Source organism: Loxodonta africana, chromosome 2, assembly GCF_030014295.1.
Source record: "Loxodonta africana isolate mLoxAfr1 chromosome 2, mLoxAfr1.hap2, whole genome shotgun sequence".
Taxonomy (NCBI): domain Eukaryota; kingdom Metazoa; phylum Chordata; class Mammalia; order Proboscidea; family Elephantidae; genus Loxodonta; species Loxodonta africana.
The window spans coordinates 1,450,844-1,593,878 of record NC_087343.1 but is presented as its reverse complement, the minus strand read 5'-3'; the positions used below and the strand labels follow the sequence as shown (position 1 = coordinate 1,593,878).

The window sequence follows — 143,035 nt, the reverse complement described above, 5'->3', positions numbered from 1 at the left end:
TTCTCAAGATCCGTACTAAAGCACCCCAGCAGGAGAGAGTGAGGCGATCCAGAAGGGGTCCTCCGAAGAAGAGGTGTGAAATTGCTTTGAAGGAGGTCCTGTTTTATCTATTACATGTAAATAAATTTTGTGTCCTACTCTGTATGATATTGGTGATTATGCTAACATAACAGTAAATACTGACTGAACTACTTGCACCAGTCAGGGTCTGGTCGGGAAACAGAAACCAGGAATAATTTAATATAAAAAGCTGATCTTCAAGCATTGGTGACCTAAAAAATGTAAAATAGGGGCACTGCGGTTCACAGAGGTGGTAATTCAGAAAGCAGCCACCACACCAGGGCTGAGAAACACAGCTGAGACCATTAAACCCGAGAAGAACAGAGGAGGGGATGCAGGCCTCTGGGGAGGGGCCAGCATAGTGTCTTTGAGGGGACCAGTGAGGCCAGTTCTGGGCACATGGGAAAAAGTACAAGCTGGAAGCAGCCACAGCTACTGGACCATCTGAGACTGCCAGGCAGAGAGCTGTCCCTGGCTTCCTGGTCAGGACCAGAAACAGACAGGAAGAAGTAGGTCCCACTTCCTCCTCCCGCCACACACATGTCCTCTAGCACTGCTTCCTGTCAGAGTCTGGAAGGAGCAGTTGGCAAAGTCGAGTCTCAGCCACAGCAGCACAACACCAAACAGGGAAGGGGGGCGGTTGGAGCTGAGAGACAATAACTTGACAGCCAGCGCAGTACTTACTTTTTTTCCAGAAAGTTCTAGCTCAGCTGATGCTCCAAGAAGATGTACCATATGTATCCTTCCTGTGGCTTCGTGTTTCTCTGGAAAACATTTAAAGTCTTGACAGTGGGGCAGCACTGGCTGTTAGCTTTTAGTCGTTGTTAACTGCCATCAAGTTGGCCCCTGACTCACGGTGATCTCATGCACAATGGAACAAAATAGTTGTGAATCAGATCATTGTGATCCATAGGATTTTCACAGACTAGTTTTTGGAAGTAGATCTCCAGGCCTCTCTTCTAGTCTGTCTTAGTCTGGAAGCTCCACTGAAACCTGTTTAGCATCATAGTAACATGCAAGCCTCCAATGACAGATGGGTGGTAGCTGCACGTAAGGTGCATTGGCTGGAATTGAACCCAGGTCTCTCACATAAAAAGGAAAGTGAGAATTCAACCCTTGAATGACCAAAGCTATTATGTAAATGCCTGGTGTAAATTAACTTTATGTATCCATCTGTCTTAGTTATCTAGTGCTGCCATAACAGAAATACCAGAAGTGGGTGGCTTTAACAAACGGAATTTTATTTTCTCACAGTTTAGGAAGCTACAAGTCCAAATTCAGAATACCATCTCTCTGCTGGCTCTGGGAGAATGTTCTTGTCTCTTCTTTCCCCCAGAGATGTTCATGTGGCGTGGCATCTTTCTTCCCCCACCTCTGCTTGCTTGCTTGCTTGCTTGCTTCATCTGCTCTTTCATATTTCACAAGAGAGTGACTTAAGGCACACCATACACTGCCACTGCGACATTAACATAACAAGGAGAACCCACTCCCAAGTGGGATTATAACCACAGGTATAGGGGTTAAAATTTATAGAACATATTTTGGGGGGACACAATTCAGTCCGTAACACCACCCTATGGCTTTATGTACCTCTGGAAACATTTTAGAGTTTTAATAATGTGCCAGCATTGGCTACTGATAGCCTAGTGTGAATTAACTTATCAGGCACTTAGCAAAGACCAAAGGAATTAGACCCAGACTAGGAATAGCCTAAAGGGAGGACACAGGCATTCCCATTCCAGCTCAGCCACTTGGTACTTACAGAATCTGGAGCACACCCCTCCATCTGTCAGTTAACTTGTATCTAACATGAAGACGCTGAGGAGTGTCTTGAGGTCCCCTCTAGCTTTATAATTACTAGAGATTATGAAGAGACAGCTCAACCTTCATAAGCATGGTTACTGTGGAGAAGGGAGTCCAAAACTGGGAGATTCTAAGGCTCTGTTGGGCAGTCAGAGTCCCTTGCTGATGCTACTAATCAAGAGGTTGGAGGTTTGAGCCCACCCAGATCAGAAGAAATTCCTTGCGATCTACTTTCAAAAGGTCGCAGCCATCGAAAATCCTATGGAACACCGTTCTACGCTGACACACACGGGGTCCGTGGAACACAGTCCTACACTGACACACACGGGGTCCATGGAACACAGTCCTACGCTGACACACACGGGGTCCATGGAACACAGTCCTACGCTGACACACACGGGGTCCGTGGAACACAGTCCTACGCTGACACACACGGGGCCCACGAGTCGAGGTCGACTGGATGGCAACTGGTTTATTTTTTTTTATTGGGCAGCCAGAAGTAACTTAAGGGTGCTGGGAGAAGAGAGTTGAAGAAAGGGAGTGTGGGTAAAGGAAACAAAAACATGAATAGAAGGTGCTGAAGAAGAATCCTTAATGGTTCTTGGGTGAGCACAGGCATGTGGGAGCCGGAGACGGCACCTGGTGTTTCTGTGGTCCTCATGACTTGAATTTTGCTCAATGCCTCCTCTTACAATTTTTGGTGGATGTGAAATGTAAGCTTTGTGGGTGCTAGAATCCTGTGAGGAAACTAGATAGAGTGGGCATGAGTGCCCTTCACTCAGGTGAAAATCAGCCCTGTCTTCTGTGGTAAGAATTGGGGTCCCAGGGTTGAACGCCCTTCAGGGCTGTAGGAATGGAAGACGGGAGATCTGTCCATACTGCCATCTGCCACAAAGCATTCCTTGAGGTCAGACTCCCATCACATAGGTGAAATGCTCTGCGTTTGTCAGCAGAATGGTCTGACTTCAGGGCACAGGTGACTCACTTCCCTGCAGAGGAAAGAACTGCTTCTACCTGGGTCACAGGAAAGACAGGTGGGCTCCAAAGAGTGGATAGGGTTTGTGGTTTGACTTAGTGTGTGTGGTGTGGACCACAAAATACTTAACTCCCTCTCTTCCTCTTCCTTGGATTGAGTCACGATCACTCAGTAATTAAGTAACCTCTTCATGACATCATGGCTGATTTAATGAGGGTCAAACCCATCCTAACAGATTGTTAATCTGAGCTGGTGGGGTTTTTTTTTCTTCCATTTGTTTCATTTTCAAAGATTTTTATTGCTGTAAGATATTTGGTAATATTCTTTATTAGGCTGATAAGTTTTAAATTGCTTTTCATTTTATTATCACATTAGTTCCTCCTTAATGGTTTTACTACAACTCAGAAGTCTCACGAGTTTTAATAACCTCTCTTTTTTCAGTACCTATAATCATGGAATTAATTGTATGAAATCATGATCCTTCACGGAATATGTCATGGGGCCAAAAGAAGAAAATCCAATAAGAAGAATTAGACCTTGAAGAGTGACTGGCAATTCATCTCCTACAGGTTTCTCACCTGGAGACTTACCTTTGCTTTGCAGCACCATTTCCTTTCTTGCCACCTCTAAGAATATCTTGCAGACTGAGGAATGCTTTGGAATTCTTTGAACCGAAGTTATTAAAGTTAAACTTTTTAGAAATCAGATGCCTTTTTTAAATATATGAAAGTACAATTTTTATTCATCTAAGAATACCCACTTTGTAGCCGACTTTGTTTAAAGGACATGCAACAATAAAAACAATAAAGTGAACTAAAAAAAAAAAATCAAATTATCAGTTAGCTAAATTTTCTTAGGATCTTATTTTCACGTTCATCTTTCTTGACCCATAGTGGTAATAGTTCTCTCAAGGAAAAAATGTCTAATAATTAAAAATCCTGAGATTAAATTATATTTATTAAATGATAATTAATTATTATTAATGTTAATTAGTTAATATTAAAAGAGCCCACCACCACAATATTAAAAGAACAAAATATCAAATATAACTGGCTCCAAAGGATAAATATCTTAAATACTCTTTTGTCTTAGATTTAGGCAATTAGGCCATCAACTGGAAATCAGTGGGCAGGTTTTCAAAAAGGAATAAATAATCAAATGTCCAATAACTGTCGGTCAAATTAAAATCATGTTGTCTATAAGAGACACACCTTAGAAACAAAGATGTAAATTTATTAAAAATCAAAGGATGGAAAAAAATATATAAGCAAATAACTTCCAAAAAAGAGCAGGTGTGGCAATACTAATCTCCGATAAAATAGACTTTAAAACAAAATCCACCATAAAAGACAAAGAAGGGCACTATATGACAATTAAAGGGATGATCCATCATAAAGACTTAACCATAATAAACATCTATGCACCCAATGACAGGGCTCCAAAATACAAAAAACAAATTCTAATAGCACTGAAAAGAGAAATTGACAGTTCCACAATAATAGCAGGAGACTTCAACACACCGTTCTCAGTAAAGGACAGAACATCTAGAAAGAAACTCAACAAAGATACAGGAGAGCTAAAGAGCACAATCAGCCAACTTGACTTCACAGACATATATAGAACACTCCACCCAACAGCTGCAAAGTACACATTCTTTTCCAACGCACATGGAACATTCTCGAGAATAGACCACATCTTAAGCCACAGAGCAACTCTCAACAAAATCCAAAACATTGAGATGATACAAAGTATCTTCTCTGACAACAACACAAACAAAGTAGAAATTAACAGGAAGAGCAGGGAAAAAAAAATTAATTACATGGAAACTGAATAACACCTTGCTTAAAAATCACTGGGTAATAGAAGAAATCAGAGATGGAATCAAAAACTTCCTAGAATCAAATGGAAATGAAAAGACATTATACCAAAACCTTTGGGACACAGCAAAGGCAGTGCTCAGAGGTCAATTTATAGCAATAGATACACATATCAAAAAAGAAGAAAGGGACAAAATCAAAACACTAGCTACACAACTTGAACAAATAGAAAGAACAGCAAAAGAAGCCCACAGCCACCAGAAGATAGAAAATAATAAAGGTCAGAGCAGGAATAAATGAAACACAGAATAGAAAAACAATAGAAAGAATCAACAAAACCAGAAGTTGGCTCTTTGAAAGGATCAATAAAATCAACAAACCACTGGCCAAATTGACAAAAGAAAAACAGGAGAGGACACAAATAACCAAAATAAGAAATGAAATGGGGGACACTACAACAGACCCAACTGAAATAAAAAGGATCATAACAGAGTATTATGAAAAACTATACTCCAACAAATTTTTGAAAACCTAGGGGAAATGGACAAATTTCTAGAAACACACTACCTACCCAAATTAACACAAAATGATATTGAAAATTTGAACAGACCCCTAACAAGAGAAGAGATTGAAAAGGTAATTTAAAAAACTCCAAACAAAAAAAAGCCCTGGCCCAGATGGCTTCACTGGAGAATTCTACCAAACATTCAGAGAAGAGTTTACACCAGTACTACTCAAACTATTTCACAACATAGAAAAGGAAGTGATACTTCCGAATTCATTCTATGAAGCCACCATAACACTGATACCAAAACCAGGCAAAGACACCACAAAAAAAGAAAATTACAGACCAATATCAATGGCACTGGGTTTTGTTTTTTTATCTCTTATCAATATAGATGCAAAAATTCTCAACAGAATTCAGCATCATATCAAAAAAATAATACATCACGACCAAGTAGGAGTCATATGAGATATGCAAGGGTGGTTCAACATTAGGAAATCAATCAATGTAAAATACACCACATAAATAAAAAGGAAGAAAAGAATCACATGTTCATCTCAATTGACGCAGAAAGTCCAACACCCATTCCTGATAAAAACTCTGAATGAAGTTAAGTATAGAAGGGAAATTTCTCAACGTAATAAAGGGCATCTATGCAAAACCAACAGCCAACATCATTCTTAACGGAGAGAGGCTGAAAACATTCCCCTTGAGAACAGGAACAAGAAAGGATGCCCTTTATCACCACTCTTATTTAACATTGTGGTAGAAGTTCTAGCTAGAGCAATAAGGCAAGAAAAAGAAATAAAGGGCATCCAAAGTGGTAATTAAGAAGTTAAACTCTCCCTATTTGCAGATGATATGATACTGTACTTAGAAAACCCGAAAGGTTCCATGAGAAAACTACTAGAACTAATAGAAAGATTCAGCAGAGTAGCAGAATACAAGATAAACATACAAAATCAGCTGGATTCCTATACATCAATAAAGAGAACGATAAAAAGGAAACCATGAAAACAATAACATTTTTAATAGCCCCTAAAAAAAATACTTAGAAATAAATCTAACCAAACATATAAAGGACCTATACAAAGAAAATTACAAAACACTACTCAAGAAACCAAAAGAGATCTACATAAATGGAGAAACATACCATGTTCATAGATAGGTAGACTGAACACTGTGAAAATGACAATTCTACCCAAAACGATTTACAAATACAATGCAATACCAATCCAAATACCAACAACATTCTTTAAACAGATGGAAACACTTATCATTAACTTTATATGGAAAGGGAAGAAGCCCTGGATAAATAAAGCACTACTGAAGAAGAATAAAGTAGGAGGACTCGCACTACCTGACCTCAGAACTTACTATACAGCTACGGTAGTCAAAACAGCCTGGTACTGGTACAATGACAGATACACTGACCAGTGGAACAGAATTGAGAACCCAGATGTAAATCCATCCACCTACGGTCACCTGATCTTCGACAAGGGCCCAAAGTCCACCAAATTGGGAAAAGACAGTCTTTTTAACAAATGGTGCTGCCAAAACTGGATGTCCATCTGCAAAAAAAATGAAAACGGGACCCATACCTCACACCATATACAAAAACTAAAATGGATCAAAGACCTAAATATAAAGCCAAAAACTATGAAGTTCATAGAAGAAAAAATAGGATCAACACTAGAGGCCCTAATACACGACATGAACAGGATACGAACCACAACCAACAACACACAAGCTCCAGAGGATAAGCTAGATAACTGGGATCTTCTAAAAATTAAACCCTTATGCTATCAAAAGACTTCACCAAAAGAGTAAAAAGAGAACATACAGACTGGGAAAAAAAATTTCGCTATTACAAATCAGACAAAGGTCTAATCTCTAAAATCCACAAGAAAACCCAACACTTCTACAACAAAAAAGACAAATAATCCAATTTAAAAATGGGAAAAGGAAATGAACACTTCACCAAAGAAGACATTCAAGTGGCCAACAAACACATGAGGAAATGCTCACGATCACTAGCCATTAGCCATTAGAGAAATGCAAATCAAAACCACAATGAGATACCACCTCACCCTGGCATTACTGGCACAAATCAAAAAAGCAGGAAATAACAAATGTTGGAGAGGCTGCAGGGAGATCAGAACTCTTACGCACTGCTGGTGGGATTGGAAAATGATACAACTGATACAAGCATTTTGGAAAATGATATGGTCCTTAGAAAGCTAGAAATAGAAATACCATATGACCCAGGAATCCCACTCCTAGAAATATATCCTAGAGATACATTTGTCACACAAATAGATATATGTACACCAAAGTTCATCGCAGCATTGTTCACAATAGCAAAAAGATGGACACAAGCTAGATGCCCATCAACAGATGAATGGATAAACTGTGATACATACACATAATGGAGTATTATACAACGATAAAGAGCAATGATGAATCTGTGAAGCATCTCATAACACGGATGAATCTGGAGGACATCATGCTGAGTGAAATAAGTCAATCACAAAAGAACTAATATCGTACGAGACCACTACCATAAAAACTCAAGAAAACGTTTACACACAAAAAGAAAAAATCTTTGATGGTTACAAGGTGGGGGGGTGGGGATGGCAAAACACTAAATAGACAATAGATAAGTGGTAACTTTGGTGAAGGGTAAGACAGTACACAATACTTGGAAAGCCAGCACGATTTGTCCAAGGCAAGGTCATGGAAGCTCCATAGATACATCCAAACTCCCTGGGGGACAGAATTGCTGGGCTGAGGGCTGTGGGGACTATGGTCTCAGGGAACATCTAGCTCAAGTGGCATAACATAGTTCATAAAGAAAATGTTCTACATTGTACTTTGGTGAGTAGTGTCTGGGGTCTTAAAAGCCTGCGAGTGGCCATCTAGGATATTCCACTGGTCTCACCCCTTCAGGAGCAAGGAAGAATGAAGAAAACTGAAGATACAAGAGAAAGATTAGTCCAAAGGACTAATGGACCACATCTACCACGGCCTCCACCAGACTGAGCCCAGTAGAACTAGATGGTGCCTGGATACCACCACTGACAGGGATCACAATTGAGGGTCCTGGACAGATACAGAGAAAAATGTAGAACAAAATTCTAACTCAAAAAGAAAGACCAGACTTGCTGACCTGACACAAACTGGAGAAACTCAAAGAGTATGGCCCAGGATACCCTTTCAGCTCAGTAATGAAGTCACTCCTGAGGTTCACCCTTCAGCCAAAGATTGGACAGGCCCATAAAACAAAATGAGACTAAAGAGGCACACAGCCCAGGGGTCAAGGACTAGAAGGCAGGAGGGAACAGGAAAGCTGGCAATAGGGAACCCAAGGTTGAGAAGGGAGAGTGTTGACATGTCATAGGGTTGTTAACCAGTGTAATAAAACAATACGTGTACTGTTTAATGAGAAACTAGTTTGTTCTGTAAACCTTCATCTAAGGTACAATAAAAAAAAATTCTCGTTGAAAAACAAATTAATACCATTTCTTTATAAATTCCCCCATTCAGAGAAGTGAATACATCCCACCCTATTTTATGAGACCAGTACTACCCTGACACCAGAAGAAGACAGGAGTCCCTGGGCGGTACAAATGATTAACATGCTCCACCACGAAGCAAGAGGTTGGCGGTCCAAGTCTACCCAGAGATGCCTTGGAGGAAAGGCCTGTCAATCCACATCTGAAACATCGGTCCTCAAAAACCATATAGTGCACAGTTCTACTCTGACACACATGGAGGTGCCATGAGTTGGAGTCAACTCAACAGCAACTCGTTTGAAAGGAGACAAAGACATAGCAATAAAACCACAGACAAGTATCCCTTACGAATGTAAGTATGTCAGACACACCTCTACTCCCCAAACTTTTTACCGATTCTGACACCAGCTGTTCCTCCCACGGCACTCTCTATTTGTCTTCTGGGTTTGATAATCCGTTGCAATGGCCATACAGAACTCACAGACCATATGTATCGTTAAGTGGCTTTTTAAGGAAGTAACGGTACAACTCAGGGTCAGGATTAACAGGCTACAATTCAGGATCAGGATCAGGATCAGAAAGCATGCAGGCAGAGTCTGGAAGACTCCCTTGAAGTGGAGAGCACATCCCTCCCTTCTTCAGTTCCTGACTGCTCTCTCAGCTCCCCTGGGCCCTGAAAGCAAAGAGGCCCTTCTCTCTGATGTGCATGCCCCCTCCCAACCATGCAGGCCTCCTCTCAGCCCTCTCAGCACAGGCTCCTCTCAGCCTCCTCAGGCTCCTCTCAGCCCCCTCAGGCTTCTCTCAGCCCCCTCAGCACAGGCTCCTCTCAGCCCCCTCAGCACAGGCTCCTCTCAGCCCCCTCAGCACAGGCTCCTCTCAGCCCCCTCAGCACAGGCTCCTCTCAGCCCCCTGAGGACAGGTCTCCTCTCAGCCCCCTGAGGACAGGTCTCCTCTCAGCCCCCTGAGGACAGGTCTCCTCTCAGCCCCCTCAGCACAGGCCTCTCTGCAGTCAGCCTCTCCACGGCTAACGGCCCAGCTCACAGCCAGTGTAGCAGTTTTGCTCAATTCTCTTAGCTGCATTCCCAGCAGCAGGTTCCTGTTTTCACCACCGGCTCTGCCTCAGGGCCCCTCCTGGGACTCTCGCTGTGTTCAGTGTTACAGCTCTTAACCTGTGTTACAGCTCTTTCAGGAGGTTCCTCACCTCCTCCCCCTCTCTACTACTTCTCTCTTCTTGCCTTTTCTCCTTTCTGCTTCTTTCTTCTTTCTGTCTCTGTCTACCTCTGTGGGGTTGGCTGCATATAGAAGCAAACTCCTCAATTTCAAGGCATAGCCCTCCCACCAGGGCCACAAACAATCCCTCCTCGGTAGGCCGCAGACACTTCATTAGCATAATAGGCTCGAGTTGCCTCATCTGCGTAAGTATTTCAACCACACCCTGCAAGATGCCTACCAATTACAGGGCAGGTTGCAGCCCAGGGCCAGACAAAAAGTATCAAAACCAAGCTGTTTACAGCTTACCCAGGAAACATCAATCAACCTGGACAAAAGTAATACACCTTCTGGGGTAGGAAAGGAGGGCAAAGGTAACTCCTCAGGGCTTAGGGGAAAAAATCTTTCAAGATGTTTATTCGAAGAACCAAGGCAAAAGGCCACATAAAGGAACTTATTTCACCATAAGAAGAAGGACAAAAACCACATGACATTCTCAATAGATACAGAAAAACATTTGACAAAATCTAACACTCAACAAACTAGGAATAGAAAGGAACTTCCTCATCCTGATAAAGGGCATTTACAAAAAACCCACAGCTAACATCATACTGGAGCCTGGTGGCACAGTGGTTAAGAGCTCGGCAGCTAACCAAAAGGAAACCCTATGGAGCAGTTCTACGCAGTCCTATATAGTGGCTATGAGTCAAAATTGACTCAACGGCAACGGGTTTTTTGGTTTTGAACATCATACTTACTAAGGTGGAAGACTGAAAGCTTTTCTTCTAAGACCAGAAGCAAGACAAAGGCATTTGCTCTCATCTTTTCTATTTAACATTGTACCGGAGGTTCTAGCCAGGTCAATTAGGCAATCAATCAATCAATAAAAGGTATCCAGATTGGATAACATGATATTATATATAATAGAAAATCCTAAAACAAACAAACAAACAAAAAAAAAACCCTTTGCCGTCGAGTTGATTCCGACTCATAGCAACCCTATAGAACAGAGTAGAACTGCCCCATGGAGTTTCCAAGGAGTGCCTGGTGGATTCAAACTGCCCACCTTTTTGGTTAGCAGCCCTAACACTTAACCACTATGCCACCAGGGTTTCCAGAAAATCCTAAGTCACCCGCAAATGAACTACAAGAACTAATGAGTTTAGCAAGGTTGCAGGATACAAGATCAATATCCAAAAAATCTATTGTATTTCTATAGACTAGCAATAAACAAATGGAAAATGAAGAAATCAATTCCATTCACAAAAGTTTGAAAAAGAATAAAATATATAGGAATAAATTTAACAAAAGAAGTACAAGACTTGTACACTGAAAACCGTAAAACACTGTTGAAAAAAATTAAAGAAGGCCTAAATAAATGGAAGAAAAATGATAAGCAGAGAAAATAGTGAAGTTGTCAAGGATTTCATTTTACTTGAATTCACAATCAACGCCCATGGAAGCAGCAGTCAAGAAATCAAACAACGCATGTATTGGGCTAACCTGCTGCAAAAGACCACTTTAAAGTGTTGAAAAGCAAAGACGCCACTTTGAGGACTGAGGTGTACCTGACCCAAGTCACAGTGTTTTCAGTCGCCTCATATGTATGTGAAAGCTGGACAACGAATACAGAAGACTGAAGAAGAATTGACGCCTTTGAATTGTGGTGTTGGAGAAGAATATTGACTCTACCATGGGCTGCCAAAAGAACGAACAAACCTGTCTTGGAAGAAGTACAACAAGAATGCTCCTTAGAAGCAAGGATGGCAAGACTGTGTCTCACATACTTTGGACGTGTTGTCAGGAGGGATCAGTCCCTGGAGAAGGACATCATGCTTGGTAAAGTAGAGGGTCAGTGAAAAAGAGGAAGACCCTCAATGAGATGGATTGACACAGTGGCTGCAACAATGGGGTTAAGGATAGCAACAATTGTGAGAATGGCTCAGGACCAGGCAGTGTTTCCTTCTGTCGTACATAGGGTCACTATGAGTCGGCACTGACTCAATGGCACCTAACAGCAACAACATGGCAGAGTTCAAGGAAATAAGTATAACCTAATGTCTATTAAAAGAAGGATGAATCTTAGAAGATAATTATAAAATCTGGTTGAGTTATTATCTCATAACATCAGATGATATAAATTGGCCTACAAATCTAAAGACCAATTTGCTGTTCTTTACCAAATATCAATGAAAAGAGACTAGAAGGTTCCTGAAGGTTTAAAACCCTGAAGGATAACACTTCCGTGATGTCTACCGTCACCCCAGCACTGACACCGTGTGTGTGTGATAGATTTTAGAGGGCACTGATCAGATTGGATTTCAACCACAATTATCAAATATATCAATCAATGTCTTAAAAGGTTTATTAATTAAAACACATTATCTTGGTTATAATACCTTTTTTATGAGAAGTCTGCTTTTCCAAATTCTTTAATCATGAAATTGGAGGGAAAAAACAGGTACTAATGTTTTCAATTCACACATTGAATAAGAACAGGAAAATGAAGTGCCTTGCACCATGTCACCTGACATGACAAACGTTTTTAAAAGCAGATCAAATAAGGGAGAGAACAAGCAAACCAATTATATCATTTGACCCCGAGCACTTGGGAACTAAAAATTCCTGCTCTAAGTCAAAGGTTTTCCAAACAAGTTGAATGTGAACATAACAGTACTGAAACCACTACAAATAACTCTGCACTGGAATATCCTTTACACGTGAGCAATTCAAAAAGGACAAGCAAAACTGGAAATGCTCTCTTGGAAACGATATCAGTAAAAAAGATACCAGTTCCGGCAAATTTTAAGAAAAACAGTTATTCATAAAACCTCAAATTGTCAACAGGAGATCCAAATATCTGAAGACAGAAGAGAGAGAAAAGCACTCAGAGCTACTGCGTATCACCAGTCTTCTCATGATTCCACCAGCTAGTACGGCATCAAAAACAGAGTCTTTCTGCAACTGGAAAATCTGCATAAATAGAAGCTTGTGACACAATGACGACACCATTTTTGCATTTCTTCTTTTCTTTCTGTTACTGGAAAAGGATGGTATATTTGTTGTAGCGATTATCTTTATGTGTGCACTTTCTGTAGCGCCTTTAATCTCCTTCTTTCTCATTTACCATTTTGCTCTCCTGTTGGTCAGTGTTAAATGGTATTCTTTGATCTGACCATTAACTATACAGCAATCAATGATCTTATACCATTTTGCCTGCTCTCTCTCCTATACTGTTTTTAGGAATGTTTTCTCAACTTTGTCAGAACATGACTTATACATATTTTTCGTCTGCCCACGTTTCCACCCTTGTTTAATCTTAGACTGACAAGGAAATATACCAAATTGCCACCATCAGTCTTTTTGATGAAATTTCCCCAGTTGTTTGTTGCTTTGATGAAATTTCTCCTTCAGTAGATACTTCGGCAATGGCTCCTGAGTAGGGTATCTCCTGAGTTCCTGCACATTTAAAACTGTTTATCTATAACTTTGATGCTTAAAGTACAGCTTGGCTGGATGTAATACTCTTGGTTTGGACTTCCTTCCCTTAGTTTCTTTAAAATGCTGCCTCACTGTTACTTTGTTTTGTCTGTTGGTCTTGAAAAATTTAAGTGTTATTTGGTGCCGTTGAGTCGGCTCCAACTCACAGCAACATTATGTATAAAGACAACAAAACACTGCCTGGTCCTGCACCATCCTCATGATCGTTGTTACGCTTGAGCCCATTGTTGCAGCCACTGTGTCAATCCATCTCGTTGAGGGTTTTTCTCATTTCCACTGACCCTCTACTTTAGCAAGTATGATGTCCTTCTCCGGGGACCGGTCCCTCCTGATAACATGTCCAAAGTATGTGAGACGAAGTCTCACCATCCTCGCTTCTAATGAGCACTCTGGCTGTACTTCTTCCAAGACACATTTGTTCACCCTTTTGGCAGTCCGTGGTATATTCAACATTCTTCGCCAACACTGTTCTAAAGTTTTTGAATTTCTGACTCGAAGTGATTTTCTTTTTTAAATCTCCATATGATTGTTTGAGAATATTTAACTCAATTTGGAATGTTGTGCTACAATTTTCTTTGGCTTCATGGTTGAGTTTTTTGGGAAAATTTTTATCAGCTGAAATTTTTTATTATCTTTTTCTATTTTCTTTTTACAATAGCTTTGTACGGGGTTGATCTGAGTCTTCCTATAGTCCTAAACAAATTGAGGATAGCGTTTCTAGCTCCACAGTACCCTCTTCTGACGCAACAGTAAAGCGCAGTTTCTTTAAAAACCAAACTTCATCCTCTCACCCTCTTTCTCTCACTCCCACTAACTGGCCCCCAACATAGTGTCTCATTTCTCAGGGTCTCCTCATATGGTTTGACTTCTCAGAGCATAGGGGTTTCATGGTAATCACATTCCTTACCAGGCTGCCTTCCAGGGAGTGCCTGGAACTGGCACTGCGTCACGTCCACTGTTGGTCAGAGCACTTACAGGGCTCATCCAAATTCAAGAAGAAAGATAAATAAACTTCACTTCTTGACCAGGGAGTGGCAAAGCCACACTGCTGAAAAACAGGTAGGATACAAGAGGCTGTCGTGGTCACCTTTGGAAAATACAATCTGCCCCAAAACCAACTTTTAATTGTTGTTGCTGTTGTCATTAGGTGCCGTGGAGTCGGTTCCAATTCGTAGAAAAACCTATATACAACAGAACAAAACACTGCCAGGTCCTGCGCCATCCTCACAATCTTTGCTATGCTTGAGCCCATTGTTGCAGTCACTGTGTCAATCCACGTAGTTGAGGGTCTTTTAATTTTAGTTATAGATTCCATCTATTTAATAAATCTAGCACTATTCAGTTTTGACATGACACAATATGAAAAGAAACGGCTGTAAACATCCATTAATAATCAGAATGTGGAATGTATGAACTATGTATGAATCTAGGAGAATTCAAAGTTGTCAAAAATGAAATGGAACACATAAATATCGATATCCTAGGTATCAGTGAGCTGAAATGGCTAGTATTGGCCATTAAAATCAGACAATCCTATGGTCTACTATGCCAGGAATGACAACTTGAAGAGGAATGGCATTGCATTCATCATCAAAAAGAACATTTCAAGACCTATCCTGAAGTACAATACTGTCAGTAATAGGATAATACCCATATTCCTACAAGGAAACCCAGTTAATACGACTATTATTCAAATTTACACACTGACCACTAAGGCCAAAGATGAAGAAATCGAAGATTTTTACCAACTCCGGCAGTCTGAAATTGATCAAACATGCAATCAGGATGCATTGATAATTACTGGTGATTGGAATGCAAAAGTTAGAAACAAAGAAGAAGGATCAGCAGTTGGAAAATATGGTCTTGGTGACAGAAACAATGCTGGAATTTTGCAAGGCCAATGACTTCTTCATTGCAAATTCCTTTTTTCACCAACATAAATGGTGACTATACACATGGACCTTGCCAAATGGAATACACAGGAATCAAATCTACTACATCTGTGGAGATGATGGAAAAGCTCAGCGTCATCAGTCAGAACAAGGCCAGGACCAACTGTGGAACAGACCATGAATTGCTCATATGCAAGTTCAAGTCGAAACTGAAGAAAATTAGAACAAGTCAATGATAGCCAAAGTATGACTTTGAGTATATCACACCTGAATTCAGAGACCATCTCGAGAATATCTCACGCAATGAACACTAATGACTGAAGACCAGACGAGTTATAGAATGACATCAAGGACGTCATACATGAACAAAGCAAGTGGTCATTAAAAAGACAAGAAAGAGGGAAAGAAAAGACCAAAATGGATGTCAGAAGAGATGCTAAAACTTGCTCTTAAACGTCAAGTAGCTGAAGTGAAAGGACGAAATGATGAAGTAAAAGAGTTGAATGGAAGATTTCAAAGAGCAGCTTGAGAAGCCAAAGCAAAATATTAAAATGACATGTACAAAGAGCTGGAGATAGAAAACCAAAAGGGAAGAACATGCTCTGTATTTCTCAAGCTGAAAGAACTGAAGAAAAAATTCAAGCCTTGAGTTACAATATTGAAGGATTCTATGGGGAAAATATTAAATGATGTAGGAAGCATCAAACGAAGATGGAAGGAATACACAGAGTCACTGAACCAAAAAGAAGTGGTTGACATTCAAACATTTCAGGAGGTAGCATATGATCAGGAACTGATAGTACTGAAGGAAGCAGTCCAAACTGGCACTGAAGGCATTGGCGAAAAACAAGGCTCCAGGAATTCACAGAATACCAATTGAGATGTTTCAACAAATGGATGCAGCACTGAAAGTACTCATTCATCTATGCCAAGAAATTTGGAAGACAGCCACTTGGCCAACTGACTGGAAAAAAAGAGATCCATATTTATGCCTATTCCCAAGAAAGGTGATCCAATCGAATGCAGAAATTATCGAACAATATCATTAATATCACACGCAAGTAAAATTTTGCCGAACATCATTCAAAAGCAGCTGCAGCAGTATATCAACAGTGACCTGCCAGAAATTCAAGCTGGATTCAGAAGAGGACGTGGAACCAAGGATATCATTCCTGATGTCAGATGGATTCTAGCTGAAAGCAGAGAATATCAGAAAGATGTTTACCTGTGTTTTACTGACTATGCCAAGGCATTCAACTGTGTGGATAATAACAAATTATGGATAATGTTGCAAAGAATGGGAATTCCAGAACTCTTAATTGTGCTCATGAGGAACCTTTACATAGATCAAGAGGCAGCTGTTCAGATAGAACAAGGGGATACTTCTTGGTTTCAAGTGAGGAAAAGTGTGCGTCAGGGTTGTATCCTTTCACCACACCCATTCAACCTGTATGCTGAGCAAATAATCGGAGAAGCTGGACTACATGAAGAACGGGGCATCAGGATTGGAGAAAGACTCATTAACAACCTGTGTTATGCAGATGATACAACCTCGCTTGCTGAAAGTGAAGAGGACTTGAAGTACTTACTGATGGAGATCAAAGACCACAGTCTTCAGTATGGATTACACTTCAACATAAAGAAAACAAAAAATCCTCACAACTAGACCAATAAACAACATCATGATAAATGTAGAAAAGATTGAAGTTGTCAAGGATTTAATTTTATTTGGATCCACAATCAACACCCCTGGAAGCAGCAGTCAAGAAATCAAAAGATACATTGAGGTAGGCATATCTGCTGCAAAAGACCTCTTTAGAGTGTCAAAAAGCAAAGATACCACCTTGAAGACTAAAGTGCGCCTCACCCAAGCCATGGTGTTTTCAATTGCCTCATATGCATGCAAAAGCTGGACAATGAATAAGGAAGAGCGAAGAATTGACACTTTTGAATTGTGGTGTTGGTGAAGAATATTGAATATAGCATGGACTTCCGAAAGAACAAACAAATCTGTCTTGGAAGAAGTACAACCGGAATGCTCCTTAGAAGCAAAGATGACGAGACTACGTCTCCCATACTTGGGACATGTTATCAGGAGGGATCAGTCCCTGGAGAAGGATATTATGCTTGGTAAAGTAGAGGGGCAGCAAAAAAGAGAAAGACCCTCAATAAGATGGATTGACACAGTGGCTGCAACGATGGGCTCAAACATAGCAATGATTGTGAGGATGGTACAGGACCGGGCAGTGTTTCGTTCTGTTGTGCGTAGGGTCGCTATGAGTCGGAACCGACTCGACAGCACCTAACAACAAAACAACAACAACCTTAATAGAAATAAAAAGTATAGATGATTTTAAATAATACAAAATAAGAAAAACCTGCTGATTCGGACTTGCAGCAACTCTACAGAACAAAGTAGAATTGCCCCATAGGGTTACCAAGGAGCAGTTGGTAGATTCGAACTGCCGACCTTTTGTTTAGCAGTTGACACTCTCAATCACTGAGCCAGCAGGGCTCCCCTTTAGACATTAGGGAAATGCAAAGTGATACCATAATAAGAAGCGAATACAAGCCTACTAGAATGGAGGGAAGGGGGCTGAGAAAACCAAGTACTTGTGAGGACGCAGAGCAAGGAGAGCTCACATTGCTGGAGGCAACGGACATGGTGAGGCAGAGCTGGATGGTGTCTTCTGAAGCTACATACACTTACGGTATGTTACGGATTGAATTGTGTCCCAAAAAAAGATACGTTCCAGTCCTAACCTCTGTATCTGTGAAGGTGACCTTGTTTGGAAAGAGGGTCTTTGAAGATGCTATCAGTTAGGTTAATGTAAGGTCATACCGGAGCAGGGTGGGTCCTAATCCCATATGACTGGTGTCCCTATAAAAAAGGAGAAGAGACACAGAGACAGGGAGGCAGAGGAAGGACGCCATGTGATGCTGCAGCGGTCAGCCATGGACAGCCTGGAGCCCCCAGAAGCCCATGGAGGGCAAGGAGCATGTTCACAGCCGACACCCTGGTCTGGACTCCCAGCCTCCAGAACGGTGAGACAGTAAGTTTCTGCTCTGATCCACCCCCCCAGTTTGTGGCGTTTCTATCACAGCAGCCCTAGGAACCTAATATGCCGTACAACCAGTGATCCTTCCTAGGAATCACCCAAGTTAAACAAAAACCTGTGTTCACACACACAAAGATGAAATAAAATTTAAAACTTGCTTGCAAATGTTTACAGTGGCTTTCCTCACAGTCATCAAAAACTGGAAAAAATCCAGTGTCTTTATACTGGGGAATGGATGAGCAAACTGAGAGACGTCTGTAAGATGGAATTCTACTCAGTAATAAAAAGGAAAAGACACACAACAACACGGTCTACGCTCAAACGCGTTACACGACGTGACAGCGCTCTGTAGGCTCTCATTTACACCACACCCTAGGAAAGGCAAGACGGGGACAGGGAGCAGAGGACTGGGGGGAGGAGTGGGGCAGGGGCGCAGCCATTCCGCGGCTTACTTGTGGTGCTAGTCCCGTGACTGTGAGCACTGCTGAAACGCAGCATTTTGTACTAAAAAGGCTGAGTTTTATTGTGTGTAAATTACACCTCAATATGTAAAAAATACATGGCTTTCATTTTCTACCATTAAAACTCTAAAATATTAGGTTAAAACATCTCTGCATAGTACTTACATAGGTTGTCATTATCAGCCTGCACGCTGAAGATATTTCTGTTTTCTTAGGCCAGAATACTGGTTTTTCTGAACAAAGGACTGAAACCTGGAAGCAAAACCAGCCCACTTCGAAACTTTCTCCTGCTGCGGGGTAAAAAAAGATTATTTGTAAGTAGCAACTCGCTGTTTGATCATTCCCTTCATAGACAAATTGAGAAGCAAAAACCTCTTTCTTGTTTTAACTCCACTGATATAGTTCATTCTTATCGTTTCTGGAAAAGAATTCAGCATAGTCAGTCTGAATTATCTCCACGTTTCCTAGCAGCTTTCAGCACTTGGCCAATATTTGTACAGATAATATGAAATATTTGTTTGCTCATATCAGTCTAAACATAACCCATTGTGTTCTACAGCAAAGTAATTCCTTCTGCCTCAAAAGAAAAAAACATCAGAGCCTCCTGTTTCAGTGGAAACTCTCCTCAAATAGGATCAAAACTGATCTAAAAGGCATCAGATAAAAACAACCTGAACCAATAGTCACAAACTGGTGAATGTAGAAACCGATGTGCCAAACCGTGGAGCAGAGGAAAATGGAAACCAGTCACATCCCCAACTCATCTCTGACAACCGCTGAGCACTCAGGCCTTTTTCCTCCTTTCTGCCTAAGTGCTAAGTGGGTGGAAATGTTTTCATTTACTGGAATCAAAAGGGATGCTGCTTCAGCATGCAGGCTACAAAGTAAAACATTAAAAAAAAAAACATGAGATGACACCTAGTTAGATGTGAATAAAACAAAATGACCAGAAGCTTCATCAGGGCCTGTGTGCTGCAGTCAAAAAGTTCATTCAGGAAAACAAAAAGGCAGCAAGGAAAGGCCTCAGCCGCTTCAAGGACAGAACAGCCACCTGGTACACCGGGACCCAAGACACGAGAGCAGGATGCAAAGAAGCTTGTCAGGAGGACAGAATTCAGCTCAGCCCAACACAGGGTGGACAGGACTCTTCCATAAAAGAGAACCTGCAAATTCTAAACAAAGAAAAATAAAAGCAGAAACACATGAGAAGTATGAAATTCACTGTTCCGTTTTTGGAACCTACCACCCCACAGGAAACCCTGGTGGTGCAGTGGTTAAGTGCTACGGCTGCTAACAAAAGGGTCGGCAGTTCAAATCTACCAGGCGCTCCTTGGAAATTCCACCGGGCAGTTCTACTCTGTCCTATAATGTCGCTATGAGTCGGAATCGACTCGACGGCAATGGGTTTGTTTTTTTTTTTTTCTTTTTACCACCCCACGATACTTCGTGTGTGTGTGCGCGCGCACACGCGCGCACCCTTTAGGTGAAAGTTTACAGTGCAAATTAGTTTCTCGTTCAAAAATTTTTACAATAATTGTTTTGTGCACAATACTTATTTTAACTGATACATTGTAAATGAAAATTTGTTAGTGGAGAGAAATAGTCTCTCAATTAGTGATTGTATTAAGAGAAAACTCTTTCATTACAAATTCCAAATTCAGGCTGACTTCTGCAGGAAGGAAGCAACACTGCTAGAATCCAGCTATATAAAGAAAAAGGAAGCTTTTCAGAACAGAACAGGTAGCAAAGTGATTGCAACTCGTTTTTTTTAACCTAGAGAGAGGAGGCGTGCAGGTAACTGCTCTAAAGGAATCCCATCTCCAAGCGTGTTAGGTGAGCACTGTCCCGAAAACCGAGACAATGTGTACATGGGACCACCACACTTCCACTGGGCTGCTGGAGGAGCTGCGTGGACCGGGAGACCGCCGGAGGTCTACGTGGTATGTGGATAAGTCTGGAGAAGAGCAGGGTCAGCTCTAGGGTCGTCTCTACAGAGAAATACAGCGTGGCGTTCATCTCGGGCACGTTGGGTCTGAAGGGCTGGGTTGGTTTCCTACTGCTGCCGAAACAAAGTACAAAAATGGGGTGGCTTCTAAACAGAAATGCATCATCTCACAGTTCTGGAGGCTGGAGTCCAAATCAGAGCATCAGCCACGCTGCTTCCTTCTGGGGCTGAGGCAGAATCTGCCCCCGGCCTTCCTCCTAACTTCTGATGACAGCCGTCAAGCTTGGAGCTCCTTGGCTGGCAGCTGTGTTTCTCCAGGCTCTGCCTCCACCATCCCGTGGCCGCCTTCCCTCCCTTTCCTGTCCTCTCTCCCAGTGCCTCTTCACCCCTTGTATACACCACCACTCAGATGGGATTAGGACCCACACTACTCAGCATGACTTCATGTTAACTGATGCCATCCTCAAAGACCCCGTTTCCGAGCAAGCTCACATTCACAGGTACTGGGGTTAGGACCTCAACACATCTTTTAGGGGACACAATTCAACCCACGCAAAGGCTCATGCGTGCGTACAAAAAGGAACAGAGAAGCACGAGTTCACTGGGGAAGCATCATGGCAGGTGACTTGGATGGTTTTTAGAGACAAGACCGCTAGGTCTGGGACAAAGGGGACACACGGTATATCTTCATGTGATCAGCTCGCCCAACCATCACCCCTCACCCATTTACTGAACAAACATCATGGCTACCGAGGATGGCACCACATTCTCCCAGCTGGGACCCAGCGATGGACAGACGTGGCTCTGCAGTGTGGGCCTGACACTTGGCTGCCTGCCCACCAGCAGGTCCTTATGGTCAGGACAGAGAAACGTGAGCGGTGGGGGGACGTCGAAACGCAGAGCTAAACCGAATGACCAGCCACCTCAGGAGGGCGCAGATCAGGGAAGCAGGCTAGACAGACGGGGCTTGTCTTAGCTGGGATCTCTAAAGACACAGAACCAGTGAGATACAGATGATACAGGCGAAGACACAGACGCAGTTATGTAGCCAGAGAGGGGAATTTCCTTCAAGGGGTTGGGGTCACACGATCATGGGGAGCTGGCAGGTCCAAAATCCACTGGGCAGGCGACAGGAAGAATGAAGAGTATTGGAAAAATGTCTATAGGTTGGAGGCAGAACACACCCTAGGGAAACTCCCTTTGTGCTCCACCCACTGTCTGGATGAGGCCTACCTACATTAGGGAAGGTAAACCTGCTTTACCTGCCAACTGAGTTCGTCACGTGTAACTAATTCATAGCAGTAACTAGACTGGAGTTTTATCAAACAACTGGGCACCGCAGCCTAGCCACGTTGACACACGAAATTATCCATCACGTGGTCTGTACTGCGAGGTCTCAGGGTCCACCCACAGCCCATCTTTGTGAGGGAGAACAGGGGGAGCTTGCTGATAGGATCTGTGAGTGGACTTGGACGTGAGCGACAGGGGCGCCCCTGCACTGCTGGTGGGACACAAAGTGGTGCAGCCACTCTGGGAGACAGGCCGGTGGTTTCCTACCACAGAGACAATGAGAAAGGCAAGGGAGAGCGTGTCTTGCCTTTAACCTGCTGTCCAAGTATGGAGTTGGGCAACACCAGCTCTTACGGTTACTGTCAGGCTTTCAGAGAAGATGAGAGGATGAAGGCAAGGCCAGCGGGAGGGGGCTGGAGAGTGGATGGCCAGCTGCAGCAGCCAGGGATGGAGCACTGCTGAGGGAGAGAGGGTCCAAGGAAGAAGGTGCTTTGCCCAGATGTCACTCGGCCCTTGCCACAACGAGGCCCTCCCCTGCCTTCGGTCTCTCTACAACATGTGGGTCTTCAAGCTGCTGACCCAGATGTCACGAATCACCGGTTTCTCTCTTTCTATCTTGTTATAAAGACATACCCCAGGAAAAGCGGGACAAAGGCTTGGGGGATGAAAACAATGATGAGCTGACCACGTTGAACCAATGTAAGTCGCTGGACTCCGGTTCCACATCTTCACAGGCTCGGCTCTGAGCGGAGGGGTTTGCCTTGACTGCCAGCCTTCCAAGGGTCCAGAGCGTTATTTACAAATGTGCTCACAACAGCTCAGCATACGTCAGTCCCCTGATGCCTCAGAGTTTATATCTCTTCCACCTGTGCTTGAAAAAGCTGCATCTCATATGCGAATCAAAGTTCATCATATAGCTGAATATGCAAGTGTGTGTGTGCGTGTGTGTGAATATACGTGTGACTATGTGTGAGTTTGTGTGTGCATGTACATGTGATGTGGACGTGTATGTAAGTGAACGAGTGGGTACATGTGCATGCAGTGGGTATGTGTGAGTGTGCGTGTGCATATGCGTGTATGCATGTGTGTGACTGTGTATGGCATGTGTGTGTAGTGTGTGTCTGTGAGTGTAGGCATGGTGCGTGTTATGAGTATGTGTATCAGTGTGTGTGCCTGTGTGTGTGTACACACCTATCACTCTGTCTCAGTCTTTCACGGCTGCCCAGGTGGATGTACCAAAATGCACCAGCTCGTCTCTAGCTGATACGCACGTGGGTTGGGTTCCGTTATCTACTGACAAAACCCATGCTGCAATGAACTTGGTAAAGCGTATACTTTCAACACCGGGCGTTTTTCGGACACAGGTGACAGGTTTGCACTGACCTACCTGTAGGTGGGGGCGGCCCGATAGGCAGTGACACCCGAGGGCATCATTTCATTGGACCGTTGTAAGTGGGTCAACCCAATCTGGAGCACTCGCTCCTTTGCCCTTCTCTAGGGCGTGTGCTTCTAACAAAGGAGGAAAAGTGACATTAACTGGCTCAAAGGGACATGGAGCCAAGCTTCAGAGTATTCAAATGTCAGGCATATCTGAGCTAACTGGGTGGATGGGGTAGGTTCGGAGCAGTGGAGCTTCCCCCCGCCCTGAACAGGGAACCGCGGCAGCTCTAGGACCAGGCAGGCTGGGGCTGGACGCCAGCTCCTCTACTTACTAACCAGTGCGTCCATGCGACCAGGTTAACCACTGTCTCAATGCAGAGAAACATTGTGCAGTTACTACAAGAATTAAAATTAGTGTAAGTAAATGGCCTAGGACACAGCAGATACCCAAGAAGTAATACTTAAGCTTATTACTGTAGTTCCTGGACTCTGAGTTTCCACTCATAATTAACAGTTTCAGGTCCAGAGAGATTTTCTGTGGCCAATGTACCTGCTGGGCCGCCTGCCATGTGCCGCCTGAGTCACCTAGACCAGGGTGGAGCCTGGGTGGACACAGGAACCTGATGGTTCTCCAGTCAAAGTCATCTTGTCCCACCTCAGCAGTAACCCGTCCTAAAATTCAGATCCACAGCAGAGAATCCAAATGCCCTTGAAAACAGCAGTGCACGATCGAACACTTCCATCAAAGGCTGTGGCATGTGAGAGAGGCCGTGTGATGGAATGACGGGGATGGCGCCTGGGCCGGGGCTGTGGGAGCAGACAGCGGGATCCTGACGACACTGTCACTAGCTCTCAGGCGGACACATTCGGCACAGCCTCTTTCCTCCGCCGAGCGCCACACGGAACACACCGCAAAGCTGTGTTTACAGCAAACACTGTGAGCGTCCCATGAGGGTGTGCCCACCACACGTGGACACATGTGGGGCTTTGTGAGATTACCCTGACGTTGGATTCATGATTTTAAAAAAGTCTCACTGCCCAATTTTTCATCTACAATATGACAGAGAAGAAAACAAATTTGATTCCTCCCTTCCAGCCGTGATCTAAAACCTAGCCACCAACGAGCGGCTGTTCCCTCAATGATTCTTGGGCAACGGCCACACCACAGCATGAAACTAGGAAAGCCAGATGCCTGATTTCCCACACCTATAAGCGATGGCATCTTTTGGTTCATGTTCAATTTGCCTCAGTTCATTGAGTCAAGAGTCACAGCCAACGCCAACACACTCTTACTGTGCAAGGTGACAGGCGCACCTCGTTCTAAAGGAACAAGGTGACTGCCTCAGAGGGTTCCGGATAACTGAAGTTTTCTATTTGAGCACGGAAACTTTACTTCGTTCCTTAGGCGGAGCTACCCTTACATATATCTAAAATAACCCACGTATCTATTTAAACATGTGCCCTCTGTCATCTTTGGGACTAAGTTCCTTGTATTCCACACCCATCTGTCGGTGTGTCATGCTGTGGTGGTTTGCACATTGCTGTGATGCTGGAAGCTATGCCACCGGTATTTCAAATACCAAGAGGGCCACTATCTGAGCTTCAAAACTTAAAGACAAGGTAGAAAAATCAGCCAATGAAAACCTCGTGGATCACAACAGAACACTGTCTGACTCACTTGCTTTGGACACGTCATCAGGAGGGATCAATCACTGGAGGAGGACATCATGTTTGGTGAAGAAGAGGGCAGCCAGGGTGAGGGAGACACTCGGTGAGTCAGATGGGCACAGTAGCCACAACGATGGACTCAAACATGCCAGCAATAGCGAGGATGACACAGGACTGGGCAATGTTTTGTTCTGGTGTGCATAAGGTCACTGTGAGTTGGAGCCAACTCAGCAACAACCAGCAACAATGTGACAAGTCATATTTTCATTTGTCACACAATAACCTACTTCATACATGCAGTGTTCCCAGGGACACGACGCAGCCTCCACGGATGAGGAGGCCGGCTGAGGTTGCTCTCTCAGAGGACGCCTCTCCTGGTTGGGCTGCTCTCCCATGCCCTCATCCTGGGTTCGTCCACAGGCTGACCACTGTGAGGGGCAGGGGCCCAAGCCCCTGGCAGGGTCTCACCCCAGGCCGTGGCCCTACTCCCAGAATGGAAGCCCTTGGCTCAGAGAGAAGCCTGACTCTGCCATTCTGTCATCTCTCTCTCTACCCTGCAGCTCCTCTGGTCTCAGCCTCGTGGCCTGAGCTTCCACTTCTATGTCCCCGATCCTTCTGTTACTCCATCTAAATTCCCCAGATTGGCTCTGAGTGAGTGGCCAGCTCATCTCCTGACGCCCAGCCACTTATGGGCTGAACTGAACCTGTGAACATGACCATGTAGGTTCTTTGAGATGTCATCAAGTTACAATGAGGTCATGCTGGAGTAGGGTGGGTCCCAATCCAATATGACTGGTGTCCTTGTAAGAAGGGGAGAAGAAACCCAGAGACAGGGAGAAAGGCAGGAAGGACGGCCATGTGAAGATGGAGGCAGAGATCGGAGTGATGCAGCTACAAGCCAAGGACCACAGTAGCACCAGAAGCTAGGAGGGAGGCATGGAACCAGGGCCAGATTAAGGTATGTGACGGCCTTAAACGTTGATAATCTGCGATGTCCCCTATTGGGTAAATGTAGCAAGAGTTAAACTCAACAGCCCACCCCACCTCTTATGTATTAGAAAGAAATAGTATATTCCCAAGAGACCTGCCAAGATAAGGAGTTTCAATTACACAGGAGGGAACCGTAGGAGACAGACGTCAATGAAGGTGTTGAAGTGGTAGGGGCCTCACAGCTTAAGCAACCTTGTGCGTGGGCGCCCTTGTGACCCCAGGTGAACTTTATTTCCGGCCAGCACATCCTTACACAATCAGCTGGTATCAGTTTCATCTAGTGCCCTGCCAGTCCCCTTTCACTGCAGCACTCCCTTGTCCTCGTGTCCTGTCTGCTCGGCATCTGTGGGTCTTTGCTTCCGACAACCAGTACCCCACTTTGTTGATGCCCTGTTGTTGTTAGGTGCTGTTGAGTTGGTTCCAACTCATAGCAACCTTATATACAACAAAACTAAACACTGCCTGGTCCTGCACCATCCTTACAATTGTTGTTATGCTTCAGCCCATTGCTGCAGCCACTGTGTCAATCCATCTCATTGAGGGTCTTCGTCTTTTCCTCTGACCCTGTACTTTACCAAGCATGATTTCCTTCTCCAAGAACTGATCCCTCCTGACAACATGTCCAAAGTATGTAAGACACAGTCTCACCATCCTTGCTTCCAAGGAACATTCTGATTGTACTTCTTCCAAGACAGATCTGTTTGCTCTTTTGGCATTCCACGGTATATTCAATATTCTTTGCCAACACCACAATTCAGAGGCATCAATTCTTCTTCGGTCTTCCTTATTCATTATCCAGCTTTCACATGCATATGATATGATTGAAAATACCATGGCTTGGGTCAGGCACACCTTAGTCTTCAAGGTGACATCTTTGCTTTTCAACACCCTAAAGAGGTCCTTTGCAGCAGATTTACCCAATGCAATGCGTCTTTTGATTTCTTGACTGCTGCTTCCAGGGGTGTTGACTGTGGATCCAAGTAAAATGAAATCCTTCACAAATTCAACCTTTTCTCCATTTGTCATGATGTTACTTATTGGTCCAGTTGTGAGGGTTTTTGTTTTCTTTATGTTGAGGTGTAATCCATACTGAAGGCTGTGGTCTTTGATCTTCATTAGTAAGTGCTTCAAGTCCTCTTTGCTTTCGGCAAGCAATGCTGTGTCATCTGCATAACGCAGGTTGTTAATGAGTCTTCCTCCAATGCTGATGCCCTGTTCTTCTTCATATAGTCCAGCTTCTCGGATTATTTTCTCAGCATACAAACTGAATAGGTATGGTGAAAGGATACAACCCTGATGTACATCTTTCCTTACTTTAAACCATGTGGTATCTCCTTGTTCTGTCCGAACAACTGCCTCTTGATCTATGTAAAGGTTCCTCATGAGCACAATTACGTGTTCTGGAATTCCCATTCTTCGCAGTGTTATCCATAATTTGTTATGATCCGCACAGTTAAATGCCTTTGCATAGTCAATAAAACACAGGGAAACATCCTTCTGGTATTCTCTGCTTTCAGCCAGGATCCATCTGACATCAGCAATGATATCCCTGGTTCCACGTCCTCTTCTAAAACCGGCCTGAATTTCTGGCTGTTCCCTGCCAATGTATTGCTGGAACCACTATTGAATGATGTTCAGCAAAACTTTACTTACATGTGATGTTAATGATATTGTTCAATAATTTCCGCATTTGGTTGGATCGTCTTTCTTGGGAATAGGCATAAATATGGATCTCTTCCAGCCAGTTGGCCAGGTAGCTGTCTTCCATATTTCTTGGTATAGACAAGTGTGCACTTCTAGCCCTGCATCCATTTGTTGAAACATCTCAATTGATACTCCATCAATTCCTGGAGCCTTGTTTTTCACCAGTGCCTTTAGTGCAGCTTGGACGTCTTCCTTCAATACCATCGGTTCCTGATCATATGCTACCTCTTGAAATGGTTGAAGGTTGATTTTTTTTTTTTTTGGTATAAGGACTCTGTGTCTTCCTTCCATCTTCCTTTGATGCTTCCTGCATCCTTTAATATTTTCCCCATAGAATCCTCCACTATTGCAACTCAAGGCTTGAATTTTTTCTTCAGTTCCTTCAGCTTGAGAAATGCCAAGTGTGTTCTTCCCTTTTGGTTTTCTACCTCCAGCTCTTTGCACATGTCATTATAATACTTTACTTTGTCTTCTTGAGCCGCCCTTTGAAATCTTCTGTTCGGTTCTTTTACTTCATCATTTCTTCCTTTAGCTTTAGCTGCTCAACGTTCGAGAGCACGTTTCAGACTCAGTTGATGCCCTAAGCATGTGCTCACCTTGCTGATGGGGTAATCCGTTCCTGCGTGGAACAGATCCTCCCCTAGAGCCTCAGAGAGCATATGGTCCTGCCAACACCTTGATCTCAGACTTTTGGCCTCAGAGCTTTTTTGGCCCCCTGGTTTGTGGTACTTTGTTACGGCACACCCAGGACACTCAGCCAGCCTACAGATCGACTGACTGCTTCAGGCTGAATGACCCACCCTGGTACAACCAGTTGAGGAAGGGGGTGGTCCCCTGACATTGGAAGCGGCCCTGTCACTCAGAAAGGACAAGGCACCATTCGTAGCATATCCTCCACTAGGGCTTCAGGAACAGCCCCCAGTGTTCTTCAGTATGTAGTAACACAACCATATTCCCTTAGAACTCTCTACAGACTATCTGGACTTCATGGATCCTGAACCATGACTCTCCTCTGCGCACCCACCCTCTTGGCTGGGGTTCTGATGCTTGCAGTCTCCCTTGTTCACCGGCTTCCCCAATATCCCACCAACCTTGTTTTCAATACCAAGTAAAGAACTGCCATGACCACATGTTTGGGGAAGGCTAAGCTTTGTAGGAGTCTGCTTTGGGACTGCTCTGTGTTCACAGAAGCACAGAGGGCTGACTGAAGGACTTCGGCCCTGCTCAGAGCAGGAAAACCACCATCCTTCAGGTTACTCAGGATTTGGCTGCAGTTGGCAAATCCTTCTACAACACCCCCACCCAGTGGCCACAGCCTCTGCTTTGTGTCACCATGTCTAGACAGCTTCATTAAAACTGCACTTGAACCCCTGAGGGAGCAGGAGAGCAGTGGGATGCAGACCTCAAATTATCGTGAGAAGACCAGACATAATGGTCTGGCTGAGACTAGAAGGACCCCAGAGGTCATGGTCCCCAGACCCTCTGTTAGCCCAAGACAGGAACCATTCCCAAAGCCAACTCTTCAGACAGGGACTGGACTAGACTATGGACTATGGGATAGAAAATGGTACTGGTAAGGAGCTTCTTGGATCAAGTAGACACATAAGACTATGTTGGCATCTCCTGTCTGGAGGGGAGATGAGAGGGCAGAGGGGATCAGAAGCTGGCCAAATGGACATGAAAATACAGGGTGGAAAGGAGTGTGCTGTCTTATCAGGGGGAGAGCAACTAGGAGTATATAAAACCAAACCAGAACAAAACCCAGTGCCTTTGAGTCGATTCCAACTCATAGCGACCCTATAGGACAGAGTAGAACCGCCCCATAGTTTCCAAGGAGTGCCTGGCAGATTCAAACTGCCGACCCTTTGGTTAGCAGCCATAGCACTTAAGCATTACGCCACCAGGGTTTCCAGGAGTATAACGCAAGGTGTATTTAAATTTTTTATGAGGGACTGACTTGATTTGTAAACTTTCACTTAAAGCACAATAAAAATCTAAAAAAAAAAAACCACACTTGACACTGAGCTGAAACTTATCTTCCTTCTTCTCCCCCAGTGAGCCCAGTTAGGCTCTGGCCAGTCGGACAGGAGTAATTCCAGAGGTGGGGAAGCAGAATGAAGACCCTGAGCCCCTGTGGCTGGCTGACTCAGCAGTCACAGCGACTGCCCACGGAGTCTAAAACAGAGACAGTGACGTGGCCGAGGATGCGGGGACGGGGGGCTGAGCTCGGGGACCTCGGCACACGGCAATGTAACCATTGCATTCCCTTCTTGCCCCGCCTGCATCCCTGCAGATGTTTGAGAGCACTGGCCAGCTTCCTCTGCCCCCGCTCTCATTGGGTAGACATCACCATACCTCCACCTCCCAGAACCCACTCCCGCTTACCAAGGTGCTGCTTCTGCTCCTTTTCCCTGTCTCGTTTTTTATATCATCCATTTATATCATGCTAGTTTGGGGACAAACCATGCACGAGCCAGGAAGGGAGCAGAGGGACCCCTCCCCGAGGTCACCACCCTGTGTGAGGATAGTGCCGACCACACCCCCACATCACCGGGAGGCCCAGGGGACCTGCTGCAGCCAGTTCCACAGCAGCTCCAGCCATCACATGAGGGCTGATGCAAGGGGTCACTGGAGAACCCCCGGAAGCATGGCCCCCTCCCTTCTCTTCCTCATGAAGGCACAGAAGTAGAGTGGGTGAAGTGGGGATATGTCTGAGGGTGCTGGGGGTGGGGCTACGAGTATCCACTCCTGGCCTGGCCTCACTGCCTGCCAAGAGGAGCCCACTGAAAGGCAGTCTCTCTCGTTTCTGAGGGGCCATCTCCTCATTTCTGAAGGCCGCCTCCCTCACTTCTGAGGGGCCGTCTCCCTCATTTCTGAAGGCCGTCTCCTTCATTTCTGAGGGGCCGTCTCCCTCACTTCTGAAGGGCCATCTCCCTCATTTCTGAAGGCCGTCTCCCTCATATCTGAAGGGCTGTCTCCCTCCTTTCTGAAGGGCCATCTCCCTCGTTTCCCTAGATCCTCCCTGACCATGAGAAGTAGTCTCCCCTATAAACCCCCCGAGTACAAGCTTTCTGTCCTTGCCCTTGGCATGTCCCCAGTAGTGCAGTGCTCTCCTGGGACAACATGGCCCCCAAGGCACATTCAGACACTGGAGAGCATGGCCCACACCCACAGCCTTCTGACTCTGCTCAGCCCCCACACCCTCCTGGAGCTGCATGTGACCCACCTAGGGCCCTGACCTGGGAGCCCTGAACCGGCCCGCTCACGCAGACCAGCCCCTGGCCTTGCTGGAGACCGCAGTTTCCAGTCCTCAGACACAGAGGGGCTCACAGGACAGGCACTGCAGCCCCGCACCCCAACTCAGCCCCAGGGCACACAGGGGCTCACAGGACGTGCACCGAGGGCTCACACACCCCAACTCAGCCCCCAGGATGTCCCAGGCTGCAGACAACCAACACCCACCATGAGCAGCTCCAGGAAGTTACTTCGCACAGCTCAGCAGTCCTGTGTCGTCCTCACAGGCAGAGTCCCCATCCTCCTGCTCCACCACCTCAGCCCCGGCTGCACCTTCACGCCTGGTCTTGTGATCACTAAAGCTTCAGGTATCACTGCCCCTCGAGGCTCACCAGAGGCAGGAAGGAGCACTTCTCAGTGTTATCTTGCATTAGGAACAAAACTCTCTCCCAAGCTCCCAGCCAGAACGGGGTCCCACACCACCACTCACCCAACACCCTCAGTGCAGGGCGGGTGGGGCTGCCACAGGAGGCTGCCCCCTGCACACACTGGTGCCCAAAGCCTGAGAAAGGGAGTCTGTTATTTAAGGGGGGGAGGGGGGGGACGGGAGGTGGGCAGGTCTCTTGCTGTCCAGCTGTCTGTCTAGACGTCAGGAATCCTGCATGTTCTCCGTGTCGTCTGGCTGACCTGTCACAGAGCTTGGTGTCACCCGGCCATGGCAGGCATGGTGTATCTGGGAGAGTCTCAGGTTTAAATGTGTAAACTTGGGTTCAGGAGCCCATGGTGGAGCTAACATTGAGGGCAGCCTGCAGGCCAGGGCTGTCCAAGGGTCTGAAGGGCCCACCGTGCACCTGGGGACACAAGGGTCGTCATCCTGGGGCCAGGCTTCTGGGCAAAGATGCGTTCCCATGGGGACACGCTCAGTCACAGACCTGAGGTGGGCCTCCAGGCCTCCCCACATCACCCCTAAGCTGTGTTTGCATTCTTGGTTTTAACTTTAAACTTTGTCATGTTAGCACCTGCCCCTGATTGCAATCCATACAGACATTGCAGAACGCCATTTTTGGCATTAACATAGCAGCTCCCAGGCCCTGCTCTGTGTTGTATGCAAATTTGATCAATATTCTTAACCCAGTAATTGATAACAATTCAGGCCAGCCAGGGACAGAGGTCACAATAACCTACACAGGACAGTCCTTGTTGTAGAGTTCACTTAATAAGGCATCGTTTCAAAAAGCAACTAAAGATCCAGAAGACTGTGAATCCCAGCACTTCCATGAAGCAATCCATTCTCCTCAAAGGGATCAGGGGCTACTGAGGAGGGGTCCGTGTGGGCCACCAAGACCCTGGCCAACACCCACAATACTCCCAGGTCTCATAGCTGCTCTCTCTCACAGCTTACTTGTCTCAGAGAACTTACCATACTGAAGGGCACTCGTCTGTCTGCATGTCTCCCTGTCTAGAATATAAATTCCATGAGGGTAGGGGCCCTGTGTGTCCAGTCACTGCTGAATCTACACAACTTTTTTTCTTTTTTTCCCAGTTGGTGTCGACTCTGACTCATGACGACCCCATGTGTGTCAGAGTAGAACTGTGCTCCACAGGGTTTTCAACAGCTCATTTTTGGACATATATGGCCAGGGGTTTCCTCCAAAGGGACTCTAGGTGGACTCGAACCTCCAACCTTTGGTTAGCAGCCAAATGCTTAAGTGTTTGCACCAGCCAGGGACCATAGACATGCTATAAACGTTTGCTCAATGAATGAATGGGTCCCTGGTTGCTTCTCATTTAAATGGAAATTACCAAATTGATCATATTTTTATCAGTTTAGTTGAAGATGCGAACTATCTCACTTTATCAAATCTCCATTAAGACAGTTTGGTATTTAGGTGTCAGAGTAGGACTGGGTGTTCATTTCTGTGATAACAGGAATTATTCGAGCCGCCACTCAGTATTAATTTTCAGATATATGAAGTCTGTCTCCTCACATTTGAAGGTTTTCCTCCACGTGTCTTTTATCTAAATCAGCCAAGTCTCCTCATAAATGAGAAATATTAAACAAACAGCAGCTTTTATAAGAGAAGTAACTAGCAGGAGTAATCCACAACTTCCATGTAGACACTCTTCCGCTCAGGACCACAGGCTGTGTGCTGCATTTTACACACCTGCCCCCGGGCCTATTCAAAGTATCGCTATCCTGATGGCAGGAACTCTCAGGAATCTGGGCTCAGAGCTAAGTCCAAGATCACGGCCCCCTGCAGATGAGGCCAACATCTGACCACAGGGCTGGCTTACTCCAGAGCTCACAATCGCTTGTTTTATTATTAAATCGCTACCAATTATTCTACCACACCACATAGCTTCTCTGAATACCATACTCATCAAATTGAAGACACTGTCAATCAGAGTTGATACAGCTACATCATGACATACAACGCCAATCAAAATTATGAAACTCCATCGACTGGAAGGCATGCCAAAATTTCCGAAATGCTAAAATGTGTATACACACACACACACACACACACACACATACATGCAAGCAAACGTATATCTCAGATTCAATACAATAAGGTACTTCACTGGCCCTGGAACAAATTATTCCTAACAAATGTTATAAAATACAAATATCTCCCTAAATCATTTAGAAAATTAATTTTGCCATGAAGTACACAGAAGAGATAAATCTTCAGTATGAATAAAGAAACTTTATTCCTTTATTTTGCAGCTGTAGAAACGGCAAGCATTTGCTAACACGTCATGTCTTCTCTTCGAGGCGTTAACCCACACTCCTCACGGTGGGGGGCTGTGGAAGCCTCCCTGCCCAGCTCGGGCTGCAGTAGATCCTGTCTGCAGACATCCAGCAGCACGAAGAGCAGTGAGTACAGTGCTCAGGGTGAGCCACGGAAGGGGAGTCTAAACCTGCCCGTATTTCTTCTGTTTGTTCAGGACAGCGACTTCCCGTTCCGCCCCGAGAAGTCTGCTAATGTGTGCAGGCAGCTCCTCTAAAATGAAAAGCCAGCACTTCAGCAAACACGCTCAGTGAGCGTGAACGTGCATGGCTGACAGGGAGTGCGTTGGTGTCCCGGGCCCCCTGGTACTTCAGGAAACACGCTCAGTGTGAACGTGCAAGGCTGACAGGGAGTGTGTTGGTGTCCCGGGTCCCCTGGCGCTTCAGAAACACGCTCAGTGAGTGTGAACGTGCACGGCTGACAGGGAGTGCGTTGGTGTCCCGGGCCCCCTGGCACTTCAGGAAACACGCTCAGTGTGAACGTGCAAGGCTGACAGGGAGTGTGTTGGTGTCCCGGGTCCCCTTGCACTTCAGGAAACACGCTCAGTGTGAACGTGCAAGGCTGACAGGGAGTGTGTTGGTGTCCCGGGTCCCCTTGCACTTCAGGAAACACGCTCAGTGTGAACGTGCAAGGCTGACAGGGAGTGTGTTGGTGTCCCCGGTCCCCTTGCACTTCAGAAACACGCTCAGTGAGTGTGAACGTGCACGGCTGACAGGGAGTGCGTTGGTGTCCCGGGTCCCCTGGCACTTCAGGAAACACGCTCAGTGTGAACGTGCAAGGCTGACAGGGAGTGTGCTGGTGTCCCGGGTCCTCTTGCACTTCAGAAACACGCTCAGTGAGTGTGAACGTGCACGGCTGACAGGGAGTGTGCTGGTGTCCCGGGTCCCCTTGCACTTCAAGAACATGCTCAGTAAGTGTGAACGTGCACAGCCAACGGGGAGTATGTCAGCGTCCCGGGACCCCTCGCACCTCAGGAAACACACTCATTGAGTATGAACATGCACAGCTGACGGGGAGTACTTTGGCATCCCGGCTTCCCTTGCACCTCCTCGGAACGTGCTCACATCATACGCCCACACGGTGTCTATCCCCTCGCCTGTGACGTGGTCTGGGATCCAGTGCGGGAATGGGAAGCGGCAAGCAATGACTCTGGCACCTTCCTTGAGTTCGAGCTCAAGTTTCTTCTCCAACTGCGGCATCTGTGGGGAGGAATGGCCACTGCTTCAGGGAGTGGGTCAACGCTCTGAGAAGACACACAATCTGAATATGTATGTGCCTAACAACAGAGCACCAAAACACATGAGGCAAAAACCAACACAGCTGCAAGGAGAAAAAGAGGAATCCACGATGACAGGGGGACGTCACCACGCCTCTATCAGTCACTGACTGATGCACAGGCAGGAATCAGTGAGAACAAGATGAACAAACAGCACCATCCATCACATGGATCTATCTGACATTTCTACAACACACAATTAAGCAACGGCAGAACAGTCATTCCCCTCACGATTACATGGAACATTCACCGTGACAGACCACACTGTGGGCCATAAACACACCTCAACAAATGTAACATTCACCGAGACAGACCACACTGTGGGGCATAAACACACCTCAACAAATGTAACATTCACCGAGACAGACCACACCGTGGGCCATAAACACACCTCAACAAATGTAACATTCACCGAGACAGACCACACCGTGGGGCATAAACACACCTCAACAAATGTAACATTCACCGAGACAGACCACACTGTGGGCCATAAACACACCTCAACAAATGTAACATTCACCGAGACAGACCACACCGTGGGGCATAAACACACCTCAACAAATGTAACATCCACCGAGACAGACCACACCGTGGGCCATAAACACAGCTCAACAAATGTAACATCCACCGAGACAGACCACACCGTGGGCCATAAACACACCTCAAGAAATGTAACATTCACCGAGACAGACCACACTGTGGGCCATAAACACACCTCAACAAATGTAACATTCACCGAGACAGACCACACCGTGGGCCATAAACACACCTCAAGAAATGTAACATTCACCGAGACAGACCACACCGTGGGCCATAAACATACCTCAACAAATGTAACATCCACTGAGACAGACCACACCGTGGGCCATAAACACACCTCAACAAATGTAACATCCACCGAGACAGACCACACCGTGGGCCATAAACACACCTCAACAAATGTAACATCCACCGAGACAGACCACACCGTGGGCCATAAACACACCTCAACAAATGTAACATCCACCGAGACAGACCACACCGTGGGCCATAAACACACCTCAACAAATGTAACATTCACCGAGACAGACCACACCGTGGGCCATAAACACACCTCAACAAATGTAACATTCACCGAGACAGACCACACCGTGGGCCATAAACACACCTCAATAAATGTAACATTCACCGAGACAGACCACACCGTGGGCCATAAACACACCTCAACAAATGTAACATCCACCGAGACAGACCACACCGTGGGCCATAAACATACCTCAACAAATGTAACATCCACTGAGACAGACCACACCGTGGGCCATAAACACACCTCAACAAATGTAACATCCACCGAGACAGACCACACCGTGGGCCATAAACACACCTCAAGAAATGTAACATTCACCGAGACAGACCACACTGTGGGCCATAAACACACCTCAACAAATGTAACATTCACCGAGACAGACCACACCGTGGGCCATAAACACACCTCAACAAATGTAACATTCACCGAGACAGACCACACCGTGGGCCATAAACATACCTCAACAAATGTAACATTCACCGAGACAGACCACACCGTGGGCCATAAACACACCTCAAGAAATGTAACATCCCCCGAGACAGACCACACCGTGGGCCATAAACACACCTCAACAAATGTAACATCCACTGAGACAGACCACACCGTGGGCCATAAACACACCTCAACAAATGTAACATTCACCGAGACAGACCACACCGTGGGCCATAAACACACCTCAACAAATGTAACATTCACCGAGACAGACCACACCGTGGGCCATAAACACACCTCAACAAATGTAACATTCACCGAGACAGACCACACCGTGGGCCATAAACACACCTCAACAAATGTAACATTCACCGAGACAGACCACACCGTGGGCCATAAACATACCTCAACAAATGTAACATTCACCGAGACAGACCACACCGTGGGCCATAAACACACCTCAACAAATGTAACATTCACCGAGACAGACCACACCGTGGGCCATAAACACACCTCAACAAATGTAACATTCACCGAGACAGACCACACCGTGGGCCATAAACACACCTCAACAAATGTAACATTCACCGAGACAGACCACACCGTGGGCCATAAACACACCTCAACAAATGTAACATCCACCGAGACAGACCACACCGTGGGCCATAAACACACCTCAACAAATGTAACATTCACCGAGACAGACCACACCGTGGGCCATAAACACACCTCAACAAATGTAACATCCACCGAGACAGACCACACCGTGGGCCATAAACACACCTCAACAAATGTAACATCCACCGAGACAGACCACACCGTGGGCCATAAACACACCTCAACAAATGTAACATCCACCGAGACAGACCACACTGTGGGCCATAAACACACCTCAACAAATGTAACATTCACCGAGACAGACCACACCGTGGGCCATAAACACACCTCAACAAATGTAACATTCACCGAGACAGACCACACCGTGGGCCATAAACATACCTCAACAAATGTAACATTCACCGAGACAGACCACACCGTGGGCCATAAACACACCTCAACAAATGTAACATTCACCGAGACAGACCACACCGTGGGCCATAAACACACCTCAACAAATGTAACATCCACCGAGACAGACCACACCGTGGGCCATAAACACACCTCAAGAAATGTAACATCCACCGAGACAGACCACACCGTGGGCCATAAACACACCTCAAGAAATGTAACATCCACCGAGACAGACCACACCGTGGGCCATAAACATACCTCAACAAATGTAACATCCACTGAGACAGACCACACCGTGGGCCATAAACACACCTCAACAAATGTAACATCCACCGAGACAGACCACACCGTGGGCCATAAACACACCTCAACAAATGTAACATCCACCGAGACAGACCACACCGTGGGCCATAAACACACCTCAACAAATGTAACATCCACTGAGACAGACCACACCGTGGGCCATAAACACACCTCAACAAATGTAACATCCACTGAGACAGACCACACCGTGGGCCATAAACACACCTCAACAAATGTAACATCCACTGAGACAGACCACACCGTGGGCCATAAACACACCTCAACAAATGTAACATTCACCGAGACAGACCACACCGTGGGCCATAAACACACCTCAACAAATGTAACATTCACCGAGACAGACCACACCGTGGGCCATAAACATACCTCAACAAATGTAACATTCACCGAGACAGACCACACCGTGGGCCATAAACACACCTCAACAAATGTAACATTCACCGAGACAGACCACACCGTGGGCCATAAACATACCTCAACAAATGTAACATTCACCGAGACAGACCACACCGTGGGCCATAAACACACCTCAACAAATGTAACATTCACCGAGACAGACCACACCGTGGGCCATAAACACACCTCAACAAATGTAACATTCACCGAGACAGACCACACCGTGGGCCATAAACACACCTCAAGAAATGTAACATCCACCGAGACAGACCACACCGTGGGCCATAAACACACCTCAAGAAATGTAACATTCACCGAGACAGACCACACCGTGGGCCATAAACATACCTCAACAAATGTAACATCCACCGAGACAGACCACACCGTGGGCCATAAACACACCTCAACAAATGTAACATTCACCGAGACAGACCACACCGTGGGCCATAAACATACCTCAACAAATGTAACATCCACCGAGACAGACCACACCGTGGGCCATAAACACACCTCAACAAATGTAACATTCACCGAGACAGACCACACCGTGGGCCATAAACATACCTCAACAAATGTAACATTCACCGAGACAGACCACACCGTGGGCCATAAACACACCTCAACAAATGTAACATTCACCGAGACAGACCACACCGTGGGCCATAAACATACCTCAACAAATGTAACATCCACCGAGACAGACCACACCGTGGGCCATAAACACACCTCAACAAATGTAACTTTCACCGAGACAGACCACACCGTGGGCCATAAACACACCTCAACAAATGTAACATTCACCGAGACAGACCACACCGTGGGCCATAAACACACCTCAACAAATGTAACATTCACCGAGACAGACCACACCGTGGGCCATAAACACACCTCAACAAATGTAACATTCACCGAGACAGACCACACCGTGGGCCATAAACACACCTCAAGAAATGTAACATCCACCGAGACAGACCACACCGTGGGCCATAAACACACCTCAAGAAATGTAACATCCACCGAGACAGACCACACCGTGGGCCATAAACATACCTCAACAAATGTAACATCCACTGAGACAGACCACACCGTGGGCCATAAACACACCTCAACAAATGTAACATCCACCGAGACAGACCACACCGTGGGCCATAAACACACCTCAACAAATGTAACATCCACCGAGACAGACCACACCGTGGGCCATAAACACACCTCAACAAATGTAACATCCACCGAGACAGACCACACCGTGGGCCATAAACACACCTCAACAAATGTAACATCCACCGAGACAGACCACACCGTGGGCCATAAACACACCTCAACAAATGTAACATCCACCGAGACAGACCACACCGTGGGCCATAAACACACCTCAACAAATGTAACATCCACCGAGACAGACCACACCGTGGGCCATAAACACACCTCAACAAATGTAACATCCACCGAGACAGACCACACCGTGGGCCATAAACACACCTCAACAAATGTAACATCCACCGAGACAGACCACACCGTGGGCCATAAACACACCTCAACAAATGTAACATCCACCGAGACAGACCACACCGTGGGCCATAAACACACCTCAACAAATGTAACATTCACCGAGACAGACCACACCGTGGGCCATAAACACACCTCAAGAAATGTAACATCCACCGAGACAGACCACACCGTGGGCCATAAACACACCTCAACAAATGTAACATTCACCGAGACAGACCACACCGTGGGCCATAAACACACCTCAACAAATGTAACATTCACCGAGACAGACCACACCGTGGGCCATAAACACACCTCAACAAATGTAACATTCACCGAGACAGACCACACCGTGGGGCATAAACACACCTCAACAAATGTAACATTCACCGAGACAGACCACACCGTGGGCCATAAACACACCTCAACAAATGTAACATTCACCGAGACAGACCACACCGTGGGCCATAAACACACCTCAACAAATGTAACATTCACCGAGACAGACCACACCGTGGGCCATAAACACACCTCAACAAATGTAACATTCACCGAGACAGACCACACCGTGGGGCATAAACACACCTCAACAAATGTAACATTCACCGAGACAGACCACACCGTGGGCCATAAACACAACTCAACAAATGTAACATTCACCGAGACAGACCACACCGTGGGCCATAAACACACCTCAACAAATGTAACATTCACCGAGACAGACCACACCGTGGGCCATAAACACACCTCAACAAATGTAACATTCACCGAGACAGACCACACCGTGGGCCATAAACACACCTCAACAAATGTAACATTCACCGAGACAGACCACACCGTGGGCCATAAACACACCTCAACAAATGTAACATTCACCGAGACAGACCACACCGTGGGCCATAAACACACCTCAACAAATGTAACATTCACCGAGACAGACCACACCGTGGGCCATAAACACACCTCAACAAATGTAACATTCACCGAGACAGACCACACTGTGGGCCATAAACACACCTCAACAAATGTAACATCCACCGAGACAGACCACACTGTGGGCCATAAACACACCTCAACGAACATAACATTCACCGAGACAGACCACACTGTGGGGCATAAACACACCTCAACAAATGTAACATCCACCGAGACAGACCACACTGTGCGCCATAAACACACCTCAACAAACGAAACATTCACCGAGACAGACCACACTGTGGGCCATAAACACAACTCAACGAACGTAACATTCACCGAGACAGACCACACTGTGGGCCATAAACACATCTCAACAAACGAAACATTCACCGAGACAGACCATACTGTGGGCCATAAACACAACTCAACGAACGAAACATTCACCGAGACAGACCACACTGTGGGCCATAAACACACCTCAACGAACGAAACATTCACCGAGACAGACCACACTGTGGGCCATAAACACACCTCAACGAACGAAACATTCACCGAGACAGACCACACTGTGGGCCATAAACACACCTCAACGAACGTAACATTCACCGAGACAGACCACACTGTGGGCCATAAACACACCTCAACGAACGAAACATTCACCGAGACAGACCACACTGTGGGCCATAAACACAACTCAACGAACGTAACATTCACCGAGACAGACCACACTGTGGGCCATAAACACAACTCAACGAACGTAACATTCACCGAGACAGACCACACTGTGGGCCATAAACACATCTCAACAAACGAAACATTCACCGAGACAGACCACACTGTGGGCCATAAACACATCTCAACAAACGTAACATTCACCGAGACAGACCACACTGTGGGCCATAAACACATCTCAACAAACGAAACATTCACCGAGACAGACCACACTGTGGGCCATAAACACAACTCAACGAACGAAACATTCACCGAGACAGACCATACTGTGGGCCATAAACACACCTCAACGAACGAAACATTCACCGAGACAGACCATACTGTGGGCCATAAACACACCTCAACAAACGAAACACTCACCGAGACAGACCACACTGTGGGCCATAAACACAACTCAACGAACGTAACATTCACCGAGACAGACCACACTGTGGGCCATAAACACAACTCAACGAACGTAACATTCACCGAGACAGACCACACTGTGGGCCATAAACACAACTCAACGAACGTAACATTCACCGAGACAGACCACACTGTGGGCCATAAACACACCTCAACAAATGTAACATCCACCGAGACAGACCACACTGTGGGCCATAAACACAACTCAACAAATGTAACATCCACTGAGACAGACCACACTGTGGGCCATAAACACAACTCAACGAACGTAACATTCACTGAGACAGACCACACTGTGGGCCATAAACACACCTCAACAAATGTAACATTCACCGAGACAGACCACACTGTGGGCCATAAACACACCTCAACAAATGTAACATTCACCGAGACAGACCACACTGTGGGCCATAAACACAACTCAACAAATGTAACATCCACCGAGACAGACCACACTGTGGGCCATAAACACAACTCAACGAACGTAACATTCACTGAGACAGACCACACTGTGGGCCATAAACACACCTCAACAAATGTAACATCCACCGAGACAGACCACACTGTGGGCCATAAACACAACTCAACGAACGTAACATTCACTGAGACAGACCACACTGTGGGCCATAAACACACCTCAACAAATGTAACATCCACTGAGACAGACCACACTGTGGGCCATAAACACAACTCAACGAACGTAACATTCACTGAGACAGACCACACTGTGGGCCATAAACACACCTCAACAAATTTAAGAGAGAAGATGTCACACAAGGTATGTACTTGAGCCACCACAGAATTAAACTAGAGATCAATAACGCAAGTATAGCTGAAAATCTCAAAATATCTGGAGACTAAACACCACATTTACAAATAACATGTGGGTCCAAGAAGAAGCATCAATAGAATTTAAAACTATTTTGAACTAAAATAAAATAAAAATGCAATATATCAAAATTTGTGGGATACAACCACCAATGACTGCCCTGACACGGAACACAACAGAGAATCTGTGATAGAGCAGGAGAAAAGTGGGGCGCAAACCTCAAATTCCAGTAAAACGACCAGACTTAATGGTTTGACTGAGACCGGAGGGACCCCAGAAACATGGCTTTCAGACTCTCTGTTAGCCCAAAACTGAAACCACTCCCGAAGCCAACTCTTCAGATAAAGATTAGACTGGACTATAAGACATAAAATGATACTTGTGAAGAGTGTGCTTCTTGGCCCAAGTAGATACATGAGACTAAATGGGCAGCTCCTGTCTGGAGGACAGATGAGAAGGTAAGAAGGGACAGGAGCTGGTTGAACGGACACAGGAAATACAGGGTGGAAAGGAGGAGTGTACTGTCGCATTGAAGGGAGAACAACTAGGGTCACATAACACCGTGTGTATAAATTTTTGTAAGAGAAACTAACTTGAGCTGTAAACTTTCACTTAAAGCAAAATAGAAAAAGGAAAAAAAATTGTAGGATACAGCAAAAGCAGCGCTTACAGGGAAAGCTTCTTTATAAGAAGAGATATCTAAAATCAGTAATCTAACCTTCTACCCCACCCATTGCCATGGAGTCGATTCCAACTCACAGGGTCCCTGTAGGGCAGAGTAGAACTAAAACCCAGTGCCGTCGAGTCGATTCCGACTCATAGCGACCCTATAGGATGGCGTAGAACTGCCCCATAAGAGTTTCCAAGGAGCGCCTGGCGGATTCCAAACTGCCAGCCCTTTGGTTAGCAGCCGTAGCACTTAGCCACTAAGCCACCAGAACTAACCCACAGGATTTCCAAGGAGTGGCTGGTGGATTCAATCTGCCGACCTTTCGATTTGCAGCCAATTTCTTAACCACTGTTCCACCAGGGCTCCCCTTCCACCTTAGAAAACTCAAAAAGAAGAACAAATTAAATCCAAAGTAAGAAGAAAAAAAAGAAATAATAAAAACTTGAGCAAGAAACAATAAAATTGAAAACAGGAAATTAATAGAGAAAATCAATGGAACCCAAAGCTCGTTCTTGGAAAGGATCAACAAAATTGATAAACCGCTAGACAATTAAAAAAAAAAAGTGAGAAGACACAAATTACCAATATTATAAATGAAAAAAAGGCCATCACAACTGATGCCACAGGCATTAAAAGGATAGTAAAGGGGTACCGTGAACAACTCTACGCCACCAAACTGGTGACTTAGATGGAATGGACCACTTCCTTGGACGTCACTTGAGTGAGCGGAAAGCAGGGGGACGTGGTTCTGCTTCAAGAGTCCCTGAAAATACTTGATCAAAAAGGAGTACTCACGAAAAAGATCATTGCAGGGAACCAAGTACAGAAAACACATTATGCCATTGAAACAACACCTTGCAGTACCAATTGTGGAATGTGCCGTGTTTAGCAGATCACAGATACTGGTTTTCTGACTCAAATCATGACGTGGCAGTAAGTAAATGAGAAGTGGCTTGTAATTACTTGCCTGCATGAATATCTAAATCTCCCCGTTTTCTTTTTCTAAGACACATTTTTCCACATTCCTGACACCTCTGAAATTGGGATACATCTTGGAATTAACATTGTCTTGGGATTACAGTTGACAACATCTCATCCTTTCTCGATGGTGATGTACCGTAAAATCAGTAGCATCTTAGATACAACAAAATATGGTATAATTGAACTGATGCATTTGACTTGTGATGGTGTGGAAGAATACTGAGTACACCATGGACTGCCAGAACAAACAAATCTGCCGTGGAAGAAGTACAGCCAGAATGCTCCTTAGAAACGATGAGGGCGAGACTTAGTCTCACATACTGTGGACATGTTCTCAGGTGGGACCAGTCCCTGGAGCACATCACGCTTGGTAAGGTAGAGGGTCAGCAAAAAGAGGAAGACCCTCAATGAGATACACTGACACAGTGGCTGCAATCATGGGCTGAAACACAGTGATGATTGTGAGGAGGGCTCAGAACCAGGCAGTGTTTCGTTCTGTTGTACAAAGCTTTACTATGAGTCAGAACCACTACGACAGCACCTAATGACAACAACATGGTGCAATTAGACCATGAAAAAAATATATGCATTCCACCAACTTGAAGCAATACTTAAAATATTTCATAAAATTTTCGACTGCATCCATAATACACTGATAATGAATTTCTGGAACGTCAACCTAACTTAAAAAAGGTAAAACCCTTTTATTTATCATCTTTTCATCATTTTAGTGTCGTTGTTAGGTGCCATGTGGTCTGTTCTGACTCATAGTGACCCATGTACAACAGAACAAAACACTGCCCGGTCCTGTACCATCCACACAAGCGTCGCTACGCTTGAGCCCATTGTTGCAGCCACTGGGTCAGTCCACCTCATTGAGGGTCTTCCTGTTTTTCACTGACACTCTATCAGGCATGATGTCCTTCTCCAGGGACTGGTCCCTCCTGATCACATCTCCAAAGTGAATGAGACAAAATTCTGTCATCCTTGCTTCTAGGGAGCATTCCAGCTGTACTACTTCTAAGATAGATTAGTTTGTTTTTCTGGAAATTCCTGGTATATTCAATATTCTTCATCAATACAATTCAAAGGCATCAGTTCTTCTTCAGTCTTCCTTACCCATTGTTCAGTTTTTGCATGCATACAAGGCAAATGAAAATACCATGGCTTCAGTCATGCATACGTTAGTCTTCAAAATGACATCTTTGCTTTTCAACACCTTAAAGAAGTCTTTTGCAGCAGATTTGCCTAATGCAATACATCCTTTGAATTCTTGACTGCTGATTTCATGAACATTGATTGTGGAAAGTAAAATGAAATCCTCAACAACTTCAATATTTTCTTCATTTATTATGATGTTGCTTATTGGTCCAACAGTGCGGGTTTTTGTATTCTCTGTGTTGAGTTATAATCTGTACTGAAGATTGTAGTCTTTGATCATCAGTAAGTGCTTCAAGTCCTCTTCACTTTCAGCAAGCAAGGTTTTGTCATCTGTATATCACAAGTTGTTAATGAATCTTTCTCTAATCCTGATACCATAAAAAAACCATATTCTTCATATAGTCCAGTTTCTCAGATTATTTGTTTAGCATACAGATTGAATAGGTATGGTGAAAGGATACAATCCTGATGCATAATTTTGCTGAATTTAAACCATGCAGTATCCTCTTGCTCTGTTCAAACAACTGCCTCTTGGTCTACGTACAGGTTCTGCATGAACACAATTAAGTGTTCTGGAATTTCCATCTTCACAATGTTATACTTAATTTGTTATGATCCACACAGTCGAATGCTTTTGCATAGTAAATAAAACACAGGTAAACATCTTTCTGATATTCTCTGCTTTCAGCCAGGATCCACCTGACATCAGCAATGATATCCCTGGTTCCACATCTTCTGCATTTGGCTTGCATTTCTGGCAGCTCCCTGATGATATACAACAGCAACCATTTTTTAATTATCTTTAGCAAAATTTTACTTGCATGTGATATTAATGATAGTTCATTAACTTCCACATTCTCTTGGATCATCTTTCTTTGGAATGGTCACAAATATGGATCTCTTCCAGTTGGTTGGTTAGTTGGTTCCAAATTTCTTGACATATACAAGCGTGCACCTCCAGTATTGTATCTGTTTGTTGAAACATCTCAACTGGTATACCATCAGTTCCTGGAGGCTTGTTTTTCACCAGTGCCTTCAGCGCAGCTTGGACTTTTTCCTTCAATACCATCGGTTCTTGATCATATGCTACTTACTAAAATGGCTGAATGTCAACCAGATCTTTTTGGTGCAGTGATTCTGTGTGTTCCCTTCCATTTTTTTTTTTTTTTTGATGCTTCCTGCATTGTTCAATTTTTGCCTGTAGAATCCTTCAATACTGCAACTAAAAGCTTGAATTTTTGATTCAGTTCTTTCAGCTTGAGAAATGCCAACTGAGTTCTTCCCTTTTGGTTTTCTAACTCCAGCACATTTCATTATAATACTTTGCCTCCTTCGAGCCTCCCTTTGAAATCTTCTGTTCAGCTCTTTTACTTCCTCATTTCTTTCATTTGCTTTACCTACTCAACATTCAGGAAACCCTGGTGGCGTAATGGTTGAGTGCTACGGCTCCTAACCAAAAAGTCTGCAGTTTGAATCCACCAGGCGCTCCTTGGAAACTCTATGGGGCTGTTCTACTCTGTCCTATAGGGTTGCTATGAGTCAGAATCGACTTGACAGCAGTGGGTTTACTCAACGCTCAAGAACAATTTTCAGAGTCTTGTCTGACATCCATTTTGGTCTTTTCTTTCTTTCTTGTCTTTTTAACAACCTTTTGCTTTCCTCATATATGATGTCCTTGATGTCATCCCACAACTATTCTGGTCTTTGCTCACTAGTGTTCAATGTATCAAATCTATTCTTGAGATGTTCTCTAAATTTACGTGGATAGACCATATTTTTATACATATAACATGCACGTTCTATGTTTGTTTCCAACTGCTCCCTCCCCTGCAAGGTATTTTTGTAAGCACAGTATGCCCATTTTTTAGAGCAACATGTAAAAAAAAAAATTCACTTTATGAAAATAAGTGGGGAGGGAGCAGTTGACAAACATAAAGGTGTACGTTATTTGTGTAAAAACACAGAACTTGAGGTCCCACTTTGGCTCTCATGGACTTGTTCTTATTTTCTTCAGCTTCAACTTGAACTTACAAAAGAGCAGTTAATGATCTGTTCCACAGTTGGCCCCTGGCCTTGTTCTGACTGATGATATTGAGCTTTTCCATTATCTCTTTCCACAGATGTAACTGACTTGATTCCTGTGTATTCCATCTGGCGAGGTCCACGTGTATAGTCACTGTTTATATTGTTTTAAAAAAGTATTTGCAATGAGTAACTCCTTCAAAAAAATCCATCATGCTATCTCTTGTGTCCTTTCTATCACCAAAGCAGTATTTTCCAACTACTGGTCCTTCTTTGTTTTCAGCTTTCACAGTCCAATCACCAGTAATTATCAATGCATCTTTTTTTTTTTTTCTGCTTGTATGTGAACATATTCATTTTTTTTTATTGTGCTTTAAGTGAAAGTTTACAGTTTGAGTTAGTTTCTCATACAAAAACTTAATACACACCATGTTATGTGGCCCTAGTTTCCTCTCTACAATGTGACAGCACATACCTCCTCTCCACCATGTATTGCCCGTGTTCATTCAATCAGCTCCTATCCCCTTCTGCCTTCTCATCTCGCCTCTGGACAGGAGCTGACTATTTAGCCTCATTTTATCTACTTCAAGAACTCTCTTCACAAGTATCATTTTATGTCTTATAGTCCAGTCTAATCTTTGTCTGAAGAGTTGGCTTCAGGAATGGTTTCAGTTCTGACCTAACAGAGAGTCCAGGGGTCATGTCTTCCAGGATCCCTCCAGTCTCAGTCAAACCATTAAGTCTGGTCTTTTTACTAGAATTTCAGTTCTGCCCCCTACTTTTCTCTTGCTCCATCAGGGACTCTCTGTTCTATTCCCTGTCAAGGCAGTTCTTGATGATAGTAGGGTACCATCTAGTTTTTCTGGTCTCAGGCTGATGGAGGCTCTGGTTTCTGTGGCCCCTTTTTGTCTCTTGGCCTCATATTTTCCTTGTGTCTTTGGTGCTCTTCATTCTCCTTCACTCCAGGTGGGTTGGGACCAATTGATGCATCTTAGATGGCCACTCTCTAGCTTTTAAAACTCCAGATGCCACTCACCAAAGTGGGATGCAGAACATTTTCTTAATAAACTCTGTTATCCAAATAACCTAGATGTCCCTTGAAACCATGGTCCCCAGACCCCCATCCCTCCTACTCTGTCCCTCAAAGTGTCTGGTTGTATTAAGGAAAGCTCTTAGCTTTTGGTTTAGTACAACTGTGCTGACTTCCCCTGTATTGTGTGTCGTCCTTGTCTTCATCTGAGATAATTTTGGTCCACAATCTAATTAGTGAAAACCCCTCTCTTTTCCTCCCTACCCTCATAACCATCAAAGAATGCTTTCCTCTTTGTTAAACCTTGTCTTGAGTTCTAATAAAGTGGTCTCATACAATATTTGTCCTTTTGTGACTAATTTCCCTCGGCATAATGCCTTCCAGATTCATCCATGTTATGAGATATTTCGCAGATTCGTGATTGTCCTTTATTGTTGCTTAGTATTCCATTGTGTGAACATACCACAAATTGTTTATCCATTCGTCTGTTGATGGGCACCTAGGTTGTTTCCACCTTTTTGCTATTGTGAACAGTGCTGCGATGAACGTGAGTGTGCACATATCTATTTACTCATGTGATGGCTCTTATTTCTCTAGGATATATTCCAAGGAGTGGGATTGCTGGATCGTATGGTTCATCTATTTCTAGTTTTTTTAAGGAAGCACCAAATCGACTTCCAAAGTGGTTGTACCATTTTACATTTCGACCAGCAGTATATAGGTGTTCCAGTCTCTCTACAACCTCTCCAACATTTATTATTTTGTATTTTTTGTATTAGTGCTAGCCTTGTTGGGGTGAGATGGTATCTCACTGTAGCCTTGATTTGCATTTCTCTCATGGCTAATGCTTGGGAGCATTTCCTCATGTATCTGTTAGCGGCCTGAATGTCTTCTTTGGTGAAGTGCCTGTTCATATCCTTTGCCCATTTTTTAATTGGGTTATTTGTCTTTTTGTCATTGAGGTTTTGCAGTATCTTATTGATTCTAGAGATTAGATGCTGATCGGATTTGTCATAGCCAAAAATTTTTTCCCAGTCTATAAGTTGTATTTTTACTCTTTTGATGAACATAAGTGTTTCATTTTTAGGAGCTCCCAGTTATCTAGTTTCTCTTCTGGTGTTTGTGCATTGTTAGTAATGTTTTGTATTCCGTTTATGCCACGTATTAGGGGTCCTAGCATTGTCCCTACCTTTTTCTTCCATGAGCTTTATCATTTTAGATTTTATATTTAGGCCTTTGATCCATTTTGAGTTAGTTTTTGTGCATGGTATGAGGTATGGGTCTTGTTTCATTTTTTTGCAGCTGGATATCCAGTTATGCCAGCGCCATCTGTTTAAGAAACTGTCTTTTACCCCCATTTAACTGACTTTGGGCCTCTGTCAAATATCAGCTGTTCACAGGTGGATGAATTTATGTCTAAATTCTTAATTCTGCTCCGCTGGTCTATGTAAATGTTGTTGTACCAGTACCGGGCTCTTCTGACTACCGTGGTGGTATAATAGGCTCTAAAATCAGGTAGTGTGAGGCCTCCCACTTTGTTCTTTTCCTTTAGTAATGCTCCACTTATCCGGAGCCTCCACCCTCTCCATGAGAAGTTGGTGATTTGTTTCTCCATCTCATTAAAAAAGTCATTGGAATTTGGATCAGGATTGCATATCAATGGGTCTTGATAGCATGTTTGATCAATTTCAGATTTGCAGGCATTGGTAAAACCCTCAATTTCTTCATAGTTGGCATTAGTGTTTGGTGCGTGAATATGAATAACAGTAATATTAACTGGTCCCCCTTTTAGGCATGTGGATATTATCCTTTCGCTAAGAGCACTGTACTTCAGGATTGTTGTTGTTGTTAGGTACCATCGAGTGGGTTCCGACTCATAGCAATCCTACGTGCAACACAATGAAACATTGCCCAGTCCTGCGCCATCCTCACAACCATTATAATGCTTAAGCCCACTGTTGCAGCCACTGTGTCAGTCCATCTCATTGAGGGTCTTCCTCTTTTTCGCTGACCCTGTACTTTACCAAGCATGATGTCCTTCTCCAGGGACTGACCCCTTCTCACAACATGTCCAAAGTATTTGAGACGCAGTCTTGCCATCCTTGCTTCCAAGGAGCATTCTGATCACACTTCCTCCAAGACAGACTTTTTGTTCTTTTGACAGTCTTTGGTATAGTCAATATTCTTCACCAACACCACAATTCTTCTTCGGTCTTCCTTATTCATTGTCCAGCTTTCGCATGCATGTTAGGCAACTGAAAACACCATGGCTTGGGTCAGGTGCACCTTAGTCTTTAACATCTTTGCTTTTCAGTACTTTAAAGAGGTCTTTTGCAGCAGATTTGCCCAATGCAAGGCGTCTTTTGATTTCTTGACTGCTGCTTCCATGGGTGTTGATTATAGACCCAGGTAAAATGAAATCCTTGACAACTTAGGTCTTTTCTGCATTTATCATGATGTTGCTTATTGGTCCAGTTGTGAGAATTTTTGTTTTCTTTACGTTGAGATGTAATCCATACTGAAGGCTGTGCTCTTTAATCTTCATCAGTAAGTGCCTCAAGGCCTCAAGTACTTCAGGATAGATGTTGAAATATTCTTTTTGATGATGAACGTGACACCATTCCTCTTCAATATGTCATTCCCATCACAGTAGACCACATAACTGTCTGATTTAAAATGACCAATACCAATCCATTTCTGCTCACTAATGCCTAGGATATTGATCTTCATGCATTTCATTTCATTTTTTGGCAACTTCCAATTTTCCTTGATTCATACTTCAGTTTGTTGTACTGTGCTGACTTGCATGTTGCTACGATGCTGGAAGGTATGCCACAGTTATTTTGAATACCAGGAGGATCCCCCATGGTGAACAGACTTTAGCAGAGCTTCCAGACTAAGACATACAAGGAAGAAGAACCTGGCAATCTACATCCAAAAAACTCTGGCCAATGAAAATCTTATGGATAGCAGCAGGATATTATCTGATATAGTGCCAGAAAATGAGCCCTTCAGGTTAGAAGGCACTCAAAATACAACTGGAAAAGAGCTGCCTCCTCAAAATAGAGTCAAACTTAATGACACGGGTGGAGTAAAACTTTCGGGACCTACTTTTGCTGATGTGGCATGACTCAAAATGAGAAGAAACAGATGCAAACATCCATCAGTAATTGAAAAGTAGAAACTGCTGTATTACCCATAGCTAACTCAAAATTCCATGGGGAAAACACTAAACAGTGCAGGAAGCATCAAAAGAAGATGGAAGGAATACACAGAGTCATTATACCAAAAAGAACTGGTTGACGTTCAACCGTTTCAAGAGGTAGCATACGATCAGGAACCAATGGTACTGAAGGAAGAGGTCAAAGCTGGCACTGAAGGCACTGGTGAAAAACAAGACTCCAGGAACTGAGAGAATATCAACTGAGATGTTTCAACAGACAGATGCAGCACTGGAAGCACTCACTCGTCTACACCAAGAAATTTGGAAGACAGCTACCTGGCCAACTGACTGGAAGAGATCCGTATTTATGCCTATTCCCAAGAAAGGTGATCCAACCAAATGCAGAAATAATACAATAATATCATTAATATCACATGCAAGTAAAATTTTGCTGAAGATCATTCAAAAACGGCTGCAGGAAACTGCCAGAAATTCAGGCCAGGTTCAGAAGAGGACGTGGAACCAGGGATATCATTGCTGATGTCAGATGGATCCTGGCTAAAAGTAGAGAATATCGGAAAGATGTTTACCTGTGTTTTACTGACTGTGCAAAGGCATTCAACTGTGTGGATCACAACAAACTATGGGTAACACTGAGAAGAATGGGAATCTCAGAACACTGAACTGTGCTCACGAGGAACCTTTACATGGATCAGGAGGCAGTTGTTCGGACAGAACAAGGGAATACTGATTGGTTTAAAGACAGGAAAGGCGTGCGTCAGGGTTGTATCCTTTCACCATACCTATTCAACCTGTATGCTGAGCAAACAATCCGAGAAGCTGGACTATATGAAGAAGACCAGAGGATCACGATTGGAGGAAGACTTATTAACAACCTGTGTTACGCAGATGACATAAGCTTGCTTGCTGAAAGTGAAGAGGATTTAAAGCACTTACTGATAAAGGTCAAAGACCATAGCCTTCAGTACGGATTGCACCTCAACATAAAGAAAATAAAAATCTTTACAAGTGGACCAATAAACAACATCACGATAAACAGAGAGAAGACTGAAGTTGCCAAGGATTTCATTTTACTCGGATCCACAATCAACACCCATGGAAATAGCAGTCAAGAAATCAAAAGATGTACTGCGTTGGACAAATCTGCTATGAAAGACCTCTTTCAAGTGTTGAAAAACAAAGATGTCACCTTGAAGACTCAGGTGCACCTGACCCACACTATGGTATTTTCAATCACATCATATGCATGTGAAAGCTGGACAATGAATGAGGAAGACCGAGGAATTGATGCCTTTGAATTGTGATGCTGTCAAAGAATACTGAATATACTGTGGAATGCCAAAAGAACAAACAAATCTGTCTTAGAAGTACAACCAGAATGCTCCTTAGAAGCAAGGATGGCGAGACTGCATCTTACATACTTTGGACACGTTATCAGGATGGATCAGTCCCTGGAGAAGGACATCAAGTTTGGTAAAGTACAGGGTCAGTGAAAAAGAGGAAGACCCTCAACACGATGGGCTGACACAGTGGCTGCAACGATGGGCTCAAGAATAACAATGATTGTGAGGATGGTGCAGGACCAGGCACTGTTTCATTCTGCAGTACATAAGGTCGCTATAAGTCAGAACCAACTTAATGGCACCTAACAACATCATTTTATTGTCAGTCTATCAATAAAACCGGAACGGGTTTTATTGTTTGCTAAAAGTATTGACATTGCCATTTCATCAATAAATTAAGAACTGCTAAAAAATTTATTATCACATCCTAAAAATATATTACCCACACATTCAAAACATCTTTTTCCAGTTTCTCTGTTTAACTTGTTACTATGAAAGTATTTCAAACTTACAGAAAGCTTGCAAAAATAGAAGGAAGAATTCCAGCATGCCTTTGCCCAGGGTCCCTAGTTTTAACACCTGTCACGTTGGCTCGCCTGTTTGCTCTCCCCCTCTCTAAACATTGTCCCTAAGCCGTTTGAGAGTAGGTCGCATACAACCTGTGCCTTTACTGCCTGATACTCCAGTGTGTATTTTCAAAGAAAATAATACATTCTTACAGGGCCACAGCACAGCTTTTAAGTCCAGGAAACTTAGCCTTGTATGTCAGTAGTCATTATTCCAATAACACTCCCAAGTCGTCCGCTGTTTCAACAACATCCTTCCTAGCGTTTCCCTCGTCCGGTGTCCCACCAACATCCTTCCTAGCGTTTCCCTCAGGACGGACTCCAGCAGCGTGACACACAGCCCTGAGCTGCAATGCTTCTTTGCTGTCCATTAATCTGGAACAGCTCCTCCCAGGACATTAACATTCTTTAGGAGTTGTTGTTGTTAGTTGCCATCCAGTCACTCAGAATTATGGCCACCTTACGTACATATAAGGGAACAACACACTGTCTGGTCCTGCGCCATCTTCACGATCATTAGTATAGTCGTCCATTGTTGCAGCCAGTGTGTGCTCTGAGTGCCTTTCAACCTAGAGAGCTCATCTTGCAGCACTACAGCGACAATATTTGGTTGTGATCCATAGACCTTTCACCAGTTAATTTTGGGAAGCAGATCACCAGACCCTTCTTCCTAGTCTTAGTCTGGAAGCTCTGCTGAAACCTGTCCACCATGGGCGACCCTGCTGTTATTTGAAATACCGATGGCATAGTTTCCAGCATCACAGCAACACATAAACCCCCACAGTAGGACAAACTGACAGACAGGTGGTCTTTAGAACGCAGGCCAGCTATTTTACCGAGTGGTCCTCACTTTGGCTTCTTCTGTTTCCTCGTGATTGATTCAGTGTGTACATCTTGGGCCAGAACACCCCAATCATCCGTACCAATACCTGCTACGTTGTAACACTGTGACATTCTCAGGGTTCCCAGCCAGAGGCCCATGAAGTCCTTCTGCTCCTTGATGTGACACTAGTTTTGAACACTAGGCTGAGGCGTCATCAGGTTTCCCCACAGCCTAGTTGCTATCTTTTCTTTCATAATTAAGAGGTAATTTGTGGGAGTTGCTCTGAGATGATGCACATACCTGGTTATTCATCAAACTGCCCCCACTGGACCTGCCACTCACTGATGATTCCAGCCTGCATCACCTTTTACTACGACGGTTGCAAAGTGGCTATTTGCTAACTGCATTGTTCCTGCTAGATGCGAACAGTCAGCATTCTACTGTGACAAAGAGCTTTCCCGTCTCCCGTGTCTACTTATCCATCCATCCATCCATCACTGTAACTATGAACTCTTAGATTTTTATTTCATTCAATGGGTCATATTCCATTACTATCCTTGTTCATACTGATGCTCAAATAGTTCCAGTTTGGCTTCTGGGAGCCTCTCTGAGCCGGCTTCTCTGTCCTTCTGACATGCCTCATCAAGTCCTGGGGCACTTCCTTATACTACCGGCAACAAAATGTCTCAGGCTCTGGACCTTCCCTTCCCAGCCCCAAGACCAGCCTCAGGGTTCCTGGTTCCTCTTAGTGTGGGATGATTTTAGAAACCAAGGTCGGAGCAAAAAGTATACCCTCTTAAAGGAACCAATAAAACTAAGACAGACAAAGCAATGGTGCTTCCATGAAGGTCCCTGGTCTATATTTCATGAGAGGTTGGGAAACCACTCTGCATGACCTACGGGTTGTTGTTGTTAATGGCTGTCAGATCGCTTCCAACTCATGGTGATCCCACGTGTGACAGAATACCACTGCTCGAAAGGGTTTTCTTGGCTATAATCTTTACAGAAGCAGATCACCAGGCCCTTTCTTCCCCAGTACCTCTGGGTGGGTTTGAACTGCCAACCTCTAGGTTAGCATTTAAGCACAAACCATTCGTACCACCCAGAGACCTTTGACCAATGGGCTGCTGCTGTTGTTGGCTGCCGTCAAGTCAGTTTTGACCTATGGGTCGAGTGAGCCAAAACCCCACTTCTTCATCACCATCAACACCAAGATCACAAAGGGGTGGAATATTTCTGTGCTCTTAATAGCCAGCAAGACAATTATTTTTTTAAAAAGAAAAAGTTTCCTTCCTTCTGGGAAAAAACTAAATAAGCAAAGAAAGAGATGATAATAGGTAGTAGCTTTCCAAAACATCAGAGGTAGTTTTGTTCCTGAAAAGGATAATTGTAAACTTACTCATATTTTCTCTGTTTATTTATTTCCAAATGACTGTCATATGCTCAGTAAAGATAAATGAAAGGAGTTATTTCAATCTTAAGAAATTAACTGGGTAATTTATACATAAACAGCAACAAGTCCAAGTCTGGATATCATACAAAAAGAGGAGCAGTGACGTGCCGTGTCTGGCTAATGGAGTTCGAAACTATCCACAGTTACAGGTTTGAAAGTGACACGGTTCGTCATGTTCTAATCGTATCTCCAAAGCGTGAAACAACTTGAACCAGCTCGGAGACCAGTTAGCCCTGTCCATCAGCAGCTGCTGACCCCCGACGCCTCTGTCCTCTATGCAGCACCTTCTCACCCCTGACCCCACATACCCACATGAGCATCAAAGGTTGTGGAGCCACCGGGAGAGGCAGCGAGCAGTTCCTCCTTCACAGCCCCAGAAGGGGTCAACACGGCCGACACCCCGATTTGGACTTCTGGCCTCCAGAGCTATGAGACCATAAATTCCTGTTCTTTAAAGCCGCCCCCGTGTGGTATTGTGTTACGTAGCCCTAGGACACCAAGACAGCAGCGTTAGTCACGATGGCCAAAAAGTAGAAACAGCCCAAACGCTCATCAACAGAAGACAGGATCTGATTTTTCAGAAGTAGTGCCAGGCCTTTCTTCCAAGGCACCTCTGAGCACATTCAAAACTCCACCACTATCTAATCCCAGAACATTTTCCTCACCCCAGAAAAGAAACCCCATACCTATTAGCAGTCACTCCCCATGCCCCCTCTCCCCTTCCCCTTGCGACCACCAGCCTACTTTCTGTCTCTATGGATTTGCCTATTCTGGACACATCACATAAACAGAATCTGACAGTATTTGTCCTTTTGTGACTGGCTTCTTTCATTCAGCATAAAGTTTGCAAGGTTCATCCATGTCATAGCATTTATCAAGCTTCATTTTTCTTTTTGGCTAGAAAACACTTTTTTCATCTGTTCTGCAGTCTGAAAGGTGCTCTTGCTAATGTTGTTGGTGCATGTCATGGGTTGAAATAAAAAACCCATTGCCACTGAGTCGATTCCAACGCATAGCGACCCTATAGGACAGAGTAGAACTGCCCCTTAGAGCTTCCAAGGAGTGCCTGGTGGATTTCAACTGCCAACCTTTTGGTTAGCAGCCGTAGCACTCAACCATTACGCTATCAGGGTTTCCATGGATTGACTTATGTGCCCCAGGAATGTGTGTCAACCTGGCTAGGCTGTGATTCCCAGTATTGTGTGATTTCCACCATTCTGTCAACTGACGTGATTTTCCTATGTGTTATAAATCCTACCTCTATTATGTTAACATGGCAGGACTCAATCCACAACACTAGGTTGTGTCTTAAACCAATGTCTTTTCAGATACAAAAGAAAAGCGAGCAGAGAGACAGGGGGACCTCAGACCACCAAGAAGGAAGTGCCAGGAGCAGTGCATCCTTCGTACCCGTGGCCCCTGTGCTGAGAACCTCCTAACCCAGGGGAAAACAGATGACAATGACCTTCCTCCAGAGGCGACAGAGAGGAAGCCTTTCCCCGGAGCTGGCACCCTGAATTTGGACATCCAGACCCCTAAACTGTGAGAGAATAAATTTCTCTTTGTTAAGGCCATCCATTTGTGATATTTGTTACAGCAGCACTAGATGACTAAGACAGTGCACAAGCTAACGTTGTTGTTACTATTACGGTTGTTGCTGCTTGTGGAGTTGGCCCCGACTCATGGCGACCCCATGCACAATGGGATTGGGCCGTTATCATCCATACAGCTACGATTTTTTGTTGTTACTGTTGTTGTACCTGCTATCAAGTCAGGCCCCTGACTCATGGCGACCCCACGTACAATGCAGTCAGACTGTTGTGATCCAGAGGGTTTCCACTAGCTGATTTTCAGACTCTGCCTAGCCTGTCTCCGGTTATCCTTTCTTCCTAGCCTGTCTTAGTCTGGAAGCTCCGCTAAAGCCTATTTGACATCACAGGAACACGCAAGCTTCCACTGACAGACAGGTGGTGGCTGCACTCGAGGGATGTTGGGTGGGACTCAAACTCAGGTCTCCCGCATGGAAGGCGAAAATTCTACCACTGCACCACTGTTAAATGGATACTTCCAATTCCCAGAGCAGATCTGCCAGGTCCAAATGTGGCCCCTCATTCCTACCACACCAGACACACACCTGTACTAAGACGTCGGGGTGCCTCTAATCTGCATTACTCCTACCGAGCCATCAGGGGGAACTGGCGCAGAGCCCGGGAGAGGGGGCACAGCGCTAGGACTGCCTATCTCCAACGTGTTCTGAAGGTCCGACTAACAGTTCACCCGCATTACCTCCTACAGGAAACGCTTCTGGACAAACTGGCTTTCTGAGCCTCCAGCCAAGCCTGGGGAACAGGTCAGCGCCCAGAGAATGGGCATGTCCCCAGGAGGGCCGCGTGACCCAGCCAGGCCTTGAGGGACAGACCTGGCCTCCCCTCGTGCCACCCCCCACCCCGAAGGCAAAGCCTGGCACAGGCTGAGCACGGAGGCCCTCCACCTGGCAAATTAAGCCTTCCAGACAAACAGACACCACCTGGGCCTCCCCAGCCCTGCCGGATCCACCGAACAGAAGAGGGCAAGTGGAAGGGCCCCTGTAACACAGCTGATGGGGTGCTTCATGTATCCCAGCTGCCCCGCTTGCTCAGGGTCACCGAGGTGCCACAAGGTCCTTTTAGAGGTTTCTCTGTGCACAGAACGGGTAATAATTGCTATTGCGTTCACCAAAACGACAGGCGTCTTATATAGAGATCCACACACAAAGTCGGTGGGGTGAGCAGTGAGGGGTTCACTGCAGAGGGATGCTGGCCGTCTGTAAAGGGTGACGGGAAAAGCTGGAAAGGGACCATGGTGATGGCCCTACCACACGATAAACGCCACGTCTCTGAACCGTGCGTGTGAAGAATGCTGAAACGGCAAATGTTATTACGTATACATTTACCACAATTAAAATAAACAACAGGCTCCACATTGCTGCCTTGTGAACAGCCCCAGAGGGGACAGAACTTTACAGTAAGAAGCACCAGGAGGCGCAGCAGCTGTGTCAAGGCCACTGCTGCCCCCTGCTGGGACCGAGCAGTATTCCAGGAACCCCAATTCTGACAGTCCTGCCTCCAAGCGCAGCAGGGAACTCCCAGTAAACATAAGGCCTCTGTTCTTATAAAGGAAACCCTGGTGGCATAGTGGTTAAGAGCTATGGCTGCTAACTAAAAGCTCGGCGGTTCGCATCCAGCGGGCACTCCTTGGAAACTCTATGGGGCAGTTCTACTTGATCCTATAGGGTTGCTATGAGTCAGAATTGACTCGAAGGCAACGGGTTTTTTTGGTTCTCACAAAGGAAACCCTGGTGGTGTAGTGGTTAAGAGCTACAGCTGCTAAGCAAAAGGTCGCAGTTTGAAACCACCAGGTGCTCTTTGGAAACCCTATGGGGCAGTTCTACACTGTCGGAATCAACTCAACAGCAACGGGTTTGTTTTTTTTTTTTCCGTTTTTGGTCCTTGGCAACCTTACGGGGCAGTCCTACTCTGTCCTGTAGGGTCGCTGTGAGTCGTAATCGACTCCACGGCAACAGGTTATTCCTCCAAAGCATGGATTTTAAATTAAAGTTGTTTTCCCCGAAATGCTAATTATCCCATTGCAGGAGGAATGCCCACGTATCATAATCAGTGGCAAATAACCATTAGAATTCCAAATCAATTATTTGATCCCAAATACTGTATTTTTACACAAAAGACACGCACCTTCTACGTTTGTTTGCCAACCACAGCCTCCCCCCTTGAGGTATTTTTGTAAGCATGCGATGCTGCTTTTGTTTTTGCAATAACATGTTAACAAAATCCGCAAAGCAGCACTTATGAAAATATCTCTTGGGGGAGGGCACGATTGACAAACATAAAAGGTGAGCATTATTTGCGTAAAACATAGTTTTACAAACAACCAGGGATCTTGCCCGTCTACCTCTTTTCACTTCTATAACAAAAGTGCAGACACCCAAGTTTCCTCTCAGTTTTGAGCTTACTGAGAGTTACAATCATAAAGAATCAAGTCACTTTCAAGAATATTTAACCAAATATTTCTAAATGGACTCGAAAGATAAAAGGCTGTGGCATTATACTGTAGGTCCCAATAGTAAGAATAAATTTCTCAAGGCCTGAAGCATCTTACCCAAAAACTGAGGTATAAAAAAACAAAAAAAGTACATTTTCTTTTTTTTAAATTAAAACCCACATCAGTTACGTAGTGGCATTTCAGCAAACATCCAATTCCACAAGATTACTGTGGTAAAAATCACAGCCTTTGAAAAGGGAAAAGGGCCGCTTCTACGGTCTATAAACCAGCGATTGAGCAGGCCTGCTGCCCCTCCACTCCCCCAGGCGAGGGAGGGAGGGCTGCTTCAACGCCACGCTGTGGTATTTTCACTTTGGAAAGTGCAGAATAAAATTTCAGTACTCAGTTCTTAGGCAAATCAGCCAACTGGGGTAAATTAAAACTAGTCAACACTCAACCGCCCTGAAAGTTATCTCACTGCAAAATCAGAGGACCCGTCAATGGAAGGGGACACCTCGTCAGCCTTCATCAGCGCCTGCAGCTGGGTTGGGAAGCAACCGCAGCTGGGCTTGCCAGCCACCGCAAACAGTTCCAATGAAGGACGTGGGATGTGGGGACCTCATCGGGCAGTTTGCAAACTGTAGTTTTGAAGGCTAGGTAAATAACTGAGACTTTTATCTAAAACAAACATTCAAAAATATAACTGGATCTTTTATGATGAGACTTTCAAGGCCCTGAAGCTTAATCTTTATTAAACCAATGAACCGAAATCCAAGTTCCCTCAAGACTTCTGGGAGGCCTTGTTTTGTGCGTGGGTAGGTGGACGGACCACGGAGCCGTGGCAAGTCAGAAGGGCCTTCGGCAGAACCTAAAACAAGACAAATGGGGGCAGGAAGGGTCTACTCACCATCTGAGGCACTCCGAAAATAACCACGTTTGTGTACTGCGAAAACGTGACCTAGACGAGGAGCAAGCAACATACAGGTTAGCTGTTAAAACCAAACGCTGGGCTTGACTTTGTTTCACAGAAATGAGTGGCAACTTTCCATTTTGTGAAACAGTGGGTTTTTACAAACTCTTTTGTGGTCCTCAAGTTTGCAAAGGAAGAGAACACGAAGCTCGCACTTTTGTTCACACTCGTTCAATACATTAAAACCAGCTGCTGTTGAGTCAACTCCGACTCGTGGCAACCCCACAGGGTTTTCAAGGGTTGATTTCTTCCAAGGTGCCTCTGGGTGTGTTCCAGCCACCAACCTTTCAGTCAACAGCTGAGCGCTTTAACTGCACCGCCCAGGGGCTCCTGCAATCCATTATGGGTTTCCAAATGCTTCCCTATAAATCATCCCAGCCATCCCCACAGCAGCTCTGCACTAAACACGGGTCAGCGTCGGAAAGGTCAGTTCAGGCCGAGCTTCAGCCAGTTCCCGTCCGGGCCGTCTGGCTCCCAGCTCAGCCTGCACGGCTCCACCCACCACCCACTCAGGGGACCTCAGAACCACCTGATTTTTTATGTGGCTGCATCATTAAAGTTCTAGTCCCTTCTTTTCTAAACTTGTATGTGAAAAAGCAATTCAATGGCCTCTAGTTGAAAAACTGCTGAGAGGGGAGTGCTTTGCCGGTCAAAACTCTTACTGCCCAGGAGAAATTTTATTTGCTCTGTAGAGATCGTTTATGTATATATGGCATAAAAAAACAATGCAAGTAAATTTTTATAAGCTACTGATTTTTTTTTTTTTTTTTTTACTGATAGCAGTATTACAATGGAAACTTCTCATTTAAGAAAGAGCACTTTACACAGGGTTCTAAAGCAAAATTACAAGGTTTTAGAGTACAAATAAGCTTGGGGAGTATCTTGGACTTTACGAGGACAGGAAGTTGGTGGATTCTTTCTTTCCTCTGTCACCTATCTCTTTCTCTAAACACACACACAAGCACACGGAAAAATCTAGCATTTACCAGAAATGACACTGACAAGTTAATGCTTAAATTATCGTTAATAAGATTTCTAAATGAGATTTTTAAAAATCTCAACATTTCATACTAAAAAGAAATAAGAATTGTTTCAATTTAGCAAATAAATTCTTGGAATTCATGTCGCCCCTCAGGTAGTAAACTTAGGCTCCTAACCTAGAGTCTGTCTGTAAAGTCTATCAGTTTAAAATGTGTTCACATCTCATTATACTGAAATATTCACTTGTGTGTCAATTACTTTTCTTTGAATGCAGTTTTCAGTCACTCTAAGTGTGCCATCTGATTCATCTGTTTTGTCTTTTGCTGCTCGTACTTTTGGTGTCATATCCAAGAATTCATTGCTAAAAACTAGATCCCGAAGCTTCATCCCCATATTTTCCTCTAAGAGTTTTAGATCTCACATTTAGGTCCTTGGCCCATTTTGAATATTTTCATGTATGGTATGAGGCATGGAACCAGCTTCATTCCCCTACAGAGGAAAATCCAACTGTCTCAAAAAACCCGCTGCCACTGACTCGATTCCGACTCACAGAGTTTCCAAGAAGCAGCTGGTGGGTTTGAACCACCGACCTTTATAGTCAACAGCCGAACTCTTAACCACTGCTCCACCACCACCATTTATTAAAGAGCCTCTTCCTTCCCCTAGCACCCCTGTTGAAAATCCACTGACCTCAGATGTGTGGTTTATTTCTGGACTCAATTCTATTCAGTCATGTTAATTATGAATAATAAAGTTTTCAGCTGGATTTTTCCAGGACCATTCTCTGGTCAACATACCTTCCACAAATCTGAGATGTAAAATCTGGCAGAGTCACGCACGCCTTCTCGCCATGCGCGGTATCTGGAGTACCAAACCAGCCACGGATTTAGTTCATAACCAACGGCCGGGAACCCCTCCTTTGCAGCTGCTATCACCTGTGGGAAGGGGCAGGATGTGTTCAAAACCGAGAACATCGTTTCTACAGGCAAACGATATGGCCATTTCCTACTCAGGGTCTACATTTCCTAAAATGGCCAGTCAAAAAGCAGTTCCTTATCCGTATGACCCAGCAGTTCCACTCCTAGGTATGTACACCCAGGAGAACTGAGAACAAGTTCAAACAAAAACTCACACACGAATATCACAGCAGCACTAAGCACAGTCAGCAAAAGATAGAAATAACCCAAGTGTCCACCACCGGATGAATGGATAAACAAAATACAGTCCAGCCATACAACGGAGCGTTTCTCAGCCATCGAGAGAGATGAAGTGCTGATATCTGCTGCGACATGGATGAACCGTGAAAACGTTCTGCTCAGAGAAGGAAGCCAGTCACAAAAGACCGCACGTTATGAGATTCCGTTTGTCTGCAATGTTCAGAACAGGCGAACCCACACAAACAGAAAGTAGATTGGCAGTCACCCAGGGCTGGAGGAGGCGGAGGGGAAGACCGCTTAATGTGCGCGGTTTCCTTTTGGTGTGAGGAAAAACTCCTGGGACTGGATAGTGGCGATGGCTGTACCACACGGGAATGTACTTCATGTCACTGAATTGCACGTTTTAAAACGGTGAATTGAGGAAAAGGAAGCATCTCCGCTGTCTAAGATGCCATTTGAAAGTTACGTGGCTTTGTGGACAAGGTAACGGCCCAGCCACATAAACTCAGCTTCCTCATTTTTGTCAAAGATTTCATGTAGAGTATCAGAAGAGGTGTTCAGGTTTGTATAATTAATTCTGGATTAGCCAACCCCTGGGTGGATCTAACAAAAAGTTGCTGAAAACTTGCCATATCTCTCCACCAGCGGGCTAGACAGCCTTGGTGAGATGCATAAGCCTGGGAGAACTGTTTGGCGAACAAGGAATAGTTTGCAGTAAAAATAACCTGTCAGTGAAGTTTCCGCAATCAGTGGCATGTCATTTCCTCAGTAGTTAGAGACTGTCCACTCAAAACTGGAAATGCAGGCAAATGTGCAACGAAACAAGTGGAAATAAAGCCACCGCCCCCGTGAGGTGGGAGGGCTGGGGGCCACGGCTGGGGCCTCCATCCACTCTGCCACCACGCTCCAGGGGGGCGTCCTTGGTTGAGCTGTTTGTACTGCGGCAGTTTCCCAAGGACCTATAGTGCCGCCCTGTTAGGAAGAAAACCGTCTCCTTAGAAACCTTAAAGATACCATCTAAAACGTGTGAGGCATTCAGAGCTGGACTGAAGAAGCTTCCTCCTAATTACAATATCCTTGTTCTGTTTTACCTCTTCCTGATCACTGAGGTCACCATTCTGGGACTGAAGGGTCTGTGTCACCTGCAGAGTCCCTGGGTGGCACAGTTAACACACTCAGCTGCTAAACGAAAGATTGGAGGTTCAAGTCCACAGCCTCCTTGGAAGAACGTCCTGGAGATCTGCTTCCCAAGTCAGCCATTGGAAACCCTACGGTGCACAGTTCCACCCTGACACACAGGTCGTGACGAGTCAGAGCTGACTCCATGGCGACTGGTTTTTAGCGTACGTCCACTGGGTTGGTGGCAGCTGCTGAGGCCCTGCTGGTCTCCACACTAAATATTTCTAGAACACTGCCTCTCCTAAGTTTGCATCTTCTCCTCACGGCTGTTCATTGTGCTGGGGACACACCAGCCAGCCTGTACTGCTGTCCTCCTTTTTCAGGTCACCTTCTACATGGAGGCCTGAGGGTGGTCACCTCGCCCAGGAGGGGCACGCTCTGGGACACTCTCGTGCAGTCAGAGGCCTGTGTCTTTATGGACAGATTCCCTGCTGGGCTCAAAGGAGCTGAGGTGGCTAAGCCTGACCTCTGGATAAAAGGGGGTCAAGGCACTGGCTCTTCTCTATCTTACGCCACATAACTCCACAGGAATTACTGCTTATATGTGTGTAAACCAGTTGCCACCAAGTCGACTCCAACTCCTGGCAACCCTATCATTTTTTAACCTCTTCCTGGTTGCCAGGCCTTTCTTCTGAGGCACCTCTGGGTGGGCTCAAACCTCCAACCTTTCGGTTAGCAGCCAAGTGTGTTAACTGTTTACACTACTCAGGGACTATATGTGCATGCTGCTGTTAGGTACCGTGGTATCAGCTCCGACTCACGGCGACCTTACGTACAATAGAACAAAACGTTGCCTGGTATAAACACAACTAAATGAAGAAGCAAACACCTTTGGGGCAGAAATGTCAAACGGTGAGTCTTCATGATCTAGTAATTGTCTGTTGGCTCGAGTATCTTTAACAGGCAATTTGATAATTAGCAATTAATGCTTCTTCATCATCTGTCATGTCTAGTGTGCTTTCTCCCTTTAGAGAAAGTTAAATAAACTCCAAACTCACTAGAGGGTTTGTCAGGCAGGCAGAACAAACACAAAGTTAAACAAAGTTAAAGGGTCAGATTTGGCAAGTCATTGCAGAAGCCTCACGAGAAATGTAAGACAGAAGTTTTAGCAACGATTCTGACTCCAAACCATCAAAGTGTCTGAGCGGCACTCACGACGCGCCCGTCGCCGCTGCCGATGTCCACCAGGGGCCCGTTCCTGCCGCGCAGCACCTTCATCACATTCTCCACCTGCCGCGGCGTCGCCGGGACGAAGGGCAGGCAGACTCTGCGGAGGGCTGGCATCAGGAACGGCGTGGCCACAGCGTACAGGGCTGCGAGTGTCCCGCCAACAGCCCCGGTCAGGAAGAGCCCCCAGCGCCTTGTCTTCAAGCAGTCAGCTTCCAAGCTCATGGGAGGGCCACACAGTGACCGACCTCCTCCTTGCAGGGCTTCCAGGGGGGCACCTAGGACGAGGACAAGCAGAACGGACATCCATGGAGCTGAATCGGAAATCCAAGAGAACGACTCATGCTTCCTAAAGAGGGAAAACTCAGCTGACCGCTATCTAACTACAGGTTAGGACCCCACGTGGAGCTCAAGTCCACTGACAACGAAGCGTTCTGGAGAAAATGACTCGACACTAACGGGAGGCCGGAATCTCTCCTTCCCACATTCTGGTGTTCTTTGTCCTAGGGGCCGTCCTTAGAAAACACTGTTTTCAGACGTATTGGGGAATTTACGAACTCAACACCCAGCAGAAGTGTTAAAGGCAAACACCATGCTTTTACGATTCACGATTCAAAACAAAGCCTCATAAACCAATAAGCATGGAAATATCTAATTATTTCCCAATTTCAAAAAGGATGGCAGGATTTGACATCAATATTGATCTGGTATCAACCATGCAGACGCACAAAAACAATTGTGAAGTAAAAGGGGAGACGCAAGGTAGTTTTTGTCAAAAACCTTAAATAAGCTGGTAACTAAGAGGTTTTCAAGGCCAATCTGAAAAAACTGAAAATAAAATAACCATTTCAACACTATCACGAGTACCGAATAAAGCAAACACACCCAGTCGTTGATCACAGGGAAATGGGTGGTACCTCAAACATCCACAGCTTGAGTTTTATCCTTTACATACAACGCATTCTTAGTGGAATCTCACGTTTTAAGAAACTTTTGAAATTGATGAATGGCTGGTCAAGAGCAAAGTCTCTTCTGCCACGTAAGGTGATATAGTCACAAGTTCTGGGGATGAGAACATCAATACCTTTGCGGGGGGCGTTATTCTGCCAACCACACCCAGGGAATGAGGTGCAAACAGAACGTGGGACACCCCAAAAGCTGGCACAGAGCCAGAGTCACTGCTGCAGGCAGGGACAACCACAGCACCCCCCTCAGGCAGCTGTGTGCCGTGAGACCCCCAAGCCCCCCGAGCCCCCCAAGAGGCGTATGAGAAAGTTCTTCTGCTGGTGCTGGAGGTAAAATAAAAGGGGAGTTCAGAGGGGGTGGTGCTTGAGAGAAAGCAAAGCGTGAGGCTCGTCTTCAGTTACCCTTCTGGGCACTGAATGGACGAACCTGTACCACAGCAGCCATCTGCAGCTGATGGCTGTAAGAGGAGGGACAGTGGCCACGCCTCACGTGACGCTCTCCAGAGGGTGATCGATTGTACAGCACAGTATCCAAGAGCACCAGAGTCACACAGGTCTGGGCCACGTGCTGACAATACTGTTACGTTAGGTAGGCTGTTTCCTCGCTGTAAGGTCTGGAGATAATACGTACCTTGTGGGGCAGTTGGGACAATTTAATAAATGAAGCGTATAAAGCACTTAGCACGGGCCTGAGAGAGTAAGCAATAACTGTTGGCTGCTATTCTTATTCTCAATACTATCGTTTTTACTATGTATCAAGCAGCAAATACGGAAGGTGAATACATGTTGGCATGGATTGAATTGTGTCCCCCCAAAATATCTGTCAACTTGGCTAGGTCATGATTCCCTTAAATGATTGTATGATTGTCTCCCGTTTTATCTTCTGATGCAATTTCCCTGTGTGTTGTAAATCCTATCACTATGATGTAATAAGACGGATTACCAACAGTTGTACTGATGAGTTCTAAAAGCTTAGGTAGTATCTTAAGCCAATCTCTTTGGAAATATAAAAGCAAGAAGTGAGCAGAGAGACGGGGCACCTCACACCACCAAGGAAACAGTGCCAGGAGCACTATGTTTTGGACGTGGGTCCCTGCGTGAAGGAGGTCCTAGTCTGGGGGAAGACTGATGAGAAGGCAGACAGAGAGAAAAACCCTTCCCCTGGAGCTGATGCCCTGAATTTGGACTTTAGCCTACTTTACTGTGAAGAAATAAATTTCTCTTTATTAAAGCCATCCACTTGTGGTGTTTCTGTCACGGCAGCCACTAGACGACCAAGATACATGTCATTTTAGGTAAAAACGCAGAGCAAAGAAGAAGAGGAATAAAAGGAAACCTAACATTGTCAGTAGGGGCAGTGGGGGTTCGGGGGTAGAATCTCACGTTCCCGGCCAGCGTACCTCACGCACGGCCGCCACCTGTCTGTCAGTAGAGGCTTGTGTGCTGCTACAATGCTGAACAGGTTTCAGTAGGGCTTACAGACGGGGACGGACTAGGAAGAAAGACCTGGAGATCTACTTCTGAAAATCAGCCAACAAAAACCCTATGAATCACAGCAGTCCAACCCACAACCATCTTGGGGATGGTGCAGGACTTCACACTGTTTCATTCTGTTGTGCCGTGGGGTCACCATGACTCAATGGCAGCTAATACAACAAGGACAGCCCTGGGGACTTGGTCAAGATGGCCACACAGTTGGAGGACATTCACCAGTAACTGCCTGCTCACAAACAGCGCAGACACTGTTACGGATTGAACTGTGTCCTCCAAAAAGAAATGTTTAAGTTCTAACCACTGTGAACATGATCCTGTTTGGAGATAGAGGGTTTTCTTGTGTTATGTTAATAAGGTCATACCAGACCAGAGTGGATACAAAACCTAATCCCTTGGGAGTTATAAAAAGAACAGAACACAGACACCCACAGAGGGAAGACAGACACTAAGGAACGACAAGAAATGTCAAGGATCGCCGGCCGTCACCGGAAGCTGGGACGGAGGCCTGGAACAGCCCCCCTCTCAGAGCTGCAGAAGGATTTGACAGGGCCGACACCCTGAGCTCACACTCTGCACCTCCAGGGCTCTGAGAAAATCAGTGTCTGTTCTCTAGCGCGCCCACTTGTGGTGTATTCTGTTATAGCAGCACTGAGACACTAAGACACAGCCACACCACCTGGGTAAAGCTCTCAAACTGCACCTGACCCAAGCCATGGTATTTTCAATTACATCATATGCACGTGAAAGCTGGACAACGAATAAGGAAGACTGAAGTAGAACTGACGCCTTTGAATTGTGGTGTTGGCGAAGAATATTGAATATACCATGGACTGCTAAAAGAACGAACAAATCTGTCTTGGAAGAAGCGTGGCTAGGATGCTCCTTAGAGGCAAGGATGGAGAGACTTCGTCTTACATACTTTGGACATGTTGTCAGGAGGGATCAGTTCCTGGAGAAGGACATCATGCTTAGCAGAGTACAGGGTGAGCAGAAAAGAGGAAGACCCTAAACAAGGTGGATTGACACAGTGGCTGCAACGATGAGCTCAAGCATAACGATTGTAAGGATGGCGCAGGACCAGGCAGTGTTTCATTCCGTTGTGCATAGGGTCGCTATGAGTCGGAACCGACTCGACGGCACCTAACAACAACAACAAATATTTTCTCTAAGGCAGCATAAGCCAGTAGACAGCTGGCCAAACACAGACAATCCAAGTTCTATTTCACCTGTGTAGACAGGTTCACTGCATTTCTGCCAATAAGAGCGTAACAAAGAACTCGTGACTTCTTGGGGCCTCTCGGCCTAGCTTGTGCGAGTGGTGGGGTCAGGTGGAGACAGAGACAAGACAGGTTCTGAGAAATGCTGTAATCTGTGTAAGATGCTGGGCGGTGGTTGGGGGGATCACCAACATTGTACAAATTTTGCGTACCAAAAATGGGGTAAGGAGGAGGAAAGACTGATTCCAGCAATGGGACCAGTAAGGAGTTGGCGAGTGTTGGGACAAGGGCATTTGTAGAAGCCACAGGACCAAGACATGTGGGAGGTGGGGAGACTCTGCTGAGCAGAACCCGTTGCCATTGAGTCTATGCCAACCCACAGCAACACCACGTGTTTCAGAATAAACTGCTCCATCAGGTTTTCTTGGCTGTAATCTTTACAAGAGCAGATCACCAAGTCTTTCTTCCGCAGCACTGTTCAGTGGGTTAGAGTCACCAACCTTCAGGTTAGTAGCCAAGTACAAACCGTTTGCGCCACCCGGGGACCTCTGCTGAGCAGAGGAGATAAAACGCAAAGGTCCAGCAGGGGCCTTGACTGCCGGGCCATGTATATTTTATTCAACGTGCACTGGGGCAAAGTGTTTTGAGAAAAAATCACTACGTTTATGGTTTTAAGAAAGGCAACAGCAGCAGTCTGTGCCTTGATGAAACCACTGCATTTTCTGTGTTTTTAACGCCTGCAAAAGCCTCTCAACTTCACAAAGATTCATCTGGGGTAAATAAGACTCACGCCCACTGCCTGAGCTTTTTAAGAAGTTACTCCATGAATCCAGTATGACTCTATCGTCACCACCATTCAATAAAAAATGTACTGATTTTTGTCCCTGAAGTTTCAAAACTAAAATCAAGACTCTGATTCCACAAATTTCCAATCCTTTTAATGGTACTTGTTCAGATTCACGCAACACTATTTGCTATAGATAAGTGGCCAAAGATTTCTGTCAAATATGCTGTTTGCAGCATTGACCCATTCTGTTATATAAAACCTGTGGCAGCTTTGGGCTACTTCTGCTGACACTTGGCAAGTGTGGATCCTGGAAAGTCAAGGACTTGGCATGGGTAACGTCTACTCTGTTGTCACCAGTTCCTGCTAGTTACTGACTTCTGATATTGGCTTAAAACTTCAATTTTCAGAGGTAGATATGAGCCGGCTAAGCTACCAACAGTGGCTAAGATGTCCAAAAAATACACAGGGTTCTTACTCAAGGTCAAGCCAAAGGAAGAAGGCCAGGAAGAAAGAACGGGGCTGTTTTCAAGTATGGCCTCCCACGTGTCAGTTTAGACAAGTGGGGCTTGGCTGATATGTGAACGTCATAATACGTGACAACACACAATAATAAGCTTATCATGTCTTTGCATAGGCATACTAGCTGAAGAAGTACAACACAACTATCTTAAAGTATACTTTCATGGTCCTACGTCTTTCTCCACTGGCCTAACATCTATTTAGCATCTATTGGTATTAGAGGGAACCATGGTTGCACAGCAGTTAAGGACTCAGCTGTTAATAGAAAGATTGGCGGTTTAAACCCAACAGCTGCTCCACAGGAGAAAGATGTGGCAGTCTGCTTCCTAGAGACCACAGCCTTGGAAACCCTATGGGGCAGTTCTACTCTGTGCTATAGGGTCGCTGAGTCAGCACTGACTTGACAGCACACAATATCAGTTATAGGAAAATTTTTTGTGTGTGTGTGTTTTGGCAGGAAATAACAAACTGCACAGAGGGTGCTGTTCGACATTTTCTATACTTCACAGTGACCCTTGAGATGGATTGCAGAATTCATTTTGGATAACGGAACACTCTGCAAAGCTCAGGTGAAATGAGACCTGACTGCAAATTCAACATCCTCGGAGCATCCGTGTCTAGAAGGTAAGTGCACCAGGCATTATACCCATTGCCGTCGAGTCAATTCCAATTCGTAGTGACCCTGTAAGACAGAGTAGAACTGCCCACAGGGTTTCCAAGGAGTGACTGGTGGATTTGAACTGCCAGCCTTTTGGTTAGCAGCCTGAGCTCTGAACCACTGCGATACCTGGCCTCCCCGGCCAGGCATTAGGGGATGCTAAGTGGCCAATCACCCAATGACAAGCCAGTTCCTGACTTCCAAGCAGGGTCAGACACTATGCCACATAAACATTCATTCAACACGTATTGAGTACGTAAGGAGGGAACAATACAGCAAGGCTAAGTCCCTATTCTCACCGCACCTCGGGAAGAAGGGCTGAAAAGCCTAAGCCTGTAAAACGTAGGTACTGATCACTGCTCTGAAGCAAGCAATGCAGGGTAAGGGACACAGGGACGGTACCCTCTAGTTAGGACGGCCGGGGAAGCACTGAGGCAGCCCAGCGCCAGGCTGCAGGGCTGTGCCTCTTACTAGCTGTATACCCTTGGTCAAGTTACCGAACACTGAGTGTTTGCTACGGGCCAGGTCAGGCACTGTTCTCCCTTAACCCTTGGAGCAGCCCAACACTGCAGTTGAGGTCCTGGGTGCTGCAAACGGTTAACAGGCTCAGCCGCTCAAAAGTTGGCGGTTCCAGTCCAAAACCGCCTCGATAGGAAGGCCTGGTGATCTGCTTGGAAAACCAGCCACTGAAAACCCTATGGAGCACGGTTCTCCTCTAGCATTCTTGGGGCGCCATGAGTCGGCCGCACAGCAACTGGCTGGTTTTTATAAAGTATACACTCTCATTATTTCACTTTTTGCAGACAAGGAGGCACAGAGAGGTTAAGAAACTTGTCCAAAGACACACAGCAGCTAAGTGGCAGAACGCTGGCATCCGCACCGGGCCCACGCGGTCGCGGCGACGAGAGCGCTCGGGGCAGCCTCGCAGTAGGCACACGACCCAGGGCCCCGATCTGGGCGAGGGGAGACACAGGCAGCAGCGAGCCGACCCCACGCAAGCCGCCCCGCGAGCCTGACGCCCCACGACCCCGAGCCCCCCGCCACTCGGCCGGTCCACGCGCACGGCCACCACGCCGCCAGCCTCACCTCCGCGCTCCATCGCGAGATTTCCAGCCGCTTAAAACGAGACCGGAAGTTGGTCCTACCATCCCCCAGGAGCCGGGCGAGAAGGCGGGAGAAACTAATCCCTTAAGTAAGTGGGTTTCTCGCTGGGACCCACTACCCAGAAATCCCCAATTTCATAGCTTTAAGAAATGACTAAATTCTATCACTTCTTGGCTCCTGGGTTCTAAAAGTTCCCGTCTGTGTCTTCGAGCTTCCCCCCACCGTTTCCTAAAGATAGAAGTTTCCGAAGGCCGCTGGTTCCAGAAGGTACTGTCCGGCGTTAAATTAGTATCGGTTGCGAAATAAGTCTCCGCGCCACGGTACCGCGCATGCGCGAGGTATTGCGGCCTCTCGCGAGAGGCAGACGGGCTGGTTCCTCAGAGGGCTCGGCGGGTTGCCGGCAAGTTGTTTCTGCTGCGGCATCATGGCGTCAGTGGGGACCCTCGCCTTCGACGAGTATGGGCGCCCTTTCCTCATCATCAAGGACCAGGAGCGCAAGTCCCGCCTCATGGGACTCGAGGCCCTGAAGGTAACGGCGCCGGGACCTGCCGGCGGGACACGGGAGGCGGCGGGTCCGGCGATGTGCGCCTGCGCAGCCCGGAGCGGGTGCCATGTGCTCCCGGAAAAGCCGAGAAGCTTCCCTCCGCGGAGGGACCCTCGGCCGGAGCCCGGGACAGGCCGGTGGGGCCGCGGGGCTCGGGGTGGGCGCCCTCCCGGGCTGGGCGGGGCGGCCTCGGGTCCGCGCGGTGACCGCGGCGCCCGTACTCCCGCCGCCCCGTCGGGGTGTCCGGCCCCCGGGCCCCCGCCGCCCCGTCGGGGTGTCCGGCCCCCGGGCTCCCGCTGCCCCGTCGGGGTGTCTGGCCTCCCAGCTTGCGGCCTGCTCGGCGTTGCCGGTGCAGGGGTGGGGAGATAGTTTCAGGTCGCCTGTGCCGTTGAGACCGCTTCGTAACGTTCAGCGGGCGTCCCCGCAGCAGCCCTGAGGGAGAGGGATGTTTTCCCTGTCGGTGGGTGAAAATGTGGTCGTTTACCGAGGGTGTCATCCCTGGGTGCGGTGTCCTAGGACTGGGAAGTACACGGTCTTCAGGAAGAGCGCGGATACCAGTGAGGAGCGAAAAATGCCTAAGATACAAGACAACGTGTGATCAGAACCGCCAGTTACTGGAGAGGGAGGTAGATCAGAGTTGGAGGGAGCCCTTAAAACATTTGACGGAGAGTGGCATCAGATCAGGCGTGGGGCAGTATTTTCAAAGAATGGAGGGGAGGTAGCATTCCAGGGAGGAAAAATACCAAACTTGTTACTGCTCGGTGGATTCCAGCTTATAGCCACCCTGTAGGACAGAGTAGAGCTGCCCCTAAGGTTTCTAAGGAGCAGCTGCTGGATTTGAACTGCCGGCCTTTTGGTTAGCAGCCAAATTCTTAACCTTGTAAAAGCAGTTGGGCAGTAGAACGTGTAGCATGTAGTGCGGCAAAAGAGCAATCCAGTTTTAATGGAGTACCGTCTGCTCTGAGTTATGATAGTTCCCAAAGGTGGAGTCCCTTGAATGCCCGTGCACAGGAATCTGGGTGTCATTCCGTGGGAAGAAGGTGCTGCGGAGGGATTTATGAGCAGGATCACACTGTAACTGTGACTTAAGTTAGGAAGTCCCCAGGTGGTGTAAGCAGTTGAGTGTTCTGCTGCTAACCAAAAGGTTGCAGGTTCCAGCCCACCCAGAGGTGCCATGGAAAAAAAAGCCTGGTGCTCTGCTTCCAGAAAATCAGCCATTGGAAAAAACCATATGGAGCATAGTTCTACTCAAATACGAGGGGTCGCTGTGAGTCAGTGTGGACTGGACATCAGCTGGTAGCTGGGATAAGTTAGGAAGTAGCACATGGGTGGACTGGAGGGAACGGGGAAAACCAAGTTAAACTGTTGCTGGAATACAAAGCAAAGAAGGGTCATCTGAACACAGACATTGATGATGTGGCCTTGAGAAGACGCTCACTTCTTTAGGGCTTGATCGCAGGTATAAAGGATGTACAGCATTTGTCCACGTGTGGACCACATCACTGGGGCCAAGTATCCCTGTTTCTTTAGTGTTTTGGGGTTTTGCTTAAACAGACTTAGAATGACACAGCTGTCCTCCATACCACTCAACATAGGACACATTACACGTTTCCTCGATTTCTCAATGGGGTTAATACCACTCAGTCAAGCTGAGGACAGTTACTAAGTGAGATAACTTAGGGAATGGCCACGCTGTCCCTGACCCACGGTAGATACTCAGTGTTGTCTTTGTAGGGAAGAGGTTTCAAGCCACTTGTATGGTGTTACATATGCAATGCCGTTTCTCACTTAGAGAACACCGGTACATACACCCAGGGTAACACCATGCAAGCCAGGGCTTAGTGTGCTTCTGCCACTGTGCTGGCTACTTGTGTAATGCTATATAACCCTCGTATGCTGAGATAGTTATTTTACAGAATAATTGATGTTAGATGCTGTCGAGTTGGTTCTGACTCATAGCGACCCTGTGCACAACGGAACGAAACACTGCCCATTCCTGTGCCATGCTGACAATTGTTGCTATGTTTAAGCCCCTTGTTGCAGCCACTGTGTCAGTCCATCTCATTGAGGGTCTACCTGTTTTTCGCTGACCATCTACTTTACCAAGCATGATGTGCTTCTGCCAGAAAGACAAATCTATCTTGGAAGAAGTACGGCCAGAGTGCTCCTTAGAACCGGGGGTGGCGAGACCTCATATCATGTATTTCAGACATGTTATCAGGAAGGACCAGTCCATAGAGAAGGACATCATGCTTGGTAAAGTGAAGGGTCAGTGAAAAAAGAGGAAAAACCTCGATGAGATGGATTGACACAGTGGCTGCAACAATGGGCTTAAGCATGACACCAATTGTGGGAATGGCACAGGACCGGGCAGTGTTTCATTCTGTTGTGCATAGGGTTGCTATGAGTCGAAACCAACTCGATGGCACCTAACAACAATGATGTCCTCCTGCAGGGACTGATCCCTCCCGACAACATGTCCAAAGTATGTGAGACGTAGCCTCGCCATCCTTGCTTCTAAGGAGCATTCTGGTTGTACTTCTTCCGAGACAAATTTGTTCGTTCTTTTGGCAGTCCGTGGTATAGTCAATATTTTTCACCAACACCACAATTCAAGCGTCAGTTCTTCTTACGTCTTCCTTGTTCATCGTCCAGCTTTCACATGCATATGCAATGATTGAAAACAGCGTGGAAAACACAGGTAAACATCCTTCTGGTATTCTCTGCTTGCAGCCAAGATCCATCTGACATCAGCAGTGACATCCCTGGTTCCACATCCTCTTCTGAATCCTGCCTGAACTTCTTTCTGGTAGTTAGTTCCCTTTCAATATACTGCTGCAGCTGCTTTTGAATGACCTTCAGCAAAATTTTGCTTGCATATGGTATTAATGATACTGTTTGATAATGTCCACACGCGGTTGGATCACCTTTCTTGGGAATAGGCATAAATACGGACCTCTTCCAGCTGGTTGTGCTGGAAGCTGTCTTACACGCTTCTTGGCACAGACGAGTGAGCAGTTCCAGTGCTGCATCCGTTTGTTGAAACATCTCAGTTGGTATCGCCTCAATTCTTGGAGCCTTTACAGAATTGGATACAAGTAATTGCCTTGGCGCCACTGACCTTTGGGGCCAGGTGATCTTTATTGGGAGGCTGCCTCACATTGGATGTTTAACAACATCCCTGGCCTCTACTCACTAGATACCAGTAGCAATCCTCTTCCTGGCTGTGACAACCAAAGCTAACCCCAGTGAGAACCACTGGCTTAGAGTAAACCACTTCTCTGCAGTTATTGTTTTGTTGTTAGGTGCTATCAAGTCAGTTCGAAATCAGCGACTCTGTACAACAGAACATAACGCTGCTTGGTCCTGCACCATCCTTGCAATCATTGCTATGCTTCAGCCCGTTATGGCAGCCACTGTGTCAATCTGTCTTGTTAAGAGTCTTCCCCTATCTCACTGACCCTGTACTTTACTAAGCATGGTATTCTGTAGGGACTGGTTCCTCCTGATAAACATGTCCAAAGTACATGATATGCAGTCTCGCCATCCGCGCTTCTAAGGAGCATTCTGGCTGCACTTCTTCCAGGATAGATTTGTCTTTCTGGCAGTCTTTGGTATATTAAATATTCTTCACCAACACTGTAACTTAAAGGTATCAGTTCTTCAGTTTTCCTTACTCGTTGTCCAGTTTTCGCATGCATATGAGGCAATTAAAAGTGCCATGGCTAAGATGAGATGCACCTTAGTCCTCAAAGGGATATCTTTGCTTTTTAACATTTTAAGGATGTCTTTTGCCGCAGATTTGCCCACTGCAATGTGTCTTTTGATTTCTTGACTGCTGTTCCCATGGGTGTTGATTGTGGATCCAAGTAAAATGAAATCCTGGACAATTTTAGTCTTTTCTCTGTTTATCATGATGTTGCTTATTGGTCCAATTGTGAAGATACTTGTTTTCTTTATGTTGAGGTGTAATCCATACTGAAGGCTGTGGTCTTTGATCTTCATCAGTAAGTGATTCAAGTCCTCCTCACTTTCAGCAAGCAAGTTGGTGTCATCTGCATAACGCAGGTGGTTAATGAGCCTTCCTCCAGTCCTGATGCCTCATTCTTCACATACTCCAGCTTCTCAGATTGTTTGAATAAGTATGGTGAAAGGATACAACCCCGACGCACATTTTTCCTGACTTTAAACCACACAGTATCCCCTTGTTTTGTCCAAACAACTGCCTCTTTGTCTGAGTACAGTTCCTCACGAGCACAATTAAGTTTTCTGGAACTCCCGTTTTTCACAATGTTATCCGTAATTTGCTATGATCCACACAGTCAAATGCCTTTGCATAGTCCATAAAACACAGGTAAACATCCTTCTGGTATTTTCTGCTTTCAGCTCCATCTGACATCAGCAGTGATATCCCTGGTTCTGTGTCCTCTTCTGAATCCAGCTCGAATGACATATCACTTAGTGCATTTCAGGATTGAGTCTTTACAGACCAAATAAATGAGTTCTGTGTCTAGTGACCTGTAACATGGAGTGATGGGGAAGGCTTCAGGGGCTATGCGTGGGCCTCTGCTTGACAGGGTCGGGGTTTTAATGGGTGCAGCACATCTGCGTCAGTAGAATTGGATCCGAGGGCACGTTTGGGGAGCCAGAGCAGACCATTCTCATGGAAGGGGCTAGGTCTCCGACTGCGGAGGGCTCTCAGTAAAAAGCAGATGCCTTTGGACTTGAGTGGTGAGGCGCTGGGAAGGCATGGAACATGTTGGGGCTGGTAAGTCTGAGGCACATGGATCAGTGAGCCAGGCCTGGGATGGAAGATAAGAGATCCTGGGATTCTGTAAGGGTGTTTGAGACCCGGGGTAGGTGGTGACAGTAAGAATAGAAAGAAGGGAAAAAACGGGCCTAATCGTGTGTGGAAGCAGAGAGAAGGGTGTTTTCAAACTTAGTTCCGTTTAAGACATCAGCACCACTGGTCAGAAGAGGTGAGGGGCAGAGTGTGCTGCTGGGAAGGCTGTTTGCTGTAATGTTCCCCGGAGGTCCAAGAGCTTCTGCTCTGTAGGCTAATAAACCTGTCCAGGTGTTGTACCAAGGTGCACTGTTTACCTAGAGTGGAGAAATTCAGAGTCTGGCCTGTGTGGACGGTAGTGTGGGTATTTAAACCTCTGGGAAGTAGCCATTCCGGGTGGGCGTGCTGGTGTAGTGATGTAAGGAGGTCCTGACCTCAGAGGAGAGGCGCTGCTGAACAGAGGACGAGTTGAAGGCCACAGGAGAAGAAATGTCCTAAGCCAGGACCTGAGCATCCTCATGGGAAGGGGTTACAAAGAGTTCTTTTGTCATTTAGGCCCAGAAGGGTAAGGTGTATTTTGTTGAGGCTCTTCATTGTATTGTTCTTCTTCGTATAAAATTTTATCTTAAAAATGTAGGCAATCCACAAGCTTGTGAATGTTCTAAAAAAACCACTGGATCGTACACTTTAAAAGGGTGAACTATAAAAACACAGGCAGGACGTGACTTCGGAAGGAGTTGTGTTCTAAAACGGTGTAACTTCAACAGTGAACATAGGTTAAGTTCCACAAGCTGTCAACAAAATGGTAATTTTCACGACGTTACTAAATCGTGTGCCTTGATATGAAGGACCTTCTCTGAGGAAGCAGAACTGGGAGGGAGGGCTTTTTCTGCTTTCCTGAGCAGCGAGGCAGGGTGCATTTTGACACCTTCTCTGTTTGCTGAGTTCCCTGCCTCCTTTCCTCTCTTCCTCTTATTTACGCCTGTTGCTCAGTTTAGTGCCTAGGCGTGGGGAGGGAAAGATGCCGTGTGGTCTATTCTAGTATCTATGACGGTCTCTTATTCTCCTTAAGAATTCAAAAGCTGGGCCGGGAGGGCACATGCTAACTTTGATCTGTAATTATTGGAATTTCAGGTAGCATAAAAATTTTCAGACAGGTGGAGAAAGCTTATTTTTAGGGCACGAGAACAGGTTAAGATAGGCCAGTCTGCCTGGTTATGTGCAGGATCCGTGTACTAAAATTCTTAAGCACTGCTCAGAACTTCCCTTCTTTCAAAATCCAATTTCCTTAAAAACCAGGGTTTATGTGTTGGCTCCACCATTAGAAGGCAGAGTAGATGTACAGGAACCCGTAGGTGACGTTGTGCCTTTATGGCTGGACCCTTCACAGGGTGCTCATGTTGCAGAATGGTCTTGCGAGGGCTTTTAGGGCAGACTGTCAACGTCCTCGCCTGTCAAATGGCGCTGGTACGAGACCCGTGTTGTCAGGAATTACATGAGATACTACAGGCTTGGTCCCGTTTTCTGTGAGTTGCCTACTAACGCTAAACCAACCAAAAACCAAACCCAGTGCCATCGAGTTGATTCCGACTCATAGCGAACATACAGAACAGAGTAGAACTGCCCCATAGAGTTTCCAAGGAGCGCTTGGCGGATTCGAACTGCCAACCCTTTGGTTAGCAGCCATAGTACTTAACCACTACGCCACCAGGGTTTCCCCTACTAACACTAGCAGTTGTAAATTTTACCATCGTACTTGGAATTTTCTAGTTGCCTCTTAAATGTAGAAGCTTGTAGGTGATAGAAGTTGTCATGATTTGCAGTGATCATCAGCCATTGAAATTAAATGGAACTAAACCTTTGTTTCTCCTGCTTGTTTTGCTTAGTCTCATATAATGGCGGCAAAGGCTGTAGCAAATACAATGAGAACATCACTTGGACCAAATGGTAAGAGTCTTAAATCCTTTAACAGAAAAGTTTTAAATCATTACAGAAAACTGGGGCCATCCTATTGCCCAGCATGGCCGTTTTGTTTTGGTGTATTCTAGACCAAAACATATACAGCATTTTACAGTTGTGATCATAATGTTTATAGTTGTGATCAGGTGGTTTTTCACTCAACGTTTCGTTAGCATTTTCCAAATCATAGCTGTCAACTCTAGTGCTTGACACACAGGCCGTCCCTGGACTACGAACAAGCCCCATTCCTAAGTCCGTCTTTAAGTCGAATTTCCTCGTTAAGTCAGGACAGTTAGGTGTGGCTTGTATCTAAGGTCGGTTAGTGAGATGTTTTTGTTAGTATATAACGTATAGTGTACCTTTTTAGGCACAAAAAAACAGGAAATACTTCCAGATAACACTAAAACGTTTTTGCATAACGATACAGTATTAATAATGTTTTGGTGCTTGTAGGAAAATAGCAACCATTTCTTGTTAGGAACTATCGTATGTACCTCAAATTTTTAATACAATGGGCTTTATGGGGATTGGTTTGTAACCGTGGGTTGTATGTAAGTTGGACGTTCGTAACCTGGGGACTGCCTGTCGTACATTGAGTGGTGCCTCATGATTTTTTGCCATTTCTCTGTGTTTAGATATTTAGGTAGTTTCTGATGTTACAGTAACCAGCCTTAAAGCTTAAGTCTTCCTGTAGGTATTCCTTTATGCTTACTTGTTTACTTCTAACAAATTCCATAAATAGGAATTGAGTCAGGAGGCCTGAGTTGTTTTTTATAGTTCTTGGTAGATGTTGCCTTTTTCCCCCTCAGAGGCCCTCTAAACATTGTGGTTTTCAGGGCTTGACAAGATGATGGTGGACAAGGATGGCGATGTGACAGTGACCAACGACGGGGCCACCATTCTAAGCATGATGGATGTCGATCACCAGATTGCCAAGCTGATGGTGGAGCTCTCCAAATCACAGGATGATGAAATTGGAGATGGAACCACAGGAGTGGTTGGTAAGAAAAGCCGAAGTCGTCATTTCTTACGTAAAGGCTGACGTGCCCGCTGAGAATGTTTGCCCCGGATTGAATCCTGAGGAGACACTCAGACAAATCCAAATGGAAGACCACGCTAAGAGATAGAACAGGTGGTGGGTAGCTGGGAAGCTGTTCTATACCAAAGCAGCTAAAGAGCAGCGACAGCCAGCTGTAGTAGGTGCTGCTTGCTTGGGTACTGATTTCTTGTTAAAGGCTGTAAAGGACACTGGGGACAAGTGGAGGGATTTGATAATGAATCACGCGTTATGTGGTCATGCTGTATTCATCAGGGCGCTGAGCACGTTGTAGTCACCTAGGAGAGCGCTCTTGTTCTTAGGAGTCGTGGGCTGAAGTATTTAGGGGTGGCATGCCGTGGTTTCTGCAGTTAAGCCTCAGATAGTCGAGCAGAAAGAGAGTGTGTATAGGGAAGGTTAAAGTAAATGTGGCACACTCTTAACAGTAAGTAAAGAGTAAACGCCGGGCTAGGGTCCCCGGGTGGCAACAACAGTTGTCCGAGCTGCTAACCTGAAGTTGTTGGTTCAAACCCATCCAGCAGTGACGCTGAAGAAAAGGCCTGGCAATATACCTCCATTACGATTACAGCCAAGAAAACCTTGTGGGGCAGTTCTGCTCTGATAGGTGGGTTTGCCATGAGTTGGGAACGACTGAACAGCAACTAACAACGTAACATCATCAGGGCAAATTTCACTCAGTAGAGGGCTGTGCCTCGGAAAACCATCGTTCTCCCCCACCCTTTAATAACGCCTTTTTTTTTTTTTTTTTTTTTTAACCTAACATCCTTTTGTCTCCGTTGTTGATTTGTGACTTCGGAGACCCCGTGTGTTACAGAGTGGAACTGCTCCGCAGGGCTTTACTGGCTGTAGCCTGCAGGGAAGCAGACCACCACATCTGCTTCTTCCCCGGTGCTGCTGGGTTGGACTACCGATCTTTTGGTTGCCAGCCGAGCACAAACCGTTTGCGCCACCAGGGACCTTCATATTCTTGAGTGAGTTCTTTGCTTGGCTAGAGTCGAACGTCGTCTGCATGGTTGTTGGTTGCCGTGGAGTCGCTGTTGACTCACGGCAGCCCCTTGTGTGCAGAGAAGAACTGAGCTCCCTACAGGTTTCAACAGTGACCTTTCGGAAGCAGATCCTAAGCCTCACTTCCGAGGTACCTCTGGGTGGGTTTGAACCTCCAGTCTTTCAGTTAATAGTCGTGCGCTTAACCGTCTGTGCCTTTAAATGTTTGGACAGGCCGTAGGTTTTGTAGACGTTTTGGTCTAAGGTTACGTCCTTACTGTTCCTGGGACCTTACTGTTTCCAGGGTAGCAGTGTGACTTGTGTTGATTACACTAACAGTAGAGTCGTGATGTGTCCCTAACCTGGCTGTTTGCAGTCCTGGCCGGAGCCCTGCTGGAGGAGGCTGAGCAGCTCTTGGACCGTGGTATCCACCCCATCAGGATCGCCGACGGCTACGAGCAGGCCGCCCGCATCGCCATCGAGCACCTGGACCGCATCAGCGACAGCGTCCTTGTGGACACGGTGGACACCGAGCCCCTGATCCAGACGGCCAAGACCACGCTGGGCTCCAAAGTGTGGGTCCCCAGGGAGGAGGGGTGGCTGTGTGTCTGCTGGTCCCTGTAGAAGGACCGGCAGCTTCAGATGTCAGCCCACAGAGGGTTCCGCTTGGACGATGTCTTTGTCTTCATGGACTGCGCCACCAGGGCCCCTTCCACATTGTCTCATAATGGCAGGATAGACTCAACACAGAGGAGCACTGGTGGTGCAGTGGTTGAAGCACTCGGCTGCTAACCAAAAGGTCAGCTGCTCCATGGGAGAAAGATACGGTAGTCTGATTCTGTAAAGGTCACAGCCTTGGAAACCCCGTGGAGCAGTTCTGCTTTGTCCTGTAGGGTCACCGTGAGTCAGCATTAACTCCACAGCAGTGGGTTTGATTTTTGGTTTATACTCAGCAAAAAGCAAAACTTTCTACGTTGTGGTTATCTCTTCTAAAAGCCCTGGGATTTCAGACACTGTATTTCAAGTGCTAGGTTTCCAGTAGTTTTTCCAGAATAAAAAGTAAATTCATCAAGCAGTTTGTCCAGATATTTAAAGCCTTCAGAACAAACGGCATTCCCAGCCTGTAGCCGATGCTGTCATTAAATCTCGGCAAAGGTGAAATGGGCACGGGGCTCTCGTTTCTTACTGAGTCTGCACCTCTTTCAGTAAGACTGGTTTTTCACGGGGATTCTTATCTCTCCCATTCAAGTTTGAATTTCTGAAATATTGACAGCATTCTAAAAAAAAAGGCGGGGGAAGAGGAAGTCTTAGAAAAATTTTGGTTCTTGTTAAAGTGTGTGGTCTATTGTATGTGTAGTCACAATTGAAGGGGAAGTTAGTGAAAAGAGGTAATGTTTTCCATCCACGTTTAGGGGGTCCATGGACCGCAGATTAGGAGTCCTCGTCCCAGACTGGTGAGAGATGCAGGTTTTAAGGGCATTCCTTTCAAGGACTGTGAGTGTAGTTCATCTCAAGAGGTATCTCTGAGGTGTGTTTGCCGTGGCGAGGCGTCTGCTTTGGCTGCAGTGTGTTAGTGACTGAAGGTTGTGCTCACAGGGTGAACAGCTGTCACCGGCAGATGGCCGAGATCGCGGTGAACGCCATCCTCACGGTCGCAGATATGCAGCGCAGAGACGTGGACTTCGAGCTCATCAAGGTGGAGGGCAAGGTGGGCGGGCGGCTGGAGGACACGAAGCTCATCAAGGGTGTCATCGTGGATAAGGACTTCAGTCACCCCCAGATGCCCAAGGCAAGTCGCTGCCCTCGTGCCTCAGACGGCCCGAGATGCTGCAGGTCCACAAGCTGAGACGTTCTTGTTTTACCACAGAAAGTGGAAGATGCCAAAATTGCGATTCTCACGTGTCCGTTTGAACCACCTAAACCAAAGACGAAGCATAAGCTGGACGTGACCTCCGTGGAGGATTACAAAGCCCTCCAAAAATATGAGAAGGAGAAATTTGAAGAGATGATCCAACAAGTAAGTTCCTGGTGGCGGTAAACTTGGAGGGTGCAGCACTTAGCTCGCCGTATGAAGGGAGAAAGTATGAGTAGCGCTGGTCTGTGCGACTGTCTGGATAATGTTCCGTGTGGCTGCAGATGACACGGACAGCACAGGCTGGCTTCCTTCACTTTAAAATCGTAAGAGTAATAAACCCTCAGGTGAGAAACAGTTAAACAGCACAGGGAGGTGTGAGGAAAGGGAAGTCTGGTTGCCCAAACGGTTTATCTTAAAATGCTGACGTGCATTGGTGCCTCCAGGAGGCAGCACAGTTTCCCTGGACAGTGCTCTCCTGGGCTCGTCCTAAACCCCTGGTGAGGGCTGGGGCCCTTGTCACACAGCCCAGCACACATACCAGCTCGGGAAGGTCCCCGGGTAGCACAAACGGCTCTCATTTGCCTGGTAACCACAGGTCAGTAGATGGAACCTCCTGCAGCAGCACTGCGGAAGAACAAGGCCTGGCGATCTCCCGTAAAGCTGGCAGCCAGGAAAACCCTGTGGAGCAGTTGTCCTCTCTCATGTAGGGTCCCCATGAGTCGGAGTTGACCAGACAGGGCAGAGGGTTATTTTATGAATATGTATAAAGTGTGATTTTAAAAATGAGGTGGTCTCAGTCGGTAAATGCACGTTATCTAGAATTTGGGACTTTCAGAAGAGACGCTTGGCTGTTTTTTTCCTCCTCTCTTCCATGCCTCTGGAGATTTTTTATGTTTTTTTTCCATGTGCCCACCCTACACATGCAGCTGTGTAGCTCACCTTTCTGAGATGTCTTCAGACAGAATAAAGACCTGTGCGTTCTAACATAACTTGAGATTTTTTTCCCCCAGATTAAAGAAACTGGCGCTAACCTAGCCATTTGCCAGTGGGGCTTTGACGATGAAGCAAACCACTTACTTCTCCAGAATAACTTGCCTGCGGTCCGCTGGGTGGGAGGACCTGAGATCGAGGTAGGAGACTCCCTCTAAGGAGCCATCTGGTGGGGTTCAGTGGCGGTGTTGTGTGCGTCGGGCTGCTTTAAGGGTTGGGGGTGATGAGCTACGGAGCAGCGTGCAGTCGCCCGGCCACACGCACTTCTGTGGTCCCTGGCTTGCTGGTGGGCTTCTGATACACTGGCTCCCGTGACCCTCTCAGGCTCTTGGAGGCTGGAGGTCCAAGTCTTTTCCCTGCATGTCAACCAGCCTCCACCAGAGCCCAGACACTGGTCTGTACCAGGTCAGTGCCCCGGGGGTGGGACATGAAGGGCGTCTCCTGGTGAGTGGGGGGGTTCAGAGGAGACAGGCTGAGAGGATCGGAGGTGGAGGCGGCAGCAGGAGAGCCAGACAGGGACCCCAAGCTCCCTGGGCCCTTGCTCCTCTGAGAGGCTTTTTGGATTTGCCTTGGTGTTTGGAGGCCAGGGCAGGGCAGCAGTTGTGATGAGCGTGGTGGTGGTTGCAGCTAGCTCGATGACGTCCAGCCACCTGTGCTGTCTGTCTTCCTCCCCACCGGGCCCTGCTAGCTGATCGCAATCGCCACCGGAGGACGCATCGTCCCGCGGTTCTCCGAGCTCACGGCTGAGAAGCTGGGCTTTGCTGGGCTCGTGAAGGAGATCTCGTTTGGGACGACAAAGGACAAGATGCTGGTCATCGAGCAGTGCAAGAACTCCAGGGCTGTCACCATCTTCATCCGCGGGGGGAACAAGATGGTGAGGACCCCACTGGTCCTTGACTTTCCCTGATGTAGGGGCATGGTGTGCCTTTGCCTGTAATGTAGTTCACTGAGATGCAGCTGCCATGAGAAAATTAGGTTTGTGTTTTTCTCTGAACAAAGAATTGTGTCATGGGTTAGAATTACTGCGGACCCCAAAATGTAGGTCTTACAAGGCACGTTTGTGACCCCGCTGTCCCTTGGGTAGAAATAGTGGGCCTGAGTGAACAGTCACTGATGGTCCCTCCCTCCCGGAGAGTGGACATTCTGTGCACCACGGTCAGGGGGCTGCAGTACAGTTTTCTCTGTAGGCTTTGCTGTGACACCCTCGATCCTTAGCTGTACCAGGTGAGCCTTTGCCTGTTCCACGTTTTAGCTGTGTGATGGGAGGAAAGGGAGATGAAGGTGTGAGTCATCGGATAACAATGGAGGTAGCGCAGCCCGGCTGTAGTCTTCTCAGACGAGGCCTGTCAGGTGTGGGCTGGCCCTCACAAGCCCTTAGCCTAGTGGCCCTGATCTTCAGCCCTGAGGTGACAAGGTCGTAGTCACACTGATTGGGGCAAAACTGCTCTCCCCAGATCATCGAGGAGGCCAAGCGATCCCTCCATGACGCCCTGTGCGTCATCCGGAACCTCATTCGTGACAACCGAGTCGTGTACGGAGGAGGTGCCGCAGAGATCTCCTGTGCCCTGGCAGTCAGCCAGGAGGCAGACAAGGTGACTGGGAAGTCGTAGGAGAGCCTGTGGCCCTGTGGTGCGGGGGCTGTCCTCGGGGAGTCGACAGGGTGGGACAGGCCTTTACTCTGTGCTGGCCCTCGGATCCAAAACCAGACGCATTGTCGTCAAGTCCATTCCGACTCCTGGTGACCCTGCAGGACAGAGTAGGGCCCCCCATAGGGTTTCCAAGGAGCAATGGTGGTATTTGAACTGCTGACCCTTTGGTTAGCAGCTGAACTCTTAACCACTGCGCCATCAGGGCTCCAGGTTACTGTGAGCTAGCGTTTCTTAGTCTTTTCACTCATTTCATCTTCAGGAAAATAAAGCACTGCAGCGTCTTTTAGTGTTGTTTGAAATGCAGAATATTGTAACTAAAAGCAGCAAGAACTGCTTTGGTCTCAAGATTTTTCTAACGTATAGCTCTTCACCTTGCGGTGACATTTTAATATTCTGATGGGGGAGCATATGGCCAATGGGTCTCTCTCTCTGGGTCGGCATGTGCCAGCGATGGGGGAGCATATGGCCAATGGGTAGCTCTCTGGGTTGGCATGTGCCAGCGTGTGTAGTCACATTCCAGCCTGGTGACAAGAACGTTCTGGCGGGTTAGAGCTCCCCGTGGGTCACCGTGTGCGAGCCTGTGTAGTTAGGTTCGAGCCTGGTGACGCTAACGTTCTGGTGGGTTAGAGCTCCCCTTGTGCCAGCCTGTGTATTTAGGTTCCAGCCTGGTGACATGAACGTTCTGGTGGATTAGAGCTCCCCATGGGTCACCGTGTGCCAGCTTGTGTAGTTAGGTTCCAGCCTGGTGACACTGACATTCTGGTGGGTTAGAGCTCCCCGTGGGTCGGCGCATGCCAGCCTGTGTAGTTAGGTTCCAACCTGGTGACACGAATGTTCTGGTGGGTTAGAGCTCCCCATGGGTCAGCGTGTGCTGGCGTGCAGACTTAGGTTCCAGTGTGGTGCTGTGCTCCTGCTGTGGGAGCTCACTGTCCCTGTACCCCCAGTGTCCGACCCTGGAGCAGTATGCCATGCGGGCGTTCGCTGACGCGCTGGAGGTCATCCCCATGGCCCTTTCTGAGAACAGCGGCATGAACCCCATCCAGACGATGACTGAGGTGCGCGCCCGACAAGTGAAGGAGATGAATCCAGCGTTGGGCATAGACTGCCTGCACAAGGGCACCAACGGTGAGGGGGGGCGTCCAGGGTCCTGTGGGGGCGGTGGGCAATGCCAGCTCACAGGGGGGACATGAGTGTGTCGCTCTGCCTCGCTCTCCATCCATCTGAACACTCGCAGACCTGAGGCGTTCATCCAGCTCCTGAATTTCAGTGCTTGGTTGACCGCACTGTTTTAGGAGTCAGTGGGCTATGTGTCCTGGCAACTAGAAGCCTAAAACTGGCGTAGCTGACAGCAAATTGCGCTGTGTTGTTTTACTCTAAAGATAGCTAGTTTTGTCATTTCTGGCCTTTTTCTTACATGTGTGGCAGTCAGGTGGATCATGGCCTGGTGGTGTGGTGTGTAAACAGGTCCAGGGGTGCTCTCCCAGTCTGCTCTGGCTGCCCTGTAAACCAGAGTGGCTCGTGGGCATGGCAGCGTGTGTGGACCGCGGCTGGGAGGCTGGGGCTCTGGGCTGGCCCCGTGCTGTCCGCAGTCCTGGCTGCGGTTGTGACAGTTCGTGTTTTCACTTAGGGGTGTGGGCGTGGGTGGGTGTAGGCGTGTCCTGCTCCCTGTCCACTTAGGGGTGTGGGTGTGTCTCTACGTCCACTTAGGGGTGTGGGTGTGTCCTGCTCCATGTCCACTCACGGATGTGGGCATTTCCTGCTCCCTGTCCACATAGGGGTGTGGGTATGTCCTGCTCCAAGCTCATATCCCAAGGATTCAGTAATACTGACAACTGTTCGTCAGTTATTTAAGTTTAAAAATGACTTGGTCTTCCTTGGAAATAATGGGTGTTTCAGGCACAGTCAGGTGTCCCATCGCAGACTTGCCATGCTCGGGTGTGGGTGCTGTGTCCTGGCTGTACCTTTCAGCAGGTAGTGACGAGAGCCCCTCCTGGCGGCTCTGGTAACCAGGCTCAGTCCACAGGTGCCGGAAGGAATGAGATTCTGTCATCCAAAAACGTGGTGGAGGGCTGGCCTGACTGCCTCACCCTAATAATGGCTTTCTGAAGTTTCACTGTGGTTTCACACATTGGAGCAGGTTACTGCTGTCACAGCGTGTGTGTGCTGGTCAAGGGTAATTAGTTCATTTGTATTTTTTCAGATATGAAGCAGCAACATGTCATAGAAACCTTGATTGGTAAAAAGCAGCAGATATCACTGGCAACACAGATGGTTCGAATGATTCTGAAGATAGATGACATCCGTAAGCCTGGAGAATCGGAAGAGTGAAGACACGTTGAGAATGCAGCGTGGCAATGTGATCACGCCTGCGCTGCCTTGAAGTAGATGGGGGCCCGTGGTGTATCTGCAGCTGCTCGTCATCATTTCCTTTTTCAGGCGCTGTTAGATAACCGTAGTTTCGCTCATTCGAAGACATAATTTTAGGGACACTGTCTCATAAGCTTTTGTATTTGTTCCATTAAAGGGATCTTTAAACAGCCTCTCTCTTCTGTTCTTCAAGTGTAAGACGCCGTCACCGTAGCATTACTCGAAAGCTGCCGTAATTGGACGAGTTTGGGTAGGCTTTCTTTTTAAGTAAGCGGCAGGAACAGTGTCAGCAGCTCTTATCGTGGAGTTTATTCCAGCGATTTGATGTAGCATTGAGAGGAATGTGGGCTCAGTGCTCCGCAGTTTCAGTGCTGCTCCTGGTTAAACGGTGGCTCCTTGACTGTAGGGACCCCTCATAGACGAGTACCCCCACCCACAGAATTGGGGAATAGGGGAAGTGCTAATATCAGGCTGACCAGCATAGCCTAGATGTCACAGCTGTGTGAGCAAGGCTGGTGTTTGGGCCTAACCTTCCTGTTGTCCCCATGGCTTCACTCAGCCAGGTACCACCCTGAACACCACCTGCTCGGCTGTGGAGTTGGTGTCAGACCTAGCAGAGACCCCTGCAACCCACAGGTTCTCGGGGTGATTCAGAATGACCCGGGCAGTGGCACCAGACAGGCAGTAACTGCAGAGGTCGGAGCAGGTTGTAGAAAACGAGGGAGAAGCAGATGAGATGAAAGAAGAGCCTGGCTCCAGGGCTCCCCCCTCCTGCTTTCTGACTTTCTGCCCGTTCGCTAATGCGGCTCAGAGTTTTCTAGCGGAATGGGGTTCTGATGGAGAATCTGGATGGGAAGGGTCAGTGCGTGCCACCAGGGGGCGCAGGTGTGCCTCCCGTGAGTGGCCTCAGAATGGGGTTCTGATGGAGAATCTGGATGGGAAGCGTCAGTGCGTGCCACCAGGGGGCGCAGGTGTGCCTCCCGTGAGTGGCCTCGGAATGGGATTCTGATGGAGAATCTGGATGGGAAGGGTCAGTGCGTGCCACCAGGGGACGCAGGTGTGCCTCCCGTGAGTGGCCTCAGAATGGGGTTCTGATGGAGAATCTGGATGGGAAGGGTCAGTGCGTGCTACCAGGGGGCGCAGGTGTGCCTCCCGTGAGTGGCCTCAGAATGGGGTTCTGATGGAGAATCTGGATGGGAAGGGTCAGTGCGTGCCACCAGGGGGCGCAGGTGTGCCTCCCGTGAGTGGCCTCGAAATGGGGTTCTGATGGAGAATCTGGATGGGAAGGGTCAGTGCGTGCCACCAGGGGGCGCAGGTGTGCCTCCCGTGAGTGGCCTCAGAATGGGGTTCTGATGGAGAATCTGGATGGGAAGGGTCAGTGCGTGCCACCAGGGGGCGCAGGTGTGCCTCCCGTGAGTGGCCTCAGAATGGGGTTCTGATGGAGAATCTGGATGGGAAGGGTCAGTGCGTGCCACCAGGGGGCGCAGGTGTGCCTCCCGTGAGTGGCCTCGGAATGGGGTTCTGATGGAGAATCTGGATGGGAAGGGTCAGTGCGTGCCACCAGGGGGCGCAGGTGTGCCTCCCGTGAGTGGCCTCGGAATGGGGTTCTGATGGAGAATCTGGATGGGAAGGGTCAGTGCGTGCCACCAGGGGGCACAGGTGTGCCTCCCGTGAGTGGCCTCGGAATGGGGTTCTGATGGAGAATCTGGATGGGAAGGGTCAGTGCGTGCCACCAGGGGGCGCAGGTGTGCCTCCCGTGAGTGGCCTCAGAATGGGGTTCTGATGGAGAATCTGGATGGGAAGGGTCAGTGCGTGCCACCAGGGGGCGCAGGTGTGCCTCCCGTGAGTGGCCTCGGAATGGGGTTCTGATGGAGAATCTGGATGGGAAGGGTCAGTGCGTGCCACCAGGGGGCGCAGGTGTGCCTCCCGTGAGTGGCCTCGGAATGGGGTTCTGATGGAGAATCTGGATGGGAAGCGTCAGTGCGTGCCACCAGGGGGCGCAGGTGTGCCTCCCGTGAGTGGCCTCGGAATGGGGTTCTGATGGAGAATCTGGATGGGAAGGGTCAGTGCGTGCCACCAGGGGGCGCAGGTGTGCCTCCCGTGAGTGGCCTCGGAATGGGGTTCTGATGGAGAATCTGGATGGGAAGGGTCAGTGCGTGCCACCAGGGGGCGCAGGTGTGCCTCCCGTGAGTGGCCTCGGAATGGGGTTCTGATGGAGAATCTGGATGGGAAGGGTCAGTGCGTGCCACCAGGGGGCGCAGGTGTGCCTCCCGTGAGTGGCCTCGGAATGGGGTTCTGATGGAGAATCTGGATGGGAAGGGTCAGTGCGTGCCACCAGGGGGCGCAGGTGTGCCTCCCGTGAGTGGCCTCGGAATGGGGTTCTGATGGAGAATCTGGATGGGAAGGGTCAGTGCGTGCCACCAGGGGGCGCAGGTGTGCCTCCCGTGAGTGGCCTCGGAATGGGGTTCTGATGGAGAATCTGGATGGGAAGGGTCAGTGCGTGCCACCAGGGGGCGCAGGTGTGCCTCCCGTGAGTGGCCTCGGAATGGGGTTCTGATGGAGAATCTGGATGGGAAGGGTCAGTGCGTGCCACCAGGGGGCGCAGGTGTGCCTCCCGTGAGTGGCCTCGGAATGGGGTTCTGATGGAGAATCTGGATGGGAAGGGTCAGTGCGTGCCACCAGGGGGCGCAGGTGTGCCTCCCGTGAGTGGCCTCGGAATGGGGTTCTGATGGAGAATCTGGATGGGAAGGGTCAGTGCGTGCCACCAGGGGGCGCAGGTGTGCCTCCCGTGAGTGGCCTCGGAATGGGGTTCTGATGGAGAATCTGGATGGGAAGGGTCAGTGCGTGCCACCAGGGGGCGCAGGTGTGCCTCCCGTGAGTGGCCTCGGAATGGGGTTCTGATGGAGAATCTGGATGGGAAGGGTCAGTGCGTGCCACCAGGGGGCGCAGGTGTGCCTCCCGTGAGTGGCCTCGGAATGGGGTTCTGATGGAGAATCTGGATGGGAAGGGTCAGTGCGTGCCACCAGGGGGCGCAGGTGTGCCTCCCGTGAGTGGCCTCGGAATGGGGTTCTGATGGAGAATCTGGATGGGAAGCGTCAGTGCGTGCCACCAGGGGGCGCAGGTGTGCCTCCCGTGAGTGGCCTCGGAATGGGGTTCTGATGGAGAATCTGGATGGGAAGGGTCAGTGCGTGCCACCAGGGGGCGCAGGTGTGCCTCCCGTGAGTGGCCTCGGAATGGGGTTCTGATGGAGAATCTGGATGGGAAGGGTCAGTGCGTGCCACCAGGGGGCGCAGGTGTGCCTCCCGTGAGTGGCCTCGGAATGGGGTTCTGATGGAGAATCTGGATGGGAAGGGTCAGTGCGTGCCACCAGGGGGCGCAGGTGTGCCTCCCGTGAGTGGCCTCGGAATGGGGTTCTGATGGAGAATCTGGATGGGAAGGGTCAGTGCGTGCCACCAGGGGGCGCAGGTGTGCCTCCCGTGAGTGGCCTCGGAATGGGGTTCTGATGGAGAATCTGGATGGGAAGGGTCAGTGCGTGCCACCAGGGGGCGCAGGTGTGCCTCCCGTGAGTGGCCTCGGAATGGGGTTCTGATGGAGAATCTGGATGGGAAGGGTCAGTGCGTGCCACCAGGGGGCGCAGGTGTGCCTCCCGTGAGTGGCCTCGGAATGGGGTTCTGATGGAGAATCTGGATGGGAAGCGTCAGTGCGTGCCACCAGGGGGCGCAGGTGTGCCTCCCGTGAGTGGCCTCGGAATGGGGTTCTGATGGAGAATCTGGATGGGAAGGGTCAGTGCGTGCCACCAGGGGGCGCAGGTGTGCCTCCCGTGAGTGGCCTCGGAATGGGGTTCTGATGGAGAATCTGGATGGGAAGGGTCAGTGCGTGCCACCAGGGGGCGCAGGTGTGCCTCCCGTGAGTGGCCTCGGAATGGGGTTCTGATGGAGAATCTGGATGGGAAGGGTCAGTGCGTGCCACCAGGGGGCGCAGGTGTGCCTCCCGTGAGTGGCCTCGGAATGGGGTTCTGATGGAGAATCTGGATGGGAAGCGTCAGTGCGTGCCACCAGGGGGCGCAGGTGTGCCTCCCGTGAGTGGCCTCGGAATGGGGTTCTGATGGAGAATCTGGATGGGAAGGGTCAGTGCGTGCCACCAGGGGGCGCAGGTGTGCCTCCCGTGAGTGGCCTCGGAATGGGGTTCTGATGGAGAATCTGGATGGGAAGGGTCAGTGCGTGCCACCAGGGGGCGCAGGTGTGCCTCCCGTGAGTGGCCTCGGAATGGGGTTCTGATGGAGAATCTGGATGGGAAGCGTCAGTGCGTGCCACCAGGGGGCGCAGGTGTGCCTCCCGTGAGTGGCCTCGGAATGGGGTTCTGATGGAGAATGTGGATGGGAAGGGTCAGTGCGTGCCACCAGGGGGCGCAGGTGTGCCTCCCGTGAGTGGCCTCGGAATGGGGTTCTGATGGAGAATCTGGATGGGAAGGGTCAGTGCGTGCCACCAGGGGGCGCAGGTGTGCCTCCCGTGAGTGGCCTCGGAATGGGGTTCTGATGGAGAATCTGGATGGGAAGGGTCAGTGCGTGCCACCAGGGGGCGCAGGTGTGCCTCCCGTGAGTGGCCTCGGAATGGGGTTCTGATGGAGAATCTGGATGGGAAGGGTCAGTGCGTGCCACCAGGGGGCGCAGGTGTGCCTCCCGTGAGTGGCCTCGGAATGGGGTTCTGATGGAGAATCTGGATGGGAAGGGTCAGTGCGTGCCACCAGGGGGCGCAGGTGTGCCTCCCGTGAGTGGCCTCGGAATGGGGTTCTGATGGAGAATCTGGATGGAAGGGTCAGTGCGTGCCACCAGGGGGCGCAGGTGTGCCTCCCGTGAGTGGCCTCGGAATGGGGTTCTGATGGAGAATCTGGATGGGAAGCGTCAGTGCGTGCCACCAGGGGGCGCAGGTGTGCCTCCCGTGAGTGGCCTCGGAATGGGGTTCTGATGGAGAATCTGGATGGGAAGCGTCAGTGCGTGCCACCAGGGGGCGCAGGTGTGCCTCCCGTGAGTGGCCTCGGAATGGGGTTCTGATGGAGAATCTGGATGGGAAGGGTCAGTGCGTGCCACCAGGGGGCGCAGGTGTGCCTCCCGTGAGTGGCCTCGGAATGGGGTTCTGATGGAGAATCTGGATGGGAAGCGTCAGTGCGTGCCACCAGGGGGCGCAGGTGTGCCTCCCGTGAGTGGCCTCGGAATGGGGTTCTGATGGAGAATCTGGATGGGAAGGGTCAGTGCGTGCCACCAGGGGGCGCAGGTGTGCCTCCCGTGAGTGGCCTCGGAATGGGGTTCTGATGGAGAATCTGGATGGGAAGCGTCAGTGCGTGCCACCAGGGGGCGCAGGTGTGCCTCCCGTGAGTGGCCTCGGAATGGGGTTCTGATGGAGAATCTGGATGGGAAGCGTCAGTGCGTGCCACCAGGGGGCGCAGGTGTGCCTCCCGTGAGTGGCCTCGGAATGGGGTTCTGATGGAGAATCTGGATGGGAAGCGTCAGTGCGTGCCACCAGGGGGCGCAGGTGTGCCTCCCGTGAGTGGCCTCGGAATGGGGTTCTGATGGAGAATCTGGATGGGAAGCGTCAGTGCGTGCCACCAGGGGGCGCAGGTGTGCCTCCCGTGAGTGGCCTCGGAATGGGGTTCTGATGGAGAATCTGGATGGGAAGCGTCAGTGCGTGCCACCAGGGGGCGCAGGTGTGCCTCCCGTGAGTGGCCTCGGAATGGGGTTCTGATGGAGAATCTGGATGGGAAGCGTCAGTGCGTGCCACCAGGGGGCGCAGGTGTGCCTCCCGTGAGTGGCCTCAGTGATGCCCTCGGGCCTGCTTTCTCACAGGAACCTGGGGACGGCCATGTCGACAGTTGGGCCACCGCGCATTCTCTGCAGCACACTCAGTACTCGCTGAACGAGTCTGGCTTCACGAGCGAGTGCTCGTGGTGTTCGCTGTGCTCGTGGTGTGTTCATGGAAGTGCACAGTTGAGTGTCGAGAGCACAACCCATGCTGAGCACACACACTGGTGTGTATCTCACTGTGAAGTGAACCGTGAGGTCGCGCTCTGTGAGCTGTGCTGCGTTCAGGGGGGCAGCATCAGTGCTTCTGCTGCAGATGGTTCAGGTTCAGAACCAGGTCAGGCGTAAACACCTCCGACACTAGTGTGGACGAGTTCACTTACAGGGGCTGCTTCTGCCTACGGAGGGCGTACAACGCCTCCCTGTGGACCAGAATCCCAGTCTGGGGTCCGCGGTTGTATCAGAAGAGCCTCTAAGCCGATCCCCGCCTTCCACAGGTGGACGCCACACAAGACCACCTCAGAGGTTTGATTTTGTTTTGTTCCTTTTTTTCTTCAAGTTCTAAAGCACTAGTCAGGTTCCATAGATAGCCCTGTAGTTTCAGGGGCCCCCTTACACTGGGACAGGTCCCCAGGTAGGACCCACATTTCGCCTGTGGGTTCTCGAGTCCTCGTTGGCTGTTAACTGCTGTCAAGGCGGCTCCAGCTGAGGGCAACCTTATGTAGAACAGAACAAAACATCGCCTGGTCTTGCGCCATGTTTGTGACGGCTGCAGGATTTATTTGATTTTGTTAAATGGCTGCTCTGAAGTACAGATGCCTCTGATAGGGCTGTGTGTTGGAGCCCGGCTGTGTCTGCCCCGTGGGACTGGACTTCTTGAACCCTGTGTTCTTCCTTTTCCGCTGTTGGTGAGGCAGCTCCACTGGGGGAGGGGTGTGGGGCGGTGGGCAGGCTGGGGCAAGTCATCTGCGAGCACGGAGAAGGGGCTCTGCAGTTAGAGGGGCTTCTTGCAGTCATCCCTGCGGGATGGACTCCTCAGAAGCACCAGACAAGGACCAGAGACAGGCGGCCACTTAGAGTGTGTGGACCGTCAGTCCTTCAGCGGTAAGAAGAGCGGGACAAGGGCAGCCAAGACGGAGCAACGTTTGCTGTGCTGGTGCCACGTGTGTGGTCTGTGACTCGTGCTTTCCAGGACGGATTTCCACTGTGGGGAAGCCCTGACGTCTCGGCCTGGATCAGGAGCGGCCCTGCCCGGCTCCAGCATTCTTCACCACCACGCTAGGCAATAAAAAAACCACCTTTTTTCACTTCAACGGCCTTGCTGAGTGAGGCGGCAGGGGTTATGAATCGCAGCGTCCTGTGTGGCAGCAGAGGACCTGCACTTGGGTGCTGAAGCCACACGAGTCCCGCCCCTCCGTGAGCCCGTGTGGCCCCAGCGTGGCTGGCAGACAACTGGTGACTCAGGCTTGGGCACGTGCAGACAGCCTCAGAAATGACACAGCAAGCCGCCCCACCCCGTAGAGCAACTGCTGGTGTTGCCAACGGTAAAATACGCGTTTTCAAGGTAAAATTTGAATTTTTAAAACTTGGATTCAGCACCATGAGTTTGACGGCTTCCCAGAACTTTTCTGCTGAGACTGGTGGTCGTTGAAGAATGGACTTGACGCTGAGTTCTCAAATGGGTTGGCATCTGGAAGCTTTGTGCGGCTCCGTAAACCAGTGTTTACCCAGTGTCAGTGTGTGGTGGGCCAGTGTCGTGCACGGGCTCAGGACCAAGAACAGTAAGTATCCATCCGAGTCTTGTCGAGTTTTGGTGTCCACAGCTTTGTGGAAAAGCAATTAAAATGCTTTTCCCTTTCCCAACTGCATACCTTTGTGCAGCCAGGTTTTTCTTCCTACTCTTCGACTAAAACAACAAACTGTGACAAACTGAAGGCAGAAGCCGAACTGTCCTGTGAGGCCGGTCCACTAACGAGGTTTGAAAATGGAAAATAAGGCCATTCCTCTCACTACGGTCTTTCTTTGTTTAGGAAAATACTGTTTTTCATAAAAATGGTTATTTACATTAACATTTAAATTACAGTATTAGTGAAGAGTATTGACTATACCATGGACTGCTGAAAGAACAAACAAATCTGTCTTGGAAGAAGTACAACCAGAATGTTCCTTACAAGCAAGGATGGCAAGACTTTGTCTCACATACTTTGGACATGTTGTCAGGAGGGGTCAGTCCCTGGAGAAAAGGCATCGTGCTTGGTAGAGTACAGGGTCAGTGGAAAAGAGGAAGACCCTCAATGAGGTAGATTGACAGTGGCTGCAACAATGAGCTCAAGCATAACAACGATTGTGAGAATGGTGCAGGACTGGGCATTGTTTCGTTTTGTTGTGCATAGGGTCGCTGAGTCGGAACCAACTCGATGGCAACTAACAATTTTTGAATAAATATTTCTTAAATGTCTTGGTTTTAATTTCTAATGCATTAAATGTTGGTGGATAGCACTCCCGTGGACAAAAGCCCCTTGGGGTCCTCGGTAGCATTGAAGATGATAAAGGGACCCTGAGACCCACCGTGTATCATGTGCAGTCCTGATAACCCTGTGAAGTTGGGTTGTCTTGCCCAGCCTGCAAATGAAGAAACTTAGAACTCCTACCTCCTCCTCCTCCCAGGACCGAGACTTGGGGTGCTTATCGGTGCTCGGGATGCCATCGAGCTGATTCTGACTCATAGTGGCCTCGGGTGTTAGGGAGTAGAACTGCCCCACAGGGTTTTCAAGGCCGTGATCCATAAGGAAGCAGACGGCCAAGCCTTTGCTCTGGGTGGTTTCAAACCCCAGCCTTCCAGTTAGCAGCTGATCACAAACCATTTGCACCACCCAGGACCTTAGGCATCATGAAGGTGTGTGGCCGTAGGAAAGGATTACCTCACCAAGTAAGCCAACACAAACTTCCCTTAAGTGGCAAATTCCTTCCTTGCCTTTAAAACGAAATGCATCTTAAATGCATTAAAACCTGACGGATATCCAAAAGACAATCTTGTGTAAAGTGAAGATCCCTTAATAACTTACCTTTTTCCATTAACAACACGGACAGCTGTCTTTCAGTACAACCACCTTGTCACTCCCTGGCCACCCGAGGATGTGATGATTATCTGAGGCTTACAGGGAAGACCCTGGCCCCACCCACAGGAGGGAAGACCCTGGCCCCACCCACAGGAGGGAAGACCCTGGCCCCACCCACAGGGGGAGGGAAGACCCTGGCCCCACCCACAGGGGGAGGGAAGACCCTGGCCGCACCCACAGGGGGAGGGAAGACCCTGGCCCCATCCGCAGGGGGAGGGAAGACCCTGGCCCCATCCGCAGGGGGAGGGAAGACCCTGGCCCCATCCACAGGGGGAGGGAAGACCCTGGCCCCATCCACAGGGGGAGGGAAGACCCTGGCCCCATCCACAGGGGGAGGGAAGACCCTGGCCCCAACCACAGGAGGGAAGGCCCTGGCTCCACCCACGGGAGGAGGGAAGACCCTGGCCCCACCCACGGGAGGAGGGAAGACCCTGGCCCCGCCCACGGGAGGAGGGAAGACCCTGGCCCCGCCCACGGGAGGAGGGAAGACCCTGGCCCCGCCCACGGGAGGAGGGAAGACCCTGGCCCCGCCCACGGGAGGAGGGAAGACCCTGGCCCCACCCACAGGGGGAGGGAAGACCCTGGCCCCACCCACGGGAGGAGGGAAGACCCTGGCCCCGCCCACAGGGGGGAAGACCCTGGCCCCACCCACGGGGGGGAAGACCCTGGCCCCACCCACAGGGGGAGGGAAGACCCTGGTCCCTGCCGCCTCCCAGTCCCCTAGACTCCTCTCCCCAGCACCCCTGCCTGCCACCCCCGAGTCCCCGGGGCCCCTTCACCAGCACCCCTGCCTGCCATCCTCAGACCCCTCATCCTGGCACCTCTGCCTGCTGCTCCCCCTGCCCACCGTCGCTCGGGCCCCTCCCCCAGCACCTCTGCCTCCTGCTCCCCAGGCCCCTTCCTCTGACACCCCTGCCTGCCGCCATCCCACCCCAGCCCCCCCTGGCCCATCCCCAGCACCTCTGCCACCCCCCCGCAGTTCCCCAGTCCCCTCTCCCTGGCACCCCTGCCTCCTGCTCCCCCCACCCTTCCCCCAGGCCCTCTCCCCGGCACCCCTGCCCACCCACCCCAGCTTTGTGGGCTCCCTCTGTTCCTTCTGCTGGCTTTTATGAAGCTGTTCTCCACTGCTCCAGGCAGTCTCCCCTCCAGCTCTCAGCCACAAGCCCTCCTCAGGAAGCCTTCCTCAACCTGCAGGGCTGGGTTGGGGCCCTGGGTTGTTTATTCCAATCCTCTGCATGCAGCCCCCCTCTGACGCCCCCCTAGCATCTTCTGCCCAGTGGCCTGTGCACCCTGGAAGGCAGGTCCAGTTTCTTGTGTGGCCCATCCAGCGTGTAATAAAGATCTGGTGACTCGACAGCAGTGGGGTTTGCTGAGTCGTATATGAACTGTGAAGTAAGGGAGAACGGCCGCTGCACCGCTGACTGAACGCACCCCGAGGTGAGCAGCTTCCAGCTCACCCAGTAGATATTTTGAACATAAGCAGCTGAAGGTCTGCATCTAGCAGACTGATGTATCAGACGGTCTCAACGTAAGCTTGGAGCAAATGGAAGCTGTCTCTGTGACTCTCTCTGGCCCACCTACTGACTCAGAAGCAGCCCAGGTCCACACCGTGTGGTGCGGGTGACCCCAAGACCCTAGATCCCTAGTTACTAACCCAGGGGTGCCATGAAGAGGCGGTTCTTCCACTCACAGCTAACCCACAGCCGTCCATCCGCGCACAGCTAACCCACGGCCCTGCGTCCACTCACAGCTAACCCACGGCCCTTCATCCGCTCCTAACTAACCCAGGGGTACCAAAGGGCAGCCGTCCGACAATGAGCCAGAACGCAGGCCTCATTCCTCCAAGAAGCTGGGTTCTGTCCAGGCCAGATCTGCCATCAGAGGGAGCCATCTAACACCTTCCTGTGAGGCCAAGAGACCTTGAGAGCACAAACCTGGTGTTTGCAGCTCACTGCTTGCAGCAGCCACAGGGGACACACTCGTCCTCTTCCTCAGGGGAGAGGCCCCTCCGCCACCGCCACCTCCCCAGTCCCTCAGGCCAGCTCGGCTCCATGCTGCGGCCTTTGGTGCACTCCCCTCGAGGCTCTGGGGCCCAGGGCTGGCTGGGGCCTGGGGCTGGCCAGGGCCCGTCCCTCCAAACTCTTGCCCCTGGTCATGGCAGCCCCAGGATTCAAGACTGGCCGCTCCCTCGGCTGGGTCCCCGAGGTTATCATGATGGCCTCCCGGCATGACAAGTCTGGAGCAGGAGCGAGAGTGGGGCTCCCCCAGCTGCACCCTCAGGCTCCCTGTAGCTCTTGCCCTCAGCTGTCTTTCAAAGGAACCCATTCCCTGACAACTGCCTTGCTTATGGCCTACCTCCAGGTGTGGGGGGAGTCCCACAGTCCGCATGACACTGCAGTGTGGACTCTGACGTGTCAGCACCCAGAGGACTGACCAGCACAGAGGGCATCTGTGTGAACTGCGGCCTTCAGTGTTGACTGTGCATCATGGGGCCACTGGTTCTAACAGGTAGGTGCACCGCAGGTGTGAGTGCCAGATGTTAGCCACGGGGTGGGGGGGTGGGTACATGGCACTTTCTGCTCCATCTTCTGTAAACCTAAAGCTGCCCTAAATAATAGTTTGTATAAAACACGAAGCCCTGGTAGTGCAGTGGTTAAGAGCTTGGCTGCTAACCAAAAGGTTGGCAGTTCCACTCCACCAGCCGCTCCTTGGAAACCCCATGGGGCGGTTCTACCCCGTCCTATAGGGTTGCTGTGAGTCAGAACTGACTCCACAGCACCTAACGACAACATATAAAACACACACTCAAAAATTTTAAATAAATGCATTCGCTTGCTGTAACTAGGTCAACGGAACCCCATTAATCCCTACTCTTCTTGTAGTTCCATCTCGGAGCACGGCCAGCTCAGCTCTGTTAAGACAAACGTCTAAGCTGGGCTTTTGATCTTGTGGTGCTACTCTTACAAGAGCATCAGATAACTCAGACAGCCCCCCAAGCTGTCGGCGGGTCCTGAGGGGCCCCTAGGTTTTACTCACAGTCAAGAGACAACTCTGTCAGGCACCTGTTGCATTAATTTTTTATTGTATGTACATGTTTAAAATAAAGTTAAATGATTCCATACATTAACCTACTGAATTTAGGTTTCAGATTCAGTAATTTTAGAATTTCTTGAAATATTTTATATAAAGTGAATATAAAACCATCCTTGGGTAAATCGATCTTGAGAAAACTGGCGCTTTGTCACGGCTAAATGTACTTGTTCAGCCACTCAACCAGGTTCCTTCTGGCCTCTTCGATGTAGGGCTTGTCTGCAGGGGTGAAGTCTTCTCTCTTTCGATGCACGAACCCGTGAGTTTGCCCGGAAAATGTTTTAATTTGATATTCAACCTTGCAGTGGTCTTTCAACTTCTGGGTCAGCAAAGAGACCTGTTATGAAGAAGAGTTCATGTTGATATGACTTTAACCTTTAGTAATATCTTTCCATTCTCCAAATTGTCTATAAATGCTCATAAGAGAGATTCAACACCATTTTCACCACAATAAAAAGACAAAAAGGATTCAACATCAACGCTTCACGTTATGAACAAGTTCCACAGCTGTAGAGAATTCCTCACTTTTAATTTCTAACTACCACAGTTCTCACTCTGGCGAAGGACAGAGCTCTCAGCGACGCGGTAACGACACACCATCCCTCTGGCAACCATCTGCGTTAACGGATACGATATACTGATTATCACCAACGCCAGTCATTTCTAAACGACAGCTTTTCAAGTACGATGCTCTTCTGCTTTTTCCTTACTGACTTAAGGAATTAACAGGTCTGTTTGTAAGGTCGCAGCCGACAAGACACCACCAGAAAAGAAAGCTACGGACCACTATCTCTTAGGAATGAGGTCGTAGCCGCTAACGTGCCTGGTAGCCCATGGTGGCTCACTCAGGCGGTGGGGGAGTCAAGCCGGCCACGGTCCCTTCCTTCCGTTAGCTTAGCATGTGTCTCGGCGGTCCCTTCCTTCCCTGTTAGCGTGTGTCATGGTGGTCCCTTCCTTCCCCATTAGCGTGTGTCACGGCTGTCCCATCCTTCCCTGTTAGCTTAACATGTGTCACGGCGGTCCCTTCCTTCCCTGTTAGCTTAGCGAGTGTCACGGCAGTCCCATCCTTCCCTGTTAGCTTAGCGTGTGTAATGGCGGTCCCTTCCTTCCCTGTTAGCTTAGCATGTCATGGAGGTCCCTTCCTTCCCTGTTAGCTTAGCGTGTGTCACAGCAGTCCCTTCCTTCCCTGTTAGCTTAGCGTGTGTCACGGCGATCCCTTCCCTGTTAGCTTAGCGTGTGTCACGGCGGTCCCATCCTTCCGTTAGCTTAATGAGTGTCACGGCAGTCCCTTCCTTCCGTTAGCTTAGCGTGTGTCACGGCGGTCCCTTCCTTCCCTGTTAGCTTAGCGTGTGTCACGGCGGTCCCTTCCTTCCCTGTTAGCTTAGCATGTCACAGCGGTCCCTTCTTTCCCTGTTAGCTTAGCGTGTGTCACGGCGGTACCATCCTTCCCTGTTAGCTTAGTTATGTGTCACGGCGGTCCCTTCCTTCCCTGTTAGCTTAGCATGTCACAGCGGTCCCTTCCTTCCCTGTTAGCTTAGCGTGTGTCACGGCAGTCCCATCATTCCCTGTTAGCTTAGCGTGTGTCACGGCAGTCCCATCCTTCCCTATTAGCTTAGTGTGTGTCACGGTGGTCCCATCCTTCCGTTAGCTTAGTGTGTGTCACGGCAGTCCCTTCCTTCCCTGTTAGCTTAGCGTGTGTCACGGGGGTCCCGTCCTTCCCTGTTACTTTAGCGTGTGTCACGGCGGTCCCTTCCTTCCCTGTTAGCTTAGCGTGTGTCACGGCGGTCCCTTCGTTCCCTGTTAGCTTAGTATGTGTCACGGCGGTCCCTTCCTTCCGTTAGCTTAACGTGTGTCAAGGCGGTCCCTTCCTTCCCTGTTAGCGTGTCACGGCGGTCCCCTCCTTCCCTGTTAGCATGTCACGCCGGTCCCCTCCTTCCCTGTTAGCTTAGCGTGTGTCACGGCAGTCCCTTCCTTCCCTGTTAGCTTAGCGTGTGTCACGGCGGTCCCATCCTTCCCTGTTAGCTTAGCATGTCATGGCGGTCCCTTCCTTCCCTGTTAGCTTAGCGTGTGTCACGGCGGTCCCATCCTTCCCTGTTAGCTTAGCATGTCATGGCGGTCCCTTCCTTCCCTGTTAGCTTAGCGTGTGTCACGGCAGTCCGTTCCTTCCCTGTTAGCTTAGCGTGTGTCACCGCGGTCCCTTCCCTGTTAGCTTAGCGTGTGTCACGGCGGTCCCATCCTTCCATTAGCTTAACGAGTGTCACGGCAGTCCCTTCCTTCCGTTAGCTTAGCGTGTGTCACGGCGGTCCCTTCCTTCCCTGTTAGCGTGTCATGGTGGTCCCATCCTTCCCTGTTAGCGTGTGTCACGGCGGTCCCTTCCTTCCCTGTTAGCGTGTGTCACGGTGGTCCCTTCCTTCCCCGTTAGCGTGTGTCACGGCGGTCCTTTCCTTCCCTGTTAGCATGTGTCACGGCGGTCCCATCCTTCCCTGTTAGCTTAGCGTGTGTCACGGCGGTCCTATCCTTCCCTGTTAGGTTAGTGTGTGTCACGGTGGTCCCATCCTTCCGTTAGCTTAGTGTGTGTCACGGCAGTCCCTTCCTTCCCTGTTAGCTTAGCGTGTGTCACAGCGATCCCATCCTTCCATTAGCTTAATGAGTGTCACGGCAGTCCCTTCCTTCCGTTAGCTTAGCGTGTGTCACGGCGGTCCCTTCCTTCCCTGTTAGCGTGTCATGGTGGTCCCATCCTTTCCTGTTAGCGTGTGTCACGGCGGTCCCTTCCTTCCCTGTTAGCTTAGCGTGTGTCACGGCGGTCCCTTCCTTCCCTTTTAGCTTAGTGTGTGTCACGGCGGTCCCTTCCTTCCCTGTTAGCTTAGCGTGTGTCACGGCGGTCCCTTCCTTCCCTGTTAGCGTGTCACGGCGGTCCCCTCCTTCCCTGTTAGCGTGTGTCACGGCGGTCCCATCCTTCCCTGTTAGCTTAGCGTGTGTCACGGCGGTCCCTTCCTTCCCTGTTAGCTTAGCGTGTGTCACGGCGGTCCCTTCCTTCCCTGTTAGCTTAGCGTGTGTCACGGCGGTCCCTTCCTTCCCTGTTAGCGTGTCATGGTGGTCCCATCCTTCCCTGTTAGCGTGTGTCACGGCGGTCCCTTCCTTCCCTGTTAGCGTGTGTCATGGTGGTCCCTTCCTTCCCCGTTAGCGTGTGTCACGGCGGTCCTTTCCTTCCCTGTTAGCATGTGTCACGGCGGTCCCTTCCTTCCGTTAGCGTGTCACGGCGGTCCCATCCTTCCATTAGCATGTCACGCCGGTCCCCTCCTTCCGTTAGCTTAGCATGTGTCATGGCGGTCCCTTCCTTCCCCGTTAGCTTAGCGTGTGTCACGGCAGTCCCATCCTTCCCTATTAGCTTAGCGTGTGTCACGGCGGTCCCACCCTTCCCTGTTAGCTTAGCGTGTGTCACGGTGGTCCCATCCTTCCGTTAGCTTAGTGTGTGTCACGGCAGTCCCTTCCTTCCCTGTTAGCTTAGCGTGTGTCATGGCGGTCCCATCCTTCCCTGTTAGCTTAGCATGTCATGGCGGTCCCTTCCTTCCCTGTTAGCTTAGCGTGTGTCACGGTGGTCCCATCCTTCCCTGTTAGCTTAGCATGTCATGGCGGTCCCTTCCTTCCCTGTTAGCTTAGCGTGTGTCACGGCAGTCCGTTCCTTCCCTGTTAGCTTAGCGTGTGTCACCGCGGTCCCTTCCCTGTTAGCTTAGCGTGTGTCACGGCGGTCCCATCCTTCCATTAGCTTAACGAGTGTCACGGCAGTCCCTTCCTTCCGTTAGCTTAGCGTGTGTCACGGCGGTCCCTTCCTTCCCTGTTAGCTTAGCGTGTGTCACGGCGGTCCCATCCTTCCATTAGCTTAACGAGTGTCACGGCAGTCCCTTCCTTCCGTTAGCTTAGCGTGTGTCACGGCGGTCCCTTCCTTCCCTGTTAGCGTGTCATGGTGGTCCCATCCTTCCCTGTTAGCGTGTGTCACGGCGGTCCCTTCCTTCCCTGTTAGCATGTCATGGTGGTCCCTTCCTTCCCCGTTAGCGTGTGTCACGGCGGTCCTTTCCTTCCCTGTTAGCATGTGTCACGGCAGTCCCTTCCTTCCCTGTTAGCGTGTCACGGCGGTCCCATCCTTCCATTAGCATGTCACGCCGGTCCCCTCCTTCCCTGTTAGCTTAGCGTGTGTCATGGCGGTCCCTTCCTTCCCTGTTAGCTTAGCGTGTGTCACGGCGGTCCCATCCTTCCCTGTTAGCTTAGCGTGTGTCACGGCGGTCCTATCCTTCCCTGTTAGGTTAGTGTGTGTCACGGTGGTCCCATCCTTCCGTTAGCTTAGTGTGTGTCACGGCAGTCCCTTCCTTCCCTGTTAGCTTAGCGTGTGTCACAGCGATCCCATCCTTCCATTAGCTTAATGAGTGTCACGGCAGTCCCTTCCTTCCGTTAGCTTAGCGTGTGTCACGGCGGTCCCTTCCTTCCCTGTTAGCGTGTCATGGTGGTCCCATCCTTTCCTGTTAGCGTGTGTCACGGCGGTCCTTTCCTTCCCTATTAGCATGTGTCACGGCGGTCCCTTCCTTCCCTGTTAGCGTGTGTCATGGCGGTCCCTTCCTTCCATTAGCATGTCACGCCGGTCCCCTCCTTCCCTGTTAGCTTAGCATGTGTCATGGCGGTCCCTTCCTTCCCTGTTAGCTTAGCGTGTGTCACGGCGGTCCCATCCTTCCGTTAGCTTAGCGTGTGTCACGGCGGTCCCATCCTTCCCTATTAGCTTAGTGTGTGTCACGGTGGTCCCATCCTTCCGTTAGCTTAGTGTGTGTCACGGCAGTCCCCTCCTTCCCTGTTAGCTTAGCGTGTGTCACGGCGGTCCCGTCCTTCCCTGTTAGTTTAGCGTGTGTCACGGCGGTCCCTTCCTTCCCTGTTAGCTTAGTATGTGTCACGGCGGTCCCTTCCTTCCCTGTTAGCGTGTCACGGCGGTCCTCTCCTTCCCTGTTAGCATGTCACGCCGGTCCCCTCCTTCCCTGTTAGCTTACCGTGTGTCACGGCGGTCCCATCCTTCCCTGTTAGCTTAGCGTGTGTCACGGCGGTCCCATCCTTCCCTGTTAGCTTAGTGTGTGTCACGGTGGTCCCATCCTTCCGTTAGCTTAGTGTGTGTCACGGCGGTCCCTTCCTTCCGTTAGCTTAGCGTGTGTCACGGCGGTCCCACCCTTCACTGTCAGTTTAGCGTGTGTCACGGCGGTCCCATCCTTCACTGTCAGTTTAGCGTGTGTCACGGCAGTCCCTTCCTTCCGTTAGCTTAGCGTGTGTCACGGCGGTCCCTTCCTTCCCTGTTAGCTTAGCGTGTGTCACGGCGGTCCCTTCCTTCCCTGTTAGCTTAGCATGTCACAGCGGTCCCTTCCTTCCCTGTTAGCTTAGCGTGTGTCACGGCGGTCCCATCCTTCCCTGTTAGCTTAGTTATGTGTCACGGCGGTCCCTTCCTTCCCTGTTAGCTTAGCATGTCACAGCAGTCCCTTCCTCCCCCGTTAGCTTAGCGTGTGTCACGGCGGTCCCGTCCTTCCCTGTTAGTTTAGCGTGTGTCACGGCGGTCCCGTCCTTCCCTGTTAGCTTAGCGTGTGTCACGGCGGTCCCTTCCTTCCCTGTTAGCTTAGCATGTCACAGCAGTCCCTTCCTCCCGTTAGCTTAGCGTGTGTCACGGCGGTCCCGTCCTTCCCTGTTAGTTTAGCGTGTGTCACGGCGGTCCCGTCCTTCCCTGTTAGCTTAGCGTGTGTCACGGCGGTCCCGTCCTTCCCTGTTAGCTTAGCGTGTGTCACGGCGGTCCCTTCCTTCCCTGTTAGCGTGTCACGGCGGTCCCCTCCTTCCCTGTTAGCGTGTGTCACGGCGGTCCCATCCTTCCCTGTTAGCTTAGTGTGTGTCACGGCGGTCCCTTCCTTCCCTGTTAGCTTAGCGTGTGTCACGGCGGTCCCTTCCTTCCCTGTTAGCTTAGCGTCTGTCACGGCGATCCCATCCTTCCTTCAACTTAGTATGTGTCACGGCGGTCCCTTCCTTCCCTGTTAGCTTAGCGTGTGTCACGGCAGTTCCTTCCTTCCCTGTTAGCGTGTGTCACGGCGGTCCCATCCTTCCGTTAGCTTAGCGTGTGTCACGGCGGTCCCGTCCTTCCCTGTTAGTTTAGCGTGTGTCACGGCGGTCCCTTCCTTCCCTGTTAGCTTAGTATGTGTCACGGCGGTCCCTTCCTTCCCTGTTAGCGTGTCACGGCGGTCCCCTCCTTCCTTGTTAGCATGTCACACCGGTCCCCTCCTTCCCTGTTAGCTTAGCGTGTGTCACGGCAGTCCCTTCCTTCCCTGTTAGCTTACCGTGTGTCACGGCAGTCCCATCCTTCCCTGTTAGCTTAGCGTGTGTCACAGCGGTCCCATCCTTCCCTGTTAGCTTAGTGTGTGTCACAGTGGTCCCATCCTTCCGTTAGCTTAGTGTGTGTCACGGCAGTCCCTTCCTTCCGTCAGCTTAGTATGTGTCACGGCAGTCCCTTCCTTCCCTGTTAGCTTAGCGTGTGTCACGGCGGTTCCTTCCTTCCCTGTTAGCATGTCACGGCGGTCCCCTCCTTCCCTGTTAGCGTGTGTCACGGTGGTCCCATCCTTCCGTTAGCTTAGCGTGTGTCACGGCGGGCCCTTCCTTCCCTGTTAGCTTAGCGTGTGTCATGGCAGTCCCTTCCTTCCCTGTTAGCTTAGCGTGTGTCACAGCGGTCCCTTCCTTCCCTGTTAGCTTAGCATGTCACAGCGGTCCCTTCCTTCCCTGTTAGCTTAGCGTGTGTCACGGCAGTCCCATCCTTCCCTGTTAGCTTAGCGTGTGTCACGGCGGTCCCTTCCTTCCCTATTAGCGTGTCACGGCAGTCCCCTCCTTCCCTGTTAGCGTGTGTCACGGCGGTCCCATCCTTCCCTGTTAGCTTAGCGTGTGTCACGGCGGTCCCTTCCTTCCCTGTTAGCTTAGCGTGTGTCACGGCGGTCCCTTCCTTCCCTGTGAGCTTAGCGTGTGTCACGGCGGTCCCTTCCTTCCCTGTTAGCTTAGCGTGTGTCACGGCGGTCCCTTCCTTCCCTGTTAGCTTAGCGTGTGTCACGGCGGTCCCTTCCTTCCCTGTTAGCTTAGCGTGTGTCACACGGTCCCTTCCTTCCCTGTGAGCTTAGCGTGTGTCATCGCGGTCCCTTCCTTCCCTGTTAGCTTAGCGTGTGTCACGGCGGTCCGTTCCTTCCGTTAGCTTAGCGTGTGTCACGGCGGTCCCTTCCCTGTTAGCTTAGCGTGTGTCACGGCGGTCCCATCCTTTCATTAGCTTAATGAGTGTCACGGCAGTCCCTTCCTTCCGTTAGCTTAGCGTGTGTCATGGTGGTCACTTCCTTCCCTGTTAGCGTGTGTCATGGTGGTCCCATCCTTCCCTGTTAGCGTGTGTCACGGCGGTCCCTTCCTTCCCTGTTAGCATGTGTCATGGTGGTCCCTTCCTTCCCCGTTAGCGTGTGTCACGGCGGTCCTTTCCTTCCCTGTTAGCATGTGTCACGGCGGTCCCTTCCTTCCCTGTTAGCATGTGTCACGGCGGTCCCATCCTTCCATTAGCATGTCACGCCGGTCCCCTCCTTCCCTGTTAGCTTAGCATGTGTCATGACGGTCCCTTCCTTCCCTGTTAGCTTAGCGTGTGTCACGGCGGTCCCATCCTTCCCTGTTAGCTTAGCGTGTGTCACGGCGGTCCCATCCTTCCCTGTTAGCTTAGTGTGTGTCACGGTGGTCCCATCCTTCCGTTAGCTTAGTGTGTGTCATGGCAGTCCCTTCCTTCCCTGTTAGCTTAGCGTGTGTCACGGCGGTCCCGTCCTTCCCTGTTAGTTTAGCGTGTGTCACGGCGGTCCCTTCCTTCCCTGTTAGCTTAGCGTGTGTCACGGCGGTCCCTTCCTTCCCTGTTAGCGTGTCACGGCGGTCCCCTCCTTCCCTGTTAGCGTGTGTCACGGCGGTCCCATCCTTCCCTGTTAGCTTAGCGTGTGTCACGGCGGTCCCTTCCTTCCCTGTTAGCTTAGCGTGTGTCACGGCGGTCCCTTCCTTCCCTGTTAGCTTAGCGTGTGTCACGGCGGTCCCTTCCTTCCCTGTTAGCGTGTCATGGTGGTCCCATCCTTCCCTGTTAGCGTGTGTCACGGCGGTCCCTTCCTTCCCTGTTAGCGTGTGTCATGGTGGTCCCTTCCTTCCCCGTTAGCGTGTGTCACGGCGGTCCTTTCCTTCCCTGTTAGGATGTGTCACGGCGGTCCCTTCCTTCCGTTAGCGTGTGTCACGGCGGTCCCATCCTTCCATTAGCATGTCACGCCGGTCCCCTCCTTCCGTTAGCTTAGCATGTGTCATGGCGGTCCCTTCCTTCCCTGTTAGCTTAGCGTGTGTCACGGCAGTCCCATCCTTCCCTGTTAGCTTAGCGTGTGTCACGGCGGTCCCACCCTTCCCTGTTAGCTTAGTGTGTGTCACGGTGGTCCCATCCTTCCGTTAGCTTAGTGTGTGTCACGGCAGTCCCTTCCCTGTTAGCTTAGCGTGTGTCATGGCGGTCCCGTCCTTCCCTGTTAGTTTAGCGTGTGTCACGGCGGTCCCTTCCTTCCTGTTAGCTTAGCGTGTGTCACGGCGGTCCCTTCCTTCCTGTTAGCTTAGCGTGTGTCACGGCGGTCCCTTCCTTCCCTGTTAGCTTAGCGTGTGTCACGGCGGTCCCTTCCTTCCCTGTTAGCTTAGTGTGTGTCACGGCGGTTCCTTCCTTCCCTGTTAGCATGTCACGGCGGTCCCCTCCTTCCCTGTTAGCGTGTGCCACGGCGGTCCCATCCTTCCCTGTTAGCTTAGCGTGTGTCACGGCGGTCCCTTCCTTCCCTGTTAGCTTAGCGTGTGTCACGGCGGTCCCTTCCTTCCCTGTTAGCTTAGCGTGTGTCATGGCGGTCCCTTCCTTCCCTGTTAGCTTAGCATGTCATGGAGGTCCCTTCCTTCCCTGTTAGCTTAGTGTGTGTCCTGGCGGTCCCTTCCTTCCCTGTTAGCTTAGCATGTGTCACGGCGGTCCCTTCCTTCCCTGTTAGCTTAGTGTGTGTCACGGCGGTCCCTTCCTTCCCTGTTAGCTTAGTGTGTGTCCTGGCGGTCCCTTCCTTCCCTGTTAGCTTAGCATGTCATGGAGGTCCCTTCCTTCCCTGTTAGCTTAGCATGTGTCACGGCGGTCCCTTCCCTGTTAGCTTAGCGTGTGTCACGGTGGTCCCATCCTTCCGTTAGCTTAATGAGTGTCACGGCGGTCCCTTCCTTCCGTTAGCTTAGCATGTGTCACGGCGGTCCCTTCCTTCCCTGTTAGGTTAGCATGTGTCACGGCGGTCCCTTCCTTCCCTGTTAGCTTAGCGTGTGTCATGGCTCTTACCTGTTTGGGGTAAGAGCCCACTCTAAGTCCATTCTTTAAAATTCCAATGTTGAAAAAAATTTTGGGGCAACAAATGAATGCTTTAGGACTGCCCCCCCGCCAGCTCAAATATCACACTGTGTTATAAATGCATAAATCAGGAGGGTCAAGACACCAACTTACTTGCTCAAGAGAAATCACCGCATCATTTTCAGCAAAAATGAACAACGTCGGGTTCTTCAAATTGTACACGTCCTGAGAGTCCTTGACGATGCCTGGGAAACAGGACAGGGAGAGAGCAGGGTGGTTTGCACACATCACAGAAAATGACGTGAATCTGGTTTGAGTTTTCAAAGGAAAGTGTGTGCTTTTGTTGTTTGTCTTTATTCATTCATTTATTAGCACACTGGGTTTGGTTTTTGGTTTATCTATTAGCAATTCTAGAGACGTGTCCTTGAGATTCAGTCTAAAAGAGAAGCTTGTTTGTTCAGATCGTCCTGCTATACACTCTATTCACTCGGAATTCAGCTTTCAGTAATGGAAGAACTGAAGACCACTGAGTGTAAAGACAGGAACGGCCGGGAAAATGCTCCTTCTGTGACACGCCTGGAAGAAGGGGCGATAATCTCAAATCAAGGAGCCCTGGTGCTGCAGTGGTTAAGCGCTTGGCTGCTAAGGGAAAGGTCGGAGGTTCGAACCCACCAGCCGCTCCTCAGGAGAACGTGGCGCTCTGCTGCCATAAAGATTACAGCCTTGGAAACCCTGTGAGGCAGCTCTACTCCGTTCTATAGGGTCCCTGAGTCTGAATCGACTCCATGGCAACAGATGTGGTTTATTTATTTTGGTAATCTCAAATCAGGACAGCCTGGCCTCTGCTGTTCTTCTAGAAATTTCTCACTGTCTGCACAAGCCCTGCAGGCCTTGACTTACTGTGCTGACGGTCCCATTCATAACATGTCTATGCTCTCATGAGACCACAGTCCTACCAGGCCACCCAGGAAAACCAATGTGCACCCTCCATCCAGAATTCTAGAGATGGGTTACCCGAACTTTAACAAAACATGCTCTGCCCGACCAGAGGGCTGGAAAGACTGCTGGAGCAGCCGCGTCTGTGGGAAAACTGGGGTCCTGAGTGAGGCCACAGGAAGGTAAAGTGGGGGACGGAGTGCAAGACGGCTGCCTCTCCGCTGCCGGGCACAGGCACGCAGCAAGCTGGCCTCCTGCACGTCCAAGTCCTCCGGATCCGGGCTGGGCCGCTGCCACTCGGCAAAATCCCGTCCTGTGCTGGGACCTGCTGTCCCCAAACTGCTCTGCAGCATGTGTGCACACAGCGCCAGACGGGGGCGCCGGCGAGCCGCCACGCGGGGCTGTGTCTGCGCAAGGGCTGAGGGGCAACTCCCCACTCATGGAGCCTATTTCCTTTTCCTTAGACTTTAACAGTTTTAGGTTTACAGAAAACCATGTAGGAAGTACGGTATCCATTTCCCTCTTCTCCCCTGCACAGTCTGTGCTATTATTAACGTCCTGCATCAGTTTGACACATTTGTTACAACCGATGACTAAATGACGTCAGTTTACGTGGCCTCACTCTGCTGCAGTCCTGCGGGTTTTGACAAAGGCATCACATCACGTGTCACGTCCACCATCACGGTCCGTGCAGAATCCTCTCACTGCCTGAAAACGCCCTGGGCTCACCTGCTCGTCCTGCCCCTCCCCGCCAGCCCCGACCTTCTCACCATCTGTGCCAACTGGAGCCCCGGTGACTCAGTGGTTAAGCGTTTTGCTGCTAACCAAAAGGTCGCTACTAACTAAAAGGTCAGCAATTTGAATCCACCAGGCGCTCCTAGGAACCCTATGGGGCAGTTCTACTCTGTCCTATAGGGTCACCGTGAGTAGGAATCGACTCCATGGCAACAGGTTTTTGTTTTTCTTTTTTAACAGTTTGACAGAGTTTATTTCCTGTCGTTTAAGTAGATACATAAGGGTTTTTTTGTAGCAGCATTATTTGTTAATGTGGGTGAGGGCTTCCTATTTGGCTTTCTGCCTTATGCAAATTCAGCTTAATTTCTTTTTCCCTTTATACATATATTTGTATTGTAAAGATATATGTATAAAACACACTTGCCAGTTCCACAGTTTTCAGGTGTACAATTTAGTGATATCAGTTACATTAATCCCATGTGCACCCACCACCCATAACTGTGCCAAACTGCCCACTACCACAGACAAACTGTGGGGCTTTTTTTTTTTTTAATGCTAAAAACAAGTGAAAATACCACAGTAAGCTAACACTAAGCCAAATAAAAATCATTAGTACAGCTTTATGATATACTATTATCAAGGTCAAATTTCATCGTGTGCCTTTTTTTAGCGTCTTCTTGGGCAGAATGTTTCTGTTTACCATGTACCTGGTCCGCCGCCATTTCCACATCAAAGTACAATGTTCTCATTTCCTTGCTGTGCTACCTGAGTCCTGTATGCTGCTGTTGACACCTCGGAGCAGATTTTTCTTTTCCTTCTTGTGTGCACCTGTGTGCGTGTGTGTGTGCACGCATGACTCTGTGTGTGCCTGTGTGTGCACATGCATACATGCTTGTGTGCATGTGTTCCTGTGTGCATCCGTGTGCCTTGTGTGCACGTGAGTGTACTTGTGTGCCTGTGTGCACCGTGTGCACGTGTGTGCTTGTGTGCCTGTATGCCTTGTGTGCACATGTGCTTGTGTGTCTGTGTGCCTGTGTGCCTGTGTGCACCTGTGCTTGTGTGCCTGTGTGCCTTGTGTGCACATGTGCTTGTGTGCCTGTGTGTCTGTGTGTGCCTGTGTGCCTGTGTGCACGCCTGTGTGTGCCTGTGTGCACCTGTGCTTGTGTGCCTGTGTGCATGTGTGTGCCTCTGTGCGCCTGTGCTTGTGTGCCTGTGTGCCTGTGTGCTTGTGTGCCTGTGTGTGCATATGTGTGCCTGTGTGCCTGTGCTTGTGTGCCTGTGTGTGCCTGTGTGCTTGTGTGCCTGTGTGTGCATGTGTGTGCCTGTGTGCGCTTGTGCTTGTGTGCGCCTGTGCTTGTGTGCCTGTGTGCCTGTGTGCTTGTGTGTGTGCCTGTGTGCGTGTGCCTGTGTGCGCTTGTGCCTGTGTGCGCTTGTGCCTGTGTGCACCTGTGCTTGTGTGCCTGTGTGCCTGTGTGCTTGTGTGTGTGCCTGTGTGCATGTGTGTGCCTGTGTGCGCCTGTGCTTGTCTGCCTGTGTGCATGTGCGCCTGTGTGCTTGTGTGCCTGTGTGCTTGTGCGCTTCTGTGCCTGTGTGCACCTGTGCTTGTATGCCTGTGTGCCTGTGTGCTTGTGTGTGTGCCTGTGTGCATGTGTGTGCCTGTGTGTGCCTGTGTGCATGTGTGTGTGCCTGTGCTTGTGTGCCTGTGTGCGCCTGTGTGTGCCTGTGTGCCTGTGTGCTTGTGTGCATCTGTGCGCCTGTGCTTGTGTGCCTGTGTGTGCCTGTGCTTGTGCCTGTGTGCGCATGTGTGTGCCTGTGTGCGCCTGTGCTTGTGTGCCTGTGTATGCCTGTGTGCTTGTGTGCCTGTGTGTGCATGTGTGTGCCTCTGTGCACCTGTGCTTCTGTGCCTGTGTGCTTGTGTGTGTGCCTGTGTGTGCCTGTGTGCATGTGTGTGCCTCTGTGTGCCTGTGCTTGTGTGCCTATGTATGCCTGTGTGCTTGTGTGCCTGTGTGCTTGTGTGCCTGTGTGTGCAGGTGTGTGCCTCTGTGCACCTGTGCTTGTGTGCCTGTCTGTGTGCTTGTGTGCCTGTGTGTGCATGTGTGCATGTGCCTGTGTGCACCTGTGCTTGTGTGCCTGTGTGCCTGTGTGCCTGTGTGCTTGTGTGCCTGTGTGCGCCTGTGCTTGTATGCCTGTGTGCCTGTGTGCTTGTGTGTGTGCCTGTGTGCATGTGTGTGCCTGTGTGCTTGTGTGCCTGTGTGTGCCTGTGTACATGTGTGTGTGCCTGTGTGTGCCTGTGTGCGCATGTGTGTGCCTGTGTGTGCCTGTGCTTGTGCCTGTGTGTGCCTGTGCTTGTGCCTGTGTGTGCCTGTGTGCGCCTGTGCTTGTGTGCCTGTGTATGCCTGTGTGCTTGTGTGCCTGTGTGTGCATGTGTGTGCCTCTGTGCACCTGTGCTTTGTGCCTGTGTGCTTGTGTGCCTGTGTGCGCCTGTGCTTGTGTGTGTGCCTGTGTGCATGTGTGTGCCTGTGTGCTTGTGCCTCTGTGCGCCTGTGCTTGTGTGCCTGTGTGCGCCTGTGCTTGTGTGCCTGTGTGTGCCTGTGTGCCTGTGTGCGCCTGTCTGTGCCTCTGTGCACCTGTGCTTGTGTGCCTGTGTGTGCCTGTGTGTGCCTGTGTGTGCCTGTGTGCATATGCGTGTGCCTGTGCTTGTGTGCCTGTGTGCATGTGTGTGCCTGTGTGCATGTGTGTGCCTCTGTGCGCCTGTGCTTGTGTGCCTGTGTGTGCCTGTGTGCTTGTGTGTGTGCCTGTGTGCCTGTGTGCGCCTGTGCTTGTGTGCCTGTGTGTGCCTGTGTGCTTGTGTGTGTGCCTGTGTGCATGTGTGTGCCTGTGTGCTTGTGTGCCTGTGTGCGCCTGTGCTTGTGTGCCTGTGTGTGCCTGTGTGTGCCTGTGTGCTTGTGTGTGTGCCTGTGTGTGCCTGTGTGCTTGTGTGCGCCTGCGCTTGTGTGCCTGTGTGTGCCTGTGTGCTTGTGTGCCTGTGTGTGCATGTGTGCCTGTGTGTGCATGTGTGCCTGTGCCTTTGTGTGCCCGTGTGTGCCTGTGTGCTTGTGTGTGCCTGTGTGCTTGTGTGCCTGCGTGTGCATGTGTGTGCCTCTGTGCGCCTGTGCTTGTGTGCCTGTGTGCCTGTGTGTCCATGTGTGCTTGTGTGCCTGTGTGCTTATGTGCCTGTGTGTGCCTGTGTGTGCCTGTGCTTGTGTGCCTGTGTGTGCATGTGTGTGCCTGTGTGCCTTTGCTTGTGTGCCTGTGTGCCTGTGTGTGCCTGTGTGTGCCTGTGTGTGCCTGTGTGTGCCTGTGTGCATGTGTGTGTGCCTGTGTGCGCCTGTGTGCGCCTGTGCTTGTGTGCCTGTGTGTGCCTGTGTGCGCCTGTGTGCGCCTGTGTGCCTGTGTGTGCCTGTGTGCTTGTGTGTGTGCCTGTGCTTGTGTGCCTGTGTGTGCCTGTGTGTGCCTGTGCTTGTGTGCCTGTGTGTGCCTGTGTGCATGTGTGTGTGCCTGTGTGTGCCTGTGTGCGCCTGTGCTTGTGTGCCTGTGTGCGCCTGTGTGCGCCTGTGTGTGCCTGTGTGCATGTGTGTGCCTGTGTGCTTGTGTGCCTGTGTGCCTGTGCTTGTGTGCCTGTGTGTGCCTGTGTGCTTGTGTGTGTGCTTGTGTGCCTGTGTCCCTGTGTGTGCCTGTGTGTGCCTGTGTGCACCTGTGCTTGTGTGCCTGTGTGCTTGTGTGCCTTTGTGTGCATGTGTGTGCCTGTGTGCTTGTGTGCCTGTGTGTGCCTGTGTGCTTGTGTGCCTGTGTGCACCTGTGCTTGTGTGCCTTTGTGTGCGACTGTGCTTGTGTGCCTTTGCGTGCGCCTGTGCTTGTGTGCCTTTGTGTGCCTGTGTGCCTGTGCTTGTGTGCCTGCGTGTGCATGTGTGTGCCTCTGTGCGCCTGTGCTTGTGTGCCTGTGTGTGTGCCTGTGTGTATGCCTGTGTGTGCCTGTGTGTCCATGTGTGCTTGTGTGTGTGCCTGTGTGTGCATGTTTGCTTGTGTGTGTGCCTGTGCTTGTGTGTGTGTGTGAGCACACGCATGTGTGGTTAAGGACAATTTGCATCTTGAAAAACATGTTCATACATGTTGCTCAAAAGAAGAGTATCGAGATTCGTCACCACAGAATGAACTGCTGGTTAAACGTGTCCCCTTCAGCCCAAGAGAAGAAATTGGGACCTCTGGTTCGTGACCTTCCCAGGTCACGCTGTTGGACGCCCCAGTCCCCACACACCCAGTGGCCTCTGGCGACTGCCCTCACCTCTATTCTCTTATTTCACACAAACCTCCTGGGATGGGCATCTCTGCACTCCTGGGACCTTGAGAAGCCGGCGGTCATTGCCACCACATCGCGCCCCGTGTCCTCACCAGGGCAGACTTACCATAGATCGACACCCCAGCCCTGAATTCTGCGCGCGTTGCCATCAAGTGGTGGACAGCCACGCCGCCCCAGCAGAAGCCCACAACGCCAAATTTCTGGGCACCACACTGCAGCTTCAGGTACTTGAGGACCACGTCCACCTCTCTGGGCAAGAGAAAAGCCACTGACGAGTCAAGAGTTAGGTTGTGTCACAGCCACCTAGTGCTGCTGTGGCAGAAATGCCACAAGTGGGTGGCTTTAAAGCACAGAAATTTATTTTCTCACAGTTCTGGAGGCTAACAATCCCTGGCGTTGCCTGGCTGGCCGACAATCCTCACATGATGCCCGTCTTCCCCAGTGTGTGCCTGCCTCTGTGTCTGATTTTCCCTTGTTGTAACTCTGATGTGATTGGGTTTAGGACCCACTCTACATGGATCTGGCCTTGTTAACAAAAGTCTTATTTCCAAACAGGGTCAGATCCACAGGAACAGCACATACTTAGGGGACACAATTCAATCCCTGACACTTTGCAAGCAACTGGAGAGGTGACTGCAGTCAGACGCCATGGGGGTGAAAGGCTGGACCACCAAGGGCCATTTGGAGTTCTCAAGGATGGTTCTTTTCAGACTTCAGCCTCAGCACTTCTGCCAAGAGACGCACCCCTGCTGGTCTCCCTGTCCCACCCACTGTGCTGCGGGAGGCTGCTTCCCAAAACATAAGCCTGCCCATCTACGTCCCAGCCAACAGCTGAGCAACAGCTCTGCAGCCTCAGGATGGAGGCCACGGACTTAGCCCCACAGGCCAGCGCCCCTGCCCCTTCCTCTAACACCCCCAAGCTCTGCATCCCCGGCCCCTCCCACACCCTAGAGCAGATCTGTATTTGGAAGGGCACCAGGGCTACTCAAGCCAAGAGAGACCAAGAGGGGTAGCCTCATCTTGCAAATGGGCAATGGCTCCCAAGTTCATGTTCAAATGAGTTGTTTGGAACTCTAAGGCAAATTCAGGTAGCAACAGCATACCAAAAGGCAGCCCAGAAAGCTGTTTGCTCTGTGGGGAAGGACTGCTGCATGTTTGCAGTTAAGGAAAGGAGTAGCAAGCCATGCGGCAGTGGTTCCTCGTTCTTGTGGTCCCAGTAACCCGTATCTGCACACATTTAAACAGAACCAGCATGCGACTCTGTGCAAACAGTATCGTCCACAATGCTGGAGCAGTAATTAAGGACTTCTGGAAAAGCTTTTTTACAGCTCCGAGTCTGTTCTCCACTTTGCTGGGAGCACTAGGACCTGGCTTTGGATAGGTCCCCCCACGCTCACCTCCTGTCGTGGGGAGGCCCTGGAGAGCTGAGCAGGGCTGTGGCACAGGCGAGGCCCAGGGCCCACCAGCCCAGCAGACAGAAGGCAGGGAGTCCGGGCAGTGTGGTCTAGGAGAAAGGAACCGAGGATCTCGGGTCCAGGGCCGAGTGGCCAAGGGGTGGCCCGGCCTGGCCTTTGGCACAGCAGATCACACCCCAGGCCAAAGGTGGTATATCCCGGGCCACTATGTCCTAGGGAGAGGACCTAGGCAAAGGGACAGGAGGGCACCAGGAAGACAAAGGGCCTGGCAAGTGGGGCTATCTGGGGAACCCTCTTTCTCCTGGGCTCAGGTTTCTTGTGCAGGGAGGAGCTTGACCAGAGAGACCATTCCAGGCCATGTTCCCTCCTTACTTCGTACTTCAATTGGAAGGAGGGGGTCTGTTGGGTGGCTGGTGGCTCAGAGGCAATCCAGTCGAAGGCTGGAGACTGGGGGTACCTCCCCTTTTCTCCCAGAGCTCCCCGAACCTGGCAAGACCACAGTCCTTCCTACAAAGCCTACTCCAAAGCCCTACAGTCTCCAGGGGACAGAGAGGCCAGTCTGGGCTGAGGGGAGCCAGTGCCTCAGCTGCAGCCAGCTGAGCAGTCAAGGCTGGGTCTATTCTCAATACCTTCTCTGCCCTCTCAACTGGCCCTGCAGCCAGGAGTGGAAGGAAAGGGGTGTTGTGGGCTGAATCATGCCCCGTCCCCCCCCCCAAAGAGACATGCTGAAGTTCTAACCCCTGTGCTGGGAATGTGGCCTTGTTTGGAATAGGGTCTTTCTTTGCAGATGTTCTCAGCTAAGTCACCTGGGGTAGTGGGGTCCTGGCCCTAATTCCTTCGGAGTGGTGTCTCACAAAAGGAGAACAGACAGACAGAGGCCACGTCACATGAGGGAGACAGATGCCCTGTGACAATGTACCTGTACCCCTAGGAATGGCTGGCCCTCTTGGGGCTACAGAAGCTGGAGGAGACGGGAGGGAGTGGGGTCTTCCCTGGAGGCACAGAGAGAGCACGGGCCCGAATTAGGCCCCCAGTCTTCAGACGTGTGAGAAAACAAATTCTTGTGCTTTGAAGCCATTTTGTCATGGCAGCCCTGGAACCCAGCCAATGCTGGCCCCACAGGCCCCTCAGCCCCTCAGCCAGCACTGGCCCCACAGGCCCCTCAGCCCCTCAGCCAGTGCTGGCCCCACAAGCCCTGACGCCTGTCAAGGATAAGCAGTGCAGCTGTGTTCCCACACCGGCGTTGAAGCAGCTCCTCAGAGAGGGAGGGAAGGCGCTTGCAGGGAACACAGAGGGCCTGTGGGCTCCCGGCTGTGTGTCCACACACTGAGCCAAGTGCAAATATCTTTCCTGGGACTTCAGGAGGACCCCACTAGCTGTGGCCATTGGAAGTCCTACACAGGGTCTCTGAGTGGGCACGCGGGACCCCCCTCCCCACCCCTACCGCCCCTAAGCCCAGCCACACCCACGAGGACTTACTTGTCAACCTTCTGGGCGTTTCTTGTCTTTATCCACTCCGGGAAGGTGGACCAGTCACTGGAGGGATGCCAGGGCTCTTGCCCGACAAAGAAGTCTGGGAGGATGGTGCTGCAAAGCACAGACACAGAAAGACCCCCTCCAGAGCAGGCCGAGGACCATCATGAAACAAGAGGCCCAGCTGCTCCCTATCGGGCACCTGCAAGCCTCTGTCTGTGCCCAGCCTCCTCTGCACAGCAGGGACAGTTGGGGGTTGTTGGTGGGACCCGGGCACTTATCCCTTTGGCATACTGAGTGTGGTGTGGGCAGAACCACACCATCAGGGCTGGCTCTGTGTCTGCTCCTGGGCTTGCCTCACCTGCAAGAAGAAATCTGGAGAGCTGAACGGGCAGAAAGTCAAGTCACCTTTTCATTCAAAACTGGGTTTGCACTGAGCGGCAACGGGGGTGGCTAGTGTAGTGGGTTTCTCTGTGTAGGAAAGTGAGGCAGGTGCGCCTGATTTCCAGAGTCAAACTTAAAAAACCAACTTAGATACCCAAACCTACCCACTGCCATTGAGTCGATTCGGACTCATAGCGACCCTATAGGACAGAGTAGAACTGCCCCATAGGCTTCCCAAGGAGCGCCTGGTGGATTCAAACTGCCGACCTTTTGGTTAGCAGCCAAGCTCTAACCACTGCGCCACCAGGGCTCCAGATAGGGAGAGGCTTTATTCACAAGAAAAGACGATGCAGGGGGATGGGGTGGGGGGGCACTGCAGTGGGCAAGGGGCCTACTGCAATAGGGAGAACACTCTGACCATGAGCTCAGCAAGGGTCTTAAGAGGTAGGCAAAACGGGTGTAAAAGTAAACAAGGCTAGAAAGAAGCAGCTGTGGAGAAGGTCCTGCCCTGAGGGCAGCTGCTCTGCGGGAGGGGCAGGCCCTTCAGGAGGGCAGGGTGCTGGCTCAGCTGAGGGGTCAAGGTTCAGGGACCTGGGGAGGGAGGGAAGCTTAACCCGAGTTTGGCCAACAAGCACTTTGATCTGAGTGCTCAGAGAGGCCAGGCATCTCAGTTAATAGTTCACAGGCACAGAGGGGAGCTCAGGGTCTGTGCGTGGCCTTGTCCTGGGTACACAAGCAGCACCATGAGCCTCAGTAAGTCACGGGGGAGGGCATTCTGCTTTCTGGAACACAAAGGTGGGGAGTTCTGTGACCGTCGCTGGTTTTTGGGTCACAGGGATCCAGAAAGTCCAAAGCTGTCACCAGCTCCTCTTTTTAAGACAAGGAGAACCACGCACGGCCTTCTGAGCTTCCGAGGCAGAAATGGCTCCAACCCTTCCATGCCTGGCAACTTCCATCTCCACCAGGGGAAGCTGGGACACAAACAGGCAGGAGCCTCCCCAAGCTGCAACAGCACCCAGCTGACAGGGCAAGCGTTTGGGGTGGTTCTCACAGCACCAATGCCAGAGCCCAGTGGAGCTCAGACACCACTGGATCAGACGGGCCTGCACCTGGACAGCCCAGAGCCCTGCAGCTCACCGAGGCTGAGATCTACCCAGGGCCAAGGTGCTCCAGAGGCCAAGTCTGGGCCCATCCAGAGACGACGGGCCACCCAGGAAGAGCACACCTGGGTCTGGGCCCCCACTAGGACACAAATTCCCAAACTACACTATAGGCCAGGGGTCCCCAGGGCCACACTGGTATATAAAACTCAGTACCCAAGTCTACACTACAGGCCAGGGGCCCCCCGAGGCCACGCTGGGAACCACTCCCAGTAGCCCGAGTCTACACTGCAGGCCAGGGGCCCTTAGGGCCACAATGGAACCACTCCCAGTGACCCGAGTCTACACTGCAGGCCGGAGGGCCACGCTGGGAGCCACTCCCAGCGACCTGAGTCTACACTGCAGGCAAGGTCCCAAGGTCCATGCTGGGAACCACTCCCAGTGACCCTAAGAAGTGAGGGTCCTGCTCTAACAAATACCTACAATGTCGAAGTGGTTTTGGAATTGGGTAATGGGTGGAGGCTGGAAGAGTTTTAAGTTGTCTAATAATAAAAACCTGGATTGCCTTGAAGAGACTGTTGGTAGAATCATGGACGTTAAAGGTGATCCTGCTGAGGGCTGAGAAGGAAGTGAGGCGAACTATATAGAAAGGCTCTATCATCTTAAGAGAATACACACGGCACCAGCAACAGAATGTTGGTAGAAATGTGGACATTAAACGTGCTTCTGATGAGGCTTTAAAAGAAAATGATGACCATGTAATTGGACAACGGAGGAAGACTGGTGCTTTTTATGCAGCGGCAAAGAACTTGACTGAATTATGTTCAAATGTTTGGTGGAAGGAAAAGCTTGTAAGTGATGAACTTGGATATCTGGCTGAGGAGATTTCTAAGCAAGATCTTAAAGAGGCTGTGTGGTTCCTTCCTGCAGCTTATAGTAAAATGCAAAATGAAAGAGATGGACTTAAAAATGAGCTGTGCAAAATGAAAACAGACCTAAAGACATGGAAAATTCTGTTGTACAAACTAAAGACACATGTCCTAGACTGTACACCAAAGATCTGTCTATATAATCTTTTGCTAAAAAAAAATTAAGCCTGTAACTGATAGGTCTAACCAACTACCACAGCAGAAAACCCAACAGCTTAGACTGAAGAGGACAGAGAAAGAAAGAACGCTGTCTGCCTCTTGGAGTTCCACAGGCAGGCAACAGGTCAAAGGAGCAACATCTATTGTCCTCTGAGAAAAGAAAATGATCACCCCTGGAGCAGCTTGGAGATCAGCAGAACTGTTGGAAAGAGCACAGGAATCAGGGCTGCATTGGTTTAAAAGGGTGCGGCCATGGTCTCCTGGATATCAAAGGGTGGGGCCACAGCCTCCTAGGTTCCAAAGAGCTGGATCTTCATCAACTCAGTTCCAGAGTCTGGGGCAGCTCTTAAAACATGCCAGGGAATGGGGCCACAGCCCAAAACTGAGGGGGCAGGGCTACCACGCCCAAAGGGCAGAAGAATGGAGCCTGCCAGGGCTGAAGGGGTGGGCTTGCTACTCAGATGGACTAGGAAAATGGAGCCACCCAAAGCAAAGGGACCAGAGTTGCCATCGAGTGGGCCTAGAAGGCGGAGCTGAAGCCCACGGTCAAGGGGCCCCCACCCAGAACCCAGAGGGTGTAGCCAACACCCAGACTATGGAGAGCAGGGCCTTTGCCCAAATGGTCTCAGAGAACAGAGGTTTATTTTCGAGCCTTAAAAGCAAATGTATATTGTAAGTTGTTCTGCTGGGTTTTGGACTTGCTTGATGCCAGGTATCCCTTCTTTCCCTCCAAATGCTGCCATTTGTAATGGGAATGTCTGCCTTGTGCCTGTTTCACTACTGTGCTTTAGAAACAGATAACCTGTAGTCTGTATTTCACAGGTTCCCGGATGGAGAGGAATTCTGCCCCAGCGTGGAATACGCCTAGGGTCTCACCTATATTGGATTTAGATGATTCAGAAGATGAGATTTTGGACTTGGAGTGGATTTAAGACTTTTGGGATGATGTGATGGAGTGCATGTGTTCTGCATGTGCCAAGGACATGAATTTGGGGGGACTAAAGGGTGGAATGTTACAGATTGAACTGTGTCCCCCAAAATACATGTTGTTCATCCAAACTCCCTGAGGGACCAAACTGCTGGGCTGAGGGCTGTGGGGACCGTGGTCTCGGGGAACAACTAGCTCACCTGGTATAACATAGTTTATAAACAAAATGTTCTACATTCTACTTTGGTGAGTAGCACCTAGGATCTTAAAAGCCTGAGAGCGGCCATCTAGGATACTCCACTGGTCTCACCCCTTCAGGAACAAGGAAGAATGAAGAAAACTAACGATACAAGGGAACGGTTAGTCCAAAGGACTAATGGACCACATTTACCATGGCCTCCACCAGACTAAGTCCAGTATAGCTAGATGGTGCCCAGCTACCACCACTGACTGAGCTGACAGGAATCACAACAGAGGGTCCCAGACAGAGATGGAGAAAAACGTAGGACAAAATTCTAACTCAAAAAAAGAACAGACTTACTGCCCTGACAGTCTGGAGAAACCTGGACAGTATGGCCCCTGGACACCCTTTTAGCTCAGTAATGAAGTCACTCTCGAGGTTCACCCTTCAGCCAAAGATTAGACAGACCCATAAAACAAAACGAGGCTAAAGGGACACACCAGCCCAGCGGCAAGGAGTAGAAGGCAGGAGGGAACAGGAAAGCTGGTAATAGAGAACCCAAGGTCAAGAAGGGAGAGTGCTGACACGTCATGAAGTTGTTAACCAAGATCATAAAACAATATGTGTACTAACTGTTTAATGAGAAATTAGTTTGTTCTGTAAACCTTCATCTAAAGTACAATTAAAAATAAATAAATAAAAGTAAATTAAATGATCTGGGGAAAAAAAGATTTAAAAAAAAAAATAATAATGTGTTGTAAATCCTCACCTCTACGCCTGTGGTTATAAACCCATTGTAGGATGGGTTGTCTAAAAAAAAAAACTTTATGTTACGTTAATGAGGTAGGTATGTCTTGAGTCAATCTGTTTTGAAATATAAAAGAGATTAAACAAGTGAGCAAAGCTTTGATGGAGAAGGAGAGATGCCAAGGGATCAGAAAGTAGAAGCAGAAGAGACAAGGACCTTCCTCCAGAGCAGACAGAGAGAGAAAGCCTTCCCCTAGAGCTAGCACCCTGAATCTGGACTTCTAGCCTCCTAAACTGTGACAAAATGAATTTCTGTTTGTTAAAGCCACTCACTTGTGGTATTCCTGTTATAGCACCACTAAATCACTAAGACCCTGGGGAAACAAAATAGACCACAGATATTTACACGGACTGAAGCAAAGTGCCAGGATTGATACGTACGTGTACCCGTTTGCAGCAATCATGTCAGCCATGTATCTGGTGTTTGGTAGCTGCCAGCCGAAAATGTCCTGGATGACAACCACGGCTCTGCCAGTGTTGATGGAGGGCTTGGTGACGTACGCCTTGATGTGCTCGATCTGGACCTCATGCCCCTGGCCCCCATACTCCATCCTGTGGCCAATGTCGCACGGGCAGGGGTTGGCCTCATTAGCCATGGCAGGGACCTATGTCGGGCTACGGAGAGGACAACACACATTACATTTCAAATGGTGCAATGCTAACGACTCCAAGTGAGCGAAAAGATTATAGGGGAAAAAACCATTTTAACTCCACCCATGGTACTTAATAGGAGTTCCCGGGTGTGCAAACAGTTAACAGACTTGGCTGCTATCCGAAAGGTTGGAGGTTCAAGTCAGCCAAGAGGCTCCTCAGAAGAAAGTCCTGGCAATTAACTTCCAAAAACTCAGTCATTGAAAACCCTATGGAGCACAGTCCCACTGTGAGGCATGTGGGGGCGCCATGAGTCGGAACGGGCTCAACGGCAACTGTTACCTATCCAAGCGTTTATTAGTAAGAGATCAAGGGTAACTCTGGTTCTGGCAACACGGCAGAGGAACACGAACAAGGATCCACGCCCGTTATGAACACCAGGTATGCTGGACTGAAAAGTTACAATGGTACGGCTTGCCGGAAAAAAGACATGACCCAGGAACCAGGGTTGGAGAGGAGGCTGAGAGCCAGAGACCAGGACGGAGCCGGGCAGCATTGCGGCCCTCACATTCAGGAGCCGAGAACTGGGGATCCCGTGCCACCCTGCGTCCATGTGAGTCAGGGATTCGGACCTGGGGCCACACCCACCTCTGGCAATGCCAGGGCCCTCAGAGGGCCACACTTCGAGAACAAATCTAGAGAAACTCCAGCCAGGACTAGGAGCATGGCAAGACAGCACATCTCACTCAAAGTTCTGGGTTGTTGTGGCTGCCGTCCAGTTGGCCCCTGGCTCATGGCGACCCCATGCACAATGGGACAAACTCTGTCCAGTCCTGTGCCATCCCCAGGATTGGCTGTGGATCCACAGGGTTTTCATTGGCTGATTTCAGAAGTAGGTCACCAGGCCTTTGTTCCTAGTCCATTTTAGTCTGGAAGCTCCACTGAAACCTGTTCAGCATAACACCAACACACAGGCCTCCAGTGACAGGTGGTGTCTGCGCCACGGCAACACACAGGCCTCCAGTGACAGGTGGTGTCTGCGCCACAGCAACGCACAGGCCTCCAGTGATAGGTGCTGTCTGCGCCACAGCAACACACAGGCCTCCAGTGACAGGTGGTGTCTGCGCCACGGCAACACACAGGCCTCCAGGGACAGGTGGTGTCTGCCCATGAGGTACATTGGCCGGGAATTGGCCCTCATGGAAGGCGAGAATACTACCACTGAACCACGACTGCCCCCAAGCTCTGGGTAGAAGGGAGAAAAGAAATCAACCCCAAATTTACACTACCCTGCGATACAGCAAGACAGAGGCTGGGAAAGGCACAGAGCAGCCCACCCTGGGCGCAGCTGGCAGAGCAGATACTAATCTGCTTTACAGCAAGACTTCCACAACCCAGGCCAACCTCCTGCCCCTCACCCAGCAGACAGAAGCTTGGGGCAGGAAATGACACACCAGGAAGGGACCCAGCAGGCAATCAATAGGCACAACACGCAGCAGCCGTCTGGGTGAGAAAAGAGCAGAACAATGAGATGGGGTGAAAAAGCGTCATCCATCAGACAGAATGCAAAAGAGAAAAAAAGCCTGCTAACTACAAAGCATAAAATGACGCTGCGGAAATACATCTAAACAAACGTATGCATTAAATCCATGAGGAGACAGATTCTTAAACTGCAGTGTTTTAAATCTACGTCAGCGTTCCATCGGAGAAGAGGGGGTCCAGTCAGGGGGACATGGACACACGGATAAGGTCCTGTCAGGGGCACATGGACACAGGGATGGGGTCCTGTCAGGGGGACACAGACACACGGATAAGGTCCTGTCAGGGAGACATGGACACAGGGATGGGGTCCTGTCAGGGGGACATGGACACATGAATAAGGTCCTGTCAGGGGGACATGGACACAGGGATAAGGTCCTGTCAGGGGGACATGGACACAGGGATGGGGTCCTGTCAGGGAGACATGGACACAGGGATGGGGTCCTGTCAGGGGGACATGGACACAGGGATGGGGTCCTGTCAGGGGGACATGGACACAGGGATGGGGTCCTGTCAGGGGGACATGGACACAGGGGTGGGGTCCTGTCAGGGGGACATGGACACACGGATAAGGTCCTGTCAGGGGGGACATGGACACACGGATAAGGTCCTGTCAGGGGGACACGGATACACGGATAAGGTCCTGTCAGGGGGACACAGACACAGGGATGGGGTCCTGTCAGGGAGACACGGACACAGGGATGGGGTCCTGTCAGGGGGACACGGACACAGGAGTGGGGTCCTGTCGGGGGGACACGGACACAGGGGTGGGGTCCTGTCGGGGGGACATGGACACAGGGGTGGGGTCCTGTCGGGGAGACATGGACACAGGGGTGGGGTCCTGTCGGGGGGACATGGACACAGGGATGGGGTCCTGTCGGGGGGACATGGACACACGGATAAGGTCCTTTCAGGGGGACATGGACACAGGGATGGGGTCCTGTCAGGGGGACATGGACACAGGGGTGGGGTCCTGTCAGGGGGACATAGACACATGGATAAGGTCCTTTCAGGGGGACATAGACACAGGGATGGGGTTCTGTCAGGGGGACATGGACACACGGATAAGGTCCTTTCAGGGGGACATGGACACAGGGATGGGGTTCTGTCAGGGGGACATGGACACACGGATAAGGTCCTGTCAGGGGGACATAGACACAGGGACGGGGTCCTGTCAGGGGGACATGGTCACAGGGATGGGATCCTGTCAGGGGGACACAGACACAGGGATAAGGCCCTTTCAGGGGGACATGGACACAGGGATGGGGTTCTGTCAGGGGGACATGGACACACGGATAAGGTCCTGTCAGGGGGACACAGACACAGGGGTGGGGTCCTGTCAGGGGGACATAGACACACGGATAAGGTCCTTTCAGGGGGACATGGACACACGGATAAGGTCCTGTCAGGGGGACACAGACACAGGGGTGGGGTCCTGTCAGGGGGACATAGACACACGGATAAGGTCCTTTCAGGGGGACATGGACACACGGATAAGGTCCTGTCAGGGGCACATGGACACAGGGATGGGGTCCTGTCAGGGGGACATGGACACACGGAAAAGGTCCTGTCAGGAGGACATGGACACAGGGATGGGGTCCTGTCAGGGGGACATGGACACAGGGGTGGGGTCCTGTCAGGGGGACATGGACACAGGGGTGGGGTCCTGTCAGGGGGACATGGACACACGGATAAGGTCCTGTCAGGGGGACATGGACACAGGGGTGGGGTCCTGTCAGGGGGACATGGACACAGGGGTGGGATCCTGTCAGGGGGACATGGACACACGGATAAGGTCCTTTCAGGGGGACATGGACACAGGGATGGGGTTCTGTCAGGGGGACATGGACACACGGATAAGGTCCTGTCAGGGGGACATAGACACAGGGATGGGGTCCTGTCAGGGGGACATGGTCACAGGGATGGGATCCTGTCAGGGGGACACAGACACAGGGATGGGGTTCTGTCAGGGGGACACAGACACATGGATAAGTTCCTGTCAGGGGGATATAGACACAGGGGTGGGGTCCTGTCAGGGGGACATAGACACACGGATAAGGTCCTTTCAGGGGGACATGGACACAGGGATGGGGTTCTGTCAGGGGGACATGGACACACGGATAAGGTCCTGTCAGGGGCACACGGACACAGGGATGGGGTCCTGTCAGGGGGACATGGACACACGGAAAAGGTCCTGTCAGGAGGACACAGACACAGGGATGGGGTCATGTCAGGGGGACATGGTCACAGGGATGGGGTCCTGTCAGGGGGACATGGAGACACAGATATGGTCCTGTCAGGGGGACATGGACACAGGGATGGGGTCCTGTCAGGGGGACATGGATACACAGATAAGGTCCTGTCAGGGGGACACAGACACAGGGATGGGGTCATGTCAGGGGGACATGGTCACAGGGATGGGGTCCTGTCAGGGGGACATGGACACACAGATAAGGTCCTGTCAGGGGGACATGGACACAAGGATGGGGTCCTGTCAGGGGGACACAGACACAGGGATGGGGTCCTGTCAGGGGGACACAGACACACGGATAAGGTCCTGTCAGGGGGACATGGACACAGGGATGGGGTCCTGTCAGGGGGACATGGACACACGGATAAGGTCCTGTCAGGGGGACATGGACACAGGGATGGGGTCCTGTCAGGAGGACATGGACCCAGGGATGGGGTCCTGTCAGGGGACATGGACACACAGATAAGGTCCTGTCAGGGGGACATAGACATAGGGATGGTGACCTGTCAGGGGGACATGGACACAGGGATGGGGTCCTGTCAGGGGGACATGGACACGCAGATAAGGTCCTGTCAGGGGGACATAGACACAGGGATGGGGTCCTGTCAGCGGGACATGGACACAGGGATGGGGACCTGTCAGGGGGACATGGACATATGGATGGGGTCCTGTCAGGGGGACATGGACACAGGGATGAGGTCCTGTCAGGGGGACATGGACACAGGGATGGGGTCCTGTCCGGGGTACATGGACACAGGGATGAGGTCCTGTCAGGGGGACATGGACACAGGGATAAGGTCCTGTCAGGGGTACATGGACACAGGGACAAAGTCCTGTCAGGTGTACATGGACACAGGGATGAGGTCCTGTCAGGGGGACATGGACACACGGATAAGGTCCTGTCAGGGGGACATGGACACAGGGATGGGGTCCTGTCAGGGGTCCATAGACACAGGGATGAGGCCCTATCAGGGGTCCGTGGACACAGGGATGGGGTCCCGTCACGGGTCCGTGGACACAGGGATGGGGTCCCGTCAGGGGGGACATGGACACAGGGATGAGGTCCTGTCAGGGGGACATGGACACAGGCATGAGGTCCTGTCCGGGAGACATGAACACGGGGATGGGGTCCTGTCAGGGGGACATGGACACAGGAATGGGGTTCTTTCAAGGGGACATGGACACAGGGATGAGGTCCTGTCAAAGGGACACATGAGGTCGTGTCAAGGGGTCCCGTCAGGGGGACATGGAACACAGGGATGGGGTCCCGTCAAGGGACATGGACACAGGGATGTGGTCCCATCAGGGGTCCACGGACACGGGGATGTGATCCCATCAGGGGGACATGGACACAGGGATGTGGTTCTGTCAGGGGGACATGAGCACGGGGATGGGGTCCTGTCAGGGGGACATGGACATGGGGATGGGGTCCTGTCAGGGGTCCATGGACATGGGGATGGGGTCCTGTCAGGGGTCCATGGACATGGGGATGTGATCCCGTCAGGGGGACATGGACACAGGGATGGGGTTCTGTCAGGGGGACATGCAGCACAGGGATGGGATCCTGTCAGCAGGTGTGAGCAGTTCCCCAACTACCCACATATGAACCCACTGTGCAAGTTTCCACGAAGACCACGTTACATGACCACAATGGAGAACTGATTGTAAAAACCGGAAAGATTTAGAATTATGATGAAAACTCTACCTAGCAAAAGTTGATAAAAAATACAGCGGTACCTAGGGGAGCTGCTAACCAGAAGTGGGAGGTTCAAGTCCGCCCGGAGGTGCCTTGGAAAAAAAGCCCTGCTGATCTATCTAGCCATCGCAAACCCACGGAGTGCAGTTCTACTCTGACACACGTCGGGGGGGCCACAAGTTGGAGTCCATTTGACAATAACTGGTCCGATATCTACAATCAGCTGATTCTAGGTAAAGCAGATCACCCTCCACAACCCGGGTGGGCCTCATCCGATCGGTTGAAGGCCTTGGTAAGAACAAAAACTGAGCTTTCCCAAGGGAGAAGGATTGTGTAAACAGACATCCCTTGGGCCATTTCAGACACAAGCCTGCAGGAAGCTCTAGCCTGTCATCTGATCTACACATTTTGGACTTGCCAGTTCCTACAATCTTCTGATCCAATTCCTTAAAATAAACCCCCCTTCTCTTTCTATATATATCTTGTTGGCTCTGTTTCTCTGGAGAATTCTAAGACACCAGAAACCTCACCACTTTGTGCATGCCCTAGAGAAACTCACACCTGTGCCAAGGTGGATATCCCAGGACGTTCTAGGTGGTACTAACTACGACACCAACGACTGGGAGCAATCTAAAGGACCGTCGGGCGAGAGTGGACACATTCTGATTTATTCATAAAAAGCATACTGCATAGCAGCTGAGTGAACAAACTATACCTATTATTTACCAACAACGCTATGTAAAAGGCAACTGCTTTTCTGACACCATGTCAATGTTAAAAAACAAAAACTATGCATATTTGATTACTAAATGTATGTTAAAAAGCTAAGCTGTCACCTTGAAGGCTAAGGTGCGTCTGACCCAAGCCACGGTGTTTTCAATCACCTCAATGGCGTGAGAAAGTTGCATGATGAATAAGGAAGACCGAAGAAGAATTGACACGTTTGAATTATGGTGTTGGCGAAGAATCTTAAATATACCATGGACAGTCAGAAGAATGAACAAATCTGTCTTGGGAGAAGTACAACCAGAGCATTCCTTAGAAGCAAGGATGGCGAGACTGCGTCTTACATACTTTGGACATGTTGTCAGGAGGGACCAGTCCCTGGAGAAGGACATCATGCTTGGCAGAGTACAGGGTCAGCGGAAAAGAGGAAGACCCTCAACGAGATGGACTGACACAGCGGCTGCAATAATGGGCTCAAACATAGCAAAAATCGTGAGGATGGCGCAGGAGCGGGCGGTGCTTCGTTCTGTTGTACTCAGGGTCGCTATGAGTTGGAACCAACTCGACGGCACCTAACAACAACAACAAATGTGTGTGGTAAAAGTATGACACCAACACCAAGACAGCAGGACGGGGGAAGGGAAAGAGATGGCACTTCCTGACTGGCTGTATGTGTTACATTTTATTTCCTTTGAATTTTTTATTTGAAGTACAAAGGACAAAATGTTAACATGTTTTAAATCTGGGTGATGTGAATATGGGTGACTGGCACATTATTTCCTGTACTTTCGTGAACATTCTAAATATTTTATAATTAGAGGTAAAACAGTTAAATTGTAAGGAGAGACAAGTTAATAGCTAGTTACTTGATGGGAGATCATTTTACTGTTTTCAAGGTTTTTTCATAAGCCACATTTTAAAAACCAGTTGCTGTCGCGTGGACTCCAACTCATGGTGACCCCGTGTGTGTCAGAGTAGAACTGCACTCCACAGGGTTTGCAATGGCTGGTTTTTCAGAAGCAGATTCCGAGGCGCCGCTGGTGGCTTCAAGCCTCCGCCCCTTGGGTGTGCAGCCCAGCGTGTCCTCCATCTGCACTGCCCAGGGACAACACGAAGCGCCAACAGAGGTCACTACAGAGAGGCACACAGCAACCCAGGACCAGCAGCAGCAGGCTTCATGCCCAGCCGCACTGCCTGCTGAGAACCAGTGCTAGGCGATGTCTCACCTGGCTGGCCCACGAGGACCTGGGGCACAAGAAGTCCTGGCCGTTGCCAGGCAGCCACTCTCCAACGGGCACCTTTACCCCAGCGGGTCACGGAGGCGCACCACAAGGTTATTCACCCACCAGAAGGGGCGTGGCCAGGAGAGTTGAGGGATGTGCCCATAGAAGGCTGGAGCCCTGCCCAGACCTTCACGTGGGCAGAAGGTGCTGGGCCAGGTCCACTGCAGGTGGGTGGAGACGGCACCTCTCCTGACCACCCTGGGCAGCCCTGCAGAGCGCCCTGTGCTGACAGGACTTTGGGCTTTGTTTTTTCAAAATCATATATTTGTTCAAAGACATTTTTTCAGAAAAGAGCAAACCCATGGCTCTCATGCAGATAGGAAAACAAATATGTGGAAAGGATTCCGTTTTACTCACACGATAGGAGGGAACCAGACAGATGTTATCACTGGTTCGATGGAAGAGTCAAAAGATCACAAATTGCTATGGAATAAATGACCAATAAACAACATCGTGATAAATGAAGAAATGACTGAGGTTGTCAAGCATGTCATTTTACTTGAATCCACAATCTACGCCCATGGAGGTAGCAGTCAAGAAATCAAATGCCATCTATGCAAAGCCAACAGCCAGCATCATTCTAAATGGAGAGAGCCTGAAAGCATTTCCCTTGAGAACGGGAACCAGACAAGGATGCCCTTTATCACCGCTCTTATTCAACATTGTGCTAGAAGTCCTAGCCAGAGCAATTAGGCTAGACAAAGAAATAAAGGGCATCCGGATTGGCAAGGAGGAAGTAAAATTATCTCTATTTGCAGATGACATGATCTTATACGCAGAAAACCCTAAGGAATCCTCCAGAAAACTACTGAAACTAATAGAAGAGTTTGGCAGAGTCTCAGGTTATAAGATAAACATACAAAAATCACTTGCATTCCTCTACATCAACAAAAAGAACATTGAAGAGGAAATAACCAAATCAATACCATTCACAGTAGCCCCCAAGAAGATAAAATACTTAGGAATAAATCGTACCAAGGATGTAAAAGACCTATACAAAGAAAACTACAAAGCTCTACTACAAGAAATTCAAAAGGACATACTTAAGTGGAAAAACATACCTTGCTCATGGATAGGAAGACTTAACATAGTAAAAATGTCTATTCTACCAAAAGCCATCTATACATACAATACACTTCCGATCCAAATTCCAATGTCATTTTTTAAGGTGATAGAGAAACAAATCACCAACTTCATATGGAAGGGAAAGAAGCCCCGGATAAGCAAAGCATTACTGAAAAAGAAGAACAAAGTGGGAGGCCTCACTCTACCTGATTTCAGAACCTATTATACAGCCACAGTAGTCAAAACAGCCTGGTACTGGTACAACAACAGACACATAGACCAGTGGAACAGAACTGAGAACCCAGATATAAATCCATCCACATATGAGCAGCTGATATTTGACAAAGGCCCAGTGTCAGTTAATTGGGGAAAAGATACTCTTTTTAACAAATGGTGCTGGCATAACTGGATATCCACTTGCAAAAAAATGAAACAGGACCCATACTGCACACCGTGCACAAAAACTAACTCCAAGTGGATCAAAGACCTAAACATAAAGACTAAAACGATAAAGATCATGGAAGAAAAAATAGGGACAACCTTAGGAGCCCTAATACAAGGCATAAACAGAATACAAAACATTACCAAAAATGACGAAGAGAAACCAGATAACTGGGAGCTCCTAAAAATCAAACACCTATGCTCATCTGAAGACTTCACCAAAAGAGTAAAAAGACCACCTACAGACTGGGAAAGAATTTTCAGCTATGACATCTCCGACCAGCGCCTCATCTCTAAAATCTATATGATTTTGTCAAAACTCAACCACAGAAAGACAAACAACCCAATCAAGAAGTGGGCAAAGGATATGAACACGCACTTCACTAAAGAAGATATTCAGGCAGCTAACAGATACATGAGAAAATGCTCTCGATCATTAGCCATTAGAGAAATACAAATTAAAACTACGATGAGATTCCACCTCACTCCAACAAGGCTGGCATTAATCCAAAAAACACAAAATAATAAATGTTGGAGAGGCTGCGGAGAGATTGGAACTCTTATACACTGCTGGTGGGAATGTAAAATGGTACAACCACTTTGGAAATCTATCTGGCGTTTTCTTAAAAAGTTAGAAATAGAACTACCATACAACCCAGAAATCCCACTCCTCGGAATATACCCTAGAGAAATAAGAGCCTTCACACGAACAGATATATGCACACCCATGTTTACTGCAGCTCTGTTTACAATAGCAAAAAGCTGGAAGCAACCAAGGTGTCCATCAACGGATGAATGGTTAAATAAACTGTGGTATATTCACACAATGGAATACTACGCATAGATAAAAGAACAGTGACGAATCTGTGAAACATTTCATAACATGGAGGAACCTGGAAGGCATTATGCTGAGAGAAATTAGTCAGAGGCAAAAGGACAAATATCGTATAAGACCACTATTATAAGATCTTGAGAAATGGTATAAACTGAGAAGAACACATACTTTTGTGGTTACGAGGCGGGGAGGGAGGGAGGGTGGGAGAGGGTTTTTTACTGATTAGTTAGTAGCTAAGAACTGCTTTAGGTGAAGGGAAGGACAATACTCAATACATGGAAGGTCAGCTCAACTGGACTGGACCAAAAGCAAAGAAGTTTCCGGGATAAACTGAATGCTTCAAAGGTCAGCGGAGCAATGGCGGGGGTTTGGGGACCATGGTTTAAGGGGACTTCTAAGTCAACTGGCAAAATAATTCTATTATGAAAACATTCTGCATCCCACTTTGAAATGTGGTGTCTGGGGTCTTAAATGCTAACAAGCGGCCAACTAAGACGCATCAATTGGTCTCAACCCACCTGGAGCAAAGGAGAATGAAGAACACCAAGGTCACACGACAACTAAGAGCCCAAGAGACAGAAAGGGCCACATGAACCAGACACCTACATCATCCTGAGACCAGAAGAACTAGTTGGTGCCCAGCCACAACCGATGACTGCCCTGACAGGGAGCACAACAGAGAACCCCTGAGGGAGCAGGAGATCAGTGGGATGCAGACCCCAAATTCTCATAAAAAGACCACACTTAATGGTCTGACTGAGACTAGAGGAATCCCGGCGGTCATGGTCCCCAAACCTTCTGTTGGCCCAGGACAGGAACCATCCCCGAAGACAACTCATCTGACATGAAAGGGACTGGACAGTGGGTAGGAGAGAGATGCTGATGAAGAGTGAGCTAATTATATCAGGTGGACACTTGAGACTGTGTTGGCATCTCCTGTCTGGTGGGGGGATGGGAGGATAGAGAGAGTTGGAAGCTGGCAAAACTGTCACGAAAGGAGAGACTGGAAGGGCTGACTCATTAGGGGGAGAGCAAGTGGGAGTACAGGGTAAGGTGTATATAAATTTATATGTGACAGTCTGACTTGATTTGTAAATGTTCACTTGAAGCTCAATAAAAGTTAATAAAGAAAAAAAAGAAATCAAATGCCATATTGCATTGGGCAAAAATGCTGCAAAATACCTCTTTAAAGTGTTAAAAAGCAACAACGTCACCTTGAGGACTAAGGTGCACCTGACCCAAGCCATGGTGTTTTCAATTGCCTCGTATGTACGGGAAAGCTAGATGATGAATAAGGAAGACCAAAGAATTGACGCCTTTGAATTGTGGTGTTGGCGAAGAATATCGAATATACTATGGACTGACAAAAGAACGAACAAATCTGTTTTAGAAGACGTACAGCCAGACGTTCCCTAGAAACAAGGATGGTGAGACTACATCTCACATACTCTGGACATGTTGTCAGGAGGGACCAGTCCCTGGAGAAGGACATTGTGCTTGGTAAAGTAGAGGGTCAGCGAAAAAGAGGAAGGCCCTCAAGGAGATGGACTGACACAGGCTGTAACAATGAGCTCATAGCAATGATTCTGAGGCTGGCGCAGGACTGGGCGGTGTTCCGTTTTGTCGTATGGGGGATCGCTACGAGTTGCAACCGACTTGACAGTACCTAACCTAACAACAAAGGAACGCTGGGGCAGTGTTGTTTCACTGGTAAAACCCCTTCCTTCCACGTGGGAGACACCGATTCCAATCCCACCTGAGGCACCTCGTGCGCAGCCACCTCCCGTCTGTCAGTGGGGGCTCGTATACTGCTATGACGCTGAACAGGTTTCGGCGAAGCTTGCAGGCTAAGATGGACTAGGAAGAAAGGCCTAGAGACTGACTTCCAGAAATCAGCCAAAGAAAACCCTATGGACCACAATGGTCCAACCTGAAATGGATCATAGGAATGGTGCAGGACAGGGCAGCGTTTCCTTTGGTTGCATATGGGGTCACCACAAGTCGGGGGCCAGCTAGATGGCAGCTAACAACAGCAGCAAAGGAGTGCCGAGTGGAACTGCAGACAGAGACTAAGCTGATTTCTCCACGGATGCAGAGGAAGCCAATCAAACCTCCACCAGACAGCACAGAAGAGCGGGCTGGACTCAGAGGCCCCAGGGCCCTCTGCAGATGGTGCCCGCGTTTCCATGGAAACACAAAGGGTCTGTCTATTCAGTGCGGGTCCTGCTGTGTGGGATGATGGCAGGGGATACAGAGCTTCACAGGATGTGGCGCGGTCCTAGAAGGCTCTTTTGTGCCACAGCAGATGTGCTGGGGACACATGGCCCACCCCAGACCCGGCCCCTGGTCCCCACAGGCACAGCCCCTGGAATTTGGGGCACTCCTCGTGGCTCTGACAGTGCTGGATCTTATCTGAGTCCTGAGAGCCTGGAAAACATCACCAGTGAGGAGGTCCCCCCACACTCTGTATTTTGGAAAATGGAGTACTGCAAAGAACCCCCCTTCCCATATGACCCAACAAGACTCACAGCACCCCTTGTGCACCCAGGACAAGGACACGCACAGACCCTGAGCTCCCCTCCTTGCCTGTGAACGATTAACTGGGCTGCCTGGCCTCACCGAGCACTCAGAACAAAGTGCTTGTTGGCCAAACTCGGGTTAAGCCTCCCCTCCTCCCCAGGTCCCTGAACCTTGACCCCTCAGCTGAGCCAGCACCCAGCCCTCCTGAAGGGCCCCTCTCTCCCAGAGAACAGCTTGACCTCAGGGTAGAACATTTACCCAGTTCTATCCTTGTTCCTGGTGGCACAGTGGTTAGGAGCTCAGCTGCTAACCAAAAGGCTGGCAGTTCGAATCCACCAGGCACTCCTTGGAAACCCTGTGGAGCAGTTCCGCCTCTGTCCTATAAGGTCACTATGAGTTGGAATCAACTCGACAGCAAAGGGTTTGGTTTGGTTTGATTTTTACCCTTGTTCCAATCACTGGCTGCGGTCGAGTCACTCTGACTCATGTTATCTCCACGTGTGCAGAGTAGGACTGTGCTCCGTAGGGTTCTCAGTGGCTGGTTTTTCAGAAGTAGGTAGCCAGGCCTTTCCTCCGAGGCACCCCTGGATGGAATCGAACCTCTAACCTTTCAGTTACCAGGCAAGCACGTTAGCCATTTGCACTCCTCTGTAAGGGTCACGGAAACCCTGGTGGCGTAGTGGTTAAGTGCTACGGCTGCTAACGCGCTCCTTGGAAGCTCTATGGGGCCGTTCTACTCTGTCCTGTAGGGTTGCTATGAGTTGGAATCGACTCGACGGCAGTGGTTTTTTGGTTTTGGATAACGGTCACTGTGAGTCAGAATTGACTCAACAGCCCCAGGTTTCATAAGGCACCCTGGTGGCAAAGTGGTTAAGAGCTCAGGCTACTAATCAAAAGGTTGGCATTTCAAGTCCACCAGTCACTCCTTAGAAATCCTACAGGGCAATTAATTCTACTCTGTCCTACAGGATCACTATGAGTCGGAACTGGGTCAACAGCAGCGGGTTTGTTTTCTTCTTTATAAGGAGCCCTGGTGGCTCAATGGTTAAAGCACTCGGCTGCTAACCTAAAGGCTGGTGGTTTGAGCACACTGGCAGATGTGGCAGTCTGCTTCCGTGAAGATTAGAGCCTTGGAAACCGTACGGGGCAATTTCACTCTGTCCTATCAGGTCACTATGGAGCCCTGGTACTGCAGAGGTTTAAAGCTCGGCTGCTAACCAAAAGGTCAGCAGTTCGAATCTACCAGCCGCTCCTTGGAAACTCTATGGGGCAGTTCTAATCTGTCCACAGGGTAGCTTTGAGTCAGAACCGACTCCACGGCAGTGGGTTTGGTTTTGGTATAAAAGAAGAACTCTTTTTGACTAACACTTGAGGCACTTCCTTATGTTAGAGTCCTACTGCAACAGCCCCGCTGCCCTACTGCTGAGTCTCCCCTGCCCCCACGTCCACCCCATAATAATACTTTTGAATGAAGTCCTTCCTTACTAAACCCAGGAGCCCTGGTCTCATACTGCTTAAAAGTGCTCGGCTGCTAATCAAAAGGTAGGTGGTTCAAACTCACCAGCAGCTCCAAGGGAGAAAGATGTGGCAGTCTTCTTCCGTAAAGGTTACAGCCTTGGAAACCCGGTGGGGCAGTCCTACTCTGTCCTATATGGTGGCTATGTGACGGAATTGTCTCTGCGACAGGGGGTTTGGTTTGGTTGGTTTCACCAAGCCCACATAGATAGGACACACCGTGAGACACTGGGCTGGCACAACCCTGGGCAGTGCCCATAGCGCAGGCATCACGCCAGCTGGCAACTCCCCACGTGCAGGCACAGAGCCAGCCACCTCCATCTGCACAGGTTCACTAGCCCACCCTCTGGGGGACTTTATGGCCCCCGCCTCAGCCCACAGAGGTGCCTCAGCAAGAATACCAGCCAGGACCCTTGGGGACCACTGGAAGCGGGCACGTCGGACCTCCAGCTCCTCCTCTCATCAGGTAGACCTTCTTGGAGGTTCTCTTCCTCTACAAACTCACGCTTCCTAACTTCTTTTTTGAGCTGATGATAACATCTGCCTGGTCCCTCCTTAGGAGTAAAACAAAGCCTCTAACACACGTTCCTGTTTACATCCGCATGAGAGCCATGATTTTACTTCTCCTGGAAACGATCCTTTAACATGTGATCGAGCAGCATTCCCTTTTCCCAGGGGACATCAGAAAGAGGAGAAATGGATCATAAGGTACTGTCCTGCCTTCTTACCTCCAGGATTTAAAGAACTCAGTGATCAGGCTTCCCAAAGCAACCCAGTCCTCTAACAGAAATAGACAACACAGATTTCGAGGAGCCAGGCGACAGCTGTGGATGGGGCTGTGACAAGCTAAGAAATGCAGAAATAAACAAACACTTCGCCACTGAGCTGATTCTGACTCACAGCAACCCTATACGACAGAGTAGAACTGCCCCACTGGGTTTCCAAGGAGCAGCTGGGGGATTCAAACTGCCGAACTTTTGGTTAGCAGCTGAGCTCTTAACCACTGTGCCACTAGGGCTCCGTGGGAACTTAAGAGATTGGGAGATAGGAGCCGCCTGCAAGCCCAGCAAGGGCTCTGGCCACAGGTAAGGCAGCAGGGTGGTGACACAGGAGGGCAAGGTGCAGTGGGAGAGAGGCCGGGAGGCAGCGTTTGCCCTTTATCGGATTTAAACACTGTAGAAACGCTAGTGAGAACTGGTTTTCAATTTTGCAGGCAGGAAGGCGGGCCCCTGCTTGCCTTCGGCAAGTCTATGGACTTCAGCTCTCCACATACTTACTTTCCAGCAACCACATTTGTATTTTCTGTAGGGTTTATGATCCCAAAAAACCAAACCAGTTGCTGTAGAGTTGACTTCAACTCATGGTGACCCCATGTGTGTCACTGTAGAACTGTGCTCCACAGGGTTTTCAATGGCTGATATTTTGAAAGTATACAGCCAGGCCTTTCTTCCAAGGTACATCTGGGTGGACTTGAACCTCCAACGTTTCCATCTTAACCATTTATGCCACTCAAAGACTGAAGTGCAGGGGAGCCAGTGTGACTTAGAAAGGTAGAGGTGGGGAACACAGCTGGCCCCCTGCAGCTCCTTAGAGAGGCCAGGCACATACCCCTTTGGCCTTTGCTCTGGCTGGTTCCTGGGTCAGGATGCCCTTTACCATACCCCAGGGCTCACTCATATACAAGTTAAACAACAAGATGGCACCTTTTTTTTTTTTTTTAAGATGGCATTTTCCATCTCAAATAAACATAAACTGCAGGTAGCCAAAGGAATCAAGGCCTGGGGGAGGATGACGCGTTTCTCTGTCCCCGCCACACAGCTGGGGGCAAATAAACTGCACAAATCTTTCTGGGCAACAGGTGCCCAGAGCCTTAGGACATGATGTCACACCCCTGGCCCCGGGCCTCCTCTTCACGACCCATGGCTGGAAACATTGCCAACAGCATGAAAATGATCTTGATGCAAATAAGCCCGTTTGTCCACAGTTTTGGTCAAAACCACGCAATCAAAATGTCCAACGTGGGAAACACTTTCAAAGGGTATTTAACGGCATGGAGGAAAGGCAGTGTTAAAAGGAACCCTTGTTTACACACACTAGGATTCCAGCTGTTTTTAAGCAGGTACGGCTAGTCGCCGACAGGCAGGTACAGCGGGTGTGGGTGCGCTTCTGCCAGGACCAGGCGGGACTTGGGTGACAGGGGAGAGGCGCTCCATCAGCTGGCCCAGGAGGTTACTCACCTGGCACGTGCCAGAGACCGTATTTGCTGATACAAAGGCGCGCGCACGGCAGCCCCGCAGAGCCGCCCCTCTCCCCGGTGGAGCGCACCTGCTTCGTCCTCAAAACTGCTTCCCCCCGCGCGGGGCGACACCCAGCGTGGGCAGGGCCCAGGGCACAGTCACGGGCCCACCGAGGGGGAGGCGCCTCTTCTCGGACGGGAAGTGGACGCGGTGACCCAGGAAGGCGGGGTCTGCAGAGGGACCAGTCTGGCCTCCCGGGAATGCTGGGGGGGGGGCATGGAGGGAGGAAGAGGAAGGAGGAGGAGGAGGGAGAAGAGCGGAGGCGGGAGAGGAGGGGGGAGAGGGAGGGGAGAGGAGAGGAGGGAGGGAGGAGGAGGGGAGAGGAGAGGAGGGGGAGGGGAGAGGAGAGAAGGGAGGGAGGGGTGAGAGAAGGGTGACCGGAAGGGGGAGGGGAGAGGAGAGGAGGGAGGGAGGTGAGAGAGGAAAGGAGGAGGGAGGGGCGAGGGGAGGAAGGGGACCGGAAGGGGGATGGGTGTGGAGAGGAGGAGGGAGGGGCGAGAGAAGAAGGGTGACCGGAAGAGGGAGGGGTGAGGAGAGGAGAAGGGCGACCGGAAGGGGGGGTGAGGAGAGGAGAAGGGTGACCGGAAGCGGGAGGGGTGAGGAGAGGAGAAGGGTGGCCGGAAGCGGGAGGGGTGAGGAGAGGAGAAGGGTGACCAGAAGGGGGAGCAGGGGCAGCGCGGAGGCCGGCCCATCATTGATCTACGTCGTCTGCTGCAGAGCTCAAGGAGGCTGGTTTTTAAAATAAATGATGGCGTGTCTCTCGCTGCTCCCCCCCCCCCCGTTTTGTCTGGTCAGCTGACTGAGGCCACAGAGAAGCCCAGAAAGAGAATGGGGAAGTGCTCCTGAGGAAAGCAGGTGGCAGCCGCGGAGGGAAGGCAGCTTCCCTCGGCCCCAGGAGTTTCACCGGAAAACCCGAGGCCTGGCGTTTGAAGCTCATTTGTTTCCACGCTTTTACTTGGGAATTTCAGGTTGGGGATGACTTTTTCCTTGGATCTTTTCTCCGGATAGGAGGTAAATCAATGACATAAAATATATTACTGGGATATGGTTTGTGATACTTGTGAAGAAAAACAAGTGTCAGGATTGGAGGAAGACCCATTAACAACCTGTGATATGCAGATGACACAGCCTTGCCTGCTGCAAGTAGAGAGGACTTGAAGCACTTATTAATGAAGATCAAAGGTCGCAGCTTTCAGTACAGATAACACCTCAACATCCAAACCCACTGCCAGCCAGTCTATTCCAACTCATAACAACCCCACAGGACAGAGTAGAGCTGCCCCGGAGTTCCCAAGGAGCACCCAGTGGATTCAAACTGCCGACCTTCTGGTTAGCAGCTGTAGCTTTTAAGCACTACACCACCAGGGTTTCCCACCTCAACATAAGAAAACAAAAATCCTCACAACTGTACCAATAAGCAACATCATGATAAACGGAGAAAAGATTAACATTGTCAAGGATTTCATTTTTCTTGGATCCACAATCAAAGCCCACGGAAACAGTAGCCAAGACATCAAATGACATATTGCATTGGGCAAATCTGTTGCAAAAGACCTCTTTATAGTGTTGAAAAACAAAGATGTCACTTTAAGGACTAAGGTGTTCCTGAAACAGGCCCTGACATTTTCAGTTGCCTCCTATGCATGTGATAGCTGGATGATGAATAAGAAAGAATGAAGAAGAATTATCACCTTTGAGTTATGGTGTTGGCAAAGAATCCTGAATATACTATGGACCGTGAGTCTGAATCCATTCCACAGCAACGGGCTTGGCGTGGTTTGGACAGAAGAATGAATGTCTTGGAAGAAGTACAGACAGAATACTCCTCAGAAGTGAGAATGGTGAGACTTACGTGCTTTCAGGAGGTATCAGTCCCTGGAGAAGCACATCATGCTTGGTAGAGAGTCATCGAAAAAGAGGAAGACCCTCAACAAGATGGATTGACACAATGGCTGCAACAATGGGTTCAAGCATAAGATTGTGAGGACGGCGCAGGACCAGACAGTGTTTCGTTCTGTTCTACATACAGCCGCTGTGAGTCGGAACCGACTCAATGGCACCTAACAACAGTGACAACACACAGATTGTTAAAAGATAATTTTCAAAAAAGGTAAAATCATGCCTCTCTCACAGATTTTATTCTACTCATTAACCAGTGAGGAAGCTGGCAGATGTTATAACCAGTTCAAAAGGAAAAGTCAGAAAAGCACTTCTTTATGTGGAGTAAAGGAGTGTGGAAAAGAAAGCTCAAAAGGAGGCAAACTGGTTCTTCCATGGTTGGGGCGGGGGGAGTCCCTCTGTCTGGCAGGACAGTTTGTTCCCCTGCTGATTACTTATGACTTGCACCTTTCGGAGTTGTGATGCAAGACAAGGATCAGGCAGCCAGAAGGGAGTCCCCCAGGCAAAGCATAGATTTCCACAGAAACACAAATTTTTTTTCGCCTGCAAGACCATTTCTGAGCATCTTTCGGAATTTTTGAAGTGCCGTTCACATGGAAAGAACTTTGAGGTTTTTTACCCAGCTGGCATCAAGTTGACTCTGACCCGTGGTGACCCCACGTCAGTCAGAGTAGAACTGTGCTCCACAGGGTTCTCAATGGCTGATTTTTCAGAGATAGACGTGGTGCAAACGGTTAACATGCTCAGCTGTTAACTGGAAGGATGGAAGTTAGAGGTCATGCAGAGGCATCTCCAAAGGAAGCCTGGTGATCAACTTACAAAAAATCAGCCATTGAAAATCCTGTGGAGCACAGTTCTACTCTGGCACACCCGGGGTTGCCATGAGTCGAAATAGACTCCACGGCATCCGGTTTTTGTCAGTTTACACTCGATCGAGTATTACTCTTCCGTGGATGAAGGCCTTGTGTTCACAGATGGAGCTGCTGAGGTTTCCCAAGACAGTGGCTGTCTACATTCTTCCCTTAAAGCCCCAGAGCACAGTGGGTGGACAAGCAGGCCTCCTAGGCCAGCCTCTTCTAGTTAACCAAGTCAGGCCCTGTCCTCTGACTCAACTTCCTTAACTGTGAGGAAAGGGGCGACACTGGATTTGCTTCTCAAACCTTTGTGTGCGTTAGAATTTCCTGAGAATTTGTTCAGTAGAGTGCTGGGCCTGGCCACAGAGCTCCTGATCCAAGAGGTCTGCAGGGGACCCT

General features: G+C 49.2%; 5 protein-coding genes across 7 annotated transcripts; 2 read left to right on the top strand and 3 right to left on the bottom strand.

Moving 5' to 3' along the window:
- Positions 1-31,673: 31,673 nt before the first annotated feature.
- On the bottom strand, positions 31,674-72,535 carry ATPSCKMT (ATP synthase c subunit lysine N-methyltransferase). Of its 2 annotated transcripts, XR_002785100.2 has the most exons (6): positions 72,133-72,535; positions 65,395-65,684; positions 62,701-62,838; positions 60,860-60,910; positions 56,223-56,402; positions 34,893-35,000 (listed from the first exon to the last, which is right to left on the bottom strand). XR_002785100.2 is itself a non-coding variant. In XM_010588058.3 (5 exons), exons 1-5 carry the CDS (start codon positions 72,143-72,145, stop codon positions 34,785-34,787), a joined length of 708 nt encoding a protein of 235 aa, XP_010586360.1. In that variant the 5' UTR covers positions 72,146-72,535; the 3' UTR covers positions 31,674-34,784. The 2 variants fall into 2 exon arrangements, 1 of the variants encoding a protein (XP_010586360.1); XM_010588058.3 differs by lacking the exon at positions 56,223-56,402 and having other exon boundaries at positions 31,674-35,000.
- Positions 72,496-88,511, top strand: CCT5 (chaperonin containing TCP1 subunit 5). 2 transcript variants are annotated; one of them, XM_003408132.4, is made up of 11 exons: positions 72,496-72,679; positions 79,364-79,424; positions 80,273-80,437; positions 81,854-82,052; positions 83,074-83,266; positions 83,345-83,494; positions 84,343-84,462; positions 85,011-85,196; positions 85,777-85,914; positions 86,916-87,096; positions 88,172-88,511. In XM_003408132.4, the coding sequence occupies exons 1-11, from the start codon at positions 72,575-72,577 to the stop codon at positions 88,297-88,299; spliced, it is 1,626 nt and encodes a 541-aa protein (XP_003408180.1). In that variant the 5' UTR covers positions 72,496-72,574; the 3' UTR covers positions 88,300-88,511. The 2 variants fall into 2 exon arrangements, with proteins under 2 accessions (XP_003408180.1, XP_064126456.1); XM_064270386.1 differs by lacking the exon at positions 72,496-72,679 and adding an exon at positions 75,269-75,395.
- Positions 88,512-94,075: 5,564 nt separating this feature from the next.
- Positions 94,076-98,363, top strand: LOC135230417 (basic salivary proline-rich protein 3-like). The gene is made up of 2 exons (XM_064279677.1): positions 94,076-94,469; positions 97,318-98,363. Exons 1-2 carry the CDS (start codon positions 94,076-94,078, stop codon positions 98,361-98,363), a joined length of 1,440 nt encoding a protein of 479 aa, XP_064135747.1.
- Positions 98,364-100,316: 1,953 nt separating this feature from the next.
- On the bottom strand, positions 100,317-140,133 carry CMBL (carboxymethylenebutenolidase homolog). The gene is made up of 6 exons (XM_064270385.1): positions 139,824-140,133; positions 123,506-123,739; positions 118,643-118,750; positions 115,855-115,997; positions 109,895-109,986; positions 100,317-100,678 (listed from the first exon to the last, which is right to left on the bottom strand). The coding sequence occupies exons 2-6, from the start codon at positions 123,718-123,720 to the stop codon at positions 100,499-100,501; spliced, it is 738 nt and encodes a 245-aa protein (XP_064126455.1). The 5' UTR covers positions 123,721-123,739; positions 139,824-140,133; the 3' UTR covers positions 100,317-100,498.
- LOC135230416 (uncharacterized) lies at positions 125,967-128,775 on the bottom strand (the record flags this gene model as incomplete). Its single annotated transcript, XM_064279676.1, has 2 exons — positions 125,967-126,161; positions 127,798-128,775. Coding segments are annotated over 2 exons (1,173 nt in total), but the record flags the coding sequence as incomplete, so codon positions are not given.
- Positions 140,134-143,035: the final 2,902 nt, after the last annotated feature.

What these genes read in the sequence shown, in the direction of transcription:
- ATPSCKMT (XM_010588058.3), bottom strand. An exon ending in GCAGCGGCGACGGGCGCGTC is followed by an intron (nt 62,839 to 65,394) that starts GTGAGTGCCGCT and finishes CCCTTCCCACAG; the next exon opens with GTGATAGCAGCTGCAAAGGA. An exon ending in TTTTCGGAGTGCCTCAGATG is followed by an intron (nt 35,001 to 60,859) that starts GTGAGTAGACCC and finishes TCCTCCCCACAG; the next exon opens with ATGCCGCAGTTGGAGAAGAA.
- CCT5 (XM_003408132.4), top strand. Translation starts at nt 72,575, where the DNA reads ATGGCGTCAGTGGGGACCCTCGCCTTCGACGAGTATGGGCGCCCTTTC. An exon ending in TTGAAGAGATGATCCAACAA is followed by an intron (nt 83,495 to 84,342) that starts GTAAGTTCCTGG and finishes TTTTTCCCCCAG; the next exon opens with ATTAAAGAAACTGGCGCTAA. An exon ending in TCCGCGGGGGGAACAAGATG is followed by an intron (nt 85,197 to 85,776) that starts GTGAGGACCCCA and finishes TGCTCTCCCCAG; the next exon opens with ATCATCGAGGAGGCCAAGCG.
- LOC135230417 (XM_064279677.1), top strand. Translation starts at nt 94,076, where the DNA reads ATGGAGAATCTGGATGGGAAGCGTCAGTGCGTGCCACCAGGGGGCGCA. An exon ending in TGGTTCAGGTTCAGAACCAG is followed by an intron (nt 94,470 to 97,317) that starts GTCAGGCGTAAA and finishes CCCCACCCACAG; the next exon opens with GAGGGAAGACCCTGGCCCCA.
- CMBL (XM_064270385.1), bottom strand. Translation starts at nt 123,720, where the DNA reads ATGGCTAATGAGGCCAACCCCTGCCCGTGCGACATTGGCCACAGGATG. An exon ending in AACGCCCAGAAGGTTGACAA is followed by an intron (nt 115,998 to 118,642) that starts GTAAGTCCTCGT and finishes TCTCTTGCCCAG; the next exon opens with AGAGGTGGACGTGGTCCTCA. An exon ending in CGGTGATTTCTCTTGAGCAA is followed by an intron (nt 100,679 to 109,894) that starts GTAAGTTGGTGT and finishes TCTTCATAACAG; the next exon opens with GTCTCTTTGCTGACCCAGAA.